Source organism: Papaver somniferum, unplaced genomic scaffold (assembly GCF_003573695.1).
Source record: "Papaver somniferum cultivar HN1 unplaced genomic scaffold, ASM357369v1 unplaced-scaffold_123, whole genome shotgun sequence".
In the NCBI taxonomy this organism is placed as follows: Eukaryota; Viridiplantae; Streptophyta; class Magnoliopsida; order Ranunculales; family Papaveraceae; genus Papaver; species Papaver somniferum.
The window spans coordinates 736,860-881,038 of NW_020621381.1; the positions used below are offsets into that span (position 1 = coordinate 736,860).

A 144,179-nucleotide genomic window follows, 5' to 3' on the forward strand; every position below is an offset into this window, starting at 1 on the left:
CGCTTTGCCTCTTTTCTGATAAACTATATATGATGTATTTTGTTTTGTTATCTATCAATACAATTTGGGCTTACAAAAAAAGGTATATTTAGAAATATCTAAGAGTATAATTTGTGAATTTAGGTGTTTATTGATTTTCTTAAAATAAGAAAAATACATTTAAAATTAAATAATAGTGATAAGTTTAGAGTTGACATCCTATCCATGATCAAGTTATAAAGAGTACAAACTTATTAAGTAAACCAGTATTTTGGCTTGCGTGACTTTTTTTTTAATCTTTTTTTGTTTTATTATCTCATTGAAATGATGCATTATTTAACTTAAGCTCAATCCTAAATCATGAAACCTACAAATTGCAGAAAAAAAAGTCAAGGCTTCAGCTCGGTCTATATTTTTGGTTCAGGTACGTAGTCATTTGTGTACCACAATCTGACCCACATGATTATTAACAATTATATCCGTAATTACAAATATAAAATAGGCAAATAGAAGAATCATACAAAAGTTGAGAGAGGTGTCTACAAAGATGATGACCAATCTGTATTCTCTATTGTAATCCAGCGCCAGTAGCGTATTAATTTTATAAAACTTTTGATGTTACAAATTAAGGTACTTCTGGAGCGAAGAAACAAAGGTACATTTATGGAGGTTGGATGGTAGTCTTTTGGTGCACGTATACACCACGTGTTGTTTTTCTAAGTTGGTGGACTTTTGGCCATGGGAACATAGAATGAATGATACTCCTATGTTATATAGCTATTGGAAAGTCTTGACAGATGCATCATTCATGTTATGTCTAGTACAAATGTTAATATAATCAGTCTAATCATGTTTGATGTTTCATTCTTTTGAGAATCAATAAAAATGTTACGTGGCGTGTGAATAAGTGTCGAACTAGTGCCCATAGAATGTCAGAATCCTACAAAATTTGGGACATAAAGGTGGAAATTCCATGACATGTTTGAACTGTCCATATTCTACACAATTAAAATTAAGCTTACTGGAAAAAAAAGGTACCACGCACACCACCAAATTTTAATTCAGAACCATGTATGGACAAAGTTGTCACAATCAGTGACACAAATCAATAGAAATATCTGATATCTAATATGAAGAAAAATTTAACTTGGACGATATCATAAATCAATATCCAAGTAATAACCTAGTATATACCAGAACTGTAATATGAACTGAATTCCAACAAGAACAAGTCTTGTAATCTTTCTTTCAAGATACGAATTCTCAAGAATAAATCTTATAGGTTCTAAATTGTTTTTTTAGGCTTAAAAACTATCCAAGTTATTCTAACGTCATACTTGTGATATTTCTACTATAAAATTAAACAATATAATGTGGAAAAGAAGTAACATAAGACATCAAGAATTTTGTTCATGAGGAAAACTACAAAGCATAAAAACCCTGAGACCTAGTCTAGAACTTGAGCACCCCACTGTATTAAGATGCCACAGACACTCGCGTATTATTAGGTTTCAGACTGGAATATAGTTGAGACAGAATCGACCCTGTGAGCAGTTCAACTTCAGTTGACCTCTTTTACGTCTCTCGGAGTTCGCAAGACCCTATGCAACACGATTCCACTAGTGGACGTCCTTTACAGGCCTAGGAGTTGCTTCAACCTAAGTGAACATTTTTATGATTATTATACCTCTAACAGGAATCCTACTTGATTTTCTTCAGAAAGATATTTAATCAAAATATAAAAATATACATGTTATGAGGGATCTTCAAGAAAATGAGATATCAAGCAAACTCAAGATTAGGTTGCACTTATTCTCTTCAAAAGTTGTATATAGAGATGCCTAATCAATTCAAGAACAATCTAAACAAATCAAATTAGAGGTGCTTCATATATTTGTCTTATGGAATCACCAAGTATGAGACGAAGAATACTTTCAAAGTAAAAGATAGTCTGATCGGACTTCACGAATCTCTTAGTGAAGTCTTTCAAATTCGTAACCTAGAATAAAATTTCTAGAGGAAACTTAGGTTTTTAGAGGACGACCATGTCTGCAACTAGGACACAAAAGTGTCATGATTGAGTTTCTCGTGTGCAAGGAATACTATATTTATATTGATGAAAAACTTTGGTGGCTTACAAACAAACCTAAGTTCATGAATTATTGCCTTGTATAGAACTGCCAAGTAAACGAAACTTCTCTATATAGACTGTGCATGAAAGAATGTGAGAAGTTTGATTTGAATTACAAGGAAGATGTACGCAACCAGAGTGCACCATATGGTTTGACAGAGAGCCGCGGTTAAGTAGTTATGAATCCGACAAGATTAATTTGATACAAGACAAAATTAGTTCGTGAACTATCAAAACAATTTGCGAACTAAAAAGTCGTCTCCTAACTTTGGAGTTTTTATATTGACAAGTTCCTAAACTATGCAAAACATTTTGTGTACTTTAAAATAAAAATTGTACAAGAAACATTATAAATCAACTAGTTCGTGAACTGTGCAAATCAGTTTGTGTACGCTGAAATAAATAGTATCCAGTGCTATTTCAAAATCAACCAGTTCACAAACCAAGCAATTCAACTTATGCAAACGAGTTAATTGAGATATCAAAAAACAAATCTTTATATTTACAAGTCCAAGTTCGTGAACTGGTGAAACAGTTTGTGAACTTTAAGAACTAACTTAACTACTCTTTATAGCTTGCAATCTTCTTTTCAATTTTCATCATAAAAGTAAAGTCATACTACATGTCTCAGTAGATAAAATGATAGATAATATGAGTACATAATATAGTCAGTCTTCACTTACCTTCGTTGATGAAGTTTCTGTTGACTCTATCTCTATTGTTCAATTCTTCAAGGTCGATTGGTGAATTCTGATTCTCGACTACCATGTTCTATTCCTAGGCCGTGACCGACTTTAGAAGATCATAAATCAAGACATAGTTTTGATTAACTAAAACTGACAACAATCTTAACATACCAAAACTTGTGAGTTTGACCGAGCAATGCTCTAACAGTTACGACGTATTTTAAGCGTGTCTGTGCGATACATATGAATTCATATTTCTCCTAAATGTGATGGATGATAGTCCATATTGCTAATATATCCACAATAAACACCAAATGTTATATGAAAGAGCCACTCTGCTCATTTCCAGATCATTTTAGGTTGGATAACCAAAAAATTCCAGAGCTAGGCGCATATGATGCGTGAAAGTCTATCGACAACTATTATGAAGGTCCCATATTGAAAGACCCACTCTCAGTTTAAGGGATTGATAATTTGGTAATAATTCTTACTAAAATGTGTTGAAAATAGTCCCACATTGTTTGGGTAATTCAAGATCTTACAATAAAATCCTTTTGCTATCCTACCCCTGGAAGCAGAAAATTTGTTAGGAGCATGAACTTCAATATGGCCTCAAAGCAAAAAATTTGGAACGAGTCCAATATGACCATACCTCGTCACCCGATTAAAATCCCACATGTTAGACCCTGAGAGCATACACATGAAGGGACATGTTGAGAATAGTCTCATATGGCATGGTCCTCACATTTGACCCAAAAATTAATACTTTGATGTATCACATGATGTGGCTCCTAAAAATTAAGATTTCTCTTTTGGTCAAAAAGAGATAATGAGACCTGTATATATGAGGAAAAAAATTATTAGAAAAATCACAAGTTTTTTTTTTTTTTTTTTTAATTTTTAATTATTTTTTCTTTCTCTCGTAACAGTATTTTACATTATTTTCATGATACTAAATTACAGGAAGGAATCAAGGCTTGGCTTCCCTTCCCGTTGCCCCATCCCAAAAAAAACCCCAAAGGGTTAGAGCATTGCTCGGTCCTTGGTTGTCATATTTTAGTTCCAAAACTCAAGGTCCCTTGATTAGATTACTAGAATCAACTTCTTTAGGTTAGATATGAAGTATAGAAATATTGAGACAAACTCGTGTTACACTGAAAAACTTGAAGACGTATCGCCATCAACGAGCACACCATCCTTCTGTTCGAGGTTAGTAATGCAAGGTTTGACTTGTTTCCATTTCTATCTACGTTGCTGTCAAGTCATTTATATTTTTAAAAAATAACATGCAAAGTTTTATGTATGAAAATCTAGTATTAGAGACTTGATCATATCATTATGATCAAAGTGTCAAAGAAGAATATACAAGTTGTATCACAACTTTGATATATTTAATTACGAAGTATAACGTTTATCTTTTGAACTTCGTAATTACAACATAGACACTACTTTTGTAAATTGTTACTAGATTGTGTAATGAACTTAGGATTGATTTCATGCTTAGAAAACTATGTTTCATTACAAGTAAACTTGCAGAACTTATTTCATAGTTGAGGAATCAATAGGATTGGTGGTCCGGTTCCTATTAGATATCCATAGCAGGACCAATATAGTCAATATCGGATTTCGGTTTATCTCGGTTGAAAGCGAGACACTGGGACAACTTTGTATCGGAGAGATATCGGCTCCAAATAACGGTGCAATCTCGGTTCCAAATTTTATACTTATAATTTATAACAAACATTTTTTACACATATACAAGAAAAATAAGTACAACTATAGTAGATATCATCTATAGTAGCTCCATTATTCAATCCATAGTCCATAATCAGTGTGGCACATAAAGAAGGAGACAACAATCAGCTACGTGTAGAGTTAGGAACATCGCTCTTGAAACCTTACATCTCATCATCGACCTACTCTGTCTTGAATAGGAAAATATAAAAAACTCATCTAACATTTTGTGTCAAATTTCTTCTAATAGTGATCTTATATGACTTGTTCCAACAGTTCAGTTCCACCTAGTATTTTCGCCATTTAGCCATTGGGTCAGATGGGTTGTTTACAAAGGTTTAATTGGAATAAGAAGATAGGGAGAAATAAGAGTTCTTATTGTTGTTGATTGATATGTTGGATGAAAGAGATTAGCTCTTACTGTTGTTGATTGAGATGTTGGATGAAAGAGATTATCAAGCTTATACTAGTTTGTGAATGGGTTTTTTCAATTGAATTCGACTAAGATTTAGACAAGTTTTAGAAAAAAAGAACATAAAGAACTTCTCTCAAGTTGCGAGAAAATTTGGACATGGTTAATCACCAAGAAATCAGAGATGAAAAAAAAAGTTTTAAGGTTCTTTGTATGGAAAAACCGTGGATTCATGTTAGGAGCTCTGATTTATATGCATCGATTGAGGATAGTTTTGCAAGTCTTTTTTTAATATCTTAAAATTACGATATAAACCGAGATAATCGGTAACACAATCTCGGCTGAGATTACCGAGATAAACGAGATTTTCGTTAAGTTTTCGTCTCGGCGATTACCTATTATTCGTCTTGGGAAGGCACTGAAACCCGAGATCTCGCGAGAAAATCGTCTGAGATTACCGAGATTAACCACACTGAGCAGGACCGATCCCTCCCTTGGGGATCTATAGCAGGATCCATACCTATTTGGGATATATTATAGGACTGGTCCCAATAACAGTCTTATATTTCCGGTTTTACATATACTTTAGTATGTGTGAATATGAGAATATGAGTTTCCATTAAGGAAAGTTCAACATGTGGACATAATGAGTAATTTTAACATGAATTAAATCTTATCTTTCATTGTTCAAAGATATTCTTCGATACTATAATGAGAACCCAAATCGAAATATCTGAGAATCTTTTAATTAGGGTTTTCGAATTTATATGTTTTATTTTACCAGTAAGTAAAACATATCTCTGGAAGATATATTAGTAAAGTATACTTCTATACTAGCTAATATTAAGTTGTCATCCATGAGGGATTTCAGTATATTAGTTGGATATTAACATGAATTAGACAAAACCGAAAATTGGAGTTCATTGCATATCTAGATATTTTCGGTTATGGAAATTCCTTGGTGTCCAATATACTTTGGACTATAATGTGAAGTTTGTTCTTCTTACAAACTTATCCTGACACATGCACTTTATTTTGCAGTTATCATGGTAGCCAAAATATCTTGTCTGCTAGTTTAAAGACTTCCGTGGGATCAAGAAGCGTCTAGATAGTACCGTTGGTGATAATCTAGAATCACATTGTTTTTAGTTTTCGATTATTGATTTGATTGACTAACGATGGTTGAACCTTAATCACACCTAGTTTAACTATTCTTGAGATCATTCTCTTATGATATAAATTCAATCAAGCTAGATCAAGGATTGACATAGATCAGATCTCTCTTTATATCTGACGATAGGCTCGTGATCATCCATTGTTATCAAACTCCGTTCTGTGCATGGTCGATCACAATAGAATCAAGTTTGTTTGTGCAGGTACATTCAAGGCTGAAGATTTGAAGACAAGAAGATTTCTTATTGGTTTCTGATCTTTGTGATTTACTTCGTGCACACACTTGATCGGCCGGGATCCAACTTAGGTTTGTTTATTTCGATAGACAACTTATAGCTAGTCATATAGAATGGAAACATATTATTTGGTTGTCTTCTTCAGGATCCTAATATGATTGATTGTGTAAAACTAGATCTAATTATCTTTTATTATCTAGATCTTGGTTGATCTAAACCGAACAAAAAAGTTTATATTATTTAGACAGAAGAGCCTTTGTTTAACTGAACACAAATCTCTGATTTACTTCTTGAGATTTAGATCGGTTACCGAACAAAGATAGTCTTTTACTGTTATGGGATATGAAACAAAGGAGTTGAGTGAAAGAAATCTTCACAGCGGGTGAAGAGACTCAAGTTAGTGGACCATATTGATAGTAGGCGCAGGGATACTAAAGAAATTAGGTAACTATATACGAAGTTGGTAGTAGTCTTTGTATAGTGGCTTAATTATGAGAGTATTCAAAACTGGATTAGGTCCCGAGGTTTTTCTGCATTTGCGGTTTCCTCGTTAACAAAATCTTGTTGTGTGCTTTTAATTTACTTTTCGCATTACAATTATTATTTTATCTACAATAAAGTAATTTCACTTGTACATTAATCAAAACACTTGAGTTTGATCCCTATAGTTATTCAGTTTCGATACATATTATATATTTCAAGTGTACACCTCGTGGTTGCTATCTTCTTGATAGTCTCTATCTATATTAGATCACGCAAGGTGTGTGTTATATAGGTTGATATCGAAAAGATTGTGGTGTACTTGGTACCCTCGTCATTTCACAAAGTACTTATGAATTATAAGCTATATTAATAAATTCGGACTTAAGACCGGGGTACAAAATTTTTGTTCTTAGAAAACTTATAAATGGTTATGTATCCATCCAAGCCCCTAACTAATCTGAACCTAATTCTTCCACTGCTAAATTTCATCACATGATTGAGATTATAGAAATCAAAACATGAAATTGATCTAACTATATTTGTTAAAAATCATTTTTCCCTCTAAAACTCAATTCGAAATCACTAAGAATCAAATTCTCTTAGGATTGTTGAATTAAGGAATTTGCTACAAAAGAATGGTTTGGTATAACAAATTGTTTCTAGTGATCTTTAACATAGAAGTAACAAGATACTTGTATATCCTTCTGAATCCATGATTGCAATTTTGACATGTTCTACATTAGAATATTGCGAGGATCGCATAACAAATGTGCATCTTACTAGCTTTATCGTTTCTTGTCATTTAAATTTGTTTTTTGTGGTGCATGAATTTTTTTTTTCTATTTCGAATACGAAAAGAGGATTTTAATTAAACTGCATCAGCAACTAAAGCTTCCTTTAACCAAGAGGGGTTATTTTCTTCCCATTCTTCCACTACAGAACCATATAAAGCATGCTTTCCTAAAGAGTCAGCAATATTGTTTGCATCTCTGTGAACAAACATCTCCAAGAATCAGACTTATTTGAGAAAAAACAACACTCCTGGATATATTTGAATCAATCCAGTTTACTACCCCCTCATTTCTGTTAATGGCATTGATTACCCTTTGTCCATTACCCTTAGGACCTACTTTTGATTCTGGAGCACTTCTAGCTCCATTGGAAGCACCCGCAATTTTTTTCAAAATTAGTCTCCCTCCTCATTTTCTATTAATTTACAGAAAACTGCATCTAATTTTTTTTCTTAATTTCATTGTTGTTAGGACTCTTCTAAATATGGGAATAAGGTTGATTCAGAGTTGCTATTATGAATAGTATTGATGTTAGTTTTTTAGTAATCTGACATACGGGTTTGCATATTTCTGATTATAGTTGTTCCCTGTACCTTAACTTTGTCAAATACAACAGTACACCTATGTTTCCATACTTCCTGAATTGTAAATAGTAAGTATAAAATTGATTCAATTAGATGGTCTGACAGTCTGATCATGATCAAATAAAACAGACATCCATTCATGAACATTTTCCCCATGTACACTTTGAAATAAGTTTGAATATATAGCACTGCTGACATTTTCATTCACTTTACAATACAAAATGAGATGTTGTAAAGATTCAACATGATTAGAGCGTAACGGGAAAACAATGTCAATATTGGAATTATACTTCCAGAGTCGGGCAAAGACCACCTTGGTGTCCGTTAACGAGTCCAAGGATGGAAGAGACTCACCAATAAGTAAAATGAGAGATGCCAACTGATCAGTCTCATAACTAGTTAGAGTTCTTTTCAATCTCATCATCCTACTTTTATGTAAATCAAAACCCACGCTTTAGTAGAATTTGAGGGAGAGGGAAAGAGAGTGTGTATCAGAAACTGAATGCACATCATGGCAACCCCCATGGTAAGGGAAACTTAGCAAGCATATGGCATTAAGAGAGCTGAGAACTATCAGTTGAAAGTAAAAGGCAGTATTATCCTCGATATGATATGAAATAGAAATTGGGAGTCCAGATCATCTGACACCTAAGACAAGTTCTCCCAGGTTATCTAATCAATGGACAGGCTATCAGTTTCAAATAGTTCAAGAGAAGAAGAGATTTTTCTTCCTCCGAATTCATTCCAAGATTCTAGGCTAAAAAAGAAATATAAGGGAATGCATGACCATGAAAAAGCAGATTCTCAAGTGAAAAAAAACAGTTATAAACATGTAATAGATTAATAAAGATGTGTTAATAATTTAGTGATACACTTTCAGGGGTTAGTTCTCGAGTGATTTCGGGGGAGTTGAGTGTAATTTAAATCTAAGGGATTTTGAGAGAGTTTGAGAGAGTGTAGGGAGTTTGAGAGAGTTTTGTGTTTTTGAGTTCAGGGAGTTTGGGGGAGTGTTGGGAGTTTGAGAGAGTTTATTAGAGGGAGTTTGGGGGAGTTTGAGAGAGTTCACTCCTAACTCATTCTCTTTTAAGAAACAATAAACCCTCATTTGCAAATAACATTGATCTTTAATGAAAAGAAAAAAAAAATGAAAATGATCATATCTCTGTATCAATAGTATGTTATTTTGTGCAACGAGATAATTTTTTCCCCCTTCAATTTAACGGTCTCCATACAATTCTAACTCCCTTTATTTATTTCTGAAATTAGGGTTCTTATTTGGGGTGGTTAAGGGAGTAGTGGTTGGTTATAGGTGGTGATGGTAGTGGTGAGAAAATAGTTTTGACGGTGGTTGCAGAAGTGGTAATGTAATTCAACTCAGGGAAGCGCTAATTGTGAAGACTTCTACATTTTTGTTTGCTGGTGCATCTTACGGGATATGTAGATCTAAACAAATCTATATATCCACACGTTTTCATGGACTCTAGATCACTATCCTAATATTTTCATAGAAATGTTTCACCGTATCATAATGGCCATCATCTGATAATCATTTCATCATGTTGGGAACAACATTTTTGTTGCTGAGATTTGAGAAATCCGTATGATTTGAAAAGAAAGATTTTGAACCAAATTTGGTTGTCAGACCAAAATACACTAAAATCTCTACTCTTTTGAGAGATTTGTTGTGAGACCAAAATACAATAAAAACTCCTTCAAACTCCCCAAAGAAACCAACTCCCTAATATTGTAGGGTTTTATGACTAACAGGGAGTTCAAGAGCTTTTTTTAAACTCCCCAGCGACTAACAGGTGTTTTCTAGGGAGTTTAGGAGACTCCTCTAGACTCCCCCACGACTAATGGGGATTTGGAGAGACTCCCTCAAACTCCCTCAGGACTAACAGGAGAAAACCCAAATACATTAAAATCTCCCGAACTCTCCCACGACTCACCCCCTGGAAGGCTTGCTACCATTAATGGAGTTGAACTCGAGAAGTCAATGGCAGTGATGATCATAACGTTGATGAGATGCTGCTGTGACGATGAACACTCGAGTTGGAATGGAGTTGTTTATGGCAGTTGGTGTTAATGGAGATGGCAGTGATCATATTTCCGGTGATGGAGTGTGCTGATAATTATTGGGTCCGAGTTTGCAGTGCTGCCATTATCGGATGATAAAAGAAGAACTCGAGCAGTTTAAGAGAAGTGAAGATGACGATCGATGCTGTTATAGAGATGGACGGAGCTCAAGCTTTGCTATTGATAATGAAGACTGATAGCTATCAGTTGGTAGTTATCCGATGTTCTCGAGATTTCTGGGGTGAGGAGACTGGTGGAATTATGGTTGGAAGTAACGTGAGCAAGAGAAGAAGTCTGGGAGGCGGTGATGGAGCTTGGTTGTTGTGAAAGAAGAGTTTGAGATAAACATGGAACAGACGGAGAATTATTCTCACGCGTAGAAGTTTAAAGTGAGAATCCGGTACATCATCCTACGTCGAGTTGTATATCCCATTAGTTGCTACGAAGACACGTCGGCATGTAAAGTCCTCACAGAAGTTGAAACCAATCAGAGCCCGTGCTGATCGTATTATGACGGTCCTTCTTGCAGCTAATTAGCATCGCATGTATTTCACCATACCTAAAACACAATTCACCGACTATGCATCCTTATCAACCAAGGATTTGTCGCACTTTGCAGCCTATATAAGGCCAAATACCCGAGACACAAGAATACAACTTTTGGGAGAGACAGAAAAGAGAAGAGAGAAGAAAGTTTCTTAATTTATATTTTAGGATTTACCCTTTCCGGGGAAACCAAGTTATTTTCTTCTTCTTATTTCATATATTTTTCATGGATTTTAGTAAATCCATGTGTAGCTAATCTTTCACCGATCAGGAATGATTTTAAAGTCCTGAATAATGGAATTTTAATTCTTCCTACAAGTTTATTTCAAGTTGATTTATCTTGTCGATTTATTTCTATTATTTTTATCGTCTAAGATTATTATTGGGTTGCTCAACTGGCCATTTGAATTAACCTGATAATAATTCTTCTACTAGTATTGGGATTGGTGATACGTGTAATAGTCACCCAATTCCATACATAAGTAGTACATCGCAAAAGCTAACAGAGGGATTATAGTTTGCTCGAGGACTAGCAAAACCTAAGTGTAGGGAAACTTGATAAGTGCATACTTTACATATATCTAGTGTCAATTCCATGCTAGTAATTGCTTATATTCTTGCAAATTATTCTATATTACATTTGGTTTCTTGTATTTGTCCTTCATTAGGTGAATCGTCTAAAAAGAAGTGGGAATAACTACAAAAGTGAAGTTCACAAGTGAAGAATGGACAAAGACCAAGTAGAACTCGTTCAAATGGACGGAGCTCAAGCTTTGCTGTTGATAATGAAGACTGATGGCTATCGGTTGGTGGTTGTCCGATGTTCTCGAGATTTCTGGGGTGAGGAGATTGATGGAATTATGGTTGGAAGTAACGTGAGCAAGAGAAGAAGTCTGGGACTGAGAGGCGGTGATGGAGCTTGGTTGTTGTGAAAGAAGAGATTGAGATAAACATGGAACAAACGGAGAATTATCTCTTGGAGAATTATTCTCACGCGTAAAAGTTTAAAGTGAGAATCCGGTACATCATCCTACGTCTGAGTTGTCGAAGACACGTCGGCATGTAAAGTCCTCACAGAAGTTGAAACCAATCAGAGCCCGTGCTGATCGTATTACGACGGTCCTTCTTGCAGCTAATTAGCATCGCATGTATTTCACCATACCTAAAATACTATTCACCGACTATGCATCATTATCAACCAAGGATTTGTCGCACTTTTAAGCCTATATAGGGCCAAATACCCGAGACACAAGAATACAACTTTTGGGAGAGACAGAAAAGACAAGAGAGAAGATAGGTTCTTAATTTATATTTTAAGGTCTTCTTATTTCATATATTTTTCATGGATTTTAGTAAATTCATGTGTAGCTAATTTTTCATCGATAAGAGATGATTTCAAAGTCCTGAATAATGGAATTTTAATTCTTTTTACAAGTTTATTTCAAGTTGATTTATCTTGTCGATTATTTCTATTATTTTTATCTTCTAAGATTATTATTGGGTTGCTCAACTGGCCATTTGAATTAACCTAATAATAATCTTCTACTAGTATTGGGATTGGTGATTCGTGTAATAGTCACTCAATTCCATACATAAGTAGTACATCGCAAAAGCTGACAGAGGGATTCTGTTAAGCAATTGTGTATAGAGATGACACTAGTAAGCAGACCGAGCTTATGAGTCTGATGCTAGGATCAACCTAATTCACAAACCATAATACATTCGACTGGGTTACACCTTGAGAGCTTATTCATGGTGGCTCAGATGGATAGAATCTGGTAGTCAAGCACTTCCATATCCAGTGACAACAGGAATTCTGGGGATAATAAAGCTTATTGCTATTTTACGTTTGGTGACAATAGAAATTTTACAAGAGATAAACAAGTACCTTCATTTTGTAAAGGACGAGAAGACGAAGTGAATGGCGAAAGAACGGAGTCATTCTGAGTTCGTATGAAGAAGTTACGAGCAAAACAAGAACTTAGAAGACTACAAGGGTAAAATGGTCATTTTAAAGGTCAAGTACTATTGGCACCCCCACTGTACGTTAAGAGACATTCATTCTGTTAAGGGGTGGACTGTTCCAAGGGAACTGCTAAAGGCAGTCATGTCATATAATGGGGGGAAGCTGAAATTCAAATAGTGTTAAGGGCACTCGGCCTAGTTACTCAGAGCTGCCACCATTATCTTCATCCTTAATATTCAGTTCAGTTCCTTCACGAGAGAATAAAGTTGTCAAACGGGCCAGCTAGGGTCAACCCGATCCTAGCTTGCCAACTCGTGGTCGAGTTAGGGTCAACCCTAGCCTTAATGCTATTCATGAACAAGCCCAATACTCTAACCCTAGGCGGGTTGACGGGTTGTATGGTAAATGTTATCAATTTAAATAAAAAGGATAAAAACTCAGTTGTTAAGGAGAATCGAACCTATCTCAACAAGGCGTTCGCTTATCATACTGACCATTGAACCATGCGAGCGTTCGTGCCTTTTTGTCCCGTTAACTAAATATGTTACGTAGTTACCGTACTTTTTTTCCACCTAAAAAATAAAAACCATACAACAAATTTCCTTTCTCATTTCTTCTTGCACATCACCGTCTCTTTCCTTCTTCGTCATTCCTCTTTGATTCTTTGCTGTTAGACCTAGTTTTTCTAGGACTTTGTTGATAATCAGTTGATTTTTTTTTTTTAATTCATCAGTTGATTAATATTTATATGGTAAAAATCGGATATATATTTTTACCAGCATTGTTATCCTCTCTTTATATCTCGGTTTCTCTCTTTCTTTGGTAAATATTATGGTTGTTTGATTTGTATGGATCAAAAGGATAGATACTAACTGGATCTTCAAATTCTAGACTTGTTTATTGTTTATCATAATTTGATAGATCTATGTTTGTTACTACTTGTTTGTGAATAATTAGAGTTAATAAACATTTAGATGTATATGATTAACATCTTGAAAAATAAGAAATGAACGGGAATAAGGTCTGATCCGATGCAAATTAATGATTTAGATTGACATTAACTGATTATGTGAACAATCGGGTCTAGGTTTTCTCTATTTTGTTAAAATTATAAAATTTAACGGGTTGGCGGGTTATCCACGGGTTAACCCTAGCCCGACTTGTTTTCTAGTAAGGCCATGAATGGAAACCCTAACCCGACCCGTTTAAGCAACAAGCCAAGCCGAGCCGGGTTGAAACAAGCCGGATTAGGGTCAACCCGCTGGCCGGTTATAAATTGACAGCTCTACGGGAGAACCAGGTACAAAGCTTCAGCATGGACTGTTGGTGATCGAATAAGAGAATTCGAACTGTACGATATTACTGGAGTGTGAAGATACGGTTAGAGGACATGGGTTTTGAACGAATTCAAGAATGGTTGGCTGCTGCCATTAATGCCAGTGATACCGAGTTTGATGATCAGAGATGATCACGGTGATGATAGATAGTGAAACCGAGAGTGAAGCTGCAGTTAGTCTTGGCAGTAATGGAGCACGATGCAAGAGTGTGAATATGAAGGCTTGCTGCCATTAATGGAGTTGAACTCGAGAATTCAATGGCAGTGATGATCATAACGTTGATGAGATGCTGCTGTGACGATGAGCACTCGAGTTGGAATGGAGTTGTTTATGGCAGTTGGTGTTAATGGAGATGGCAGTGATCATATTTCCGGTGATGGAGTGTGCAGATAATTATTGGGTCCGAGTTTGCAGTGCTGCCATTATCGGATGATAAAAGAAGAACTCGAGCAGTTTAAGAGAAGTGAAGATGACGATCGATGCTGCTATAGAGATGGACGGAGCTCAAGCTTTGCTGTTGATAATGAAGACTGATGGCTATCGGTTGGTGGTTGTCCGATGTTCTCGAGATTTCTGGGGTGAGGAGATTGATGGAATTATGGTTGGAAGTAACGTGAGCAAGAGAAGAAGTCTGGGACTGAGAGGCGGTGATGGAGCTTGGTTGTTGTGAAAGAAGAGATTGAGATAAACATGGAACAAACGGAGAATTATCTCTTGGAGAATTATTCTCACGCGTAAAAGTTTAAAGTGAGAATCCGGTACATCATCCTACGTCTGAGTTGTCGAAGACACGTCGGCATGTAAAGTCCTCACAGAAGTTGAAACCAATCAGAGCCCGTGCTGATCGTATTACGACGGTCCTTCTTGCAGCTAATTAGCATCGCATGTATTTCACCATACCTAAAATACTATTCACCGACTATGCATCATTATCAACCAAGGATTTGTCGCACTTTTAAGCCTATATAGGGCCAAATACCCGAGACACAAGAATACAACTTTTGGGAGAGACAGAAAAGACAAGAGAGAAGATAGGTTCTTAATTTATATTTTAAGGTCTTCTTATTTCATATATTTTTCATGGATTTTAGTAAATTCATGTGTAGCTAATTTTTCATCGATAAGAGATGATTTCAAAGTCCTGAATAATGGAATTTTAATTCTTTTTACAAATTTATTTCAAGTTGATTTATCTTGTCGATTATTTCTATTATTTTTATCTTCTAAGATTATTATTGGGTTGCTCAACTGGCCATTTGAATTAACCTAATAATAATTCTTCTACTAGTATTAGGATTGGTGATTCGTGTAATAGTCACTCAATTCCATACATAAGTAGTACATCGCAAAAGCTGACAGAGGGATTCTGTTAAGCAATTGTGTATAGAGATGACACTAGTAAGCAGACCGAGCTTATGAGTCTGATGCTAGGATCAACCTAATTCACAAACCATAATACATTCGACTGGGTTACACCTTGAGAGCTTATTCATGGTGGCTCAGATGGATAGAATCTGGTAGTCAAGCACTTCCATATCCAGTGACAACAGGAATTCTGGGGATAATAAAGCTTATTGCTATTTTACGTTTGGTGACAATAGAAATTTTACAAGAGATAAACAAGTACCTTCATTTTGTAAAGGACGAGAAGACGAAGTGAATGGCGAAAGAACGGAGTCATTCTGAGTTCGTATGAAGAAGTTACGAGCAAAACAAGAACTTAGAAGACTACAAGGGCAAAATGGTCATTTTAAAGGTCAAGTACTATTGGCACCCCCACTGTACGTTAAGAGACATTCATTCTGTTAAGGGGTGGACTGTTCCAAGGGAACTGCTAAAGGCAGTCATGTCATATAATGGGGGGAAGCTGAAATTCAAATAGTGTTAAGGGCACTCGGCCTAGTTACTCAGAGCTGCCACCATTATCTTCATCCTTAATATTCAGTTCAGTTCCTTCACGAGAGAATAAAGTTGTCAAACGGGCCAGCTAGGGTCAACCCGATCCTAGCTTGCCAACTCGTGGTCGAGTTAGGGTCAACCCTAGCCTTAATGCTATTCATGAACAAGCCCAATACTCTAACCCTAGGCGGGTTGACGGGTTGTATGGTAAATGTTATCAATTTAAATAAAAAGGATAAAAACTCAGTTGTTAAGGAGAATCGAACCTATCTCAACAAGGCGTTCGCTTATCATACTGACCATTGAACCATGCGAGCGTTCGTGCCTTTTTGTCCCGTTAACTAAATATGTTACGTAGTTACCGTACTTTTTTTCCACCTAAAAAATAAAAACCATACAACAAATTTCCTTTCTCATTTCTTCTTGCACATCACCGTCTCTTTCCTTCTTCGTCATTCCTCTTTGCTTCTTTGCTGTTAGACCTAGTTTTTCTAGGACTTTGTTGATAATCAGTTGATTTTTTTTTTTAATTCATCAGTTGATTAATATTTGTATGGTAAAAATCGGATATATATTGTTTACCAGCATTGTTATCCTCTCTTTATATCTCGGTTTCTCTCTTTCTTTGGTAAATATTATGGTTGTTTGATTTGTATGGATCAAAAGGATAGATACTAACTGGATCTTCAAATTCTAGACTTGTTTATTGTTTATCATAATTTGATAGATCTATGTTTGTTACTACTTGTTTGTGAATAATTAGAGTTAATAAACATTTAGATGTATATGATTAACATCTTGAAAAATAAGAAATGAACGGGAATAAGGTCTGATCCGATGCAAATTAATGATTTAGATTGACATTAACTGATTATGTGAACAATCGGGTCTAGGTTTTCTCTATTTTGTTAAAATTATAAAATTTAACGGGTTGGCGGGTTACCCACGGGTTAACCCTAGCCCGACTTGTTTTCTAGTAAGGCCATGAATGGAAACCCTAACCCGACCCGTTTAAGCAACAAGCCAAGCCGAGCCGGGTTGAAACAAGCCGGATTAGGGTCAACCCGCTGGCCGGTTATAAATTGACAGCTCTACGGGAGAACCAGGTACAAAGCTTCAGCATGGACTGTTGGTGATCGAATAAGAGAATTCGAACTGTACGATATTACTGGAGTGTGAAGATACGGTTAGAGGACATGGGTTTTGAACGAATTCAAGAATGGTTGGCTGCTGCCATTAATGCCAGTGATACCGAGTTTGATGATCAGAGATGATCACGGTGATGATAGATAGTGAAACCGAGAGTGAAGCTGCAGTTAGTCTTGGCAGTAATGGAGCACGATGCAAGAGTGTGAATATGAAGGCTTGCTGCCATTAATGGAGTTGAACTCGAGAATTCAATGGCAGTGATGATCATAACGTTGATGAGATGCTGCTGTGACGATGAGCACTCGAGTTGGAATGGAGTTGTTTATGGCAGTTGGTGTTAATGGAGATGGCAGTGATCATATTTCCGGTGATGGAGTGTGCAGATAATTATTGGGTCCGAGTTTGCAGTGCTGCCATTATCGGATGATAAAAGAAGAACTCGAGCAGTTTAAGAGAAGTGAAGATGACGATCGATGCTGCTATAGAGATGGACGGAGCTCAAGCTTTGCTGTTGATAATGAAGACTGATGGCTATCGGTTGGTGGTTGTCCGATGTTCTCGAGATTTCTGGGGTGAGGAGATTGATGGAATTATGGTTGGAAGTAACGTGAGCAAGAGAAGAAGTCTGGGACTGAGAGGCGGTGATGGAGCTTGGTTGTTGTGAAAGAAGAGATTGAGATAAACATGGAACAAACGGAGAATTATCTCTTGGAGAATTATTCTCACGCGTAAAAGTTTAAAGTGAGAATCCGGTACATCATCCTACGTCTGAGTTGTCGAAGACACGTCGGCATGTAAAGTCCTCACAGAAGTTGAAACCAATCAGAGCCCGTGCTGATCGTATTACGACGGTCCTTCTTGCAGCTAATTAGCATCGCATGTATTTCACCATACCTAAAATACTATTCACCGACTATGCATCATTATCAACCAAGGATTTGTCGCACTTTTAAGCCTATATAGGGCCAAATACCCGAGACACAAGAATACAACTTTTGGGAGAGACAGAAAAGACAAGAGAGAAGATAGGTTCTTAATTTATATTTTAAGGTCTTCTTATTTCATATATTTTTCATGGATTTTAGTAAATTCATGTGTAGCTAATTTTTCATCGATAAGAGATGATTTCAAAGTCCTGAATAATGGAATTTTAATTCTTTTTACAAGTTTATTTCAAGTTGATTTATCTTGTCGATTATTTCTATTATTTTTATCTTCTAAGATTATTATTGGGTTGCTCAACTGGCCATTTGAATTAACCTAATAATAATTCTTCTACTAGTATTGGGATTGGTGATTCGTGTAATAGTCACTCAATTCCATACATAAGTAGTACATCGCAAAAGCTGACAGAGGGATTCTGTTAAGCAATTGTGTATAGAGATGACACTAGTAAGCAGACCGAGCTTATGAGTCTGATGCTAGGATCAACCTAATTCACAAACCATAATACATTCGACTGGGTTACACCTTGAGAGCTTATTCATGGTGGCTCAGATGGATAGAATCTGGTAGTCAAGCACTTCCATATCCAGTGACAACAGGAATTCTGGGGATAATAAAGCTTATTGCTATTTTACGTTTGGTGACAATAGAAATTTTACAAGAGATAAACAAGTACCTTCATTTTGTAAAGGACGAGAAGACGAAGTGAATGGCGAAAGAACGGAGTCATTCTGAGTTCGTATGAAGAAGTTACGAGCAAAACAAGAACTTAGAAGACTACAAGGGTAAAATGGTCATTTTAAAGGTCAAGTACTATTGGCACCCCCACTGTACGTTAAGAGACATTCATTCTGTTAAGGGGTGGACTGTTCCAAGGGAACTGCTAAAGGCAGTCATGTCATATAATGGGGGGAAGCTGAAATTCAAATAGTGTTAAGGGCACTCGGCCTAGTTACTCAGAGCTGCCACCATTATCTTCATCCTTAATATTCAGTTCAGTTCCTTCACGAGAGAATAAAGTTGTCAAACGGGCCAGCTAGGGTCAACCCGATCCTAGCTTGCCAACTCGTGGTCGAGTTAGGGTCAACCCTAGCCTTAATGCTATTCATGAACAAGCCCAATACTCTAACCCTAGGCGGGTTGACGGGTTGTATGGTAAATGTTATCAATTTAAATAAAAAGGATAAAAACTCAGTTGTTAAGGAGAATCGAACCTATCTCAACAAGGCGTTCGCTTATCATACTGACCATTGAACCATGCGAGCGTTCGTGCCTTTTTGTCCCGTTAACTAAATATGTTACGTAGTTACCGTACTTTTTTTCCACCTAAAAAATAAAAACCATACAACAAATTTCCTTTCTCATTTCTTCTTGCACATCACCGTCTCTTTCCTTCTTCGTCATTCCTCTTTGCTTCTTTGCTGTTAGACCTAGTTTTTCTAGGACTTTGTTGATAATCAGTTGATTTTTTTTTTTAATTCATCAGTTGATTAATATTTGTATGGTAAAAATCGGATATATATTGTTTACCAGCATTGTTATCCTCTCTTTATATCTCGGTTTCTCTCTTTCTTTGGTAAATATTATGGTTGTTTGATTTGTATGGATCAAAAGGATAGATACTAACTGGATCTTCAAATTCTAGACTTGTTTATTGTTTATCATAATTTGATAGATCTATGTTTGTTACTACTTGTTTGTGAATAATTAGAGTTAATAAACATTTAGATGTATATGATTAACATCTTGAAAAATAAGAAATGAACGGGAATAAGGTCTGATCCGATGCAAATTAATGATTTAGATTGACATTAACTGATTATGTGAACAATCGGGTCTAGGTTTTCTCTATTTTGTTAAAATTATAAAATTTAACGGGTTGGCGGGTTACCCACGGGTTAACCCTAGCCCGACTTGTTTTCTAGTAAGGCCATGAATGGAAACCCTAACCCGACCCGTTTAAGCAACAAGCCAAGCCGAGCCGGGTTGAAACAAGCCGGATTAGGGTCAACCCGCTGGCCGGTTATAAATTGACAGCTCTACGGGAGAACCAGGTACAAAGCTTCAGCATGGACTGTTGGTGATCGAATAAGAGAATTCGAACTGTACGATATTACTGGAGTGTGAAGATACGGTTAGAGGACATGGGTTTTGAACGAATTCAAGAATGGTTGGCTGCTGCCATTAATGCCAGTGATACCGAGTTTGATGATCAGAGATGATCACGGTGATGATAGATAGTGAAACCGAGAGTGAAGCTGCAGTTAGTCTTGGCAGTAATGGAGCACGATGCAAGAGTGTGAATATGAAGGCTTGCTGCCATTAATGGAGTTGAACTCGAGAATTCAATGGCAGTGATGATCATAACGTTGATGAGATGCTGCTGTGACGATGAGCACTCGAGTTGGAATGGAGTTGTTTATGGCAGTTGGTGTTAATGGAGATGGCAGTGATCATATTTCCGGTGATGGAGTGTGCAGATAATTATTGGGTCCGAGTTTGCAGTGCTGCCATTATCGGATGATAAAAGAAGAACTCGAGCAGTTTAAGAGAAGTGAAGATGACGATCGATGCTGCTATAGAGATGGACGGAGCTCAAGCTTTGCTGTTGATAATGAAGACTGATGGCTATCGGTTGGTGGTTGTCCGATGTTCTCGAGATTTCTGGGGTGAGGAGATTGATGGAATTATGGTTGGAAGTAACGTGAGCAAGAGAAGAAGTCTGGGACTGAGAGGCGGTGATGGAGCTTGGTTGTTGTGAAAGAAGAGATTGAGATAAACATGGAACAAACGGAGAATTATCTCTTGGAGAATTATTCTCACGCGTAAAAGTTTAAAGTGAGAATCTGGTACATCATCCTACGTCTGAGTTGTCGAAGACACGTCGGCATGTAAAGTCCTCACAGAAGTTGAAACCAATCAGAGCCCGTGCTGATCGTATTACGACGGTCCTTCTTGCAGCTAATTAGCATCGCATGTATTTCACCATACCTAAAATACTATTCACCGACTATGCATCATTATCAACCAAGGATTTGTCGCACTTTTAAGCCTATATAGGGCCAAATACCCGAGACACAAGAATACAACTTTTGGGAGAGACAGAAAAGACAAGAGAGAAGATAGGTTCTTAATTTATATTTTAAGGTCTTCTTATTTCATATATTTTTCATGGATTTTAGTAAATTCATGTGTAGCTAATTTTTTATCGATAAGAGATGATTTCAAAGTCCTGAATAATGGAATTTTAATTCTTTTTACAAGTTTATTTCAAGTTGATTTATCTTGTCGATTATTTCTATTATTTTTATCTTCTAAGATTATTATTGGGTTGCTCAACTGGCCATTTGAATTAACCTAATAATAATTCTTCTACTAGTATTGGGATTGGTGACTCGTGTAATAGTCACTCAATTCCATACATAAGTAGTACATCGCAAAAGCTGACAGAGGGATTCTGTTAAGCAATTGTGTATAGAGATGACACTAGTAAGCAGACCGAGCTTATGAGTCTGATGCTAGGATCAACCTAATTCACAAACCATAATACATTCGACTGGGTTACACCTTGAGAGCTTATTCATGGTGGCTCAGATGGATAGAATCTGGTAGTCAAGCACTTCCATATCCAGTGACAACAGGAATTCTGGGGATAATAAAGCTTATTGCTATTTTACGTTTGGTGACAATAGAAATTTTACAAGAGATAAACAAGTACCTTTATTAAGTTTCTGTTTAGTGGCGGGGAATGATTCCCTAATCATCTTTGCTTTCTTATTATATTTTTATTTTGCTTTCATCAAACCAATTCCCCATTTTTACTTTATTTTTGCTCATTCAAATAACATATCAATCACACAGCTCTATGTTGGAACGATCTCTTACTACCACCAGTTAATTAGTGAGAAATATCTCGATTAATTTATTGTGGTTACGACACGCATCAAATTCCATGATCTATTATCCTTATCAATAAGTTGGTATCGGCAAACACAACTAGATTTAAGAGGAACATTTAGAGAAGGGATCCAATTATCTTTCCTTCCATATGAAGATATTGATCCCATCTCTAACTTCTTAGCAACAATTTTTTTTAATAATCTCAATGCCATCACATATCCCATTCCATATCCAGCTACTTTGTTTTTCAAAACTCCACTTAGAGGGTAAATATTCACGAAATATCTGTATCTAAGAATATCCGCATGATTTGAGGGGTTTGTAGAGGTTATGCTTTACAAACTATGGACAATCGTAATTAAGGCCTTTAACGTTTGAAAGATGTGGATTAGAAGAGAAAAATGAAACAATAATCTTCAAACTTCAAGCAATTTTTGATTTCCAAAATTTTTAATCGTGAAATAAATCTAATGAAAACCGTGGATGAATATGTGAAAGAGGAAAGGTGTAAAACATGCCGACCCAACATATCCCAGACCACGAAGTCACGTGCTTAGCTTGTTGCGTGTTGTGTTGTGCCAATGATTCAAACGTGACGTGTTGTGCCGTGTTAAATGGCGTGTTGTCTTGTGCCCGAAAAATAATCGTGTTGTATCATACTGTGCCATGTTGTGCTGTGTTAGCACATTTATTTTATATTTTCCAAAGTACATATGTTTGAGATTTTTTTTTCTTTTTTTTTTAAAGAGTTGTTCTAATTATTATTCAAAGTTATGAACTTCTCTGGGTAAAGTCGCTCCATAGAATCATTCGTTACAGTTTTTTTTAGGAAATTCGGGCAAGAGTTGTCCCATATATAGGTTTAACTGTTGTCACCTATTTGTTGTTGTTGTTGTGTTGCCATGTTTGCAAGGCTATTTGCCGTTTGGTTTGCTTCCCTATATGTGTGTGCGATTGTGAATTGTTCTATTAGTTGTAGAAGACCTTGTATTTCCTTTATCATGTTCTGAATGATCCATGGTGCTTGTGAACTGTCTCTTAGAAACAACCGTGACTTTGAATCTGTTTCAAACTGTAGTTTCTTCCATTCTTATGAGACCGCCGTCCTTGCTGCCAGTAGTAAGGCCCAAGTTTCTACCACCAATGTTGTTGTTATCCCAATTAGTGCTTCCATGGCCATCATCACTAGCCCATGCATATTCCTACAAATCCATCCCGCACCTTCCACCTCTGGTGGTTCTCCCGGTTTGTCCTTGCTTGCTCCATCAGTGTTTATTTTCAACCATTCATGTGGTGGTGGGATCCATTTTACCCAAACAATGGTGGAATTCACATTTTGTGGGCGCGCCGGTTGGTGTTGTCGTTGTTCCATATGTTTGGTTAGCCGGTGTTCTACGACCCATTTGTATTCCTGGCTGACTAAGAGCGCTATATGGAAGATCTGTTGTGGTGTCTGGATGATGTTTTTGTAGACTTTTCCATTGCGGTCCAACCATATGTTCCATAGAGTGTAACAGTATTTTGTGAATTGTTCTTTGTTCTGGCTCTTTCCCATGAATTCCTCAAAGTTCTTTGGTGGTGCAAAAAAAGTCATTTGTCTCCTGCTGCTTTGATGTTGTTGGTGTTGATCTCCCTGTTGAAAGATAACAGGTAGCATTTGATGAGGGAGAAAATTAAGTCTGATGTATGGGTTGAGTATGCTTTCATTGTTATTGAGGTACCTGCATAAAATTTCCCATGTTTGTCTTGTCTTGTCTTGTCACATTTAAAACGACATTGTTGCACCGACTGTTGCGTGTCGTAACCACAACAAATTAATCGAGATATTTCCCACTAATTAACTGGTAATATAGCGGTAGTAAGATATCGTTCCCACAGAGAGTTGTGTAATTGATATGTTATTTAGATAGCGAAACAAAATAAAAGACAAAGGGGGGATTGTTTTAAAGTAAAAGAATAAAAAATAAAAGAGAGATGATCAAAGAATCCTTCGCCATTACCAAGCGATAACTAGATTAGTATACTTATCTATCTTCGTTAGAACCATTCATCACCAACTGTAGGAAAGCAGCCGGCCCAGTGCTATCCCCAAAGTCCCTTATGTAACTTGATACCGAAGCGCTCGCATATCAAATTCTATCCAACTGAACCACCAAGTAGTAGCGCACTCAAGGTGTAACCCAGCGGAAGCCTTAAGTTATGTGAACTTAGGTTGATCCTAGCAATTAGACTCTTAGCGCAAGGTCCACTTACTAGTGTTGTCTTCACACATGATTGCTCCACAGAATCCCTCTGCGAGGTCTCACGTTCTCTATTTGTGTAGGAGATGCACGACAATTATGGATCGCTCCAACTCTCTACTAGAAATAGAATGATCAATAGATAATCCAATTGTACACTTGAACAATCTAGAAATCAATCATAAACCCTAATTACAGTAATAACAAACGATAATATGATTAAAACTCCGAATAGATTTATATAAATAATAAAGCTTCACGCTAGCACATTGAATTCATCCTCAATCAACAAAGGTTTAGCAACTCATGATTACACAATTACCCGGTTTCCTCCTAGAGGGGTAAACCCTAGAATATTAATGAAGAACAAAAATGTATTATGAGATATGTGTTGTATATCATATCATAAAACCTAGGTTAAGAAGCTCTTTTATAGCTCTCCAAGTAGTAGAAGTGACCATGCTCGATCTCCAGTTGAAATTGGTTGCCAAAACCTAGCCAAATTCCATAAACTTAGTCACGTCCCAAAATCTCGCCGTGTGAATAAGCTGTTATATAGCCAAATGGGCCGCATGCAAAGCTGAGAAGTCCAGCCCATATTAAGACATGGCTTGTCAGTTCTGTAGAACTGACAGCTTCTTTTATTCACGGACAGTTAATTCCGGCCGTAAGTTCTCCTGTAAAACTCATCACAAACTTCTCTTCGATTACGGCCAGGACTTTCCCATACACATCTTCTCCTGGATCTTCTATCTTATTTTCTCTTCCATTCCACACGGCTAAAACATTCTATCCGTAAACTTCCCTGAGTATTTACTCTTTTCTAGTTAAGCACCAACCAGCTGTCTTCTCCATTCCCTGTCAAACTCGAGCTCATCATCCATTCGACAGAGAACAACTCATTCCCTGTCCAATGGCCAATCTCCATCTTCACCATCCCGATATAACAGCAACATCAGTCCCGATCAATAAAGATCACATCCAACTCTCTCCATTGCTGCATTACCGTCTCAGCAAAGCTCAGCTTCCATGTTCGACCAACAAATGCTACAACTCAGCTTCTCTTGTCAACAACACCTCCTTTCATCTCTTCCCAGCACCACAGCGTCATATTCATCGCTGCCATCTATAACAGCAGTCAATCAATCTTCCTCTCCGTCCATCTCTGTCCAAACTCCACCAGCAAACTCTTCATTCCCTCCCTGAGATTGAAGCAAACGATCCCTTCTCACTGCCATTATTCGATGCCATCACTCGATCTCATTCCTTGTTCATCATCACAACCCATCAACAGCTCCCTTGCTTCATTGCATACTCGATCACCATTATTATCACTGCCTTCTCCATTGATCACTGGCTTAACTCGTCAATGGCAGTCACCATTATTTCCAAACTTTCTCGTTCAACCCAATCTACCAGCCTCATCGATTCCACCGTTCACCATTTCCTGTTAATCTCCGAACTCCATCGTCAGCAACAAGACAACAATGGTTCCCGGAAACCAAACCTCCGTCGAGTTCTTCTGTTGAGTTAGGGAAGAAGAAGTGGCATCCCCTTAACCATTGACTTGACTGCCTTTAGCAGTTCCTTTGAAACAGGACACCCCTTAACAGAATGACTGCCCCTTAACGTACAGTGGGATGCCAATAGCATTTGGCCTAGATAATGACCATTTTGCCCTTTTGGTCTTCCAAGTTCTTGCTTTGCTCATAATTTCTTCATACGAACTCATAATAACTCCGTTCTTTCGCCATTGACTTCGTCTTCTCATCCTCTACCCAATAATGACTAGAAATCCTCTATTTAAACGAGTTCCACCGGGTCTTTGTCCCTTCTTCACTTGTGACTTCACTTTTGTAGCTATTTTCGCTTCTTTTGGGTGATTCACCTAATGAAAGACAAATACAAGAAACTAAACGAATATACAATAATTTGCAAGAATATAAGCAATTACTAGCATGGATTCGACACTAAATATATGCACTTAATACCGACTCTTGGTGTTGGATGCATAATGGGCATGTTGATGTGGGTGTGATGTTTCTTTGTGTAATGTTGAAAAGGTCGGTAGACCTCCATGTCTGACTTTCCATAAGAAATGTCTGATTTTTGGGGGCAAACTAGCCTTCCATATTTGTTTATAGATTTGGGTGTTGGTACTGGAAGGTGCAGGAGCTGGGTTGCTGGTGGTATCGAGTGGTTGTAGTTTTGTTAGCACCTCGTAGCCACTTTTTACCGTGTATTGGCCACTTTTGGAGTGTGGCCATATTGGTTTATCTGGGATCGAAGGGTTTGGGAGATATATGCATCTGATTGAGTTGGTGACAACAGATGTAAAAAATTGGAATAATTGAGAAATGTTCCAATTAAATGAATGTGGTTCAATTAGTAAACTGACCAAGTTATTACCCACGTCTCCTGAAATAGTGGGCTTTGGGTGCATGTGAATCTAGTTGTCTTTAATTGTCATTGAGTTCCCATCTCCAATTTGTATCCATAGTTTGCCTGCATAAAAGAAGCTATTGTGTGTAAGTTTTTTCAAGTGGCGCTTGCCGTGTCAGCAAGCTGTTGCATGTTCAGCGTTGATTGCGGCTGCATGTATCTCGTTCTATACATCTTGTTGCAGATTGAGTTGGGATCTGCAGGTACCTGCCACACTCTCTTACCGAGCAAGGCAAAATTATGTTTCCTGGAATCTCTTATCCCTAATCCTCCTCGTCCAATCGTAAGCTTGAGTGTATCTTTGCCTATCACATGGAGCATTTTTTGTATTCTTGTCATGTCCCCAAAAGAAGTTACGAGTTATTTTGTCCATTTTTTGGTGAACGTGTGCCAGAAGGAGTTGTATTTGCATTATGTGATTGGCCGTTGGTAGTATGGAGGAATTGATTAACACCCATCTTCCAGCCTGATTAAGACACTTGGACATCCAGCCTTTTGCTTTTATTTCTAGTCTTTGAAGCAACTGAGAAAAGATTGGGGCTGAGTTTTTACCTTCCTTGAACTGAATCCACAGATAGTTAGGTGGGTTGTAGGTTGTTTGAATGTGAAAAATATTTTCCAACCAATCTTTTTTTCTTTGAGGAGTGTGTGGGCGATGGATGATGATCGACTTGTATGTGTTTATGCGTTGGCCAACCGATGAAGAGTATGATTGTAGAATCCTGTTGAGGTTGGTACATGTGTGTTGGTTAGCTGAGCAGGTAATGAGCAAATCGTCTGCATACATCAAGTGTAGGATTGGCCTTGTCTTTGAATATATACTCAAACCCTTCAACAATCCTTGGTGCTCTAGCCTTGCCAAATTGTTGGACAGTATTTCTGCACAGAGAATGAAAAATATCTGTGGCAATGGCTATATTATCATGTATGGCCCTGTTGGGGACAAAAGCACTGTGGTAAGGGCTAATCATGAATTAGAGTAATGGTCTAAGTCTATCTACCAGAAGTTTAGATATGACTTTATACACTACATTGCACAGGCCTATTGGTCGATATTCAGTTGGTTTGGTTGGGTTTTCTGATTTTGGGATCAGGGTGATAATGGTATGGTTGAAAGGGGGCGCCAACTCTACCTTGTCGAAGAAATTGTTCACCACCGTAATGATTTATGGGCTTATGGTGTCCCAAAAGACCTTAAAGAACTTACTTGTAAATCCGTCGGGTCTTGGGGCTTTCTCTGATCCAATGCTCATCATAGCTTTTTGTATTTCTTCATTTGTAGGAGGTTTCATTAATTTAGTGCAATGGTAATTTGAGATTCTTGGTGCAAGTCCGTTGAATAACTCTATGTTTATCACCGTTGAATTTGCAATATATTGCTTTTCAAAATGACTTACCAGCATGTTTGTAATCTGTCTCTGATTGTCCACCCAAATGTTTTTGTTATCCTGTAATTGATGGATGTGATTTATCCGTCAGTTGATAGTGGCTTTGGTGTAGAAGAATGTTGTGTTAAGGTCTCCATTGTTGAGACATTCTACTCTTGATCTTTGTTTCCAGTAGGTATCATAACAATGTTGCAGCATCATATGTGTATTTCATGTCTCCTTTTCTTGATGTAGCCAAAACAGCAGTTCAGTGCCAGTTGTGGTTGCACATTTTGTTTGACCAAGTTGGATTTGGAATTCAACTTCTTTAATCAAATCTGGGAGATGTCCAAATGTCTGGTTGTGCCACTGTTGTAGCTCATTTGTCGTTTCTTGCAACTTTAGTTGTAAGTTGAGGGCCAGGTCCACGACATTTGTTTTTTGCCAGGCAGAAATGACAATCTCTTTCATTTGTGGGTGAAGAAACCAGAGGTGTTTAATGCGAAAATTATTTGAAGCTTTTCTTGACATTGCTTTTTCTTGAAGTAAAAGGGGGTCGTGGTCTGATCCAATTCTTGGAAGATGTCGCACTATATCATATGGATGTTTGTCTATCCAAACTTGGTTTGATAACCCTGAAAATGCGGGGGTCTAACAACCACACCCAACAATTCGTTTGGAAATCTGAGAGGAATTACTCCAATATAATTTCTAGAGAATCAACTAGACAGTCAGACTCAATCTAGAGTAAAGTATATCAAAGAGTATAATATCTCTATCTCTCGATTTAATTCTTACTCAAGCAAATTGAAGTCTGCGAGTCTTGATTAAATCCCAGAGAGATAACTTAAATGGTACTAAATACCAATTTCCAAGTGTCAATCAATGTAAATCAACAACCAAAGGTTGGATATTCTAATTGATTGATCTAACGCACAACCTGTGATATTTCAATTATATAACAAAATATAATGCGGAAAATAAATAACACAGACACCATAATTTTGTTAACGAGGAAACCGCAAATGCAGAAAAACCCTGGGACCTAGTCTAGTTTGAACACCACATTGTGTTAAGCCGCTACAGACACTAGCCTACTACCAATTAACTTCGAACTGGACTGTAGTTGAACCCTAATCAATCTCACACTGATTCAAGGTACAATTGCGCTCCTTACGTCTCTGATTCCAGCAGGATACTACGCACTTGATTCCCTTAGATGATCTCACCCACAACCAAGAGTTGCTACGACCCAAAGTCGAAGACTTGATAAACAAATCATCTCACACAGAAAAGTTTATAGGAATGAATAAATATGTCTCCCACAAATATACCCAAGAGTTTTTGTTTCGTCTTTTGATAAATCAAGGTGAACAGGAACCAATTGATAAACCGGACTTATATTCCCAAAGAACAACCTAAGTGTTATCAATCACATCACAATTATCTAAATCGTATGACGGCTAAACTAGATATTGTGGAATCACAAATGATGAGACGATGTTTGTTTGTGACTAATTTTCTATCTTGCCTATCGGAGAAATAAATCTCAAAAAAAATTTACAATTGTACTCGTACGATAGAAACAACAAGATCAGATCACACAACTACAAGAGAAGTAGTATCGGTCTGGCTTCACAATCCCAATGAAGTCTTCAAGTTGTTAACTTACGGGGTTTCGAGAAGAAACTTAAGGTTAAAGGAGAATCGACTCTAGCTATACAACTAGTATCACACAGGAGGTGAGGATATTAGGTTTCCTAGTTGTTATAGTTCTTCTTTATATAGTTTTCAAATCAGGGTTTGCAATCCAAGTTACCTTGGTAACAAAGAATTCAATATCATCGTTAGATGAAAAACCTGATTCAACCAAGCTAATAACTTTCAACCGTTAGATCGAACTTATCTTGTTACACACAAATGAAATGTTCCCTCATTTAGGTTTATGAACCGTACCCAAACGTGTACACTCATGTTGGCTCATCAAATAGTTAACCGAGGTTAGCCACATGGTTACTCTCATATTAACCTTATTCATCTTATCCATAACTAGTTCAAATGACTCAAATGAAACCAATTAAAGAGTTGTTCAATTGTATAGAAGATACAATCGAAATCAAATTGGTTTGATTCACTTGAATCAATCATGAACATTATAGCCACGGTTTGCAAAGATTGCATTCCTTAAGATTTAAATGTTTAAGTTCATGAATTGACCGATTTTACAAAATAACCAGCTTAAGCATGCGTACGGGTATTCGTACTTAAGCAACCGGATTTGATTTTGTTAAGTTTTCAAACTCAGCAGAAATTCTCGGTTCAAAAACTTCCGACAGTTTGCGTACGGGTACGCACACTTAAGGTGACTAGTTTAGGAGTTTGTAATTCCCAAACCCAGCAGATATTTTCGGTTCGAAAACTTCCTCTAGTATGCACACGGGTACGCATACTTAAGGTGACTAGTTTAGGAGTTTGTAATTCCTAAACATAGCAGATGTTTTCGGTTTGAAAACCTCTACCAGTATGCGTACGGGTACGCATACTTATGGTGTCTCCTTCACCAATTTTGTATACACACATATGCATACACTTGGTTCCCGGTTTATGGATTTATACACTAATGTGCGAATACACTATATATGCTTATATCCAAGAATGGTTATCTCATCAACTCTTAATTTTAATCATTGAAACTTTCTTAGAGGACGTTATATAGTTGTTGTTCACAAACTATTTTTCGTCAAAGCAATTTTCAAGTTACTGAAATTATCATAATGAAACATTCCAAGGCAACACCAAATTATTATATCACACAAACCATGTTAGATGTAACTCGGAAATTTTCATATGATTTTTTTCGGACTTTCGTCAACGAATGTAAGATGAACATGGCTAAAGCGAAAGCTTGCCAACACATAGTTCGAGAAATATATAAGCGAGATAAACTCATCACGAAATCTCAAATACGTATAATAGAAAACTATATCGTAATACGACTTATGTCTCAATATAGGAGATAGAGAAGAAATAGACTTTCCAAGTGATAGATGAGTTTAAGTCTCCACATACCTTTTGTTAATGAAGTTCCACAAGCACCCTTTAGTAGTTCTTCGTCTTCAAATGATAAACGCTGGGAGATCTAAGCTCAACTACACTATCTATGTCCTAGTCCGAGACATCTATAAATAGGCTAGAAATCAAGACTTATAGTTTTGATCACTAACATTTACAAACAATCTTGAGATAAAAACACATGCGAGTTCGACCGAGCAATGCTCTAACAAACCCCATATGAAGTCTCTCCATGATAAAGTTGTTGTCAGTTTGTCTGTTTGTCATGTATACGCATCACCTTGAAAATTAAATCAATGAGACCATTAGAGTTGATGAAGTTGTGAAATTTTTGAATTGTGCTGCGGTCACAGGTCTGCCACCTTTTTTCTCGTGCTGGGATATCACGTCATTGAAGTCTCCCATGATTAACCATGGGCTTGTTGGTGCTGAGATAGATTTGTCAAAGTTTTTCCAGAGATCTTTTCGTGCTGCTGGTTGTGGCGGTCTATACATTCCAGTGAACACCCATGGTTGATCATTACAAGAGTTTGACAAGGTGATAAAAGCATGCAAAAAACTATGATTAGCAACTACAACTGAGACATTGAGGTGGGATGTCTACATCAGGCAGAGGCCACCTATATGTCCCGTACAAGGAACCGATAAAGATCTATGAAATCCTAGACCATTTTGCAAAAAAGACATGTGTTCAACAGACGCTAAAGTTTCTGACAAAAAACTAAACTTGGTGAAAACCTGCATGAGTACTCACGCAGTTTCGAAACTGTCAAAGGATTGTGTATCCCTTGAAAGTTCCAAACTAAGAAATTCATGGTTGGTGCGGGTGTTGGGTAGGTACAACACCTTGCAAAGATTGGAGTGAGGCTAAGACATCAAACTCTTCGTTGAAAGAAAGTTTCCAAGAAGGTTTAGTAACACTGGAAGAGGCCTTGGTGGTTCTTGCATCCTTATTTGTTGGGGTGGCCACTTGTTTCGGTGGTGGTGAGGGTGCATCAGTTGGCTGTGTTGTTCGTGTTGTTGATTGAGTCGGAGGCCTTGTTCTATTGCTTCTCATCTTTTTGGCTATAGTAGTTGGTACTTCAAATGAAGGTGCACGGTTTCTGATTAATTGTTGTTTCTCCAGCTGAGCAATGGAGGCAAATTTTCTTGATTTGGGTAGGGGAGGCTGTGATGCAAAGTCTGGTGTACCTGGAAATAGTAGATCTGCTGGTAGTTTTGTAGGTGATGTATTTGTTCTTCTTTTGTAGGTACGAAGAGGCTTCATGACCTGGTGGAAGTCCTCATGCTTGGAATTTGTTGTAACTATTACTTCTGGTTTTCCATTTATGTTGTAAACCAAAATATTCACTTTTGCATCCCTGTGTTGTAACACATTAAGGAGAACTGTTGTGTAATCAGGATTAAAACAAGCAAGCATTCTGTGGATACCCGGTTTTTTCCGGGTATGTGGCCTGATCTGAGATTTGACCCGACTTTTGACCCGATTGTTGACCCGAAGATTGATCCATGGATCCAGAGTCCACAGTGTTGGTCTCTTCTGGTTGGGCCGTTTTCTTTTCCTTTGTTATTGGGTTTCTGTTGAGTGAGATGAGTGATATGTTCTGTCACATGTGTGACGAACCTACTTGCAAACTTAGCTGGCTTACTCTGGGTAGTTTTTAGTGGGACCTTCTGGGCATATATTTTTTTGACATTCTTATTTTCAGCAGTATTTTGTGCAGCAACTTTTGATATGGCACCTTCTTTATTGCTTTGTTGTGGCAGCTGTGTTGGTAAACTTGTAGCAGCTGTTTTGACAGGCTTTGTCGGTGAAGTAACTGAGTTCCATACCAGTCCTCTATGAGTCATCTCCTCTGATAAGTGAGTGGGGAACGTTTTTTCCCTGATTGGTTCAGTAACCCTAATAGGGTTTGAAGTATCCTATTGATTTTTTGGTTTCTCTTCTCTCCGGTTCATCTGGTGTTGCTGATGGTTATGGTGAAGGTTTGGCGTTTCTGATTGCTGTTCTAATTCCCCTCTGGTATTTGCATGCGTTGTGACGACTCTTCCAGGTGGTAGTTGGCCATGTTGTTCGCCCGCACTAGTAGAAAATGGATATTTTAAGTCTGTTTGGGATTTATAAATATGACTTCCTATAGCTTTCTTAATTGATAGAGCTTCCAAGGAAAGATGTTTCTATATAAAAAATTAGGAAAAGTGATAAGAGCTCCCTTGGAAGTCTACTAGGGGATAGTTTAGTAAATCGGAGGAGCTTCTAGAAGAAATACAATTAAGTCCGCGTGTGGACTGTGGAAATTGTTTCCGTGGTCTTAGTTTTAGGAGAGATGCCCAAGGTTAGATATTTTCCCCTTTCTTTGATTTCTATCCCTGCCTCTGCTACTACTGGACACATATTCTCTCTCTCTCTCGATCTCTCGATCTGTCAGATTTCTTTTTCTTTCTTCCATTCGATTCATTGTCATAACATTGAATCGAATATCTATTTTCAACAAGATTAATCAGAGTTATCTTTCCTAAACCTATATCTCAGAAACAAACCGATCTTCAGAAACCAAACCCAGTCTTTCAATAATCCATTTGAACCCTAAAAGTTTGATTTTTTCCGACATAATCCCTAGAAAACGAAATCTCTATACTCTATGCACGACCTATTGCTGACTAGTCCAAGAATATGAGTTTGTAAAACCCTTGATTCTTCGTAAGTGTTGATGCTATGAGTCTGATTTTTATATATATAGTAACTTTTTTTTTTCAAGAACCCTCAATTTTTATGCTGCTTCATTTGATTCCATGGAGTTCAAATAATGGGTTTGGTTCTAATTTCAGTTTTATGATTTGAGTTATGAGTTAGGTTATTATATTCGTGTACAATCTGGTTGTATTGATTTTCTTGGGTTTATTTTTGTTTTGATTTGGCTGGTGTTGATAGTATTCCATCATTTATATTTAAATTTTTTTGGATTTACAATGAATTTGGTTTGTGTTTCTTTTGAGAAAACATTGAGAAGATTAGTCAAAAGAAGAGAAGTAGGAAGAATTAGATTTTGGGGGGTTCTCAAGCACAACAGTTTCATGGTAAGCTAGATTTGTACTCGATTTATCTACCTAAAGATGAGTCTTCTACTTGTTTTGTAATATGTATTGCACTTTCATGTAATTGATATTACAAATTGGTGTTATGTTTTTTTGGCTGTTGCAGGTGATCCATCTAAATGACATTGGTAAGAGATTAGACAGTGAATCAGTGAAGTGCAACACACTTTAACAGAAGACAGTGAACCAGTGATGCTTCCAAGCCGTGTTCCAAGCGTTGTGGAATACCTTGTCCAGTGGGAGGAATTATTATCTACGCTGCACATGGTATGTCTTCTTAGAAACTGATTATGTGCAACTGCGTCCCTTTGTTATTCAATGAATTGGTAGTGGCATTTAGTTGGGTTCTTCAGTTTACTAAAAGGCCTTTCAGCATTATTTCAATTGTTATATTACTTTTCATGCTTACAGAGGATAAGAATCAGATTTACCTGTCATCCGTGAAGCATCCAACGCAATTGCATTAGGGATCTGAATTTGGGTGAGATTTTGGCCAAACAAAAGTTTCATTAGTACCAAATTCGTTAGAAGATTGTAGCTTTATTAGGATTTGCTAATTGCTATTAATGTTACTACTTGGGGTAAATTGTGCGCTAATATTTCCAGTTTTATTAAGATTTATGTCAAAGTGATTGTTTTACTCTTGAAATTGAGTTGGGTTTTTTTTTGTGTACAGATTGATGGGGGATCAAATGTTGAGAAACTTGGGGTTGCAAAACATCCAAACTTTTATTAAAATGGTGCTGGCATTTATGTTAGCATCTCTCTTTCCTTGGGATTGCATCAAACTTGGTTTGATCTTGTATTGGGTACCTCCAATGTAGACGATGGATTGTGCGGTCACTTAACAAAAGTAACTCACTTATCCATCCATTCTAATATGAGATACTAAGAAGGTTTTTAATTCCCACTTTTGTATTTAAGAGTAAGGAATGTACCTTAAACCTTGTTTGCTGAAGCTCTATAAGTATTCTCTATTTAAATTACTTGCTTTGTCATGTTCTATTAGATACCATTTCCTAGTAAACAAACTTGAGCAACTGATTCGATCGGGAAGTGTTTTACTGTGTTGCAGTATATTTGCAGCTCTGGAGATATAAATCACAATTAATGGAAGCATTGATAAGCAGGATCTTCGAGCATTTCTGAATTGGGATGAAGTCCATCTCGATGTTCCATTGTCAAGATACCCCTCCAACTCATCTAACTGATAAGTTGGAGCCTGTATGATTCAATTATAGTCGGGTATACAACTTAATGTAATTTTGATACTCTTTTGTTGTTATATAACTTTTAATTTTGACCATTGTCCAGTGTTTATTAGGTACTGGTTCATTGAGGGTTGGGTTGAATTCTTGACAACTGCAGTGTCTATCAGTTACTGTTTTACTGTGAACCACCTATTAGTTTTTTTTGTAATGTTGGTACTGCTTTTCATCCTCATTAGGTATTATTTTTACTCTTAATGTCTACACCTTTTGGTTTATTTCATAAGCACAAGATAGATAAATCTATGGATATGGAGTTGCATCGAAATGTTAATTGTAGAGCTTTTCAAAGGTAACCACTTGGTAAGTATTGTGTTGTAGACGTTGCTTCTACTATTGTTGTTGAAACGCTTTAACATATAAGCTGGTTGAACTAGACACTTGATTATTATGGTATTGTGGAAGTAGAACCACATGTAAAAACTCTTAGATGATAATCACTATAAATTATAAGACAGTTGTTTCTGAGAACACTTTATATGTAATAAAGGTTTACTTGTACACCATACTCTATCGTTTAGAACGTTGTTAAATTACTAATGATCGGACATATTTTTGCTACATATATGTCATACCCATCAGTTAGGAAGCTTAGGTATATTGATTGTGTTGCCTTCAAGCTATAAGTTCTTCTTTTGCTTTTTAACTCTGATATAAATATGTATGAGTGTACTTGTGTCCATTTTAGCAAGCGTATAATATATTTGCTAATAGATTCTATTTGTGATTGCACGTTCTAGATATTGAACTGGAACAACCTAAACTCTACATAGGTGAAGCAAAGTTGGAATGGCAGAAGTAATTAAACCGGGAAAAGTTCTATATGAATAATGAAAATCAGGTTGGTCACTTCTCTTTGCATTTTCAAAATGTTAACTGAATACTTTATCCTTCAGGGTGAAGGTCATTTTGTTTCTGTTATCTAGCTATACTTATAATGAGGAAATACTTTTGCTCTGCAGAAGAAGAAGCTAGCTGAAACGTTAGGATCCAAGTGGAGGAGCAAGGATGAGCTTAAACGCTTTTATGAAGCATATGGGAAAGACTTCATTTTTGTTTTTTCTTGTATCTGCTTTGTTACTTATGTTAACAATAGTAAAAATGGCAAAGTAATAAATCTGGATCTTGGGTGATTGTTGATTCTTGAAGTAGTATAATATGTATACAAATTGTTCTTCACTATTATATTTGATTCTAGTTTTGTATTCAGTTGAATCCAAAGCTGATTCAGCTGAATCAATTTTCTTTTTTTTTTATAAAATATAATCCGACAAAACAACTGTGTCAATCATGGTTACTATGTAGACTGATGCAGGTAGTCGTAACTGAAAGAATTTTTAGTGTTTCAGACACAGTCTTTTTGGAAAATAAGACTACAATATTAGGGCTCCCGAACACAGTCCTTTTTAATGATTATAAGTCTATTTTTGGCAGACTTTTTTTTTGTATTTTCCGCTAGTGCCGCAAGTAGTTATTCCTTTGGGTTTTTGTGAAAATTGCCTTCATCCTTGTGTTGAGCCGTCCATATGGGTAGTTGGGGAACTGCTTGTTGTTCATTGCTTGTTCAATGCCTAAAAGTTCGTGCAATCCTTAAAAGAATGTCCTGGAAATCCACAAAGAATGTAGAGTAATGGTATGTTCTCATAAGAAAATTGAACCCACATACCTGTACCAATTTTTAACATTACTCCTGGCATGAACGGTTTGTTGAGGTCCATCATGACATATACTCTTTGAGGAGAGCTTGAAAGGTCGATTTGTAGTACCGTTCTCGTTTTCGATTTTTCCACTAATTCCTGGATCGACTGTTCATCTGACCAGTATCTTGGCTGATTGAGAACTTGAAACCAGAAAGAAGCAAACCTAAATCAGTCTTTGGGATGTTTGATGAATAAACTCTAGTCTTCAACTAAAACCACATGTTGTACTACTGTCCATGGATGATTCTCAAGAATGAATTTCTTGTCTCTTTTATGTTCCAAGGACAATTGAATAACATGCAGGTAAGCACTTGTTCCTATATGGTGGAATCGAATGGGGAATAACCTATTCAGCATAGCTTTCTTCAGTTGGTAGAAATCTACGTTGCCTCCCAAATCCTTTATAGCCAAGATGTGTTCATTATGAGATTGAAGGAGATTCTGCATCCTTTCTGTGAGAAGAAAAATAGGTGTGTCTAAATCCTTTTTAGGTTGTAAGGGTGTTGGTAGGTGATTGTTACTTTATCGCTTGTCGTGCTGTGTTATGCCGCGTGATTACACGTGCCATGCGTTCTGTCAGGTTGATGTGTCTATTTGTCTGGCATACCACAACACAGTAAGCTATCGTGTTAAGCCCGTGACATGCCAGATCATTTATTGTGATGTGCCAAAATTTTAGCGTACTGTGTCGTGCCTCAGACGTGCATACTCTTGCCGTGTTCATTTGGGAGAAATAAATAAATATATTCTTCTATTTTCTTTATATTTTCTTTTTTGTTTTTTTTTTTGTTTTTTTTAGGAGTTTTTGTACTAATTTCAAGGGCACGTCCAGATATCAATCGGGGGGCCAAATGTAATGGGCATATAGAATTTTTCATGTAGTAACCCACCTGTAACATGCATTAGAAGTTAGAGAAATTTCAGGTAAAGATGAGTCCGACCCTCCGGGCTGCGGCATTACTAAATGTTAGGCAATGAACACGTATCGTATCAATGATAAATGATAGACGTGTGTGATGAGGGAGATTGGTTATTTTATTTTATTCAAAAGAAGATGAAAAAATGAGTTGATTGAAAGGGTGAGCCACAAATGACAGATATATTTAGTAAGTGGTATATTTTGGTAGTATGCATAAATTAGATTTAATGTTGAGTGTAAATCTACAAGCTTACTAGCCTTGGAATCGAAGCGAGAAACCAACTAACCACTCTTTAACTTCTGATCGACTCAAACTCCTCCTACCTTCTTTTTCGACTTCTCAACTTACAGTTTGGTACAATAGAAAACAACATTTCTTTCTCTCTCCCTACTTGACTATCCCATAAAAAACCTTCCCGCACTCTTCACTCTTCCTCATCTTCATCATCTTCTTCATCAATTTGGCTGTCATGGAGCTGACCTCCACGACGGGCTTGGTCGCCGGTTCTCATTTAAGAAATGAGATGCACGTATTGCATGGCATGGATGATCAGGTACATTACTCATCCTAATTTGTCGTTGATTTTTGTCAAGTGGTTGTTAAATATATTGCGTTGATTCAATATTATTCGTTTTCTTTTTAGCCTCGACCACCTACACGACAATCCGTGGTTCCAAAAATTTGTCGAGTTTGTGGTGACGAAATCGGATCGAAGGAGAATGGTGAAGTGTTTGTCGCTTGTTACGAATGTGGGTTCCCTGTATGCCGGCCTTGTTACGAGTATGAGAGGAGTGAAGGAAACCAATGTTGCCCTCAATGCAATACTCGTTACAAGCGTCACAAAGGTAAATGTGAAAAAAACATACATTCATAAAAGCTCTTGCAAAGACATAAAGATCAGACACTTAGTCACGTATTTATTGCAGGGTGTCCGAGAGTAGCGGGAGATGATGAAGACAATGTGGATGGAGACGATTTCGAAGATGAATTTCAGACTAAGAACAATCAACTTGAAACACCAAACCAGCATCATGTTCAAGTCAATAATCCTTCGGTAATACAATCGAAATATTCATATTCCTACTAACATTATATACAATTTTTTTTCTTTCTATGGTTAACACTTAAATTTGTATAATTTATAGGAAAATGGTGACTATAATCCTCACCTGTTTCGTCATCCAAATGGACCAGCTTACTCGTCAATTGCAGGAAGTGGTAATAACATTTTTCCCAAAAATATGACATAAAATTTTCAAGAATTTTAGAGCATGTTTGGTACAGTTTTCAAAAACAGTTTCCAAAAATAGTTTTCCACTGTTTTAAAAATATACTCTTTTTTCCTTGTTTTCATTTTCTGAAAAATTGTTTGGTAAACTGTTTTTTAAAACAAGGAAAATCAACTAAATCGTATCAAATGTAAAGATTCCTCTAAGAGATAGTGATATTATCCATGACTCACTTGCAGTCATTCCCCCGCTCTTACTTTGTTTTGAATAGAAAAAAAAGAACCAAGAAAAAAAAAAGAGAAAACACAAAAAACAATAATTTGTTGTTTTCACTTTTTTGTTTTCAGAAACAGAAAACAGATAGAAAACATTTTCTGAAAATGTCCCTACCAAACGCGTTTTCTCCTGTTTTTTGTTTTCTCTGTTTTTAAAAACAGAAAACTGTTTTTGAAAACTATACCAAACAGGCTCTTAGTTTTTAGTACTTAAATTTAACTTTGGTTTTTTTCGGGATATGTAGTTACCGGTAAGGAGTTTGATGGGGAGAAAGACATGTACAGCAATGTAGAATGGAAGGAAAGAGTAGAGAAATGGAAAGCTAAGCAAGAAAAGGGAGGTTTAGTTAGTAAAGACGATGGAGGCGACGATCAAGGGGATGAAGACGATGTTCTGTATGATTCTAATCTATCACTTTTACACGTTATTACTTAGAATTGCCATATTAATGTGGACCTTTTTTGTTGTGTAGAATAGCTGAAGCACGCCAACCTTTATGGCGTAAAGTCCCAATTCCGTCAAGCAAAATCAGTCCATATCGAATTGTTATTGTTCTTCGGCTCATTATTCTTGGTTTTTTCTTACATTTTCGAGTTACAACACCAGCAAACGACGCATATCCATTATGGTTGATTTCTGTTATTTGTGAAATATGGTTTGCATTTTCATGGATACTCGATCAATTTCCAAAATGGAACCCAATCAATCGAGAAACATATCTTGACCGTTTGTCTTTAAGATTTGAACGAGAAGGTGAACCAAGCAAGTTAGCGCCGGTTGATGTTTTCGTGAGTACAGTGGATCCGTTAAAAGAACCACCAATTATAACAGCAAATACCGTTCTTTCAATCTTAGCTGTTGATTACCCGGTTGAGAAAGTTAGTTGTTATGTGTCCGACGACGGTGCTTCAATGCTACTATTTGATACACTGTCAGAAACAGCCGAATTCGCAAGGCGCTGGGTTCCATTCTGTAAAAAGTATACTATTGAACCAAGGGCTCCTGAATTTTACTTCTCCCAGAAAATTGATTATCTGAAAGATAAAGTTCAAGCTACGTTTGTGAAAGACAGGAGAGCTATGAAAGTAAGACATCAATTTTTTTTTCTTCCTGATCGTATATGATAATTGAACCGGAAAAGGATAGAACCGTTCTAACAGTATAACTGAATTTCCAGAGAGAATATGAAGAGTTTAAGGTGAGGATGAATGCATTGGTGGCAAAAGCACAGAAGAAACCAGAGGAAGGTTGGGTTATGGGAGATGGAACCCCATGGCCTGGAAACAACACAAGGGATCATCCTGGAATGATTCAGGTATCTGACAGAATAACCCTTCAACTTTTGTCAAATATACATACATGTCTAAAACATGATCACTAGAGAAGTTTAAGATTTTGGTAGAAATTTCTGTTTTGTGGAAGTTAACAATCTATCATTGCAGGTTTACCTCGGAAGTGCAGGTGCACTAGATGTGGAGGGTAAGGAACTTCCCCGGCTTGTTTATGTCTCACGTGAGAAGCGACCAGGTTATAGTCATCACAAAAAAGCTGGTGCTGAGAATGCATTGGTGAGCATTTCACTAAAACTCAATATGCATAAATTATGATGTGTGAGCTGTGAGGTGAGACGATTTAACATATTGTTCATTCAGGTTCGAGTATCCGCCGTTCTTACAAATGCACCTTTCCTTTTAAATCTTGATTGTGATCACTACATTAACAATAGCAAAGCTATAAGAGAAGCAATGTGTTATCTAATGGATCCTCAACTGGGAAAGAAACTCTGTTTTGTACAATTTCCCCAAAGATTTGACGGTATTGATCGTCACGATCGATATGCTAATCGCAATGTTGTATTCTTCGATGTAAGTTGCTCTACGTTCTAATTGAATTAAATCTCATTTGGAATCATATTTAGATTTTGGGCTTGTATGAAACCTCCTTCATAGTCCAGCTCAGTTGTGAAGAACTAACTGAATGCCTTGTTTGATGTAGATTAATATGAAAGGTCTAGATGGGATTCAAGGACCAGTTTATGTTGGAACAGGTTGCGTCTTCAACAGACAAGCATTGTATGGATATGATCCACCAGTATCAGAAAAACGGCCTAAAATGACCTGTGATTGTTGGCCTTCATGGTGTTGTTGCTGTTGCACTGGTTCGAGAAAGCCAAAATCGAAGTCGAAGAAAGGACTTAGAGGTTTATTTGGAGGGATGTACAAGAAGAAGAAGTCAATGAAGAATACTTACTCAAAGAGAGGTTCAGTGCCCATCTTTGATCTTGAAGAGATTGAAGAAGGATTAGAAGGCTATGACGAGTTAGAGAAATCATCTTTGATGTCACAGAAGAATTTCGAGAAGAGATTTGGTCAGTCTCCAGTTTTCATTACGTCTACACTCATGGAAGAAGGTGGTCTTCCCGATGGAACAAACACTACTGCTCTTATTAAGGAAGCTATTCATGTTATTAGCTGTGGATATGAAGAGAAGACTGAATGGGGAAAAGAGGTAACGATATCTATTTTTGATAACTCTGATGTCTTATGGGTAACTTCATTAAAAAGCTTCTTATACTGACTTTGTTTTCCAAACAGATTGGATGGATTTATGGTTCAATTACAGAAGACATATTGACAGGGTTCAAGATGCATTGCAGAGGATGGAAATCGGTGTATTGTAATCCTAAGAGACCGGCTTTCAAGGGTTCTGCTCCCATTAATCTTTCAGATCGGTTGCACCAAGTTCTGCGATGGGCTTTAGGTTCAGTTGAGATTTTCATGAGTCGACATTGCCCGTTATGGTATGGGTACGGTGGGAAACTGAAATGGCTAGAGAGATTTGCTTACACAAACACCATTGTCTACCCTTTCACTTCCATTCCTCTTCTGTTGTATTGCACTATTCCTGCTGTCTGTCTTCTCACTGGCAAATTCATTATCCCCACAGTAAGTTGATTTGGTCTTAATATACACTAGTTCAGCTAGTTGAATTGTTTTAATCTGACTATGTTTCTATGTTTACAACAGCTTACGAACCTTGCTAGTGTATGGTTCTTGGCTCTTTTCCTTTCCATCATAGTAAATGGTGTACTGGAGCTCCGGTGGAGTGGTGTTAGCATTGAAGACTGGTGGAGAAACGAGCAGTTTTGGGTAATTGGAGGTACTTCTGCGCATCTTTTTGCGGTCTTCCAAGGTTTTTTGAAGGTACTTTTTGGAGTTGACACTAATTTCACGGTCACTTCAAAAACTGCGGAAGATGCTGAGTTTGGTGAGCTATACCTCTTCAAGTGGACAACACTTCTCATTCCTCCAACTACCTTGATCATCCTAAACATGGTGGGAGTCGTAGCTGGAGTTTCTGATGCAATCAACAATGGATATGGTGCATGGGGACCCTTATTTGGGAAACTTTTCTTTGCATTTTGGGTAATCTTTCATTTGTATCCTTTCCTTAAAGGATTGATGGGAAGACAAAATAGAACTCCCACCATTGTCGTTCTTTGGTCCATCCTTCTTGCTTCAATTTTCTCATTGGTTTGGGTTAGAATTGATCCATTTTTGCCGAAGCAAACAGGACCAATTCTTAAGCAATGTGGTGTAGAGTGCTAGTAGATCTTCTTCCTACATTCTGCACTTTGCTTTGCTTACCGTGTCTTCTATTTCGAATGACATTTTTTGGTTTGATTGTTTTTCCCTCACTACGTAGTATGTTTTTGTGTCTCAGCCATGTGTTAGAGATTGCTGGTTTGTATGTAAGTTTGAACTCAAACGGAGCTTGTCATACAGTGCAGTCATGCAGATGAAACCTCTTGTTCGAAAGAAGAATGAAAAATACATGTAAAACATTGTCATGTTAGCAGTGATCAAATGTACACAAGATGTAAGGATTGATCTTTGTTTTCTTGTAGTGGTTTTTTGGGTTCCCTCGAAACCCTTGCTTAATCTCCAAAAAAAAGAAAAGGAAAAAAAAAGAAAAGAAAAAAAAAAGAAAAGAAAAGAACTCATGAAACTAGTTCTGTCCACAAATTATGTTAACGTACAAACTGTGGAAGAACCTAGGTTTTAAAGGGACTAGTTTCTCACCCGTGCCATGCACGGGTCTGTATCTTGCTTATGGAATATAGATGCCCTTGTTACAAAAACATAATAGAAATCGGTAACATATCAGTAAGCATGATACATATGTTACAAATAAAAAATCAATAAGCTAATATCCGAGTAGGTGTGCAAGAAAATAAGACAACCAAAATTAAAAGGCAAACACAAATATGAGCTCCAAGGGAGACACTGCAGTTTAGAGTGAAAGAAGAAATGAAAAGCTCCATATAGTATCATTATCTACTGTCTCGATGGATTTGTTTCCTTTATATTTCTTATGCTACTAAATCCTGGCCATGTGCAATATTTTTGCGTCTTTGCAAGAAATCGAAATCGTTGGGGTATATATAGAAACTCAAACCTTAATTTACCTTGACACTCCACAATTAGATGAGCTACTCCATTAGTACCATCCAATACTTCATATATATTGAAGTGTGTGTTTCATTTCAGGGAAACAAAAAGTTAGGATTCAAATAAGTGATTATATATACATCAAGTGAGTGTATATTATGCAATTGTAATATTGGAGCATAGGATAAACCCCAAATGATCAATACCTCTCCTTCGAAACGTCATTCTTGATGGAGCATAACTGAGAATACAAAGAATGCAACTCTAGGTGGAATAGAGTTTAACCAGTTAAGTGGCTTATAAGAAAATGAGTCCTTCTTCTCCCTGTCTGCTTTATAGAAAACTGACCACGGATCACCTGATTTATACTCCACCATCGAGTCCTCTTTACCAGTCCGCAACTGGTTGTTTGTTAGCTCGTGCCATAATTCCAGAAAATCTATGGAGTCAGCTAGGTTTAATTTTTGAGAAAAACCGGTATTCTGAATACCTTCAGTTTTCATATAACTTACGGATACTTCATTGAACAGATCTTGGAAATCCTAGGATATTTATCCTTTAAAATGTAAAAAATGTCAGCATCCTTGAATTTAACTTTTAGCTCGAGGTGGTAACACCAAGAAATGTTTCATAATATAAAAGAAGTGCCAAAATTATGTACTCTCAAACCCAGTATCGCTTTAAAAACTTGATGTCATCGAGATCTTATTTTTCGAAGTTGGAATGAGATCCTACATATATTTTTCTCTTTTCTGAAGTAAAATTATCTATTAGTTCTCTTTTTGTTGGTTCTCAACATATTATATGTGTAATATGCGTGTAAAAGCGTCAAATTTTTTTATAGATGGGACACCTAATACCTAGGAATCAAGTATTCATGTTCCTCCAGAACGCCACGACAATACAATTTGACCTACAAATGGTGTGCGTCCATGCATTGACATGTTCCGTCATTCTCAACCATAATCCTCTTTTTTGGAAATGAAATAAGAATATCATTCTACCTAATCCATCCCAAGCGTCTTCAAAATATTCTAGCATGTTTCATGGCACTTGCAATAAATTCCAAAAAAAAATTTATAAGGAACTAACATGCAATTAGCAAGACCTCCTAATTGAAAATTCTTATAGCTAGCTGCAATAGGCCCTCGCTTTTTTACGTGAGAAATAAATAGTATGATAGTTTTTAGAAGACGATGATGATCTCCACGACCGATCTCAAATTCTTGACATAACTAATAATATAGAATTCAATAATCTATTATATATTACCTCTGTGAATAACACCTCTTTTGTAAAAACGGAATAAAACCAATGGGACGAAAGTTGGGATTGGACACGCATGTAAAGGAAATACCCAAGATATAATGACGAACATGAGTTTAATTTTTTAAACTCCAGTGCATCCTGGAATTGCGCAAAAAAAAAACTTTCCAATGGATTCATATTTCCTCAATTTTGATGAATATTTGACACCTTCACACGTCCAATATTTTTTCAACTAATATAGGCAATGTGGTAGCTTCTTCGTGAAGTATGTATCTAAACCTAATATAGGCAATGTTGTATACTTGACACCTTCACACGTTCAATTAAATCAAGGGTTATATCTTCTTCAAGAAGTATGTATCTAAACCTAATATAGGCAATGTTGTACTCATCATACTTAGAGTTGTTTCAAGACACACTAAAGTTTAGATAGATATCTTTTTAGCAATCGCTTCATCGATTCTGAATCCATTGGCTAAAATATGCATGTCTTGCAAAAAAGTTCTTTTTTCGTTTTTAGACACATAAAAAATTATATCTACCAAATTCTCATATTGGTAAAACAAAAGGCTTTATCAAACTCCCAGATATATACTTTCGGGAAAACTACAAATAAATACAAAACGAAAAAAGAGACAAAAAAAGTGCTTCACATAATACAATGTAAAAAACTAATTCAAAAATATATATTTTCAAGGCGTTCGTTGTTGTTGGTTTCCTGGTCCATTTTCTCTGGTTAGCAATTTTTCTTTGCTTGACCTCAACATCCATAGGTCCAACCCTAAAATAAACCAACAAAGGTAAAGGAATTAATAAAATAAATATAAATAAAGGAAAATGAACATGCAATGAACTATCCCAGAAGAATATTATTTTTCTTTACATCGTAATAGTTACACTTAACCACCGGTAATGCACATGTTAGTGTAGGTATTCAAATTCATATTTAGACTCAAATAGTAACTCATATACGAAGTGGGGAAAGCAATCTCAGGTGAAAAGGACAATATTAAATCATTTCATGGGAATGCAATTCGTAGTATCTTGCTATATTACTTTTAAAGAAATAAAAGTATCGACATGAATTATTATAAAAAATTTATTCTGCATAGTCCTGTTATAAGTTCATTTCCATTAAATAGAAACAATGTATCGAAATAATAAACACAAAACAAAGCATAAAATCATTTGTAACTCGAAAAACGTTCCATTTACTATCTCACTTAGTAGACAATTCAACTTGTCAAATTGTATTTGGTGCATCTTTTAAAAAAACACACATGATCATCTAAGACTACTAATCATGAGCCGAGATGTAGTATTTACATGATCCTCTCTCGAATGTGATAACAATCATCGCCACCTTTGACTTATCGGAAGTCGGGTTATCAATGAAAAAATTCCCTGCATTATCTGTATAGATCGCCCACCCAAAAACAAAGTGAAATAGGAGGTTTAAAATCAAAGAAAAAAATAGCACAAATGAAAATCGCAAAAAAACATTGATAAGAAGTATGATAAAACAATGAAAACTCCTACGAAAAAAAAGAAGGTTTAGTTTTATCACATAATCTCCCTTTGAGAAAAGATATCACCAACTGCAAAACCAAAAAAATGAAAAATCCATGGAATAACAAAAAAAAAACAAAAAATGATTTAATATTTTATATCTAGTGTGAGTTCATTGTTACCATCGCAAAGCTTTAAAAGAACCATGACCTCTCATTACCGCAATTTTATTATTACCACTACCACAACATTATTATCATCAGAATCTTCAAAAGAACAGCGACCTCCTAGTGCTGCAACCAATGCTACATGCAAAACAAACAACAAAAACAAAATGGATAAGAAACAGAACAAAAACTACATGAACTAGAAGAATTTAAAAACCTAGTCAAAAAAAAGCAACCTGCAACCTAGGTTTGGCGTTTGTTCAAGAGCTTTATATATGGAGTAATCAAGGTCGAAAATTCCGTAAAAAAAAAAACTCTACTTAGGAAACAACACATATTCTTAAACGTTATGTAATCTTTAAAATATTGGATATCCAATATTTTTGGATAGCCGCATTTAATTATTACAATATTTTTGTTCTAAAAATAACGAAAATATCCTACATGTCCAGGAAGTGAGGATGGTTTCTAAAATTTACATCTTATTTGTTGCAGTATTCTAGAGTAACCATGGCCGAAGATTCCATGAAAAATAACTCTATTTAGGAAACATTACCGATTCTTAAGAATTATGTAATCTTTAAAATATTTGATATTCACTATTTTTGGATAGACGCATTTAGTTACTGCGTTATTTTTGTCCTAAATATAACTAAAAGATAGACGCATTTAGTTACTGCAATATTTTTGTCCCAAATTTACCGAAAATTTGCATCTTATTTGTTGTGTTATTTGCATCTTACAATATTATTTTTTTATTTACTTATGAAATATACAATTAATAAATCAAAATATTGAGATATGTTCATTGTATTCTATTGGGTTGCACTTTTAGTTTTTCCTGACATTTTTTTTTGTTCCTCATATTCAAAGTTTTGCTAAATATCATGTCTAGTTCATCATGATTATCTATTAATGATTGTATCTTGACTATTGGGCAGAATTAGAAATCATTTTCTTTCTTTGCGGAAGAGGAGGTACGCATCCGATATTTACAGGTAATTTTCTACAACTTTATGTATTGTGATTTTAAATTTTAATCATTGATCAAAATTTGATCAATACCTTTTTATTTACTTTGGAATCGTATACTGCAATTACGTTAGTTTAATTGGTAGTAGAATATTTGGGAAATGTACTTATGATTAATATATTTATAAGGAATGTAATTTGGAGATTGGACTTTTTTTTAATTAATTTAATAGTTGATTTGATTTTATGATGAAATCGTGATGAATAAAATATTTTGATGTGATTTCATTCGATATATTTAAGAATTTTAGTGTTAAATATATTTTTGGTAATGATATGAGATTTTATTAGATTTAACTATTTTAGGTAAAATGAATTATTGGATATGATTGGCTAAAAAATATATTGTGGGGCCGAAAATATTTTCCTCAAATTTTATTGGCTGAAATGTTATTATACCAAAAATTTATTTGTGATGGGGCCAGAATCAACCAGAAACTCCAATTAACCACGTCGCTCGAAAAAACTCAATTTTATATATAGAATTTTGTGATCGATGGAAGTTCATCTTAAGACCCACCAATCACTAACCTATTTTCACTTCAATGGAATTTTCGAGGAAATTCTTACGTGGTTTTTAATGGGAGGGTATAAGGCTGCAACGGTCGGGTCGGTTTTTGACCCTACCGACCAATGCACCGTAACTTCAACGGAATTTTTGGGGAAATTCTTAAGTGGCTTTTAATGGGAGGGTATAAGGCTGCAACGGTCGGGTCAGTTTTTGGCCCTTCCAACCAAAGCACCGTAATGATCGGGTCGGGTCGGTTTTTGGCCCTTCCAACCGAAGCACCGTAATGATCGGTTTATGATGTAGGACATTTGTTTAGTCTACAAGTTATCTTATTTCCCTTTTAGTATTTCTCTTTACTAGATGTGCGCCCGTGCTTTGCACGGGCTATGATTCATGATCCCAGAATGTACTAACCCGGTTGGATCGATGGAACCATAGAAATATATCATGTAGACGTCCAAAATGGATAGAGATGATAAAGAAAGAAAAAAGTAACAATTAGAAAGTTCATGAACAATAAATTTGAAGAGGAACACGTGCACTAAGGACCTGTCAAATTTACACAGGTATCATGTCAATCCATACATACGCCCACTTAGCGTGATTCCGAAGTGTCAATTATACAGTAGATTCAACTTTATAGATAGATAGATGGCATACAACGGGTTGGCCACTATTCATAGTTCTGGATCATCCCTTTCTTTTGATTCAGAAGTACAACTCCTGAATCTCAGCTGGCGGCCAGGGCTAATGGACCTGGATTACTTCTAGTTGGAGGAAGAGGCAGTTTACATCATCCTTAATGAATATCAACCCTGCTCGTTCAATTTGTTTAATTTAATTTCCACCAAGGTTCCGCCTAAGATTGCTTGCAGGTCACAATGACCCATGATAACCTTTTTTTTCTTTTTTTCTTTTTTTTTGTAAACCTATCAGCCTTAGATGGAAACTGAAATTGCTGATTATCCCTGCGATGAAAAAAATAAAGAAAAGAACAGAGAGCAGATATTGATGCTATTGCACCAAAACTTCGTATTGACATTCCCACAATTGCTACAGCAGATATTGTTGATTTCCAAGTACCTTTCAAAAGCTTGGGCACTGCACTTGGTCTTAGAAAATGAAGATATCAGATGAATATCCACTACCCGAGATGCAACCTGCAAGATCACCAAGCTAGTGACTGGCAACAATTTCTTCCGTGACTTCCCATTCGATCTGGGTCAAGAGATGTAAGACATTTTAACTTGGACCCATGCTACAACTCTGTAAATATATAAATATAATTCTAGTTTTAGTGCTGCCCATTGTCTTGTCCAGTCGCACTTCCATATCTGCATAATATACAACAATTTTCGAAACAAAATGAGGAAAGAAATTTTAAGGATCAAAAGACTCCAAGAAGACCACACCTAACTGTAAGACGGTGTTTGATCCGGTTACATGGTTCTGCAATGGCGAAGTTGTGGCTCCACTTCTCCATAAGTGATGTTGTATTCACCATACAAAGTTCTAAAAATACTGTATTAGGTAGCAAATTTGTTTTTTACTTAATCCTATAGCTACAATAAAATGTAATTTCCTTATTATTCAATCTCATATATTTAGCTTCCATTTCAGGAAGACTAGTTCATCTCAAATACACTTCTAGTTTGAAACATGCTGAAAACCATTTCGTTCTACTACTCACGTGAAACTACTCAGTAGATACTTACAATGGTGAGTGCATAGTGGCTGATGTTTTAGAATTATTGACCAAGGAAGAGGTTCAGGAATAATCTTTGATTGAGTTGAAAGTGGATTTCCTCCAGTTGATTTTGTGCAGAAGATCTGTTTCAGATTTTCATGAGCCTTGAGATTCTGCCAAGTAAAAAAAAAACAGAAAATCAAAATTGGTCATCCAACTGAAGAAAAAAATCATTATCCAAAGGGTCCCAGTTTTGCCTGAGTAGATTATAACAAACTCACCCAGTGGCTTGCTCAGCTTGAAGCTAATTATGGCAAAACTTTCAAATTCAGTAATTGATTGATTCAGTCTATAAACCTTACATAAGATAACACTAAGTATAATTAATACTAACATTGCAGTATGCCAATTGCTGCATGAAAACAAAGTTTAATTTTCTTTGTTGTCGCATAAATGTAACCTGCCTCCGATGTAGTACATATCAGAACACTAACATATGACATGTCCGTAAATATAAAGACACCTTTCAGATGAATTCATGGATTATTGTTTTTCAGAGTAATCTTCTATTTCAGCTTAAACCACTTAATTAATTAATTTTTATCCTAGCCTAATCTTTTCAGAATACCAACCATATGAACCACAACTAAAAAAATCTGAAGCATATATATAAAAAAAATATTTTGTAATACCAAATCGAATCCGGCATTACCATTTTTATGGATTTTAGAATGAACAAACAAAAAACAAAAAGTAATTTAAAATCGGGTCAAAAGGAAATTTGATTTTGGATTAACCAATAGAGAGATTGATTGAATATATATTATAAAAATTATAATAACAATTGAAATCACTTGTAAAAGAATAGCAGGAAAGAAACAAATGAATGAATAATAGGGTTAGGGATTTAGGATTTACCGACAGATGTTAGGATCTTGTTGTTTATCAAGAGAAAGGAAAAAGTGTAGCGGCAAAACAGAACAAAAAAAAGGGTTAAGATTCATTGATTTCGACAAACAAAGAGACCTAGAAGAAAAGAGTTAGGATTTGCTTATAGATAATAGGATTTGGTTATTTATCGCACGCAAGTCCCGTTTTTTTTTGGTATAAAGCTCGGTGGATACCAAATAGGGTGTTGGGATACCAACACCGACCAGGAATATTAGTTATTTTAGGAATGAGTATGTGTTTCCTTATTTGTTATTTGCTTAGGATTCAAGATAGGTTTCTATATAAATTCATAGTTTGTTCTAGGATTTATGGTATCAATCAAATCAATATAATTAATGAGCTTTGTTTAAACCCTTGGCTAATCCCCAATTCAAAGGATTTCTATCTTTTTTCTATCGTTTTGGTCTCGAATCTTAACATCTGGTACAGAGCCAGCGATCTAAAACCACTCTTCCACCCCAATTTTTTTTTCCCTAAACCATCTTCCGCTACTCCGTTCAAAAAAAATAAAAAAAAAAAATTACCGTGAAATTGTGAACAAAGTACGGTACCACCAAGAGGGCTTCACCAATTACTAGTCGGTTAAGTTTTGATCGTTGGACTATCTAAGATTTGCCGTTGTTCCTTTCATTAATTATCAAGCACAAACAATATAATACCTCAGTTTCCGCGATAGTGATTATTCAAGTTTTTGCCTCCTGATTAATTAGTTGCTCGTTATCCACTAATACCGGGTGAGTTTGGGTCCTTGTTCCTTCTGTCAAGCAAGTTTTTCTCTTGGACTCCGACAATGACGGTGAAAAACTTAGAAGAACAAATCGTTGTATTAAATAAGAATTTGGAATCAGTGCTTTCCAAGATGAAAGAAGATCGTCAAAAAGCTATTGAAGATCGGCAAAGGGCCACTGTAGCTTTGGAATCTATTGCAACCTTTTTCCAAACTCAACAACACAATATTGCTGAGAACATCGCGGAGAAGAATGGCGAGAAGGTTGACACACAAAATAAGAATGGTGAGAAGGATGACACACAAAATTCAAATGGTAATAATGGTCGAGTTGGTACTGCTCCTATCATTCGTGCAAGCCAGATTAATTTGAAATTTCCTGTATTCAATGGAACTGATCCGGAAGGATGGATTTTCAAGGCCGAACAATATTTTTCCTTGGTTGGTGTACAAGAGGCTAAAAAGGTAAGTATGGCTGCTGTACATCTCGAGGGGGATTCTATATCTTGGTATCGTTGGATATCTAGCTCCTTAGGACAATTAACATGGGAACAGTTTTCTCATACAATTCGAGCACGTTTTAGTTCACGGAAATATACTGATCCATGTGCCAGCCTCTCTAAGTTAGGGCAAACAGGTTCAGCTCGTGAGTTCATTACTGAATTTGAAAAATTGCTTAACTTTGTGCCCGATATGCCAGAGTCACATCAAATTAGCATTTTTCTTTCGGGACTTCGTGAAAATATAAGTGCAGGTGTTCGTATGCTTCGTCCTTCGAGCTTATCTGAAGCTTTTGATTTGGCAATTCGTCAAGAGGAAGCTATCGATGCAACATCAAGGTTCAAAGCTACAAAATCTATACAAGCTGCATCAAAACCTGTTACGACAACTACATCTACTACAGTTCCAGTACGTCGAATTTCTAAGTTCGAGCAGGAAGAAAGGAGAAAGCAGGGCTTATGCTTTCATTGTGATGAAGCTTATACACCTGGTCATTTATGCAAACGGGCAGCCCAAGTGTTACTGTTGGAAGCGGATGATGATGTTTTCATAGTAAACTATTCTAACGATCCAACTTGAGGACAAGTTTCGTTTCGAGGGGTTGGGGATGTTGGGAAACCAACTATATTTTTAGGCTAGATATATTTTAGCAAATTATTTATCTATGTTTTATTTTAGTTTTCATCCAACTTGAGGAAAAGTTGTGTCTCAAGGGGTTGGGGATGTTGGGATACCAACACCGATTAGGAATATTAGTTATTTTTGGAATGAATATGTGTTTCCTTATTTGTTATTTGCTTAGGATTCAAGCTAGGTTTCTATATAAATTCATAGTTTGTTATAGGGTTTATGGTATCAATCAAATCAATATAATTAATGAGCTTTGCTTAAACCCTTGGCTAATCCCCAATTCAAAGGATTTCTATCTTTTTTCTATCGTTTTGGTCTCGAATCTTAACATAGGGTTTGCTTATAGATAATAGGGTTTGCTTATAGAACTTTTGTTTGCTTATAGAAGCTCGGTGGATACCAAATATTCTACTCGGTGGTGTTATTGGATGAAATATTGGTGGTGTGTAAAAATAAAAGATTCCTATTGGTCTAAATATTCTCGGTGGAGCCAGAAGCTAAAAAATTCAAGCTTGATACAGCTTTCAACTGAAGCTGAGTATTTTCTTCTGAAACTATATACTGTATATAATTTAGAACTCTTGTTATTTTAGGTATCTAGCAGCCTATATAAACAGGCATACGATTGTCTTAGAAAACAATCTTTTAATCAATCGTAATATTATCATTCTTATTATTCGTTTCATGCGAATTATCTTTTATCTTTTCTTAATCTCTTTATCAATTTCATCTATTTTGCATCTCTTTTTTCCTTCGTATCCCTAGCAATCTCCGTATTGCATTCTTCCTCATATCGTTCTACATTAGTTGGTACCACAACCAAAGATTTTAGATTCTTATCTAAAGTCTGATCCTTAAACCGCTTCCCCAAACTCAAACCGTAATACATAAAAAAAAACAAAAAAAACAAAAAAAACAAACAAACTTAGTTTTCTTATATTCTCGTTTTTTATCATGGAATTAACTATGGAAGAACTTCTGCAGTTCATCTCAGCATAGAAAGCAAAACGAATCTCAAATACGGTCCTAAAACTTCCGTCAGTCATACATTTTTCTTATGTCGCATCCCCGTAACCAAACAAATGACTGGCACATTCAAATTACATCTGGATACTTTGAATGTCATATAAGGGTGGGTCCTAAGTGATCAACTTATTCTTACAGACCCAACTTATATTTTAAATGATTTAAAGTTACGCCAATGTAATTCACACTGAATACTGGTTACAGAAGGGATTTGCGGGGAGAAAAAATTTGTTTCTGTCCACCTTTCGCATTATTGGTGAAGGTTCTTCTTTTCGGTCTCATTCAGTAAAACCTTTACTGGCTTGCCAAGGCTGAGACATGAATGTCTTTGTAAATCTAACCTCGTAATTCTTTTATCATGCACCATATCGTACATACTAACGAATCGAAACTACACTAACTAAAATCCACATTGTACCTTAAAAGATGGACGTTTATTTGAAATTCATTTTTATCTGCAATTCCTTACAAAATGCAACGTAAAACATAACATCCTTTAAACATGACCAAGTGTGCATTCAATACTAGGTTAACACTTTTTTTTGATAAAAAGCGAAGATTTATTGAAGAATAAAGAATATACAGCAGATCTACCAGTGGTAGAGAAAAAAAAGAGAAAACATTATACAGAATTAAACAAAAATAGCATCCCATGTATTGTGGACTGTACTTAAAAAATTAAGATGAACTCTTCTACCCGCAGCCTCCTCCCAAGCTAAGACTGAACTTGTTACTTCCAATCCCAAGTCATCTTCTGTCTTGAAAGTATGATTTGGTTCAAATGTACACTTATTCTCTCCAACCAGATTGTGTAAACCACTGCAGCTGGTATTAGATTCCATATAAAGTTACCTAAAGATGAAAAGTGCTTATGTTTCCAACTGTGTGCAAGCATACGCATACTACTTGGTACCACCCACGACCAGAAAGTACTAGGCAAAACCATATACCATATTTTATGAGCTATTTTACAGTGAAGGAAGATATGATCATGCGATTTTGTATCATCACCACAGAGGGCACATGAGTTGTAGATATCTACTCCTTTATTCTGCAAATTATCGATGGTATTAAGTCTCTCATGAATTATACACCAAACCATAAAATTGATCTTTGGAGGGATTGACTTATGCCAGACAAAACCATAAGGGAAGTCGTCCAAACCAGAACCTTCTACCAACTTGGCATAAAGAGACTTGATGCTAAAAGTTCCACTGCTGTTTAGAGTCCAGCGTCTGGTATCTGAGAGGTTGTCCAACTCCGGTGGATTGCTGCCAATCCTTAGCAAAAATTGTGCAAAATCATTTGCTTCAAGACTGGAGAAATACCTTTTGAAGTCAAATTTCCAATTACCGTTAGTAGAGATCATATCAGCTAGCTTTGAAGTCTTACTGCAAGCTAACCTGTAAAGGGCCGGAAAATCCAAGGCAAGAGATATGTTGCCACTCCAGATATCATTCCAAAAAGAAATCTCCCTACCTGAATGGATGTTCAGCGTAGAGTTTTGAGATACCAAGTGTGCAGTTTCTGTGATAGCCTTTCAACATGAAACACCATGTGAAGATTTAACCCTATCTGGAACCCAAAAAGAGAAACTATCACCATGTTTATCAACAATAATATTGTACCATAGCCTATTCTTATCTTGACCAAACCTCCAACACCATTTAGCAAGCATACACTGATTCATTATCTTTAAGTTGCGCATTCCCAGACCACCCCTTTCTTTGTCAGCACAAACTAAACCCCAATTTATGAGATGAGAAACCTTTGATCCAATTCCATTTTCCCAAAGAAAATTTTTCATTTTCTTCTCAAGTATTTTGATCACAGAAACAGGTGCTTTAAAAAGAGAGAAATAATAAATTGGGAGTGAACATAGAATACATTTAAGCAAAGCAAGTTTACCTCCCTTGGAAAGAGAAATTTGTCTCCACAAAGACAATCTTTCCTCAAACTTCTCAATAATATGATCCCAGATGTGCTTAGAATTTGGCTTAGCTCCCAGTGGCATACCAAGGTACATGAATGGAAGATTGTCAGTGGCACAACCAAACTCTACAGCCCAAACAGACAACTCTGGCACCTCACCAATGGTTATTAGTCTTGTTTTGGAAGTATTAACCTTGAGGCTAGAAATAAACTCAAAGTACTTGAGAGCTGAAAATAAGTTAATTAATTCCTCTTTACTGTGATCAATAAAGAATATTGTATCATCAGCATAATGTAAATGATTGACAGTAATGCTAGAAGTAGTTACAGAAAAACCACTAAAAAGACTAAGTTGAGAAGCTCTATCCATGTATCTTGAGAAGCCTTCCATGGCTATGTTAAACAAAATAGGAGAAACGGGACAACCCTGTCTAACACCCCTTGAACTTGAGAAGAAACCAAAAGAAGAGCCATTGATTAAAACTGAAAAGGTTGAGGTAGAATAACAGAACCTGAGCCATTTGCACAGCTTACTGCTAAAACCCATTTGAAGCATCACAACCTCCAAGTACTTCCAGTTAATCCTGTCAAAGGCCTTTTCCAGGTCTATCTTACAAATAATACCAGCTTTACCAGATCTAATCCTTGAATCCACAAGTTCATTGGCAATCAATGTGCCATATATTATTTGCGTACCTTCAATCTAATCACATTGCACAGGGGATATCATCTTAACCATTACCAGCTTCAGTCTAGTAGATAGAACCTTTGTTATGATTTTGTAGACACTTGTTAAAAAACATATAGGCCTGCAGTCTTTAACTGTCTCTACATAATCCTTTTTAGGAACCAAAGTGATGAAGGTGAAATTGTGCTTGCTATTGATTTGACCTGTAGAACAGAATTCATACACAATATTCATAATATCAAATTTAAGAAAGATCCAACATTTGCTGAAAAACAGAATTGGGAAACCATCTGGACCCGGTGCTTTGTCACTTCCAAGATCCTTAATAGCAGCAATAACTTCTTCCTCAGAGAATTCTGCATCTAAGATATCACACTCTTGTGTGTTTATCTTATCAAAGACAATGTCTTCAAGATTGGGTCTTATTATCTCTTCTTCTGTAAATAAAGTATTGTAATAGTTCACAATATGATCTTGAAGAATAATTTTTTCATCCACCAACGCACCATTTATGTATAATTGCTTGATTCTATTGTGCCTCCTTATATCTGAAGCTTTACTAATGAAGAATGAAGTATTTTTGTCACCTTCTTGCAACCACTGAGTTTTTGACTTAATCTTCCATGAAACCTTCTTCATGTGTGTTGTTTTTTCAAACTCCGTCTTCAGAGATAGCATCTTGTTGATCTCCTCTTCAGATAAGGTCTTGTCCTCTACAAATTTGTCGAGAGAGTGAATTTATGGCAAAACTTCCTTCAATCTGGTGTATGTGTGCTTGAAGACCTCCTTATTCCAAATCTTTAGGTTTTCCTTTAGAGCTTTTAACTTCATCCAAAGAATAATACTTGGTGTACCTGCAAAATCAAAAGAAAGCCACCAATTTTCTAATAATTGTAAGAAACCATTCTCCAAGAACCACATAACTTCAAACCTAAAAGGACTAGGGCCCCAACTAGGATCAGAGATGTCTATAAGGATAGGAATGTGGTTTGATGTTGGTCTAGATTTGGCAAGTTGGGTTATGAATGGATAATGAGTTTCAAAAGAAGGGGAGATGAGAAATCTGTCAAGTCTGCACATCACAGGATTTGATTGCCCATTGGACCAAATGTACCTTGCACCTTTCAGAGGTAGGTCAATAAGTTCATGTTCCTCAATGAACTTATTGAATTGAGTCATACTCCTTGTAATTCTATAACAATTCTTTTTTTCATCACACTTTTTAACTGTGTTGAAATCACCCCCAATGCACCAAGGGAGATCCCAAAGTCTGCAGGTATTATCTAGTTCCACCCAAAAATCTTTTCTCTCCACTGGATTATATGGACCATAAACATTTGTTAACATCCATTTGAAATTGTCTGACTTGTAAGTACAAGAGACAGACAAAGTGTATTCCCTCGCCAGTGAACCATTGATCTCTACAAAGTCTTTATCCCACAAAATTAACATGCCTCCTTTACTACCAACAACCTGTTGGAAAGTCCAACCCACATTTGTGAAGCCACAAATTTTTTTGATATCAAGTTGATTACAGTTCATCATCTTAGTTTCTTGAAGCATGATGATTGGAGCTCTGCTCATTTGGATCATCTTGTGAACAACAATTCTTCTTATGGAGTAATTTAGACCTCTCACATTCCAGTTTAGAATGAGAGACTCGTTGAGAAACACATTGACCCCTTGCTTTAGGTGTTCTCTTAGTTGCAGGTGAGTTAATATCAACCATAGTAACCCCGAGCCTTTTCCATTAAGTTATTAATTTCTTGGGCACCACTTGAGAATCTAGTATCACTTGACTATCTGACGTTGCATCAACTTCCATTACACTTGCAGGAGGCTCAAAACCTAGTGGATATAGGGGAGAACAAATGGATGATGTATCAGTAGAAATATCATCATCAATGGACACCATAAAGGTGTAGCGCCCCCTAAGCTAGCAGCTGACTAATCCAAAAGATTTGCTAAATAAAGAGGCACTAAGAATCTAAAACATGTACTTAAGCATTCAATTAAGAAATGCGATACAAAACTTAACCGAAAACCAACCCGCTCTGAAACATATATATATACAAGAAGTCCTCTCAAATAATACATATACAATAGTCATTTGGTTTACAAATACAATATGCAATGTAATAAACATATTAAAAGTTAACCAACTAACGAAATCAACCGTTGAAGCTTTCGCTGCGCAACTCTGACCTGACTCTGAAACTGAAAGTGGGAATGGGTGAGCACATCATCCCTAAAAGGGGTGCCCAGCAGGAATAACATTTAACTTTCAAGTAATCATGGAAAGTTTTGGAAAACAATAATGTTTTCCCAAACATTAAAAAGTGACCAAGTCACTGAAATAAACACACTTGAATATGGACAAGCTCTTTCTTCAAACAATGTATACTATTCGTGCTAACCACATTTATTAGCTATTGATATCACCAAAACCATGATGACCCATAGTAACCATAAAAGCTGAATTCATGTAGGTATAAATGTAAAAGAACGTATCCTCACAGAAATAAACAAACATGTATATGGACTAACTCCTTCTTAAAACAATGTATAATATTCGTGCTAACCACACTCATTAGCTATTGATATCCCCAAAACCATGATGACCCACTCTAAGCATGAAAGCTGAATTCATGTAGATATAAATGTGAAGGAGCATATCATATATACCACACGTGGAAATTCTTATTTCCCATAACAATTCATATTGACAACAAAACGTTACAGGTCCTTTCCAAACCATGGAAAGATTAACATAATCAACAGAGTAATCATAATGCAAATTAAATAAAGCATGGAATGCATAAACTGGCAATGCATGAGTTTGTTAAGCATAACCTTTTGTAAAAGCAACAATAATGGTTACAAAAGAGTCAAGTGTATTCCCACTTCTTTTGGTGACAAACCACGCCTACCTCGAGATCCACGATCCACTGGTTCATCCTTTGAATCGATCGTTGCTAATATAGACTAACTGTTAATCACACAAGAAGTCTAAGAATCTAGCCAAAATGCTCACACAAGGCTCATAACATAATCCCTTACAATTCTATAGTTATAGGCTAAGTGCACTACTTTAATTGTTCTAAGCCCATTTAAGGTTCTACACATCTTCATTACCCATCTCTTGCATATCTAATGGATTACTAATTCAATTAGATTAGGTCTATAGTCTATTAGATAAGACTTAAGAATATCTACAACTTGTAGAAGGAACCAAAGGCTAAATCTGACCATAAAGGTCCAATACAAGTTCCTTAGGAAAACTGGCTGTAAGCCCAAGTTCACTAAATAGGCCCATTAAACTAATTCCCAGTCTAACTGTCAAACTAATGGTCACTAATTGTCAAACTAACAGTCGACGGGTCTCTAACAGTCAACGTCTAAGGTCATGTCAAGGTCCAGGGTCAAATAGTCAAAGTCTACTGAGTCAAATATGGTTAACTCAGTCAGACACACTAAAACAGATTAACTAGGTCCGAGAATCAGCTAGCTAGACAGCTGACAAGTCTGAATCATATAAGCTTGTTGGTTATGTGAAATTCACAGTTCAAATACTATCTTTCAACATTACAACAATACATTGAATCCATCAAGACTTCATAATTGAATACAAATACAAACTTAGCTTACCTTTAGGTAGCAGAAGCAAGCTTCAATTGAGAATATCTTCAAGCTACTCATCTACCATTACAAATATCCTAAGTTGTATCCATCTCTTGCAATATTTTTAGTTCAAAGCACAATTTTATTAGCTACAATTGTCACACAACATAACTCTACAATTACCTGTAATTCCATACTTGAACAACACCCATAACTGCAATACACACCTCATTCCTATTTCTGCCACTTCATTATTATCATCTCAGAAGTAACACCATCACTTGTAACTTCAACTACAACAACATTGTACATCCATTCATATAACCATACAATCACCACCAAAGACTCATGGCTGATCTCCATTAAGCTCAATATCATAATCACCACCAGATTACTCCTCTAGCTGCCCTGTACATGCTAACAACACCACCATTCAACCACCAACACACTACAACAGTTGTATTCTTTATAACTTTATCCCTGCAAAGCTCACAACAGCAACAAAATCATCTTCCTCACATTCATTCATATAGTTTCCATTTCTATAAACTCAGTCCATCACAAACACATCTTAGTGTTCATTATCATAACTTGAAATGCCAGTTCTATCACAAATACATCTTTATTCTTAATTCAATTATCAAGCACATAAACTCATTCAATAAAATTGAGTAGCTAAGATAAAACATCTCAGGGAATAATTACCTCAAATGGTTCCACTGAAACCAAGGAAACTCATTCTTCTTTACCTTGAACTCAAACTAGCATCTTCCTCAGGCAGTCTAGGATTGAATTCTTCTCTACTTCAATTCAGTATATTAGTTCCACTCAATCAGTATTCACCAATCTTCATCGCCTGCATAATTTCCCCAATGAGCCCTAACTTAATACCCAACTCATGACTTCTCTAATTCAAACCAAGAACAGTAACCCAATTCTTCATAAGAACAGCTTCACATCAACAAATCAACATCAACCCTTTTGTTCTTCATCACTAATCACTCAAATCCAACTTTAATTACTCTATCCTTCCATGGTCAGAACCCAGTCTCAAACCCTAAGTTTGTTTAACCATGAATCAACACTAGAGCTTCAATTAAACAATAACCCTTTCGATCTCCATCTAACAACAACGCAAATCACTTATCAATTTCAACATGCACTCATCAATCTCAAAACCCTAATTCCTCGATTATTCACTCTGAATTGAAAATCAATTGTTAATTCTTCTTCCTTGCTATCAAATCAAATTACCCATCACCAATAACTTAATATCATCCTCAGTATCACATAAATCTTCAGTCGAATCCATCTCTCAGAAACCCTAAATTTTCATTCTCTAATTCACCTCTTTCCTCGAATAATAATCAACTATAGACAATCACAGTACCACCATAAACTATCCCATGATATTTTCCACCTTCTAATGAACACAAAAATTCTGTTTTGAACTCTCAAATCGAACCTCACCATCGACTCTCAAAACAACAGAAGAAAAGAAGAAGAAGAACATAAAAGTAGAACGAAGAATAAGAAAGAGAAAGAATACGAGAGAAAGAGAAAAATAATGAGTCGAGTTCTTCTCGACACGTTTATGGTGATAAGGCCAGCAACCAATGATAAAGGCACCTTCCCAAACGATAAGGGGAAGCCAGGCGGTTTAAAGGAAAATGACTTATTTGTCCCTCATAATATCTTCTTCATGACTTCATCCGATTGACACGTTCGAACAACCCATTACGCATAACTTTTTGATACATATTCAATGGTATTATTTTCGTATCCAGATCGTTGTTAGATTAATTTCTATTAATTAACGTTCGTGTTAAACTAATAGATTTATTATCGGCTAATTTAATACTTGACTGGTCTAATAGGTTGACAAACTTGCGGGTCTTTACAAAAGGTATCAATTAAGCTCAACATAGGTTGTGTTCTCTGTTTGGGTTCATGAATGGCCACATCCTCCACCCCTTCAATGAATATTGTAGATGGCATAGCAAAGTCTTTTGCAGGGAGTAATTTTGTTGGTAGAATGGGTATACTTTTAGAATGGGACCTGCAGCTGAGACGGTAATGAATAAAAATTGTTTTGAATAGTTTGGCATTTCATTAAAATCTATTCCCAGGTGAACTCCAAATTTGTAAATACGATCGACTTCATTTATTATCCAGTTGGGAACGATGAATCTTTGAGGTTGATTGAAGTCGATTGTTCTATTATACAAACTTATCAATGTTGTGGGTTTTACAGGTAGCTGATGATGTTGTGATGATTTCTGGGTATGATCGGTGGATGAAAGAGTGGATATGGATATGGATGGTTGTATTTCTGGATGCGTCTGAGAAGGAGTGGATATGGTTGTAGGCATGGTTTGATTGTAGGGGTTGATGATATGGATGGGGGAGTGGATATGGTTGTAGGCATGGATGATTGGAGGCATGGTTGGATTGGAGGGGTTGATGGTATGGCTAAAATTGGCGGTGAAGGAATGGGTAACATGGGTTCATACGGTTCAATATCAAGAGATATTTTGAAAGATGGGGGTGCAAGGGGTTCAATAGGTGCCACCACATCGATTTCCATGTCCATCTGCCAAATCAGAAGAAATATCCACGGCAGCAACTTTTTTCCAAATCTATTTATATTTATTCTGTCTTTTCTTGCGCCTCACTCTTCCCTTGTTTGATCCGTGATGACTTGGTTTTCTTGGAAATTGAGAAAATATGGCGGAAGTGGTTATTTTAGACTTACCTGAAATATGCGTATCTTCCGTTATCTTAGAAGTGGCAATAAAAGGTGCAAGTTGAGATGTAATCTTGTCAGGGTTAACGATATTCCTGAAATTTGGGAGAAAATTCCTTTGTTTCCTTCTACTGACTTCCATGAAATCCCCCATATTCAAACGATTCTCCGTTGACTCTGAAAAATTCAAATTTACTGGGGGCAAGATAACACAATTCTGATCAGAATTTGACGGTTTTCCGGTCACAGCTACATGTGCGATGAACATTTGTTTTCCAGTGAAGATTTTGATGATTCTTGGTATGGAATTTATTCCATTGGTGTTTCTGACCTTCATTCGTATAGCTCTCAAATTTTGTAGTTTAACGTTGCTGGATCCACTAACAAAATCTCCCCACAGAACTTTCCTAGAGTATGTATGAATTCCAATGACCAGAATTGATATGGCACACCATAAATTTCAATATGAAAATCATATTGGTGATAGATGGGTGAACTCCAGATAGAATTATGCCATCGAAATACTGAACATAACAAATTGTTGGAAGTAAAGGTGAATTCCAAATTTGCATTTGACAGTGCAGCATCTGCATGAAAGATGGCTTGAGTTGAGTTTATTGGATAGATTGCAAATTACGACTCAATCTGCAATAAAGAACACAAATCTATCCCAATGCTTTGCCAAGATTGAACTTGAACCGGGGCTGAAATAATGAAGGCATTTTCCCAGTTACCCAGAATATGATGCTTATCTAAAATGTTTAGATATTTTCCATATTTTGAATTCTTAGCTGAAAAGGTAACTGATGGAGCAAATCTGTCACAATGAAAGGGTGATTTAACAGAACATTGATGAGCAATAGGGTTTGGATTTTTGGGTTTAAACAAGTTCTGACTTACAGTTTGAGCAAAAGTTTTTGGGAATGTATTCAACTGAGATTTTGGATTGAGAGGTTGCAAAGGTTGCAGAGGTTGTGTTTGAGGGATCCTAGAGTATTTTAAGGATGAGGATGAGAAAGATGTTAACGATTCCAGGGCAGAGGAAACTGCAAACCAACCTTCAAAATTATTACCAGCAGGGATGAAGATGGAGATTGGATCTGCTCTATGAGTTGATCTGGGTAAGAGGATGTTAATGTAAAACCCATTTTCATTTGATAACTTGGTAGCACAGAACCATTTTCTATTATCTTCAAATTTCCAGACACTTTTCCCAGCATCACCATTTTTGGCCGCTTCGAACATCAAAAGTTGCAGGTTCTTAGCTAACGAAATTGAAAACGTAGCTTTTATGGATCCGTGTGTGTGGAATTCTGTGACTGTAATGGGGGCCAAGGGGATGGTTTTGCTACATGAGAATTGAAAGAATTTTTTCTCAATATTGACATAGAGGTTATTCATGATCTGATAGGTTACTAAAGAACTAAGGGATGGGAAAACTAAGAGAAGATCTAATGGAAAACTAAAGGGCTCTAGATCCTAACAGGAATGAAGCTAAAATGGAGATGGATTTGGAGATAGGTAGATGAGAGAGAAGCTCTCATTTTTGTGGAGACATATTGCACGAATTTAGTAGGTTAACACTCGAACCATACCTGAATTCAAATTATAAGTCAGATATAGTCTTGTGCTTCCATTTGCGGCTACCAATCAACAGCTTCCTAACTCAATGGAATTACGAAGTGTAATCCCCAAAATGAGCATAACTGATCCCAACAAATGGATTGTGATTATTAGTTAGACTGAGAAAAAAAAAAGATTATTAGTTAGACTGCCCACAGTTTGGTATCAAGGAGATTTCTGCCAATTCACTGTATACATTGTGGGAGAGTTGATAGTGCACTTCCTATGGGTAAACACCCCAGTGGGGAAGGCAGAAAAATTGACCGTTCGAGAGTGGGTGTTCTTCAAACAGTTCTAGGTTATATTTGTTAAACTATATAAAAATGCTACGTCCGAAGCACAAATCTGCCCTCATCATATATGCTTCTCGTCTTTATCAAACCGCAAAATGATATCGCAAATATCAATTATATACAATAATTTCAAGCTACAAAAGATAAACAATTGAGCCATATCAAAAGACCACATACGTAAATAGGGCCAAGGAGTAACACCGAAAATTCTGAGTAAAATCTCGCAGACTAACTATACACAGGTTCAATCGAAACCAAATGGGAGAAATTGAAAGTCATAACGTATACACTGTATGAAAAGAATATCTTACCAATTTTATTCTCCATATGTTTTGTTTCTCAATGTCGAGCTTGCACAATTAGCCTATAACTTCAACAGAGTGTAATACGGGAGGCTCCACTGCCATCCAAAGCTACATAAATTGGATAAATTAATGTTATTCCCTGATTACTCATTTATTCGCTATTAACGAATGATAATTGATAATAAAAGAGATACTTGGAGAATAAAAGCAACACATATTTCATTAATCACGTGTACAATTCACACTAACAATAATGACCTACAATAAAAACTTAACCAATCTTACCCAATACTTCATATTATCAAATAATTGCTTGTAAGGGAATCTGTCTACTTATCATTGTAACTCATAAGCATTAACAGAATTCATATTTTCTGAATATATATGAAAAGCAATCCAAAAATACCTGGTTGATGCAAGATGCCCACAACTCTGCTTTTGAGACTACATTTACACTTTTATCCAGCATATCGGTGATCTTATATGTAGCAGAACCAAACGATCCACCATAATTACTAAAGGTATAACTGCTTGTATCTCAAAGAATCCACCTCTACAACAAAGCAAAAGAGAAAAAAAAAAATACATTTTAAAAGAGAATGACCTTTAAACCCCATTTACAGTTTAAAAAAGCTAATGGAACTGAATTAGGGTTACCCACATTTGTTTATGGACATTGCTATAAGACAGTTCAAAATACTCTCCAGTTGATATAACTGTCATCTCAAATTCTTTATTCCGATAACCCCAATAAAGAAAATGAAATCCCAAAATTTTCACTAAGATAATTCAACAAACACTTTGAATACCTTTTATTTTTAACCTGAGAATATCTCTTAAAGTAAAGATTGTCGTGCAAGAATTCAATCCGGGTTTTCTTCTTCTACATCAAAAAGGAAGAAAGAAACAACTTCATCATAAAAACCAAAAAGTCACATCAAAAGTAAAGAAGTTGAAATCTAAGACGTGGGTTTGATTCTGAAAATAGAAAAGAAAAGAAAAGAAAGAAAACATGGGCGTGAAGATTTACTCCGTACAGAAGGATTTTAGCAGTACATAAGTTCTTTTGATAACAATAATCAAAGTAATAACAAAACCCACCCAAAATAAAACGTTTGGAATTTCAATCATATTCTTCGATTTTAATTCATCATCTATCTCGAATCTAGAGCTGCGAAACCAAACTGCAAAAACTGAGATAACGTTGTTAAGATTTTCCAAAAGCGGATGTCGAATTGATGAAGAGATTATACATGAAATACCCATTATCAGAAGCCTTTTTTTTTTCTAACAGTGACAACCAAAAAAATTCAGGGAAATTTGGGGGTTCCTAGTCTTGGTTTTTTTTTTTTTTTTTTATCGGTAAAGAATTTGATATTGTCACGGATCCCTAGTATCATCATCTGGAGACTTTATCACTGTACTACAGTGACACCCGCTTAAGATTTGAAGGAACTCACAATTGGGAGATACTCTCACAAATTGGGGGATACTTAAGATTATATAGAACTGGATTTTGACTAAGGAGATATTTTTCTCCGAAATAAAATATCAATACTGCCCATAACCCTAATAAAAACTAAAAAGAAAACCTAGATCATTTTAATTTGGTACAATAGTACAAATCTTCACATAGGACACACTTAATCACCGTCACTACAACAAAACATACGTTTAGTGATAAAATTTTATGTGACCAATAAAATTTCGTCTACAAATCTAGTGATTAGGGAGGAATATTTTTTTGGTCACCATATTTTTTTTTCTTGCGACAATCGGTAAATTTGGTTTTTAAAGTTGTCACTGAAAATTTTTATGACCAAATATGGTGACCAATCCTGTCTCAGTCTCTAATATCTTTTTTGTGACCAAATATAATGACCAATCTTGTCTCCGCCTCTAAATATTTCTTTGTGACGAATTATTTCGGTCACGAAATTGGTTTCTAGCGACAAAGGAAAATTATGGTCTCCAAACATATTATTGCTGACAATCCATATTTTTGTCCCTGAATGTATCTTACACTGACAAAATTAGTTTTTTACCAAAATGAATGTCCGTCAAATAAGGATTTTTTCGTTAGAACTATTAGTATCCAAACAAATTGTTGTCGCAAATGGATTGTTTTCTACTGACAGAAGAAAAAAAATGGTCTCCGAAAAAACTATTGCTGACAACGTGTAACTTTCGTCCCTATATCTATTTATGCAGACAAAAATTAATTCGTCATCTAAACGAATACGAAGCAAATCTGAAATTTTGTTATTAAAACTTTGTTAGTGACAAGACAAATTGTGGTATGCAAATAGGAATATCCGGTGATGATGCTAAACCAACACTTGTATTGGAATATGGATTCAATTTACAACTTCAACAACTTAAAATCACCCCAAGTTCAAAATATAAAAACTTAACACTAAAAATAATGCTCAACCCCTATTGACATTCGACATTACAGACTAAAAAGTGTTGAAGAAAAAAATCAACAGATGGTCTATACATCTACAAAATAATCACCACATAGCATAAAGAGTAGGTTTGTTAACTTTCTACGAAAACAGAATTGCATGAACCTGACATGGATATTTGATCGTCTTCCCGCTTCTACTTGCAGGGTCTTTCACCCGTTGCGAAAAGGAGTTGCTTGATACCCAACCTGCACCACCTTTCTTTCCATTGACACCTGCAAACAGGTCAACAATTTCAGCAGGAGTTGCTTGATACTATACTAAGATGCAACTTCCTAGTCCTACTGATCATTATAATCCTGTTGCGATTCCAGAGAAATACGAAGAACAAAACAGAGTCAAAAGAATTACCTAAAAGGACACCCACAGGTCATGCTTGTATGGATCGAACTTGGAATGCAGGTACACTATTATGAAGTGTTGTAACGAAGTAGCAAGTTGAGCAGTGCCTCCTGCATTTCAGTGTTATGTACTTAATTAGACTCAAATCCAAAGCACCTAGCATAACATAAAGAGTGTCTAATTTACTTGGGCATTCTGCATTCAATGTTATGTGCCTCTTGCATTTCAAGAGGTCTTTTACAAGAAAAGACCAGTAAGATTGCAATTCCAATAAAAATGAGATAAATAATTCAGATGTACTTCAATAGTGCTAATAATGACTCACCCTCTGATATCAGCAAGATCACTTCTCATCTCATAGCAGTAAGAGTAAAAGTGACACATTCTCGATGCTAGAACATCAATGGTTTTCTGGTTCATATTCCTTAAGAGAGCACTACTTGCCTTTCCCACAAGCTTTGGCCAAAAGACATTAAACACAAAAGCAAATCAACCAATAGAACATTAAGCCTAGAGTAAAATATATAAAAGTTCTGGAACCTAAACCTTATAGTCGGTAAGTGTCACCTCGGGGTATTTCTTTTGATCAATCAGAAATATCAGAACAAGTAGGTATGCGTAAATTTCAAGTTCTGGAGAGTGTTTAAAAGGGTTGTGCGTTGCAGATGTTGCGGTATTAACTTCAATGACATGGTCATCTTCCTGTAACCAAATAATAAGAAAGCATTTAAAATCAATGTGATATGCCACATGGATGTCAACGGTAGCAGCATGCACAGAAAGATACATATCAGACACGAAATTAAACCATTAAACAAGAGTCTCCAATTATAACTTACTCATGTACTTCCTTGGGTATATGCTTCAGCCCACAACAAAAGGAAAAGTTTAAGAACCACAACTCAAAACCTTAAAGTCATTAGGGAATTACAGATGTAAGTAATTGGCATTGATTTGATTCCATGGAAGAGGAACCCATCAACAACCATACTCAAAAACAAAAACAAAAAATAAAACGCAAAAGGCTAAAGAATCACAGATGTGTATTACTTACAATCAAAGTACCAAATAAATGAGATTTAAAACACCAGATTTTCGTCACCAAGTAACCATTGTATGGAGTTCTAAACCAATAAGGAAATCTTGAATAGATTCATTGAAGAAGAACCCATCGAGCAATCACAACACCATTGAAAATAACAAGGGTTTTAAAAGCAAAATCAAGAAAAATTGTAATGTAAAACAAAAAATACGAAGAGTACCTTGAAGATAAGAAACAAGATTTTGAAGAGATTATTGGTAAATGTATAAGTTTCATCCATGACTTAGGGTTTATATAGCCTACTGAAATTCGAAACCCAAAACAAATTAGCGGGAATCATGCCGCCAAAAGAAACTAAAACCTCAATTTTATTCGGAAATTAGTTGCTTGATTTAGGTCTAAATTGATTTTGGAGGGAGTATGAAAATTAATGAATCAAATCAGCAGCGGGAATTTTTTTTATTTTGCTCAATTTTAGACGGAAATTGGTTACTCAATCCGGCGAAATCGGTGATTTGGTTTTCCTTAATTTTCAGACAAAAATACGGAAAATACCTAATATGGAAGACTTGGAGAATATCTTAAGGTTAGGGGAGCTAGAAAAAAAGAAAAATAGATACTAAGATTATGGGTCGTTGTGTACCATTCCAGACAAAACTCACCTCAAAACTGTCGAACCCATTTTAGTTGTTGGCAAATGAAATTAGATTATTCACGTCTCTATACAGACACCATCAAACAACTACTGCTCTGAGAATACAAAATCCATCAAACCCAAAATTCAGACCATAATGAAACCCAAACTCCATCATCACTATCAACTCAAGCCTCCATCTTATTTCGATACTACCAAAGCTCGGTCGTTGATAAGAAATGGCTTTTAATTTTGTATACAAAATTTTTCTCAATTGGAGAAAAAAAAAGAAAAAGAAAGAAACGAAGTGTGTGTGATACAAATGTAGGACACGCACACTTACACCTCTAGTGCTCCACCACGTGCTGCTTGCTAGAAAATTTCTTTGTAAGTGGTGCTAGCTTGATGAACCTGGTTTGATTGAGGTATACCCAAATTAATTGGGGTATACCAAATGAGACAAAATAAGGTCATTTTGAAATAAAACACAAAGCTCCTTATTCACATATTTACAAAAATGGCTAATCTACCATTGATTAATTAACACTAATAAATGTGATTATGATAATTAATTTAATTAATTAATTAGTTGATTAAAATTTTGAAATTAGGTTTTATTTTAGATTGAACTCATGGATGTTTTTTTTTTTTTTTTTTTAAGAATTCTACTTGTAACGGAAATGGCTAATCGTACTACCCAAAAACTTATAAATATGGGATTGTAGAGCTGTTGGACGATTTTACACTCAAAATTATAGAAGGAATCAACATTTTCAGTTCTGAAAATATGAAAAGTCGGCAAGGTCTACGGATGAAGAACATGCTGACTATATCTGGCTGGCAAAGTCTGCGGATGAAGAACATGACGACAACTTATGGCCGACAAGGTCGATAAAAAATACCCTGCCGACTATAGGATTTTCGACATGCAGAGAAGGTGTTACAAATGCATGATTAGTCGGCAAGGTATTGATTTCATAAACTGCCGACTAAAATATAGTCGACAAGGTATAGAAATGGATATCTTGCCGACCCTGTAACTGCTAATTTCAGAGATGAAAAGTCGGCATGGTATTCAACCTTATACCCTGCCGACTATATTTTAGTCGGCAAGGTCGACAAAAAATATCCTGCCGACTTTTGGTTCGTTTTGATTCTTCGTTTTTTTTTTTTTTTGATTTCACGTGTATAGTTAGAGTGTAGAAGAAAGATTTTGACTTTTTTTAATATGTTTTGGTCGGCATGTTTTTTTAGTATGGGCAATTTGGTCTTTTAACACCTTTTAGACACCCCTTATCACACTAGTTTGGATAGGAACAAAATGGATATACCCCAATTAATCTGAGTATACCCCAATCTCGCCAGGTTGATGAATAGTAATGAACAATAATGAATAACATGGCTCGACCCATTTAGTCTTATTACGGACCCCATTTCGTCTTATTACGGACCCCATTTCTTATACTATCCTAGTTTGGGCTTAAGGCATTTGCGCACCCATTAGAAAGGATAATGGGTGTCTAAATTTGATGAATCTACAAATTTTCCCTTTAAAAAATTTTTATACTACCAACTTACCCCATTAAATCCTAATAACAAAAATAAAAACCAAAATCAAATTCATTTCGATCTCCATCTCCATTTCAACCGATTCTTTTTTTTTTCTCTTTTCTTTTATTTATTTTGAAACAAAAATATTGTCGTTAATCAGCCAATCCCTTAAAGTTGGTACTTTTTCATTTTAGCTCAAATAAGATAATCTTATACCAACTCAATCCCCTAGAGTAGGTTTCAATAACATGCAATCACTCAAAAATCCAATTTTTTGAAATCAAAGTATTTTGGGTTTATAAGAACAGTCTACGTCAATGTACTTGTAAACCGAGTTCATTTAGAAACGATTGTTGTTCATTCCCACAAAGACCGATTATCTTGGATGGGCATTCTGGTTGGAGAAAATTGAACCAGATCGGTCTACGTTAATGCCCACATCTCCCGATTCTGGTATGGAAGAGATAACTGTTTTTATGTTTTTCTGTTTTTTTTAGTTTATAATCGGATCACATGAGCATTTTTTTAAACCGGTTCCTATTGTGCAATGTCAGAAATCGGTTTTTCGTTAACCCATTAATGGTGATTCTCGTCTTCATCTTATTGGTAATCTTGTTTTATGTTAATGGTTTATAATTAAGATTTTAAGTAACAATTTTAAAATTTTGTGGTACATATAATTAATAATTCAATAATTATTATTTTAAGTAACAACTGAGAAGTCTGAGTTAAATACTAGCTAGCTTTAACAAGATCCTGACATTTCGATTTCACAAATGGCATAATAGCTAATCCTTTTGTAAGTTTTATCGTTTGAGCAAGGGATACCGAGGTATTATCACTTCTTAAAGGAATGGGTCAGGGAGAAGAGACAAGTCAATGTTCAAAGAGCTCTCTGCAAGCAAGATCTTTCCTGATCAGGAAGCAGTTCTTTGTAACATTTTGGATTTTTTTTCGAAGAGGCAAAAATAATATAAATAAGAAAGGGTGCCAAGATAACACCCTCAAGAGATACAAAAAGAAAAGAGCAAAGAGCTTACATTAAAAACATCCTTAAGTTTTTTTAAAGACATTACATTATAGTTGTTTTTAACTTAGGAAATGATCAAATTTATTTGTTGTGTTCTATAGTTCTTCTGGATATATTTGCGGTTTGTCGCTCTTTCTCTTCGCGATGTACTTGTAATTGATGTCCTTAATTTGTATTAGGGTTTTGATTATCTTGTATTTTGATTTTTTTTGTTACTCTTGTAAGCGAACATGTAATCACTATTTTGATTTGAATGATTGAAATATGTTGATTGTCAAAAAAAAAAAATCTAGAGATATAGATGTTCAATTATTTATGATAATGCACAATTAAGACTAGATCATTTCATTTTATTTGACACACAACTGTGAATGTGCTATATCTACTCAAAATGATAATACTGACATTATGTGTATTTCAGTGTGGAAACCTTTAGCGGCTCTATGGCTGTAAAAATAAACTTAATAATTTATATAAGTCTAACTCCAACATTAAATCTGATTCATGAATACGTTTGATCTCATTCGAACCTCGTGCTTCTCATGCGCACATTTACAGTTTGCTGACTCGCGACTTGAATCAGACCTAACCCCTAATTCAGACCCTTTTGAGCCCTGGAATGAAATGTACATGTTCTTAACTCATGGGACCAAGCCATTAACTGACATATTTTTGAGTCGAATGAATCAAATCTGACTCAAAACAACAAACACACTGAGTCGATCCATATGAATCAGATAATTCAGTCAGATCTTGACATGTCGAATTAAAAAAAATAAAAATACTATTAGTTGTTTTAATCCGTAGTAAAAGTCCAAAAAAAAATATCCTACGCTCAGTAAATATAGACTATGAGTCCAATTTTGTGCATACTCCTTTAAAGAGTGTGCACATAACAAACCAATCATATTGGTTATGGAAGACCAACCGTTATCAATTAATTTTTATTTCATTTTAACTTAATCTTTATTTTAAAAAGGTAAGCATATCAAACTATACTATTTACTGATTCTTAAAAAAATATTGTTTTATAAAACAAAATAGGTAATTAATTTTAACGATAAATATTGTACGAAAAATAAATTAGGATCAAATAACGTTGTTATTGATTAACTGATCTCGATTTCATTGTTTTGACCAAAAACGTGATGATTATCGGACAAAAATTAAAGTATATAACAGTCCATCATCTTACTTATTCATTTTGTGTTATGGTTGTTTTAACTTAATAGAATCTAAAGTCGATCAGCAACAAAAATATTTGATCTTTTTTGTTTTATGTGTATTTCAATATTGTGTTACGATTGATTTTTTTTTTCTTTCTATTTTTCAATATTATCTACTAATTTTTCTTTTTAATACAATTCATAATTAGAGGAATCAATCACACTTAATAAAAGAGGTTTTAATTGGTAGCCGAGCAACAAGCTGAGCCCCAACCCCTTTTTGAATAGTAATACCTAATCTGTAAAAAATAAAACTACCAAGACCACTATCATCGTCATGACTAATTAAATAATTCTTCAGACGCTTGAAAAAACAAACAGTATCATCGCTAAGTTTCCCTAAGGTAGTGAAAGCTCGCACACCCAAACCATAACCATGTGAAGTGCACACATTCAAATACTTAGAACGTTTTCGCGAGATTGCTTTGGAGATAGCCTGGCCTGGGACGAAAGTGCGAACACCATCTCCAGTGAAGGGGGAGACTCCAGTGACATCCATACAAACATCTTGGTCGTTTTCCCAGTTGAGGACAAGGATATCCGCTGGACGTAAATCCTTGTTATTCTCGGACAAAAAACCTAAAGCAACTTCCTTGCGAGCATGGACACCAACTTTGAAACAGATATTCGCAATTACATCACGAACCAAGTCATGGTGGAACTTTAGACCAACATCATTACCACAGTGAAGCGTGTGATCACCAAAAATATCCATAGGCTTATTGCAACATGAGCACAACCCGTCCTCAACAAATAAAGGGATACCAAGGCGATAACAAACTACTGCTCTGAACTGTCTGGGACCAAGGCACTGACCTAAACCGCTGATCGGAATAGCCAAGAGATAATCTTGAGCATGTTTGATCTGATTGCACTTCCAAAGAACGGAGTCTCTTGCGGATAGAGTAAATTGGTCGGGGATTTGCTTCTTACCTGCATCAAAATAAGTGACTTCCAGGGAATGCATAGAAGGGGGGGAAGTGTCATCGATGCAATAATTAGAAGGCAAACCACATACCTGAATGAAATTCCGAAGAGCCATCTGATAGGAAATCTCATTATCTGTTGAGAAAGAGCTACCAAGTATCGTCTTCCGCACAGAGGCAGTCTGACTCAGAGAGGCAAGATAGCAATAGGTGCTAGTTTCAGACATGGTGTAAATGCCAAGACCACCATATTTGATAGGGAGAGTGGCCAGTCTTTGTTGCAAAGGTCCAAACCCAGCTCTATCTCCGGTGATTAAAAGCCTAAAATATTGGAGTAGGTGGTCGTCAAAGAGGTCAGAGGCCTGTTGTAGAGCTGCCGGATTAGTAGTACGCATAGCAAAATATACTCTAGATACACCGACACAATTACGGAGTAATAACATCTCACTCTGGGGATCTCTAAGCTTTTTGATAGAAGACGTTAGCTGAATAGTATTTTTCACCCTATTAAGCGCCATGTCACTCAAGAAATCCAAATCCAAACTCACAGGTCCACCCAAAAGCTTAACTCCCTTGCTAGGTCTACCAATATCCGGGGGGGAAACACCTACCTCCAAACTGCGTGGATCGGTAGTGGGCCAAAAAACCTCGGTCTTCTTGATATTAAGGTGAAGACCTCTACCCGGTCCTTCAGACTCAATAATGTTCAAAGCTCGAGCAACCTCCATAGTGTCTCCAATGATAGTGCCATCATCCAGGTACCAGGCGTGCAAATCAAGCTTGCAACGAGAAGCAATGGACTTCACAAGGGGATGGAGTTCCAAAGCAAACAAAAGGGGACCAAGAGGATCACCTTGTTGAACACCGAGTGCAGAAGACAAGATGTATTGGTCATAGTACAGTTTAGCAAGCCTAGCATAACAAAATTCTACCCAACGAGAAATACATGGACAATGAAGCCGAACCTCTTTGATATGAGAAGACCTGCGCACCATGTTGAAGGCATTCGAAAAATCAATAAGTAACATTGACATATTATTCGAGTGACCTTTCAACTCCAGCAAACTGTTGACAGAATGAAGTATACTCTCCCCCCCCCCCACCGGCACTCCAACACCAAACTGATGATCACCCAAGTAGGATTGCATATCCTTACCAACTGAGAAGGCAGCCACCTTAGAGACCGAACGACGCCAAATAGTACCAACTGCTATTGTCCTAAGACCACCCCCAGGCTTGAGTAAAGGTGTAAGGGGTGCACTTGCGATGAGCTCACCTAAAACCTTAGGGCATTTACCTGCCAACCAAAGGTTGACAACCTAGTAATCGTAGACGCTAACTCGTCTGCCACAGCCGCAGCTGCACCACGTAAAACGTCGACTAAATGTTGAGCCCGTAAACCATCACGGCCGCAAGAAGTTCCCATAGGGAAACTTTTAATGGCACCAATTACATCCCTTGAGTCAACTGTTATTGGGTCACCAATAGCGACTTCATCCTGAAAAGAGGGTGGAGGAGCTGCAGGGTGTTTGTATTGCAACTCGGACAAAGTGCTCTCATTATGAGGCGCTTACCCGTTCGAAGACAAGACACGAATCGCAGCTGCGAAATGCCCGTGACCAATATTCTTGCGACAAGCACTCAAATTAGCCACTTCTAGCTTGTCTTTCTTGTCCTTTTGAGCTGAGTATTGTTGGCATGGGAGGCGTAGCAGCTTGGAGATCAATGTGAGGCAGCTCATTGGTTCCTTCCAAGTGATCAAAGCCTGCTGGATGGCTGCAATTTGAAGTCGCTTCATGTTGGAAGACTTCTCTTCAGCCGAACGAGTAGGCCTGTATATATTTAAAGTGCAAATGGGAAGCAACAACAAGCGAATCCAGGAAAACATATCCGTAGGTCTACACAACACATCATCCAAACAAGTGTTCAAGGCTCGAGAGAAGCCTAATCTGCATTGATGTGGGATGTTAGAAACCGTGGAAAACCGCCGCTGGAAAACAGCATTAAGCAGATCAGGCGAGAGCGAGAAAGACTGCTCTGGTGCTTTCCGAGGAACATCAGTCTCAAATGAATTCGTATGAGCAGCACAGTCGACCCCCAAAGCTGTAACTTCACTATCAACCCCGGCGCCAAACACAACAACAACGTCAACCTCAACTGATTCCGTGAGAGCAACACAGTCGACACCACTAACTACAGCTTCACTATCAACCCCAGCACCATTCACAACAACGACATCTCGCAAAACAGACAATGAGGAACATATCGGCCTGACGATACCATGTATTAGAAAGTTTGCTGAAGCACCAGGACTAGCGATGGATGCGTGACGAGCTCCTTCCAAACCTTTGCAGGAGGTTCTACAGGCTCGTAAGGTCATACAATGACTGCAAAGCCATAAACGTGTCTGTTGAAGAACAGATTCACAGGCGCAGTAAACATGATAATCGTTAGAGATTATGGCTCTGCAATCGATCTTCTTGTCATCTGTGGAACAATGTATGTCTTATAAATGTTTTGATAAGGAACCCCTTGCATAGCCTCCGCCTCCAACACCATCCATACAACTATGAATTTTTTTGAAAGGGAAGTGGATATACCCAATATGTGAAGCAGCCTCAGCGTGGAAGGTTTGACACGACTGAGGAGTAAATGATGGCCAAGGTGAAGGAGCAGGCTGCTGAGAAGAATTATGTGAGCATCTAGGATCATCGAACTGTGTAGAAGCAGGAATAATTGAAAAACTCCACAAACCCTAAAAAGAAAACCAAAAACCCTAGGTCTAAAGAAAAAATCAGAGGAAAGGAAAACAGTCGTGGTATAGGGAAGGAAAAATACCAGAAAAACAAATGCAGACGCTGAAAAATCAAATCCTGGAAGATGCAGGCATGAGACCAATCCATTGACAAACCCTGGTTTTCAGGCATAATTGATTATTGTTCTCTTTTTTAAATTCTTTTTATTTTCTTTTTTAAAATTTTAAATATTTTTCGTTTTTATACGATTAGATTATGTTACCTATATATTCTAAATTATAATATTTATGTCTAGATATGATGTATATTCTTTACCAATTAAAATATTTATGTCTAGATATGATGTATATTCTTTACCATTTTTAGAATAAAAATCAACGGAAATAAAAATAAAACATTAATTCTAGATAACGCTAGTTACAATTTGACTCATCAGGAATTCAGAATACATCTTTGACCCGCACCCGCTGTCGATAACTTCTATGAAAACCTCTTTTTTCCTCTCACTTCTAACTTTTCTTCTCGCTCTCGTCTGGTATCTCTTTCCCAATCTCTCATATGGTATTTCTTCATCAATCGTAAGAAAAATAGAAAATAAATTAGAGGGAAGAGTTCTAGTAAAGCACACCAGTAGCAAATCAGGTGATGCACCACCTTCATTAGATGCTTAGCATGTTCAAGTTTCTTAATCAATGGTAGATTTTCTGCAAATTTCGTCAAATCTCAGTTTTTAGTCTGTATTGATCTCTAATAAGGGTTTTTATTTCTACCAGTTGTCTCATCTTCTGTCGATTCTTCCTTAGGGATCTAATTTATAATTAGGAGTTTGATTTATAATTAGGGTTTTGATTTCTAATTGTCGATTCTTCCTTAGGGGTTTGATTTATAATTAGGGATTTGATTTATAATTAGGGATTTGATTTAGAATTAGGATGCCCATGCCGATTCATAACAAGGGTTTTGATTTCTTCCTCGGGTTAGGTTTTCAGAGTACATGACTTCATCACTGCAATTCGATGGTTCGTATAGTGTGCGTTTGTTCATCTTTTCAATTTGTTTGTTTTATTGGTTTTGTTTTACTGATTTTGTGTATTTTTTTTAATTCAGGCACCAAAGAAGGAGAAAGAAGGAGAAAGCTCTACTACCATCTTCAAAGCCAGCTAAATCTGGTGGTGGGTTTCAGATAATATATTCATAATTATATACTGACTAGAGGACCACGAAGACTTCCTTTCACTTTTCCCCCTCAAATATTATTTGCACTCAAGGTTTGTTCTGTTTTTCCCTAATCGTGTATTCATGTGTGCCAATTAGTTATTATTTCTAAAATTTATGCTTCGTGTACGCTGGGTTGTATGCATTTCTTATTTCCTTAGACATGCTTTTCTTTGTTGACTTAATAAAAAATTCAAATGATTGTAGTTGGTTAGGTGGCTCCGAGATCAGGATGGGGATGTAGTTGGAGAAGAGTTAAGTTGTTGTACCAGGTAATTTTTTTTCTTGTCTCTTGTGAGCCTTGGAAGTTTTCTTGGTTGTCTCAGGATGATATGTTTATCTTTGTGCCCCAGCTTTGGGTAACAATTGACTATGCATATCATATTTGTATGAGGTGTGACTGAGTCTGACAGTTTGTTAGTGCACTTAATGATGCTATTCATTCAGTGTACATTTAATAAACGGTCAATTTGTTAGTGCATATCATATAATCTGGATCTATCATCTGTCCCAGCTTCGTAACTGGCTTTAAGATGTACCTGCAATGCGCAGAGGTATATCATAATTTTTAAACTATCATCATCATTTTCAGGAAGGAGCAAACCATCAGATGGACTCATATCTGTTTGACTGTTTGTATTATTTTCGTTTTAGTTATTTATATGCTAAGAATGATTGTTATATTGAAGTATTCATACTTTTTGAAGAAGAATCTGCAGTAATAGACTCGAATTGGCAACTGTATAACGACAATTTAAATGTGTTGTATGAACACTTATATGTATCTGTCTGTTTAAATTTTTATTAAACTCTTCTCTCACTTGCTCTCCTTTTGTTGCAGCCAAAGAGAAGCCAGGTGCTTCTGTTTCACTAGCTTAAAGACGAAGAGCGAATAAAATTTGTAAGCAACACAAAGTTATATCATCTTGATTTTTGTCTAATTCTATTTTCTTAATTTCACCAACCTGTAAAATGACATGTAATTTTTATATTGGATAAGATGATTCAGCTCCAACAAAAAAGCATCATCGAAGGAGAGAAAAGAGATGAAACTGATATTTACAATGAGGTTCTTGGAATAAGATTTAAAAGAAGAGTATCCGGAAGATGCAAGCAGATTACAAATTATTCCAACAAGAGATCGATTCAAATGTTAGAACCAAATGGACCTAGATGAAGGGTTTCAAGTTATCAATATAGTATTTCAAATTATTGGTGTTTAGAATAATACACAAGAGATTTTATATCTTGATGAATTTCAATTTATGATGTTTTTATTGTTTTTAGGTTGTTTTGCCATAGTAATGGTATAATCTCATATTTAAATATTTGACTTAATAAGAACTTAAATCTTTTGTGCTCTATATCTGTTATGATTTTATGATTGTAATAACAAAAAAAAATCGAATAAAGAAAATTGAATGAATTTCTGATAGTATTTTCGTTTACGGTTCATAAAAAGCTTGTAGAAATAAATAATTGACTTTGAAAAGGAAAACAAGTAGTTCTTAATAAAGTATTTAGGGACCAAAAAGATCTCTTTAATGAAGAAGAAAGTTGTCTGAGAAATTCATTTTCTAAGGAAAAATTAATTGTCATCGATTATGATATTTAGAGGCGATTTTTAGAAAGCGTTTGTTTTTGGAAAAAAACATTTCGAGGCAAAGTGAGTTGTCACTGATGGAATATTTAAGGACCAAAACATGTTGTTTTTGGAGACAAAAGAAATTGTCTTTGAAAGTTCGTGTTATAGGCAAAATGAATTGTCTTCGATAAAAAATTTAGAGACAAAAATAAACCTTTTAGAGAGGAGGAATTTTGTCTCCGAAGATTTTTTCTAAGGCAAGAAATTTGGTCACTAATAATAAAATATTTAGAGACGAACAAGTTAGTCTTCAAAATTTGGTATTCATGGGCTATTGATTGTCTCTGATTAAATTAATTAGAGACAAAAAAAATTGTTTCAGATAATTATTATTAAAGACAAACTAAATTGACACAAAACTTTCGCTTTTGAGACAATTTTTTTGGTCTTAAATAGTTATCATTAAAGACAAATTAAACTGACACAAAATTTTCGTTTTTGAGACAATTTTATTGGTCTTAAATACTTATCATTAAAGACAAATTAGTTTGTCCAAGAATTTACATTTTCACGACAAAAAACTTGCTCGCAAAAGTATGCCTTTTGGTGTTGAATTCTTTGGTCATTAAAATAACTTTCACAGACAATTTTATTTCGTTGGTGAAAGAAACTTTTGTTGACAATAAATTTTTAGTTGTTAATTAATTGTTCTCGTGACCGTTCGTAATTTTGTCGCGATATACTTTCCCAGACGGGGTATTTGAGACAACTTCATGACAATTTTTTTTTCTTCACAACAAATATTTCGAGACAAAAAAAAGGGATTTTCTGACAATTTTTTTTGACACTAAACCCCGATTTTCTTGTAGTGCGTGTCCATAGGCTTTTGGCCATAAAAAATTTTCACTCTAGAAATATGGCATCAAGTGCCATGATAATTGGGTACCTTGATGGCTACATAAACTTTGAGTGACTATAAGATATGATTTACCATGGCCATAACGTTATAACCGTGTCTATATGGTACACTTTTTTTTGGGGTGTAGTTGAGCATTTTTCCTTTCACCATGGTCATAAGATCCTCATAGACACGTAATTTAGTTTGAACGTGGACAGCGGTTACCTTAAAGCTACATGAATTTTGATTAAACCGTGGCCTTCGTTATCAATTGGACACGTAAAATCTGTTTTATCGTGACCAATCCATAACTTACGGTTACGCAAATATCATACACCATGGTTATTATTTACCTTTATTTTTATTACACAGTGAACCAATAAAACCATGGCAATAAAGTCTTTATAAACACAAACTATGGATTCAACGTGTCTATTGTTTACTTTAAAAGCCACATGCATTCATTTTGTTCGTGTCCATCCTCATCTTTCAGCCATGCAGAGAGCATTTAAACATGGGTGCATATATGATCAGCCACGCAGATAGCATTTAAACATGGCGCATATATGACCTATGGCTAGGAGTATTTTTGGATCCAGCTATGAATTGCTGGCCGGAGTTGAGCCGACAGATAATTATATGCGTCACAAATTAATAAGGAAATCCGAGGAATATTGCAAAAGCCAAAATAAATACTGCCTCCGTTTCTAAAAAATAGTCAGATTTTCTTTTTTGAATATGTCAAAAAAAAATAGACTTGTTTCCATATATGTAAAGTCAAATGTTATGATTTTACTACTATACTCATAGAGAGGGACCACTTTTCTCTCTCCATTTTTTCTCATAATATAAAAATGGGACCACTTTTCTCTTCTCTTTCTCTAATAAGAGATGAGTGGGGATCAAAAGATAAATTGTTAAAATACATGGAAAAATGGCTTCAATGATTAGTTTTCTTAATTTTTGTGAAAATCAAACAAATCTATTTTTAGAAACGGAGGGAGTATAATAATAATGATTTATATATACAACGATTCCTGTATTGTGTCCCCCGTAGTTAAAAAAAATATTGGTTATAATGATTACACCAAGAAAAAAATAATCTAAAAACAGATGGACAAAAGTCATCAATAAGTAAATTAACCTTTCTGTCAATAGAAAGAGGATGCGTCTTGTGCTTGGAAGTCTTCACAATTGACCTGGGTTGTGCAATCCAACAGCTCAGACAATCGAAACTAAGAAAAGGAAAAACGATTTAGGTGCCCAACCTGCAATCATCAACCTTGGAGTACGTTCATCAATTTGCATATAATTTGCAAGCTTCCAAATTGATATGTAGATTATAGCTTCAGGAAACTTCGAACACCTGACAAGATTTGTGGATTTGCATTATACGTAAAAACTTGTGCTGAACCCATAAACCTCCTGCTGCAACACTGAAAAGAACATTGTGTACTTGATCAGATCTTTAATCCTACTTTCTTAAAACCCGCAGATCCAGCTTCTTACGAATAGAAAATGTATTGCCATCTATCTAATAGTAAGGATAACATAGAGAGTATTCAGATATCGTGTGACTATGATGTTAAAAATTAGAAACAAAAGTCGGCTTAGGATACAACCACAAACCCTTCTAGAACAAACGACACATTTGAAAGGGCAATTAAACCTGTACCGTAACATAAACCTTATTCCCATTAAATCAACAACAAATGCCGACCACAATGAATAAGGGAGATGTAATAATACCTCTGAATCCAATTCAAGGGCTGCTTTGCCTTACCACAGGGAGTAATTGCAACAACATTGAACAATCAATGCTTCTACGTGAGTCTTCAATATGTCCTAGGAGTAAATTATGCATCTCTGAGAAAATAACACATTCAAGAACAAGGATAAATAATAACAGGTGCTAAGTAGAAAAATTAAACGCCTTTTGGTTCACAAATCTATTGAAAAAACAAAGTGATTGGGAAGCATATAAAGGTTATATAGGTTCTTCTTGGATATCAGACTAAAAAATTGGCAGAATGATACGAGTAGTCAACGGAACTAATGAAAGCTGATGATAGGTAACATAAAACTAGATAAACAAACAAACATAATCTATTATGTACCTAAAAGAATTTAACGTGGAAAACTCTATATGCAACTGGCTGCCTAATAGTTTGACCAAATAAGTGACATGACTGATTGTGCATACATAGGGAACACTTGAAAATTTAAGATCCAACCCCCAACAAAACCAGTAGGAACCACCTACCTCAAAACACAAATGCACAGAAGATACAAAAACTTAGTCAATTTTGAGTAACACCATTACTAAATTAACAGAGGACCTTACAAACCCAGTAAAAGCAAACGTCTGAAAATGTCAGTGGTATACTCAACTGACATGAAGAGTTATCACAGATTCAAAACAATGGAGCCATCACCTATCATGCATCTTTTGAATAGGAAATGGAAATTAGTTGTTCTCCAGGGTAAATACTAAATAGAATGGAAAAGAAAAAACCCGAAAATATTCTTTCCTTCATTTCATTTACGTGTGGGGTAGTGAATTTATACCACCATTTTTCAGCTTTACATGTTACAGAGGTCCAAAGATCAAAACAATCCCAATAAACCTTATATAAAATTTGCGGAAAACTTATAAGGAAAAGAAAAATTACATCACCAAAAATTTGGAAAAAAAAATGGGAGAAAAATTGTGCATACAAGTTAAGATCCAGAGCGAATCCTTACTAAATAACTCTCACCACAAATATGTGAAACCCTAACAATCAATCAAACCTTAATTCCCGATAAAAAATATAAAAGACGAATTACCTTGATAAGGATTGTATCACCGTGAAAGGGTTGTCACTTCTCCATGGTCTCGGGGTTTGTGGGTACAACAGAGTTATCACCATTCACCGCTTAATCCACAGAAAATTAACTTGCAGCTTTCTGACGGTTAAAAATAGTTTGGTGTACTAATTTGTCTCTTTATTCCCTTCTTGTATTTAACCATTCACGCACAAAAATCAATTTCAATCTCAACAACCAAAATCAAATGAAACAAATCAAGGTGATACATCCAAGTGAAAAGAGTTCATACGAGATTGAAGATTCAGAGGATGAATCCATCATCTTCTTCTTTGTGATCAGCAAATCAGAGAATTGGATCATCGAATTAGTTAGAGACGAAGAAGTGAAGTTGAGGCGCGGAGAAGGAGAGTGTATTGGAGGCAGCTTAGTTTAGGATTTTTTTAACAAGCGATTATAGATAAGACCATCTAACATCCAACGGTGGTCATTCACATATAATGTGTAAATTAGGTGGAAATAATATTCATAACGCTTGTATTTTTTTCTAACCTTTTTTTTATGCATAATATCAAATAATGACATAAAGTTCAATTTATTTATTTATTTATTTATTAATACTAATTTGTCATCCGTGCCATGCACTGGTCTGTTTCTTGCTTATCAAATATTGGATCATTTTGGAAGTCAACTAAGTGTCACACAACATTTTCAAAACCTATAGTACTTACTCCTACTCCGTAAATTGGTTAAAAGTTATGCCACTCGATTCGGTCACTTAACTGTTGATGCATTTTGAATACACAAAGGTCATGCATTTTTATTTAAATGTATAATCTATCATATTTTGGTCCATTCAATTATTATATGTTTTTATTTTATCAGCGGAAGCTTCTCGAGATAGCGATACAACATAATCTTGAAAAAGATCAGTTTCAGGTCTTGATTTTTTTATAAATTCATTCGATTATGTCATGTGATTACGCAAATATTTTATCTAGGTCAATTGGATACTGAGGGTGATTTTCTTAGGTAATCTATCGACATTCGTTTTGTTTTTCTTTATATTTCAACGGTGACTTAAAAGTGCTTTCACATCGATATAATCAAATACAAAAAGAAAAAAATACTATAGAAAAGTGAAATAAAAAACAAAGTAGGAAGAAACTATAGAGATAATCATGATAAACTACCTAATGTATTGAAATATCCGGTAATTCAATCAAATTAAATTTGTGCAGCAAAATATATTCAAAATTTGTAAGATATAACCATGAAATTATATATACAGAGTGACTATATATGTACCCGTAACATACATGATAAACTTGTGAATGAACTGTAAATTCAATGTTCGTAAGTGACTCCCTGGTACAGCGTGTATTTAAACTCGTCAATTCTTATGAGATATAATACCGCGTGTATTTTAATTCTTTAAATTCCTTTGAATATATTGGATAAATATGAACTATTTAAATAATCATTATACGCGCATACAGACTCGTGAATTCCTATGCTGAAAAGAGCCTGTGTTTTTTTGGGTAACAAATACATTAAAATTCATATTATGTGAGTATATAAGTTAATTAAGTAAGTGTACATATGAATTTTAAACTAGGAACTGCGCGTTGAACTCCAAAATGATAGGTAGTTACTCGGGAAACACATACGTATATGACAGAATGCAAGTGTTCTAAATTATAAGACATATGAATTTTATACAGATTTAGCGAGTGATTGAAGTGTGTAAGTATATTCAGGAATTATAAGATAAACTCCTAAATGAAATCTTATATTTGGGAATTATAAGATAAATTCGTAAATGATATATATATATATATACATCGAGTGACTCTATGATAATTAAACTTCACTTTGTTAAGTATGGTGAGTTATTTAGTTAAGGTATATTTAAAATTGATTTCATTCATTGAGTGAGTTTATGGAGCCCCGTGAACTATTTCGATAAACCAATTTGCATTCAACTTCGAATGATGTTTTGTAATGGACTTTGAGAGTAAAATCTATAAATATGTTGATAATCAAAAATTAATTTAATGAATTAAAAAAAATAATGAATTGAGAACTTGCTAATAACCTCAAAGTATCCATGTTCATCGTCCTTTCTGAATCAGAGATACATTCTCCATTTGGGACCCTCGTTCAGTTGAACATTTTTCTTGCGTTATTTTTTACAAAAATTATTAGTGAGAGTTCTCATTATTAACAAACTTCCATTTCACATACATCTTTTATATTGGGTCTCATGCATTTTTCAGAAGACTTTTTTAAATTTTTTTTTGAAGCATAGAAGGATTTATTATTTTTCTTTTGGAGGAATTTTGTAAATAAATGGTTTTCGAGTTATTTTTTCAACGATTTGCTTACTTAATTTATTTATTTTTGCATATTTGCGTATTATTTTTCTGGGTATTTTTTATTTCGTTTTTCTTTTTTTTTTAGATCCCATCCAAAATCTGGCGATAAGCAACAAAATTTTTACGTTGATTACCCTACAACGCTCCATACAGACTTTATGATGTCCTCGCGGAGTATGACATTAATTTATGTGCAACAATATTGAGGGTTGCAGTAAGAACTATGATTATTTTCTCAATGCATTCATACTTGGGCATCGTCGGCATAGTGAACTTACTTTGCATGACGCACATTTTGATGGCTCTCCAAAAGTGCAAAGTAATTTACTAAACAAATCTCAAGGAAAACCAATTTAGTACATGCCTCATGTCTGAATAGTCTTCCAAGTGGTTGGTATTAATTTTGGTTCCAAATTCCATAGTAATATTCGTATCTTAGAAACAACTGTATAGATTTAACACAAAATTGGTTAAAAAGACCAAAATCAAAAATTTCTGGGTGAAAAGGACATTTAGATTTTGATACTTTTTAAATGGAAAAAAATGTAAAAATAGCTAGGATGTAAATAGTTTCATCCTACCCATTTTCAAATACTTTTTCTTATGTTTAATTACATCAGGATGCATCCAGTTTCATCCTTACTATTTTTTAAGTTTAAGTCAGGATGAATCCAGTTTCATCATTGCTATTTTTTTAGTGTCCATTTCACCCATACTAATTTTTACTCGTCCATTTGAACCATGTTTTAAAAATATTTGGACAAATGACCCATTTTCCATAAATTTAAAGAGCACTTGCTACTCCACCTCAACCACATCTATATGTGAACCTTAAACCAAGATAAATAAACGGCAAGGCTAACGGACAGGCTTTCGTAGCATATACATATGATACTGAAATGACATATATAAAACCTTGATTTTACAAATTATCTTTTGGTAAGGGTTCATTGTGAATTCTCCCTGTTGCGATGGTTTTATGTGTAACATTTATTACCTAAGGGCACCTTTAGAGAGCTTAACAACTCATTTTTAAACATAATTTATGTTGTTCTGAATTACAAAGAAACTCATTTGGCTTTGTACAATCTTGGAGGATGCTTAAATTCAAGATCCTTGCTAAGTGTTAGAATCCAAATTTGTCTCGCTTCCCGTGGAGAATATAGGAGAAACAAAATATAAAGAGGATGTTCTTGGTCAGGTATTAATCAAATGAACTGATCTTTGAGACTTAGGAAAGTCATGGTTGTAAGAACTCTCTACTGCAATAGAACGTTAAGTGAAATAAATATTTGGCAATTCTGAAGAGCCAGTGATAATGTTGTTTTCGTCAAAAGAAACTACTACCTCCCAATTCTCGAGCTTAATTTCAGTTGCAACACCAACTTTAAATCGCAAAAACTCCATCTGAAAGTTTGGAAATTCTCTCTGCTAAATCCTTGGAGTCATAGACGTCTATCTCAGACAACTCCATTTTCGATTGTGCAGTTCTAGACTGGACTCTATCCTTTGATGCGGCATCCGTACTAATGATAGTGGTCGAGTCCTTACTGATAATTTCTTTTCTAGCCATTTCTCCCACCTCTCAACACCATCACAAAAGGTGTCAATTAGTGAGCGAAAGATTTAGCTCAACTACATTTAGAGTATCAAACACAAAATTTCCAGGGGCATCAAAGAAAGTAAGACTTGACGCAAATTTGTGTATCCCATGTACATCATGTAATACATTCAAGGTTGTTATTTTACATGATAAAGAAAATGTAACATTGCAACAAAGAACTACTTAAAGGAGATACACAGTAAATAATACAAAAAACATATTTTGTAGTGGTCTAAGTTCTTGTAATGCCTTCACAACACCTGAAAGTAGTCAATCAGTAGACAACCTATAAAAACAACATTAGAATATCTAGATTATTTGGAAATTTAAGTCTTACCTGACTGCCTACACTGCTGAGGAGGAAATACTTTTCTTCCGTATTTAGTTTATAAACATAATTTTTTTCCTTATTTATGCCAATGTTCATTTGCTCGTTTCATAGTCTATGTATGATAGGTCCTACTTGCTAGGGTTAATATCAAACATACACAAAATCATAAAACAAACCTAGAGAATATCATCTCACCTTCCAAAAACGGCAACAACATTAACATCAGCATCTGGCTCATATTTAAGCGTTTTAAAAAAAATGCCCGAATTTATATCATGCATGGAAAAATCAGCAGATTTCTTAATAATCACAACAAGTGGAACGTTCACATCTTACACCTTTTGAGATGATTCATCTTCTACTTCTACTATTTCTGCAACAATTGAAGCTTTTCTACAATTGTAATCACAAAAATTCAGGACTCAAAAAGTAACTAACCACTAATTCTTAATCAAAAATTCTCAAATTATAAAAAAGATAAACGAAATAGCTTACCCGATTAACTGGGATTAACCATTGATAAAAGAGATAACAATCTCTCATATTCATCAACTAACCCTACAGGGGAAAACAAAAAGAAAAAAAAGAAGAGATTATGGAACATCAAAACTATTGGCGTTTTTTATGACATAATAAACTCCTAAACAATATTCGACTTGAATAATTAGAAGCAAGAAAATAAAAATCACCCGACCTGTTTTCAAAGGAGAGACTAGCACACTTCCATTGTATACTGCAAAACAAATGGAAACCACATATCAGACTAATAATTTATTGTATCCATAAACGAAATGAAACCGGAAAAAAAGAACAAATATCAGACCAATAATCTATCGTAAGCATCCATAAACGAAATGATATAGAAAAAAAAAAGCACACCAAAAGAATGAGGCTTGGCTTTTGCTCAAGCGTTTTATACAGGAAGAGAATCCTATTTTTGGAACTTATGTCTTATATTTTCTAAGAAAAAAACTGTAATTAAATTTCATTCCTAATCTTTATTCGCGAATTAAAAATTTTGGAATTAAATTATATATTTACCAAAAAAAGATCTCTAAATATATAATTTTGGTTTATCTATTAATTCATTTTTGGAAAATATCTACCATATAATTATTTTTGGTTCAAAATAGTGTGTTACTACTGTTCAAGGAAAGTTTTTAATTTACCGAATTTTTATTAATTTCATTTGTTTGTGGAAACATTTTTTCCCAAAATATTTGAGCATTTATTCTATGTACTAAGAATAAAAACTGTTTTATCTAGCTATATTATTTTTTTTGGAATGAATAATATTATTAGGAAAAATTGCAATGAAACAAAATTGAATTATTTTTATTCTGGTTCTTACCACGATTTTCTGTTTTTTCTTCTTCTTAGAATTAATTTATTCTTGTAATGATTGTATTTTAATTACTTGATAGGATTTTCAATTTTTCCGCAGAGGAGGAAGAAGTACACTTCGATCATTAACAGGTACAAACCATCCAAATTTGATGAATGATTTTTTATTTTTATCTCAATTAAAATTAGTTTAATTATTAGAAGCTTGAAATCGTAATTATGGCTAGTTTAATTAATTTTAAGAAGTGTAATTGGACGTTGTACATTTTTTAAGTCTTTTTTATCGTTTATTTAATTATGTGATGAAAATCATGATGCATTATTCCATGTTAATAGTTTAATCATGATGAATGGCATAACATCATTTTGTTTATTGTAATTATTTGTTTGGGTTTTTTGTTGATGTAATTTATCTTTGATTTTTAAATATTTTCTTTTGAATTTATTTGGTAATTTATAAGATTTTATTGTTTAGGAAATATTTTTTCTATTATTGTGGGGAAGAGGATATTTTCTTACATTTTTGGTCCAAAATTTTATAAAATTACCCAAAAAAAAGTTATGGTGGGGCCATAATTCACCAGAAGCTCCGGTTAACCACAACGCTCGAAAAAACTCTATTTTTATATAGAGAATTTGTCTTTATTATAAGAACTAGTATTTCACCCATGCGATGCACGGGTCTACTTTTTGCATATGGATTATTGGATCCATGTTTTAAAATTTAACTACACTAAAAGAAAATATTATTAGAAAAATGAATAAGCTAATACAACCAGATTCTTAAATTGATGTGCAAAGTAAATAAAATGAGAAATCTCGAACAAATATAAATCCAGTGAAGACAATGTTATTAAAAGCAACGAGTCTACACTCACACAAATTTGCACTTCGAAACGTCCCGAGATGGGATCGCACAGACAGTAAGGAGCGTGCTTAACATCGGGGTTAGAAAGGATAAAAGTGGGCCCAATGTTTTGTCTCACAGATGTATCACCACATAAGCACGGTGCAAATCAGGGTGCAATAATTCGGTCAATCTAGAGTTATTGTATTAAAAGAAACTCCATCTTAGTATTCTTCCATCTCCTCTCCGTCCAGATTGTAATCACTTCTACCTCCTCTTTGTCCTGGATGTAAACAAAAACTAATAAGATTTCGAGACCACAAACATCTTAGAATGTTGGATTACGCTTCCGATGCAATCTTTATTCTTATTAGTATATAATTTTAGATTTCTGGATCCAGGTATGTGCATGTGGTCATACCTAGTCAAAACGGTGAAATCTTTCATTAAGATACTTACATCTACTTCAACCATGTCTACAAAATAAGGTTGCTTGTATTATTTATTAACTACCACCTTAGAGGTTGATTGTGCTCTTTTATACTTGGATGGATGGCTTACACATTGTTATACTTGGATGGATGGCTTACGCATTGTTTGGGAATTGGGATATGTAGATCATGCATGTCATTTATGTTATGCCCATATAGAAGGCGGTTAACATAGTTTTCAGTTGTGTCAAATCTGTATATATATATATATATATATGATAGAATTTGATTGAAAAGAAGTCCTGAAAAGAGAGCTCAAAAATGTATGGGTAAATAGAGAAAAAAAACAAAGCAATTAGTGATTTTAATGTACATTATAGAACCACCAAGTGGCGTGATGATTCTCATGCTCCCTCTAATTGGAAAAAAACAGACCCATAAAAAAAAGGCAAAAAAATAAAGAAGTTAGCGACTTCATGTAGAGGATACATCTTAGTTAACTAAATACCGATAACTACAGGGTAGTTGATTCCACCTAAATGCCCGTCACACAAAACCCCTAAAGGAGATTAGCTGAAGAGCAACGTAGGCAACAAAAAAAAAGAGAAAAAAAATCCAAGTCACCAATTAACTGTGTTAGAAAGCATTATCTGTGTTCATGGTTGCTGCGACCGTATTGTACAGAAATGTCTTGTCCATTCCGACATTTTCATTCATGGTTGCTCCTAGATAACTTTCTCAAACAGATATAGTCCGAATTTTTGGTTGAGAAGGTGAACATTGTGCGAGTATGATACCAAAAAGCTGCCTGAGTTTTTCGGGAGCTAATGTCATTTATTCTTCTAGCTGGTATCCAAACACAATTTTCTGATAAAAAAATGAAACTGTGCTAATGACTTGTGAATCGTATATGCCGTTGAAGCTTCTCTCCACTGTATCCACCAGTTACCCATATAAGCGTTCCTCTGCTCGCATTGCTCAGCTGACCTGTCTATTACTGCACTCTCTTGTAGTTTGGAAAACTTAAGTGAAATTTCTCTTCTAACAATTCCCCTACTCTTTCATTTCTATACCTTCACTGCACACTCTGATTTTCTTTGTCCGGTATCGAATAAACAATTTGCAGTTATGCATTGCTTCCTCATTTGGTATCACAACATAAAATTATTTTCAAACTATGTTTTTTACATGAGAAAAAAACGAAGCAATTATGGAACATACTTTGAAAATATCATGAAGTTCCGAAAAAAAATGATTGTCGGTAGTATAGGGAGGATATGTATGTACAACTTTTGTTGCAAGCACGACAAACTGCTCTACTTTTTATATCCTCCTTCGGCTCTCTTCAGGTACAGATGTAACACCGTAGTATTTGATGCAGTAGTCTACGAAAGATCTTGAAATTTTCCAATTTTCCTTCTTCTTTGTGAATAACCAACACCAGGTATTAGATCCGCAGTACTCGACATATGATTTCAACCAGGAATTCGGTAGTCATCTTCAAAAGTAGCATAGTTTTTGCATGAGTTATGGTGATGACATGAACTTTGCCGATAAATGGAAAATTGGAAACCTTTTCACTCTTATCGTTCTGATAATCTACATGTTTTAAAGCAGAGCTGCGTGAAACAATTAAAGGTTGTTTTTCTCAGATACGAACACTATTCCAGAAAGATAACCTTTATCTACATCCACTTTTTGCCTTGGGATTTCAATTTCAAGTTTGTGTGCATAAGAAGTTTCTTGAGAGTATCCCGAGCAGAGAATATATGTCAGGTGTCAAGGAACGTAATGCTACCCATCTTAAGTGCAACCATCTGTTCAAATACTTTTCCTTTCAACAGTTGCAAATAATCGAACAAAGTACCTTTTCAGAATCAGGTTATCGTCCCAATCTTCTCAGCGAATCTGCCAATTTCCTAAAACTCTAAAAAAAAAAAAAATACAGGCAAACCCATCTTTTATACAAACGTATAACCCATCTTCTCAGCGAATATGCCAAGGCATGGATACCACTCCTTTGAGCCCATTTTTCTTAATGGCTCTTTCCATGCAGGCTACTTCCTCTATCACCAGTCCTGCACAATATTGGTTTGAGTGACAAAGTTAACGACCATGAGTCCATGACTCTATACTAGTGACCTTTAAGTAACTCAATATTGCGAAAGTTCTGCAGATAATCAAAATTATAAACTTCTCAATACAAAGACACAAAAATAAATAAAGCAGGTGCATTTTAAAGAAGACGGAATGGATCATAAACGTACACAAACCGCGACCACATTATTCTGTAAAAAGAACATTGTTGAACTGAAAGAGCATCGATATCAATATTTTCAATTCTCTAAAACATCACCGACCATATTAAAACAACACCCCTTGATTTTTCTTTTCTTTTGAAAGGTCCTTGCTGTTTCATTTATACTACAAACAATTTTTCATAATCTTTCATGGCATATATAGCCAACTGGTAATAATATCTTGACAACTTAGCTTTCTATAGATTGTTGAGTATATAGCTGTCTTGTAGGAGAGGGAAACCTGTAAAATAAATTAGTATATCAGTCTATCAAGGAAATGAAATTAGAGCTATTGGATGGTTACCTTATGATTGAAACAGATACGCACAGAGGAGAACAGAAAGAAAAAAACATGGTCATTTTCAACACCATCTAAAAATTGACCTTTTTTTCGGGATGCTAACCATTTTGAATGCATTTAATTTTAAAGGTGCCGGTATAAGACAAGAATTGAAGAGAAAGTGAACGTTAGCACACTATTTGTCGTCTATAGTAGAGGTCAGAAAGGAACAATGTTGCAGTCTCGCAAAATTCTGAAGAAGACGATGATAAAAAAATTTATTATTATAAATAAACATCATCTGATGTCCAGTTTTTTTAAGCAAAGAAAAAAAACCATTAAAGACAGGATTGAAAGAGAAAGAAGAGAGGAAAGTGGACAAAATTATAATTACATCATTCACTCAATCAAAGTGATTACAAACTCTACTCGAACAACATGTAACCAGTGTATCAGGAAGTCCAAAATATTAAAAAAAAAAAAATGCAGATCGGGCGACAACCACGAAAGCCGCAAGCAAAACACACACACACAAAAAAAACATTATTATACCACTATAGGAAATCAAAATACCAAAACATAAATCACACAATACATAAGAAGAAAAACGTCAATGCAACCCTAATTACATTTTTAAGAGAAGAAAAAAGAAGTAAAAATGCATTATCAGAGAAGTATCAGCAGCGGAAAACAAAGAGAAAGAAGGAGAACGAACGAAAAATGGATTAGATTAAAGAAAAAAAGAGAGCAAATCACAACCTCTTATTGAGCTCTATATTTGTTGGACAAACCACAAAATCATGCAAGGGCAACGGAAAAGGAAAAATCCCAACAGAAATCATCTTGAAAGCCCATAGTCTTTAATATTAACCGTGCAATTCCAATGAAAACAAAATATGCACTCGACCATATAAGGGTATTAACAAAACTCTTAAGCTATAAATTAAGCCTCTAATATTTATTAGGTCATCACTCGAACGGGAGAAGCAATATCACGGCTTTGGATTCATCATGCTACAATTTTTTGATTCCGTAGATCATACACCAACCTAAAACAGAAAGAGGGTTAGAATTCAAGAAAATCCATCGAAAACATTAACCAAAACCATCAAGATAAATTTCGTAATCTCTGATATCAGCATTCGCGAGCTCCCATTGTCGCAGCTGTTATGCTTTCCATGGTCCATGCAAAACAAATCACAAAAAAAAAATAAACGTAACAGTGAGATTTGGCTCTTGATCGAGTGATTTATATAGTGAATGGCCAAACCTAAAAATTCTATAAGAAATTATGAATTTCTACATTAGTTGATAATATCTTAAAATTTATAGAATTCCTGTAATATAGGATTTACTATAAAAATTCTAGATACTACATTTACTGGTAGAGATATTTCTGTCCAAAAATACATTGAATATCTTTTACACATCCAATAATAATAGAAATTATTTTTACTTAATTTTGTTATGGAAAATAATACTATTAAGAAAATAATTGCATGATATGAATGAAAATAATTACTAAGAAAGAAAAACATGATATGAATGGAAACACTTGTTTTATGATCTTTTAGAGACATAGTCATGCTCCCAGAAATTCAAAAACAAAGGTAATGTAGTTTCCACACTTACATTTTCGACCAAATGAGTAGTTTTGATCCTATATTTCCATGACATTTCTGAAACACACAAACATAATCAATCTGAAACATATAAAGACAAATCAAACCAATTAATACCTAAACCAAGAACTTGGAGTTCGGTAAGAGAATCTTGGATGTAATCGGGGAGGAAGTCCCTTGTCATCCATGTTATTCAATGGCTTGGACTGGTTAACCGAAATCCATCAAATATATACTCGTGTAGAACATTAGAAATTCCAGTTTCACATAAATATTGAATCCCGACTCTGCACTGTGGAGGACTATAATAGTAAAAAAAATACCAAGATTACTGTAAAATGTAAAAAAATCATAATTATGTACCTTGAATGATGGAGGACTATCATCATTAGTTAAAAAAAAATGCCAAGATTACTGTAAAATATAAAAAATCATAATTACGTACCTTGAATGAGTTTGCAAAAAAATAGCCAATATCATATCTTTTAGCTCAGACTGTCGTAGCCATTGATCACACCTAGGAGCTCCATGCAAAACTAAACACGCCGCGGCCATTGTTCACGTGATGAGAGCTTCACGCAAAGAAAAAGCCAATTCTTTTTAGCAAACAAAACAATAAAAACGAAACAAACATAAAACAACAAAACCTCAGGAAAGAAACCCTAAAAACGAAAGTAACATAAAACAACAGAACCACGAAAAGAAAACAAAAACACCCAAACTTTGGGGTCTCGCGTTGGCATGAGTGCTTTATATAGGGAGCTATAGTTAGAAATTTCAAAAAAAAAAAAAAGATTACTTCGAAGGAAAATTCTTGTGGAGTTTTAGAGTATATGTATTCTTAATTTATTTCTATTGTTATTCTCTTAATTCAATTTCTTGTATAACAAATATACTTACATATCAAGGTATAACAAATTTAGCTTCAATTAATAAAATATTATTTTAAGCTTATTTTATTTTTAATTATGGTATGAAAAAAATTAAGAAAAGTAATATGAAAATGAGGTTTATTATTTTCTTATTGTTTGAATTTTTGTCTGCTCGTTTTGGTATCGACTCGCTTTATATTTCGATTCTTCTTTCAATTTTTTGTTTCAGATTTTAACAGTTCTGTAATTTTTTACTTTTTGACAGGATCACTAATTAAATTGTATGCAAGAAAGACACAAGGATTCAAAGGTTAGTACCCATGATCAATTTTATTTTTTCTAATTCTCGTGGGAAGTTTAATCTTACTCTTTAATTTTAATTGATTGAATGGAGTTGTAATTAGTAAAAAAACGATTCTGAGAACTGTAAGCGGACATTGAACTTTATATATATATATTATTCATAAATTATGCGATTGATTCTGTGATTGATGCATGATTGATTTAATTTTTTGATTTTTATGATTGAATGTGCAATTGAATTTCGATTTAATGTATTTTTGTCAACATTATATTTTTCAAGATAATTGTTTTAGGTAAACAGATATCTGATTTCCATTAAAAAGATATGGTGGGGCTAGAAAATATTTTCGGTGTTTTCAATTCGTCCACGTCAAATAAATTTCCTTTAAAAAGTCTGGTGGGGCCAGAATCAACCAGAGGCTCTGATTAACCACATCGCTCGAAAAAACTCTGTTTTTATATAAATAATAATTTTTTTTTCTCAATCGGTTTTTTCTAACTTCTTGATCATAATACAAAAATGTGTTTTTATTTATCCTACCAGAAAAATAAAAACGATTTTTTTTTTTTGAACTTAATCAATTTTTTGCTTTGTTTTGGAAAACTTAATAAAAAATAGAGGTGGATTGTTTTTTCAATTATTTTTAATAACATATGACATTGATTATTAGCTTTTCGATAGTGTTCTACCTATAAACAAAAACTAGAGTAAGAAAAAAGTAGACGAAAATTCATGACGAGTATGACTATTTATTAGCTTTTTGATAGTGTTCCACCTATGGATTGCATTCATTGATTGAAGAGTATGATCTCATAATATTGACTGGGAAATTCAGTACAACTGGATTAAATTAAATGGAAATGCATAGATAAATTACTTATGGTGAGTATATTCAACCACGATGACTATGATGTAATGATTTCGATGGAATATTATGCAAAGCTGGACGAAATTGGATTGAATTTATTAATAATCAATGATGACGAGTATGGTCTGGTATTGTTTACTAACTGAGTACTATTGGATTGACTATTTTCAGTATATTCCTTCATAGCTTATTCAACATCATTGGCTCATACTCAACACGATCGATGTTCCATCCAGTTCTATCTAATTCAACCCAATTATGCTCAATTTTCACTCAACATCACTAGATCACACTTAGTTTGACTAATCATCTACAAATTTAGTCCAACTAGGTTCCATTTTTCTTGTCTTCGTCAAAATCACGAGTTTATAGTCAACATCCAATTCATTTGTTTTTTAAATTTCGTTAAAATTATATCAGTTTCAATCTAATTTCCATCAATATATTCCAACTAGTTTTCAATTATTATCATTGAAGTATCAAGTTTTGAAAGTCCTTCAATTTGGTGCAATCGATTTGATTCAATAAAACTTGGGCTATAAACCAATTTATAAGGCACAACATTAAATTATGGATCTAACCCGATATTCAACATCCAATTTCGATCTCTCATGATCATGTCATACATTGTAACACCAAATGGATGCAAAAAAGATTACACATACAACATACATACGTATGCATATGTTTAATATAACACCCGATCTCATTTGGTGCTTAGAGTTCTATCCGTGTTCATTTAATTCATGATTTCATACTTCTTTATATGATATCTCACCGAAATTCATTTGATGCTTAAATATTTAATTAGATCAAGTAAGTTTCTTTATAATTAGGGATTTCAAAAAAAAAATTATTTCATCGGGACTTCTCTAATGCTTAGAATTTTCCAAAAATTTATCATCTGATTCATGATTTCTCTTCCGCTTTATCATAATCAATCTCATCAAATGTTTAGATCTTTACATTACTTTACCTGACATCAAATTTCGTCTAGTCTCCCTTATCCCCTTAAATGTTCGTCCTACTGAGGGGATCTCATTCGATGTTACTCGTTGTGCACCATTGCATAAAAAGGTCACAAATTTAATTAAGTCACTAAATTCTTAATTGATTCACTTATGGAAAACAAATCGATCTACTATAATAACGTTAAAACTAAAAAAGTTAATTTATATATCAAGAGGTCTGATGACAATAATATATGAATAATATCTTAAAAGATTTCCAACAATTCTTTTCCGAGTCCAAACAACAATGAATTTAAAGTTATATTTTGATGATACATTTTTTTTATTAAACTTTAAATTCTACCAAAAATTAGCACAATCCGAAATACCAAACCTCACGATTTTAAGTTTGACCATTAATTTTCGACGGTTGATTTTCAAAGTGGTAAATGGTCGCGTTATACTCTTCGGATTGTGCTCATTTTTTTTCTTTTTGTAGGATTGTCGATTTTCATAAGAAAAACGTATCACCAAATTATTGTCTTTCTTCATAGTCGTTTGGACTCTAAAGAAAGATTGGGTCAAATCTTATAAGATAAAGATAGTGTTCATATAGGATTGTCCCTCGATCATCACCCCTCGTACATACATATATATAAAATTATCGAATCACACTGTTTTCATATTGAAATTTTAGGAAATAGAAAAACATTAGTATTACGAAAGAACCAGGGGCGGATCTATGTAGTGACTTGGGTTGTTAAGCCAGCCCAAAGTTGAAAACAAAATTCCATTTTGAAGTGCAATTGTGTTCGGTTGCAAAAAAATCAAGCTTAAACAATAGGCATTCATTTTCCGGTTCTGCCACCGGAAAGAACAAGTGTGATCCGTATGCGGTTTATCCGACCAATTGAAAGTCAAAATATCTAATCCTACGAATATAATTGCAAACACAAAAAGGACATGGATTACCACTTACAAAGGATAGAAAATTCCAATTTTGACCGGCGGGAACAACAAAACTTTGGCGCATTATTTCCCCAAAATTCCACTAAAATTTCTTTCTCCTATGAAAGCCTTACCGAATCTTGCGATTCTCTGAGATCCATGAACTTCACCACTTCCACTGTTCACCACCATAACCTAGAAGTATAGTAACCAAATCAGAAAACGGCACCTCTTTCCCGTGGTTAATACCCCCCTAAACCAAAACCCATCTTCTGTTCTTTCATCTATTATCTCATGAAGTTCTTCATATTTGCAGACATATTGAAGATGGAGAAAAGGAAGATATTTCGATGTATCTTGTCCCCTGTTATCGTACATTGATTTTGGGTAAGAAAATATGTGTTAATTTGAAACTTTTATCTTGTTATCTTGGAATTTTTGAAATTTCGATTGAAGTATTGATTCAAATAGGTTTATGTACTTTTATGTTGTAGATTTTCTTATCGGTTCATGTGAATCATGTCCCTCAGCTTCCTGTACTTTCGAACCTTCCTTCACTGGTGCTGTTTTGCAATTTCTCTTCTGCGAAGAAGAAGAGAAGAAAAAATGGTTTGACCATAACGAACAGGTTAGGTGTTTAATTGCAAACAACTCATTTGGTCTGTCGATAACTTGATGTCCTTTATGTGTTTGTTGAAATGGTTAACTAGAATCTGCTTGGTTTTTATAAATATGTAGACAAGATGGATGGATGTGCAATCAAGTACCAGGCGAAAAAAATTCAGTCTTGGTTCCTTGATGCGTTTGACTATGCTATTGCAATCAAGATGGCTCTGATGAATTTGAGTATAAGAGGCCTTTGATTACTTGGACCTTCCTTTAGTTGAGAAGGTAAAACATTTGTTCGATTGGGGATTACCTGCATACCAAAATTTATAACTATGTTCAATATACGCATGTTACTATTAGTGTAGTTTGTAAGAATGGGAAGCAGAAAGAGGTCAGGTGATAACTTACATTGGAAGGGAAAAGAGGTTTGGATTAATTAAGCAAATGATGAAGCAATGACCAAACGAAGTGAGTTGCATACTGCAAAGACATTAGTAGAATACTTGAAACTCAACTTGCATTTTTGAGAGATCATCTTCATTGTCAGATTGTAATAGAGGGAGAAAGACATAAGGCTATTGAGTTATAGAACTTACTGCTTTGGGACTTATGATGTATTTTCAAATGTTGTTGTAGATAGTGGTAAAAGGGGTTCTTTTCGAACTTGTGAAGGTAACTCTTTTTTTTAAGATTTAAACAAATAAATAAATGAAGGAAATTAATAGTAATGTCAAGATTTTAGAAAGATTAAGGCTCAGGATTCACTACCACTTCAAGTTGATTGGTTATAAATAATATTTCAGAAATTATTATTAAGCTCTTTTTCTTATTAAATCACTTTTTAATTTAAAAGGTGTCCAAATATTAAGTTGTAATCCTTAAGCATGATTTATCAAAGAATTATTCTAAGCATAAAACATCAAACTGATTCACAACTAATTAAGAAAACCATTTTATCCATTTTTTTTTATATTTATCCAAGTGAGTTAAATAAAGTAAATAATTAAAGAAATTATAAATAAAAATATTACCAATCAAACATGAGTGAATAAATCCTCCATTGCCTCAATCACCAAGAATTTAGCCTCTCATCGTGTTGGAAATATACTGAAAATATTTTATTAATGCTCAAAAGTTGATTACAAATGATGAAATAAGAAGAAAATCGTTTTAAGACCGTTCTTTGCGACCCACTGAAAGCGTCAGGGAACAACGGCACTTTAGAAGTGCTGTAAGCACAACACCGAAGTCGCGGGAAAGGAACTGAGAATTGTCGCAAATATGCGACACTAGTCAACGACTCTCCTGGACTGTACAATGTTCTTCGTGTTCTTGGCTGAGCAGCAGCAAAACTTCTTCGCCTGTCGACCTCTTCTTTTGATTCTCTCGGATCTAACTCTCTCCCAATGACTTGCCAAAATTGCTAGCTTCAATTGTACGTGTATTTATAGTGAATTGAGGCCAAAAATCCGACCATTGATTGCGTATATACTCTCTTTAATTCGATTATTCCTTGCTGCCAAAAATAGAGAATAATTGCCATTTAAAGAATTTTCTCACACCAACTTGCTTCCTGCACGCTCCCATTCGACTTATTCACGCCTCAACACTCTTCCAACGCCAGCAGAACTCCTCCATGCACACAAGAACTTCAATTTTTCTCGTGTTACAGTACACGTGCTCTGTTTTGGGTGTGTGAATCATCACGCGTTTTCCAGCCAATTCCGATCGAACCCACTGCCCAAAATGTGTTCCTTAACCTATATCACATCTCTCTATCAAATTTCAGCCATTGAATCGACCCGTAACCCCTTCATTTTTGTGATCAAACTTCTGCCAGTTGAGAATTTTATTTCCGACCAAAAAGCAGTTTTCAAACGAAGAAGAAAGGGTGTCCCCATATCCTGAACTGGGGTGCGAATAACAGGTGTCCACTGAGGTGCCCCTTAACCGACAGTGAGAGTTCGAATAACAATTGTCCTTCAAGGGTTCCAAAATCAACTTTTCGAGCTGAATTTTCCAAAAATGTTTATTTCCTAAAAATACATAAAAACACAATATTAGTACAAAAATAGAGTTCCAACAATACGGACATTGAGAACAAATTAGACACAAAAATGCGTCTATCAAATACCCCCAAACTTATTATTTGCTAGTCCTCGACCAAAACTAAAAAATAAAACCGAGTTAATCTCGGGTGGGTTTAAAAGAAGTAAACCCACAAAAACCATGACTTCTAATTGGTCACAAGTATCCAAAGAGCTATGAGGACATACATATTCTCAACCTATCTCCAAGTAACTAGAATGCCAGAGAAATTAAAGGTGTCAGCTCTAAAGCTGACTGAAGAAAAGGGGAGACACATCCGCACGACTGCTAGATAAAGAGATATCAGCTACACAGCTAGATAAACATTGTAAGATGCGTCCGCTGCTTTACAGCTGGATAAGATTAGGAGAGAGATAAAGATGAGAGGGACATCTGCTACACGGCTGGACTAATTACGTGTGATGATTTAAACCAGTGCTAGAAAGATCTTGTGCCAGATTGAAAGCAGACTAACAAAGCAACCAAAATGCATCTTTCTTCGACTCTCTCACAGTGCTCAGTAGAAATAACGTCTTCTTCGGTCTTCAACTGTTGATGATAAACTCTCGAACCTCATAGAACCTTGACAATTAACTCTTCTCTTCGATTTCTTGCTTGACTTATAAATTTCTTCTTCCTTATGGCCTTATTGAACAAAAAGAACGTAATGATGTTTCTTTTATTTTATTTTTTAATTATTTATTTTTTCATTTTTCATTTTTTTTTTTACAAGACAAAAATTTACGTGGCCATGAGAGAAGGACTTTAGAACTTGGATCTTCACAACTTGTGATGTCTCGATATCATGAACTTCAACAACTTATATCATTTTCTCTTGTACTTCTTGTAACTAAGTCTTAACTTTGATTTTTGAATTATTCTTTTCTATTGTTGCTTCTAAACCTTAAACGTCTTCAACTTTTTCATAAAGTTTGATGTCACTCCGCTTGTTGATGATGATAAGTTTCTACTGAGAGAGAGTCGTAATCCAGTAACTAAGACTACATTGTGAGGTTGCTCTGTCTTTCTGGCATTTCCTTCTGACCTACTTGCCTTTCCATCATGGATGGTTAGGTCCATCACGGTTACCCTCTAAAAGGAACAAGTTCTCTCCTGAATTTCAAGGATCTCAATGTCTTTTTATCTAATGTCTCAATAGGTTGTTATCTCTAGCATTCCAATTTCTATCTTTTCGGTGAGAAACAGTATGTAAACTTAGCTAACCGGGTACTATGTGACGCTAGAAGTTTCAAAGATGCGACTAAAATGTTTCTCCCATACCCCCAAACTTAAATCTAACATTGTCCTCAATGTTTCTAATGAAAGAGCAGTACCAAAAGTAACATAACACGAGGAGAAGTTGGAAAGATAGTACCTGGGTGAAGAAAATCAAAAACTAATATACAATATACAATCCGCCTCGATGGTCAATCAAGGGTAAACAGGGTCCTCCAGAGGGACCTCCTCAACATCACCTGTAGGCAAGGGCTCTAAAAAGGGTTTCAATCTCTGACCGTTAACCTTCGAAGAACTACTACCATCCGGTGACTTAATTTCAACAGCTCCATGAGGAAAAACAGTGCGAACAATAAAAGGACCCGTCCATCGAGAACGCAACTTCCCAGGGAAAAGATGTAAGCGGGTATCATACAGAAGAACTTTTTGACCTGGAGAAAATGTCTTTCTTATAATATTCCTATCATGCACAAATTTCATTTTGTTCTTATACTCCTTCGCACTATCATACGCATCTCTACGAATCTCTTCCAACTCATTGATCTGGAGTTTCCTATGGGCTCCTGCCTTGTCGAGTGAAAAATTTAGCTGTTGTTATAAGCTCTATGTTCTAACTCAACAGGTAAATGACATGCCTTGCCATAAACAAGCCGATAAGGCGACATTCCAATAGGAGTCTTAAACGTAGTACGGTAAGCCCATAAGGCATCAGTAAGCCTAGACGACCAGTCTTTCCGATTAGGATTAACTGTTTTCTCTAATATACGTTTTATCTCCCTATTGGAAACCTCAACTTGACCACTAGTCTGTGGATGATACGGGGTAGCTACCTTATGAGTAATACCATATTTCTTCATTAAAAGCCTAAAAGGTCCATTACAAAAGTGCGACCCTCCATCACTAATTATAGCTCGCGGTGTACCAAAACGTGTAAGTATATTTTCTTTCAAGAACTCTATCACAACCCTATGGTCATTGGTTTTACACGCAACCGCTTCAATCCACTTAGAGACATAGTCTACAGCGACAAGGATGTATAGGTTACCAAAAGAATTAGGGAACAGACCCATAAAGTCAATACCCCACACATCAAAGACCTCAACAATCAGAATCGGGTTCAAGGGCATCATTTTCCTACGGGAAATGGTTCCTAATTTCTGGCAACGCTCACAAGTAACACAGTAACTATGGGAGTCTTTAAACAACGAAGGCCAATAGAATCCACACTGCAATATCTTAGCAGCAGTCTTCTTAGCACTAAAGTGACCCCCACAAGCATGATCATGAAAAAAGGAAATAATACTGGACTGGTCACTCTCAGGTATACATCTCCTAATAATCTGGTCTGGACAATACTTAAACAAATAAGGATCATCCCAAAAGAAGTGCTTAACCTCGGCTAAAAATCTAGAACGATCTTGTTTCCCCAATGTTGGGGCATTCGACCAGTAACAAGATAGTTCACTATATTCGCATACCAAGGTAATTGGGTAACAAAGAACAATTGTTCATCAGGAAAGCTATCCCTTATAGGAAGGGAATTATCTGGGGAACTAACAACTAGCCTAGACAAGTGATCTGCTACAACATTTTCGGCACCCTTTTTGTCTCTAATGTCTGGAGAAAACTCTTGCAACAACAGAATCCACCTAATCAATCTAGGTTTAGTATCCTTCTTAGACAAAAGATATTTTAAAGCAGCATGATCAGTATATATGATAATCTTAGAACCTAAGAGATAGGGTCTAAACTTGTCTAAGGCAAACACAATGGCTAATAGCTCCTCGGTAGTGGTATAGTTCAACTGGGCATCATTCAGAGTTTTGCTAGCATAGTAAATCACTTGAAGTAACTTATTTTCTCGCTGACCTAGCACAACACCAATAGCATAATATGAAGCATCACACATGATCTCAAAGGGTAGGTTCCAGTTGGGTGCCTGGACTATGGGGGCGGTAGTGAGTAATGACTTAAGCTTCTCAAAAGACTCTAAACAAGCATCATCAAAGACAAACTTAACATCTTTTGCAAGAAAATTGCAAAGAGGTCTAGACATCAAGCTAAAATCCTTAATGAAACGATGATAAAAACCAGCATGCCCTAAGAATGACCTAATATCTCTTACGGTTTTTGGGACCGGTAAAGTTTTAATAAGGTCAACTTTGGATCTATCTACCTCTATACCCTTTGAAGATACAATATGCCCTAGAACAATTCCTGAACGAACCATAAAGTGACATTTCTCCCAATTAAGCACTAAATTCTTTTCCTTACACCTAGTCAAAACTAATGACAAATGATGCAAGCACTCATCGAAAGACGAACCAAACACTGAAAAATCATCCATAAAGACCTCTAAGAACCGCTCTACCATGTCAGAAAATATGCTCATCATGCAACGCTGAAAAGTCGCAGGGGCATTACATAGCCCGAAAAGCATGCATCTATACGCAAAGGTACCAAAGGGACAAGTAAAAGTGGTTTTCTCCTGGTCTTCTGGGGTAATAACGATCTGATTATATCCAGAGTAGCCATCTAAGAAGCAATAGTGACTATGTCCAGCTAATCTCTCTAGCATTTGGTCGATGAAGGGAAGGGGAAAGTGGTCCTTCCTAGTGACCTTGTTCAATTTCCTATAGTCAATACAAACACGCCAACCCATGGTCACTCGGGTCGGGATTAACTCATTGTTATCATTCTGGACTACAGTAATACCAGATTTCTTGGGAACAACCTGAACAGGGCTAACCCACTTACTGTTTGAGATAGGGTAGATAATGCCTGCATCTAGTAGCTTAAGAACCTCAGTTCGAACTACTTCTTTCATATTGGGGTTTAGTCGACGTTGCATCTCCCTAGAAGGTTTGGTGTCTTCTTCTAAATAGATCTGATGCATACAAATAGTAGGACTTATACCCTTAATGTATGCTATGGTCCACCCTAAAGATTCCTTGTTGTTTTTAAGGACGGTTACTAGCCTACTTTCCTGATCTCTATCCAAGTCGGAAGAAACAATCACAGGTAAAGTCTCAGACGGGCCTAAAAACACATACTTCAGGGTATCTGGAAATGGTTTTAGGTTCAACTTAGGAGGCTCTTCTAAAGAAGGAACTAGGGTAGACTTAGAAACTGGTAGTGGTTCGAACTTAGGTTTCCATCCATTACTAGTATCTAACAAAGGGGTTGAATCTAACAAAGCATTCACCTCATTAATCACATTATCATCATCAAAATCAATCCCAAAGTGAGCTAGGCATTTTTCTAATGGATGTTCTAACAAAGTGTTTGGTAATGACTCGTCGACTAATGTTCCTATCATGTTCACCTCTTCTATATTCGAGTCATCTAGTTCAGAGGGTAGCTTACTAATATTAAAAATGTTCAGCTCAATAGTCATATTACCAAAAGACAAATTCATAATACCATTTCGACAATTAATGATCGCGTTGGATGTAGCTAAAAACGGGCGACCTAAAATCACTGGTATTTGGTTCTCTGGGTCAGGGACAAATTGGGTATCTAGGATAACAAAATCCACTGGATAAATAAACTTTTCAACCTCTATGAGAACATCCTCGATCACACCACTAGGAATTTTAACGGACCTATCAGCTAACTGAAGTGTCATCTGGGTAGGTTTCATCTCACCAAGTCCTAGCTTAAGGTACACATGGTATGGCAGTAAGTTCACACTGGCTCCTAAGTCAAGCAATGCTTTCTCAACACGGTACTTACCTATTGTACAAGCAATGGTAGGGGACCCTGGGTCTTTATACGTAGAAGTAGTGGTATTCTGAATAATAGAACTCACATGACTAGCTATGAAGGCTTTCTTCTGGACACTGAGCTTACGCTTTCGCGTACACAAGTCCTTAAGGAACTTGGCATAAGAGGGAATCTGCCTAATTGCATCTAATAATGGAAGGTTGATATTAACCTGCTTAAAAACCTCCAATATATCATTAAAGTTGGACTCCCTCTTAGTCGGAACTAGCAGCTGGGGAACGGGGCTCTGGGAACAAATCAGCCATCAGGACCCTCATTGGTCTCTTTGGAGACTCTATCAGTCTCTCATTCTGGTCATAGGGTGAACTACAGCATGTTCACTTTCAGGTATGTCGACCTTATTATCAACTTTCCTTCCACTCCTAAGGGTCGTAACAGAGTTAACATGACTGTACGATTTCTCTCCTCTAGGGTTAGGATCAGTATGACTAGGGAACCTTCCTTCCTCTCTCTCATTAATATACTTAGCTATTTGGCCGACTTGAAGTTCTAATTTAGCAAAAGACTGGGCACTATTCTTAAAATTCTGTTTGGTTTCCTCTTGAAAATTACCCTGGCTTTTTACTAACATTTCCTGGCTTTGTGATAGCATTTCCTGGCTCTTCCTTAATATACTAAGGGTTTCCTCTAAGCTAGTTATTCTATTCTCAGATGGGTTCTGGGTCTGTCCTGAAGGTTCTTAGTATAACCAAAACCTGGGGGAGGCTGAGAATTACTAGACTGGCCTTGATTCTGGCCCTTAGACCAAGAGAAATTAGGATGGTTTCTCCAACCAGGGTTGTAGGTCTCTGAGTAGGGGTCAAACTTCTGACGGTTCTCAAACCTAGCATTGTTATGGACAGCATGAGCTTGCTCTTCACTAACCTGACCTTCCCAAAATGAGTTATCGGGCTTTATTCCACAACTAGATATTTGAGAGGCTCTTTTAGGTTCAACAAGGGACTTATTTTTAGGTTGACCCATTTCCAACGCTTTTAACCTTCTAGATAAAGCAGCAAACTTAGCATCAGATGCAAAACTCGTATCTACCATATTGGTGCTACTTTTATTGACCAAGAGTCTTTTAGGGGGTTCAACACAAGATTCCCACTGTTGGGATTTTTCAGCGATAACTTCTAAGAAGGTAAAAGCATCATCAGCATTTTTACTAGTGAACTCACCAGCGCACATAGACTCAACCATGGCTTTGGTCGAATAGTTTAAACCATCATAAATAATTTGTACTAGTTTCATCTTATCAAATCCATGATGAGGACACTGAGATAGGAGATCATTGAATCTCTCTAAAAATATATAAAGAGACTCTCCCTCTTGTTGCACACTAGCACTAATTTTCTGCCTAACAGTTGCAGTTTTATGCTTAGGGTAGAACTTCATATAGAAGGCCATGTTTCTATGGATTCAGATGGTAGGTTGTTCAGCCAGGTCTTGGCTTTATCTCTCAAGGAAAAGGGAAACATCTTAAGTTTCATGACTTCATCAGTAAGGTCTTTTATTCTAATTGTCCCACAAATTTCCTCAAAGTCCCTAATATGGAAATAAGGGTTCTCATCATCTTTTCCTAAGAATATAGGGATCATCTGAAGAATACTAGGTTTTATCTCGAAATTAGCCGTAGTGGCTGGCAATTATGCACGAAGCTCGGTTGGACCTAGTTGGGAACATGTAATCTTTCAAAGTTGCCATCGCTGGTACAACAGAAGTACTAGGGGTACTTTCCTCACGAAGAGACAGATTCTTAAAACTGAAGTTTCCAAAAACAGGGCTCTCAAAAGAACAATCTTCGAGCTCCCTGCTTATATCAGAAGAACTACTAGGTTTTTCGCTAATCAATCGACCTAGAGTATCTCTTTTCCAAGCCCTATTAACAAAATCGGGCATACACTAAAAAAATCAAAAAGAAATAAAAATCCTAACAGGAAGGTTCTAGAAATCACACAACAGGCTGACTCGACTTTACCACAGCAAACCTAGAGATTTCTAGCAAACAACAAGCATGATGGCTCACTTAGATTGTTTCTAGACCAGCTTCTATCTTTCGAAAGGGAATTCGTTACAATTTAAGCAAACCCCTCTGGAATCAATCCGAGTCAAAGTAAGTTGAATTGAGGCGAGGGAAGCTCAGTGGATCTTTGATACCCAAGGCCTCACCGCAGTACAAGGCGGCGCAGTCACGCATTCAACTCACAGAAACCATCATGAACTTCGAAGTATGCTAAAAGAATAACCAATATCCTTCGAAAATTTTTCCTAACAAGCTCGATACCCTATAAGTCTCTTTCTAATCAGATTTTAAAGCTTGGGTTCGCGTTAGGTTTTGTTCTCCTAAAGCGGGCAAGAAGGGAGCGGTGATGAAATCCGAACCCTTATCTTGTTTAGGCCAGGCCTTGCCCTTTACTAGGAAAATAAAGACATTCCAAATTCGTGCTCAATCAATGATCACCTTAAGGAATACAGTAACTCGCTTACAGGAGATTCGCGAGTGTTTCGATTGGACTTACCTCCCGTACCAGACGGGGGATGAGCCGTTGTCGTCGACTCCGGCCACGACTCCTATGTCGTGTGCGAACCCGAGGGGCCGAGGTGATATTGTAATCACCGTCCTTCCCTGCATACAGTTTGTATTTAACTACCCTTCCGTAGGGTTTTTAAAAAAAAAGTTAATAATAAAGTCCAAGAGTCCAGTCCAAAGTCCAAATAAAGTAAAGTGCAAAATAAAAAGAAAAATAACCTAAAAAAAAATATAAAAATCTCTTTTTTTTTCTCTCTTTTCTATATATAAAACAAAAAAAAAATTCCTCTTTCGCTCCTTTCGCTTTAAGCTTTTCCTTCCAAGGTCCTTAGTACTCCACTTCGAACCTGCAAATCAAAGACAAAAAGAAACGTAAAAAGGAAAAAAATAATAATCCTAAAAAAAAAAAAAATTCTACCTAAGCACAGGTCCGCGTCGGCGGCGCCAAAAATTTGATGTATTTTCAAATGTTGTTGTAGATAGTGGTAAAAGGGGTTCTTTTCGAACTTGTGAAGGTAACTCTTTTTTTTTAAGATTTAAACAAATAAATAAATGAAGAAAATTAATAGTAATGTCAAGATTTTAGAAAGATTAAGGCTCAGGAGTCACTACCACTTCAAGTTGATTGGTTATAAATAATATTTCAGAAATTATTATTAAGCTCTTTTTTTTATTAAATCACTTTTTAATTTAAAAGGTGTCCAAATATTAAGTTGTAATCCTTAAGCATGATTTATCAAAGAATTATTCTAAGCATAAAACATCAAACTGATTCACAACTAATTAAGAAAACCATTTTATCCCTTTTTTTTATATTTATCCAAGTGAGTTAAATAAAGTAAATAATTAAAGAAATTATAAATAAAAATATTACCAATCAAACATGAGTGAATAGATCCTCCATTGCCTCAATCACCAAGAATTTAGCCTCTCATCGTGTTGGAAATATACTCAAAATATTTTATTAATGCTCAAAAGTTGATTACAAATGATGAAATAAGAAGAAAATCGTTTTAAGACCGTTCTTTGCGACCCACTGAAAGCGTCAGGGAACAACGACACTTTAGAAGTGCTGTAAGCACAACACCGAAGTCGCGGGAAAGGAACTGAGAATTGTCGCAAATATGCGACACTAGTCAACGACTCTCCTGGACTGTACAATGTTCTTCGTGTTCTTGGCTGAGCAGCAGCAGAACTTCTTCGCCTGTCGACCTCTTCTTTTGATTCTCTCGGCTCAAACTCTCTCCCAATGACTTGCCAAAATTGCTAGCTTCAATTGTACGTGTATTTATAGTGAATTGAGGCCAAAAATCCGACCATTGATTGCGTATATACTCTCTTTAATTCGATTATTCCTTGCTGCCAAAAATAGAGAATAATTTCCATTTAAAGAATTTTCTCACGCCAACTTGCTTCATGCACGCTCCCATTCGACTTATTCACGCCTCAACACTCTTCCAACGCCAGCAGAACTCCTCCATGCACACAAGAACTTCAATTTTTCTCGTGTTACAGTACACGTGCTCTGTTTTGGATGTGTGAATCATCACGCGTTTTCCAGCCAATTCCGATCAAACCCACTTCCCAAAATGTGTTCCTTAACCTATATCACATCTCTCTATCAAATTTCAGCCATTGAATCGACCCGTAACCCCTTCATTTTTGTGATCAAACTTCTGCCAGTTGAGAATTTCATTTCCGGCCAAAAAACAGTTTTCAAACGAAGAAGAAAGGGTGTCCCCCTATCCTGAACTGGGGTGCGAATAGCAGGTGTCCACTGAGGTGCCCCTTAACCGACAGTGAGAGTCCGAATAACAATTGTCCTTCAAGGGTGCCAAAATCAACTTTTCGAGCCGAATTTTCCAATAATGTTTATTTCCTAAAAATACATAAAAACACAATATTAGTACAAAAATAGAGTTCCAACAATACGGACATTGAGAACAAATTAGACACAAAAATGCGTCTATCAACTTACTATGATCTCATATTGCTTGATTAGTCTTTCCAGTTTCTTAAATTTGAGCATCATACGTGAAAACTGTTGTAGTTTATTTCTCTGTGTCATTGTTCAATCATACTTTATGAACATTAGATTTGGTGCGAGTACATTGGCAGGGGATGGTCCAAGCAGCAATGTGTCACTAGTGTTCAACTGAAAAATTAGATTTGGTTGATCGCAGTTTATATCGGCAGCTTTGAAAAACAATTTTTAATAGAACGGTATTACATTACTTAAATAGATTAGTCGTAATTGCATGATCAAACTAAGTTTCTAAGTAAATTACTTGTTCAGTTGTTTTTTATTAAAAATAATTGGGTTAACCTGATCTAATTAAAATAAAGAACAAAGGATTGCTCATCAATTTGGAATCAAACACTATGAGATCCTGACCCATACTCGCTTCTCATGCCTGAACAGATCCATGGAATTCTGAATGTTGGAGGGTTGGGGGATGATGTTTTCTGTTCGCACGGTATGTTGCGCATGTTTTAAAGCAGCAAACCATCTAATTGGAGTTGCAGGGCATGGAAACACTGTTCCCCGATATATTGGAACCACCCTCTTAACTTTTGCAGCATAATTCCTCCTACCATATTAATTTTCGGTGTGGACCGGCAAGGTAAAATTTTGGCTTTCCCATATTGTCGGGATGAGGCTTGTTCTGGCACCTGATTTTTCACAGAATATGTGTTCTTATCTCTTGTTATAGCCTATAGGTGATTAGTTAAAACTACCTAGTTCCCTCCCGTATAAAATGTCATTGAGCAAGTAATGCTTACTAAAAAGCTTGATCGAGTACACCTGAACTAGTTAAATGCAGTGGTGACTTTATGTTGTATTATCGACCTATGTATGTGGGCTTCTCTTGTTAGTGCTGAATTATTTAATTAATTCTCTCGGCAATGCCCCATTATCATATTCTTTCCTATATATTGGTTTTCTTTAACATGAACTTCATGCTACAACCGTTGTAATCCCTTAAATTTTGGAAGTTCTATAGTAAACTAGTACCACTGCGACAGTGGGTGTCGACTTAAGTTTGACTTATTCCAGCAACAATGCAGTGAATTGGAAGAAATTGTAGTTATTTATTGGTTGGGGGCAGTGTATTATGACTGACGGGCATTACTTTTAGGCACCACAAGAGGGCCTCCTATATCATCCTACTAAGTTACTTGTATCCATTAATACAAGATTAACCAATTCTTTCTAGTCTAGACTTGGTAATCGATATGAAGACCATTTTTACAAACTTCGTGGTGTGTGCATTTTATCTTAGAATGGAAACCTTGTAAACATTAGTTATTGGCTTAATTTATGAATTTAATTGGCACATCAAATTCAAATGAAATAAAATGCTAGTTGGATTTAGCATTTCTGACATCACTATTAGTACATTAATGACGCTGTTAATTATGGAGTTCTTTGCAGGAAATTTTCATGAGAATTCTGGAAGTGGTAGTTACAGATCCAGTTGCCAGAAAGAAGGTTCAAAATGAAACATGGAGAGACCGACTCAATAAGAAGTTAATGGAGTTGGAAAGGCAATAAGTAATGTATTGCATTCTTTATTTGTATTTCTCTATTGTACATTGCTGGTCTTCTTTTCCACAATCCTGATTTTCTGCTACAGAAAGCATCTCGCAACATATTTGTATGCTTTACTCTTATTCTTATGTACTCAAATAGTTAGAAGTAGAAGAACTTAATTTTTTATGTAAGGTAATGTTCATTTTTTCTTCATTTTATCTCTTTGCTTACTTGGTTTGTGGTCTTTTTGCTTCTGAGTTTGATGATACAACAACAGCAACCCCAGATGATCAACAACAACTCCCCTCCACCCCCACCCTACCCACCCACCACCACATGAATGTCAAATCTTTTGTCCGGTAAGTAACTTTGTCAATCTATTCTTATGACTTACCTATTTTGGGTGTGCATTTCATTTTTGATTCATGTAATTTTTGAATTAAGAGGTATTGAGAATTTAGGAAGTTAGGTGCATATTGGAATCTGAGTCTTCTTTAATACATTTGCAATCATTAACTATGAAGTTTGAAACTGTTAATTTTCAGTTTGAGTATCATAAATGAAAAATGTGAATGAGTTAATCTGTGTCTAGATTGAGCACTATGACAGTGAGCACTGGTATTTAATGGTATACAAAATGATGAATTTGTGGTTTTACGTCGACGTCTTACATGCCGTTGAATCACATTTCTTTTTCTTTTTTTATCTCTTAAATTGGTTCTTAGTGTGCATTACATGTATCATTTCAGGTTTGAGTCTGTCACTTTTAGAAAAACGAAGGAAGATACTGAAAAGCAAAATCCAATGCGACAAAAGACTGGATTGGTAGAAGTTGTTTTGCTTAAGGTCAATGATAGGGATAGGATAGGTGGTTCTTTTGTTGGTTCTGATGCATTGTGTTGTACTCCTGAATTTTCCAAGCATGGAAATTGTAAGGTTGGAGAAGTTATTATTCACCATCGGGATAATGGTAAATGGTCGTACCCATACATTCTTAGAAGGAGAAGAGAGAAGCTAAAATGACACCTTTTTCTGTATAAGTGGATAACACTTAAATGTATTGTCTAATCATTTTGGATACAGAAGTACTTTTGTCCAACTGCTGGACTTAGTGGCCCCCTTTAATTAGTAATTTAAAGATCGGAATATGTTTATGCTGAAAAACACAAGGAGCCTGATATTTTACATTCTGGGAGTAGCTTACTCAGTTGGTGATTTACGTAATGGGGATGGTATACATACACATGTTCGTGTCTTTGTAAGCATAGGGTTTATACTTTGTTTTGGATAGTATTTGCGCCTTTTTTGCTTTTTATGTTTAAGTAGGATACTTTAGAGTTTGTACACTGTAAGGAACCTCATAAATTTATAAAGAAAGATGCACATTATCATGGTCGACTTTGGCTAAGAGGGAAGCACTTATCTTACAATGCACCATTTCTTAGTACTATATGGTTGTCTAATAAACCATATATTATGGACACATAAACAAACCAAGGTGGCTAAATATATTACCTTTCTGTCACAGGTTAATAGGTGTGTCTATTACCACCCTACACATTCGACACATACATAATTTCTTAATGTGGTCATATATGCATCTATGGCTACATGTGATGGGATTAGACTGAAAACCATGACCAAACGATACCATACGGCTACACTTGATGGGCTTAGTATTAAACCCATGACCAAATGGTGCACTATGGCTACAGGGTAACACAAAACTCGGCTATAGTTATACTGATGACCAGTAGCCACGTAAATAACCTGAAACGTGGCTAGGCTGTAAACCAAAAAACGTGGCCTATGTGAATGTTTGTACTAGTGGTATCCCTTCAAAACAGACTGCAACTCTTCTTGTTCTTCCCCTCTCATACAACACACAATCATATTGAGATAAATCACAAACAATTTCCATGCAAATAACAAATTCTCTCAAATTCAGGTGCAAATATTCAAAATTTGCAATAACGAAATTAAAGAAACTAAACTGAATATGAGAGGCACTGTTAGCATTGTCGTGATTTGGGTCTAGTATTTTCTGAATCACTAGGTTATCGTTCCCTTTATTTTAGTAATCAAGGATTTAATAGTGTCGGCATTGTCCGCTTGCACCTTTTTTCTGCTTGCACCGTCGACATTATCTTCTTGCACTTTCGGCATTGTCTGCTTGCATTTTCTTCTTCTTCATATTTGCTTGTTGAAAAAGTGGGGGTACAACAACCTCACCCAATATTTCGCTCAGAAATCTGTATGGACTAACACCAATATACTTTTAAGAGAATCAACTAGACAGTTAGACTCAATCTTAATAAAAAGTAGGGATATTTTGATTTTGGGTCACAAAAAAGTGACCAGATTTGCGTTTGGGTCACCAGAAAATTTTAATTAGAGTTTGGATCATAAGATTACCGTTGACCGTCTTGACAGTTAACTTCTTATTTTTTTTTTAAAAAAAATCCTATTTATTTAACACAGTAAGTTACTCTCAACACTGTCAGTTATTCGCATATCATTTCTTTCGGTTAAATAAGAGTGTTACAGCATAAACAAATTAAAGAAAAAAAATTCATGAATTAAAGAAACTCTGATGATGATCACTAAATACAATGCAAACTACTGGGCGTGAAGTGATTTAGAAGTTTGATTCGTAATGTATATCAAGAAAAAGATGACGAAACTATGACAGCCTTTGATGACATAAAAATAATAGGAGAATAGCAGTTGAGCTAAAATAAGCATGTAAGATTAAAGATTCATTAGATGTGCAACAAGTAGAAGATTACTGCGGACTGGTGGGCATAGGCGTATTTGATGCTCAACTGGAGCAACATCTGAATAACTCAGAAGCAATCCGAATTACTGCAACAACTACGAAACACACTGTAGTATGGCTGAAAAGTTGGAAAATATGATATGAAGCAAAAGATATATGATGAGTTAAAGGTATTGCTTAAAGTTGTGATCAGCAAGCTGGATCAACTACTTATTCAAAAGTTGAAAAATGTTATTTCAGTCAATGTTGATCAGCCTCGGGAACATACCAAGGTATACTGGGACTTGAACTTGATTCAAAGTTTCAAACCCTATGTTTACCAAGAGAAAGCTAACCCGACCTGCGGGAAGGGGGAGAAGATGAGGATATAACTGGTAAATAAATCAAATGATAGATTTAAATTTGTAATTTAAATTATTTAACCTTTTCTGGATGGTCAAGAAGGTCAACTATGGTCTTGTGAACCAAACTCTAATTAAAATTTTCTGGTGACCCAAACGCAAATCTGGTCACTTTTTTATGACCAAAGTGAAAATATCCCTAAAAAGTATATCAAAGAGTTTTATCTCAATTTCCCGATTCAATCCTTACTCAAACAAATAGAAATCTGCGAGCCTAATTTAATACAAGGAAAATAACTTGAACAGTACTAAATACCAATGTTCAAGGATCAATCAATTTCAGTCAACAACCAAAGGTTGGATTTACCAATTGATCGATTCAACGCACAATCTGTGATATTTCACTCATATAACAAAAGATAATGCGGAAAATAAATAACACAGACACCAGTAGTTTTATTAACGAGGAAATCTCAAATGCAGAAAAACCCCGGGACCTAGTCCAGATTGAACACACACTGTATTAAGCCGCTACAGACACTAGCCTACTGATGGGTTATCGTAGGCACAACAAATTAATAAAGGTATTTCCCACTAATTAACTAGTAATATAGCAGTAGTAAGAGATAGTTCCCACAAAGAGCTGTGTAATTGATAGGTTATTTGATAAGCAAAATAAAGTAAATAACAACGGGGGGTTTGGTGTAAGATAAATATAAAAACAATAACAAAGAAAAGAGATGATTAAGGAATCCTTCGCCGTTACCAAGCGTTAACATGATTAGAATACTTATCTATTTTTCATAAGAACCATTCATCACCAACCGTAGAATAACAGCTAGATCAGTGTTATCCCCAAAACTCATTCTATCACTGGATACGGAAGTTCCCGACTACCAGATTCTATCTAACGAACCACCAAGTAGTAGATCACTCGAAGTATAATCCAATCGAACTCCTTAAGCTTTGTGAATTTAGGTTGATCCTGGTAGTTAAACTCTTAGATTAAGATTTACTTGCTGGTATTGTCTTCACATACGATTGCTCCACAGAATCCCTCTGTAAGGTCTCGCGATTTCTACTTGTGTAGAGAGTTAATCAACGATTACTTATCTCATAACTTCTACTAGCAATAGAACGATCAATAGACTAATCTAGTATGCATCCCAAATCAATCCAAGAATCATTCATAAGCCCTATATATGGTAAAGACAAACGATGATGATATAAACTCTCAATAGATTTGTATTAATAATAAAGCTTCGCGCATAGAACATTGAATTCATCCTTAATAAACAAGGGATTTAGCTACTCATATTACAAAGAAGATGAATAATGGTGGTTTCCCCTAACGGGTTAAACCCTAGGTTTTGATATCGAACTTGTGATATGAGATTATTCGATATATGTGAAAGGCCTAATACCTATTTTTATAGGTTTACATTTCTTGTCCATCAAGTATCTAGTTCGGTTCAAGAACCCGACCCGAAAATATGAAATAATGATCCCAAACGTGAGTTTTGGACTTCCATGGTATGCATACCCATTTGTATACTTGTAAAGTATGCGTACCTCAAATTCCAACAGAAATTTTCGGAATTAAAGTATGTGTACCCGTTTGCATACTTTACTGTCTTCGGTATTCGATAAAAGCTTGTTTTGGCCACAACTTCTTCGTCCGAACTCGGAATGGACTCATTCTTTTTGAATTCTTTTTATCTTTAAATTATATTAAATATGGTGATGAGAAATCATTAATTTGAATGAGTTAATATCCGCCTTTATCCCGTCTCTTGATTTTGAGCGTTTTGCTCCTTTTCGTCGTATTTCTTCAACTTCTCTTGGACTTTGCCACTTGGATATTTGGAACACTTATCTTATAATCTCTTTTCAGCAATTTTTAGATACTCTTTGGATGATTCACCTAATAGAGGCAAATAAGAGAAAACAAGAGTAATAATACGAATACATGCAAGAATAATAGCTTAAACAAGTATGGAATGGACACTAAAGTCATTTGAATTATGCACTTATCAAATTCTCCCACACTTAGCTTTTGCTAGTCCTCGAGTAAAATAAATAAAACTAATCCTAAATACAACAAATCCATGTCATTGAGAAAACGGTTATACTTAGCATGTATAACAAGCCTTTAAACCCTTAGGTGTCCCTAGTGGACGAGTTATAGTCTCGTGAGGGCTTACAAGAGGTATACCCACAAAACCTACTCTAATTTATCGCATTGTAAGAACCACTAAGGACAAACACAAAGTAGAAAGCCAAATAATTAGTCTGCATAAGTTCTTTAGCTGCAAACATCCCACACACATTCCAATCATCATACGTAAGCAATTACTTCCATGTGAAATTCAACCTGATTGAAAAACTCTACTAAGATAGTCATCGTACTTGTTACAATGTTTTACACAATACTCGCGTACCGAAATCACATGGATAGATATGAAAAAGGAAGCAAAAAAGTGAAATGTGCAAATGTTAACTAAAGTGAAAGATGTTACCCATAATACTTGTATGAATGTCGTCAAAGTATTCTTATTTATAGCGCAATAGTTGAGAGAAGCACCCATTTAACTTGATCACATGATTAGATACTCTAATCGCATGTTCGTTTTCAGCAAGTATGTGATAATTGCCTTGGATCCTGCGTTCCACGCTTGTTTAGGCGACGGAGACATGGACAACGTTTCACACATACTGCTATCCAAGTGTCGAGAACCTCATCAGTAGTCTTTTTGACTTGCTATATAATGATGATAGGTTTTTGTTTTTATCGACTACATGATTAGTCTGAAATTCCAGACTTATCATTTATTAGTGTCGATAAACGAAGATGAGCCTTATATATATATTTTCTTTTCTCTTTTTTTTTTTCCGGCTCACTCTTTATGAGTGTAAGAAAATTGTCTATGGGTCTTTTATATACTCAACCAATGATTACCTTGCAACAACATCCACGGCAGTATCAGGATCCCACCAAATCACTTTAGAGAAACATAAAACTGCAAAAATAAAAAGAAAGTGATTCAATAATAATTAATTGCAAGGATGACTCTTTCAAATGACTACCATAGCTGAGTTTCGCATTCAATTATGAACGTATATATTTTAGGATTTTAGAACGATAAAGTGGAACTCAATCTACAGTTGTAAGAACTTTTTCAACCTAAAAAGGTTTAGAGTGTCATCCTGAATAGCTCATAATTAACTCCAAAAGATGAAGTCTCATGAATGCAAGAAATCAAAGAGTATTATTTATTTATTTATTTTTTATGCAAGCCAAACATGCTTAACAACTCCCCCACACTTAAACTCAATATTGTCCTAATGTTCAAAATCGAAAATTTTGATTTCTGACAAAATAGCCCTGAAAAACTCGAAAACTGTACAAATGGGTAGGGAACTAGGAAAAACATCCTAAACGACAGTTGTTCACCTACTTCTTTTCTATAAGGTGTCAAAATTCACATTGTTTTGGTAAACAGTCTGACTTTTATGGCCTCCGGACTGACAGACATGCAATCTGAAAAGGTTCTGTAAAAATACCGAAACTCAAATGTCCATGCTAATCGGTCCAACTTAACAGACTCCGAATTCAGATTTATTTATTTTTGGAAAAGAAAGATGCGTCTGTCCTATTTAAAAGTTGGAGCCAACCACTCAAATCGGACTCCGTGTGAAGTCTCGAGAGTTATTTTCGTGACAACTGCGCAGTCAGAATTTTTCTGACGAGAATAGTTTCGTCAAAACTTCAATTATAAATATAAGACTTTGTAAAATCTAAGATGGGAATGCAATATATGATATGAAAAACTAAGAAAATTAAAAACAAAAGGGATAGAGATACAAAACCGATGGGTTTCCCCCCATGAAGTGCTTGGTTTAACATCGTCAGCCCGATGTTATTGTTATCGTCCGTACACAAATAATCTGAAAATTTGGTAATCCTTCCAAATAACAATCTGCAATTCCAATAACAGATTCAAAAAACCATTAGCCAAAATATAAATATTGAAGCTATCACTTTATTGAAGTTTCCCCCACACTTACTCCTTTCTACACTTGGAAGTGGATAGAGAACATAGAATTTGGGAACTTGAAAAGGTTCCTCATCTTGGTGAACCTGCACAATTCTCGAATCAAACACATCAAGTGGTGGATACTTAGAAGCAAAATAATCCGTTAAAACTTTGGAAGCACACAATTCCAATCCTAGGTAAGGAATTTTCTTAAAAGTTGGGTTAACAACTCTTTAAGAATCTACTACGGTTAGAGGAAGAGAATCAATAAATATAGAATTATGCAAAGGATTAGACAAACCTTGTACCAGATCCTCATCTTTCTTAGTTAAATCCAGTGAATTATTTACCTCAAGTGTATCGTGGTCCTCTATCGAACTATTGTTATCTAGCTCAATTGGGTCTTGCACGGAATCCATCAATTTAGTTTCATTCTCAATCTCTTCAACACTCTCATCATTCGAATCAAATTCCGCTCTCAAGAACTCTTCTTCAGTATAAACTTTGGGGGTACTCTGTTTTAGTTTCCATTGAGGGAATAATCGGGTCTACTTCTTGCAATTCAACTGGCCTAAAAACATTGTAATCTGGATGTTCATTGTAACATTAATATGCATTTGAGTATGTCATACCGTTCATAACAATGGTTCTGTCATACCAAGGCTCTTCCTTTTAAATAGGTGAATGATCATTATAAAGATTCAGAGCTGGAATAATTTTACCATTGTTACAAGAAATTTCCAAAGGTTGCTCATATCCAAAATATTTGTTATTGTCTTTAGGAGTTTCGACTTTGAGACCAAACTTCTTCATCATTCCTATTTTTACCGAGTTGAGCAATTTGTTCGTATAATTTCTCCGAATTCCTTTGAATTTCTAGATATGACTCTTCCCTTTGTTGTTGAAATTCTTCCATATTTTGAATGTGTTGGTCCAACCCTTGTTGATGTTGCGACATCTCTTGGATCAGTTCGTCAAGACATTCTTCAAAACTTACACTTTCACTCACCGCAATATTTCTAGTCCCATTCTCGTCCTTTTGAATAGGAGAATTACCATAAAAACGATCAAGAGTTTGGTTAGATATATTGTAGTAAGCTCCGGTTGATGTGTTATTCTCCACGCTTAGTTGTTCATTAATGGGATCCGGCATGGAAAAACTGGCCTTTAACTGAAGAGTCAACCAATCAAGCTTCTGCTCATCATTAGAAGGTAAACGATTAGAAGAAAAACTATCCTCCCGTCCTCGTAATTTCTCACTTACATACCCGTTATAAGGTTGTTGATATGCATGAGAGTACCCATAAGGTTTCGTAGGATATTGATCATAGCCAAAAGATTGGTTTTGATTACACCTATAGGGTGGTTGGTAGTTGTCATATGAATGATATTAGAAACCATATTGATTACCGCTATTATATGATTTATCTTGTGCTCCGTACATGTTATTTCCGTAAGGAAACATGACGACTCACAAGAACCAAAGAGAAAATAAAAAAAAAAGAAAAAAATCTAAAAACAAAAACAAACTAAACAAATAACAAATCAATTAGCAACTGCTCCCCGGCAACGGCGCCAAAATTTGATGAGCTATCGTAGGCACAACAAATTAATAAAGATATTTCCCACTAATTAACTAGTAATATAGCGGTAGTAAGAGATCGTTCCCACAGAGAGCTGTGTAATTGATAGGTTATTTAATAAGCAAAATAAAGTAAATAACAAAGAGGGGTTTGGTTGTAAGGTAAATGTAAAGACAATAACAAAGAAAAGAGATGATTAAGGAATCCTTCGCCGTTACCAAGCATTAACAAGATTAAGATACTTATATATTGTTCGTAAGAACCATTTATCACCAACCGTAGATTAACAACTAGATCAGTGTTATCCCCAAAAATCCTTCTATCACTGGATATGGAAGTTCTCGACTACCAGATTATATCCAACGAACCACCAAGTAGTAGATCACTCAAGGTGTAATCCAATCGAACGCCTTAAGCTTTGTGAATTTAGGTTGATCCCAGAAGTTAAACTCTTAGATAAAGGTTTACTTGCTGGTGTTGTCTTCACATACTATTGCTCCACAGAATCTCTCCGTAAGGTCTCACGATTTCTACTTGTGTAGAGAGTTAATCGACGATTACTTATCTCATAACTTCTACTAGCAATAGAACGATCAATAAACTAATCTAGTATGCATCGCAAATCAATCCAAGAATCATTCATAAACCCTAGATACGTAAAGAAAAACGATGATGATAAAAACTCTCAATAGATTTGTATTAATAATAAAGCTTCACGCTTAGAACACTGAATTCATCCTTAATAAACAAGGGATTTAGCTACTCATATTACAAAGAAGATGAATAAAGGTGGTTTCCTCCTAAAGGGGTAAACCCTAGGTTTTGATATAGAACTTGTGATATGAGATTATTCGATATATGTGAAAGGCCTAATACCTATTTTTATAGGTTTATATTGCTTGATCATCAAGTATCTAGTTCGATTCAAGAACCCGACCCGAAAATACGAAATAATGATCCCAAACGTGAGTTTTGGCCTTCCATGGTATGCACACCCGTTTGTATACTTGTAAAGTATGCGTACCGGTATGCGTACCTCAAATTCCACCAGAAATTTTCGGAATTAAAGTATGCGTACCCGTTTGCATATTTTACTGTCTTCGGTATTCGATAAAAGCTTGTTTTGGCCACAACTTCTTCGCCCGAACTCGGAATGACCTCATTCTTTTTGAATTATTTTTATCTTTCAATTATATTCAAGATGGTGATGAGAAATCCTTAATTTGAATGAGTTAATATCCATCTTTGGACCATCTCTTGATTTTGAGCGTTTTGCTCCTTTTCGTCGCACTTCTTAAACTTCTCTTGGACTTTGGAAAACTCTCTTCAACACTTTGTAGATCCTTGTTGGATGATTCACCTAATAGAGGCAAATAAGAAAAAACAAGAGTAATAATACGAATACATGAAAAAATAATAGCTTAAACAAGTATGGAATTGACACTAAAATCATATGAATTATGCACTTATCAAATTCTCCCACACTTACCTTTTGCTAGTCCTCGAGCAAACTAAATAAAACTAATCCTAAATGCAAAAACTCCATGTCGTTAAGAAAACGGTTACACTTAGCATGTATAACAAGCAATTAAACCCCTAGGTGTCCCTATTGGACGAGTTATAGTCTCGTGAGGGATTACAAGAGGTATACCCACAAAACCTATTCCAATTTTTCGCCTTGGAAGAAGCACTAAGGATAGACACAAAGTAGAAAGCCAAATAATTAGTCTGGATAAGTTCTTTAGTTGCAAACATCCCACACACATTCCAATCATCATAAGTAAGCAATTACTTTCGTGTGACATTCAACCTGATTGCAAAACTCTACTGAGATAGTCATCGTACTTGTTGCAACGTTTGCCACAACACTCGCATACTGAAATCACATGGATAGATAAGAAAATAGAAATAGAAAATTTAAGTGTGTAAATGTTGACTAAAGTGAAAAATGTTACCCATAATACTTGTATGAATGTCATCAAAGGATTCTTATTTATAGCGCAATAGTTGAGAGAAGCACCCATTTAACTCGACCACATGATTAGATACTCTAAGTGCATATCCCTTTTCACCAAGTATGTGATAGTTGCCTTGGATCCGGCATTCCACGCTTGTTTAAGAGACGGAGATAAGGACAACTTTTCACACATACTGCTACCCAAGTGTCGAGAACCTCATCTGTTAGAGCAGTGCTCGGTCGAAATCGCATGCGTTGCTATCTCAAGCATGTTTGTCAATATTAGTGATCAAAACTATAAGTCTTGATTTCTAGTCTACTTATAGCTAAGTCTCGGATTAGGATAGAAAGTGCAATTGTGATCAAGACTCCATGGCGATCATCATACAAATACGAAGAACTACTCAAGGAACTGGTGGAACTTCGTCGACTAAAAGGTTTGTGGAGACTTGAACTTATCTATCACTCAAAAGTCTATCTACTCTATCTCCTATCTTGAGACAAAATTCGTTTTTCTATATAGACTTTGATTATACACATTTGCTATTTCGAGCCGAGTTTATCTCGCTTATCTATTTCTCGAAATATGTGTTGGTAAGCTTTCTCTTTGGCCAAGTTCATTTTTACTAGTGACGAAGGTCATGTTAAGTTTCGATCACTTGAAAATGGATTTGACAAAAAATGGTTTGTGAATAACAACTATATAACGTCCTCTAAGAATGTTTCAATGATTTAAATGAGAGTTTAGATTATATAACCATGGTTGGATATAAGCATTGTGTGGTAACTCATACATGTATAAGTCCTTATTCCTTGAACCAAAGTATGCGTACTTTGCTGCTCAGGAAAACCGGAACTAGAGTCCGTGTACCAAGTCCGCGTACTGTCGGAGGTTCTCATCCCGAGAATTTCTGCTGGAGTTTGTGAACTGAAAACAAACTTATTCCAGGTACTTAAGTCCGCGTACCAGTCCGCGTACTTAAGTTGGTTATTTTCTAAAAACGATTATTCATGAACTTAAACTTATATAAACTAAGGAATGCAAGTTTGCAAACCGTGGCTATAAAGTTCATGAACCGATTCAAGTGAATCAAATCGTTTTTGTTTCAACCGTGTCTATTATAAAGATCTAAGCAATTGAACAACTCTCTAACTAGTTTATTTAAGTCATTTGAACTAGTTTTTGTAAAGAAGAATATGGTTGATATGAAAGTGCTCATATGGCTAACCAGTTGGTTAACTACTATTGAACCAACTAGATGTACATGTTTGGGTACGGTTACACAAACCTAGATAAACGTGCATTTCATTTGTGTGTAACAAGCTAAGTTTCGATCTAATGGTTGAAAGATATTAGCTTGAATCTAATCAGGTTTTCATTTAACGGTGAATATTGAATGCTTTGTTACTTATCTAACATTGATTGCAAACCCTGATTTAAAAGACTATATAAGGGAGAACTCTAGCAACTGGTAAACCTAATCCCACACCTCATGTGTGATACTAGTTGTATTAGCTAGAGTCTATTATCCTTTAACCTTAGGTTTCTACCGAGACCCTGTAGATTAACGACTTGAAGACTTCATTGGGATTGTGAAGCCAAACCGATACTAATTTTCTTATAGTTGTTGATCGCATTCGTATGCGTCAAAAATAATTTCACTTTCTCACTTCAACTAGATGTAAATATAGTATGTGATAAAAAAGAGTTCGTTCCCACATAGAGGCTTTTGTTGTTAAATATTTCCAGTTTCTTAGTAACCAATGGGGTTTTTTGATTTTATCAAAGCAATAAAAATGAATTGAAAGCAAATGAAATAAATGGAATAATCAATAAGGAGGAGATATTGATCATGGGGTAGTATCATTCACAAACATGTATTTTCATCAATGACTAGAATTGATATTCTAATCTCTCATTTATTAAAAGTCCTAGGATACCTTGATCGCAAGAATATCCCGCTAATTCCCTGATTTCATCACAACCACATTAAAAGATTCATATGTGAATTCTACCTAGAAAGCAACCTAAAGTGTAAAAGCACAATTAAGTTTAACTCCCTAAGAGCAATAAGTTTTATGGAATAAGACTAATCAAAGCAACCAAACGTGTAAAAGCACTAATTCGATTTAACGAAGGTTATGATTCATATGTGACTAGTAGGATATATCACTACAAGCACTACTCACATTTATGCTACTTGTAATATGGAATTTATCACTTTTTCGTATAATAAAACCTAATCTAGCAATAGATATGAAGACCAATCTAATTGATTCCGGACTCAATCAAACTAGCACTCAAATCATGCAACAATATTAACAATGAATCATAAACAATAAAGTTGAGACAAAACTAATCCATTGATTTAAATATCATGCTTGAGAAATCAACTTTTATCCCATAACCAATAATTGTGTTTAGTTACTCATAATAATGGACTTCATCATAATCATTTTCATAAAATAATGAAATGAAAAATAAACGAAAAGCAAACCCTAATAGAATCGCCGCTCTCCTCCAAAACTCCAAGTAGTAATACGTGATACAAAGAAAGTAGAAAACTTTTCTTTACGTAGCTTTTCTCCCTTCCAAAACTAGGTCAAGTCTCAAAAGCCCACAACCAATGTGTCCACCAAGCCCACGTGTGAGAAGAACCCAAGTGAAAATATGTCCCAAAAGTAGTCGCCGGAAAACTGGTATTATGGCCGGAATTTTGTCGGAAATGCCACCAGGAAGTAGCTCAGGTGACCGGTGAAGTCCACCCGGTAACCGGTCAAACGAGTCAGTCAACATGGTCAAGCTCAGTAAGTCACTGAGTCAAGTATGAGTCAGATCAGCTAACTCATTTGAGTTGGCCGAGTTGGTATTGGCCAAGGCCATTGCGCTGGCTTGAGCTTGTTGTTGCACAATGATTGTGCTTCACCACCTCAGTCACAGCCATGATGGCACTGCATCATCCTCCACTTGCAATTCTCCTCATTCTGTCACAACCACGTCATATCTCTCTAAACCATAACTTCCACTTGAACTGCAGCTCAACCGCAATATCAAGATCATTCCAACACCTCAAACAGCTTCCCTAGAACCATCTTAGATTGAGCTGCATCTCACTACCTGCACCTGCAACTCCTTATTGGCTGTAAACTTAGCCACTGCAATGTCAGTTCAAATTGACCTGCGGTTTCAGAGCCACCAATTCTGCCCTGTGTTTTTCATTTTCCAGTCCCTTGCTCTCTCACAGCAAACAGCATCAGTTCAACTCAATGGCAGCATCACTGCATCATACTAAGATAACCGACACCATTATTTATCCAAATCCCGTTCAGCTGCAACTTCACTCTGCTGCTTCATTTCCTTGTTTGTCTTCTCAGTTACTAGGCACCAGCTTGCATCTGTTCCCAGCAACACAACACCAACAAACTTCTGTAACTTCGCCTGCATCTTCTCCATTCATAACAACAGCTACAATTCATTCCTCAGCTGCTCAATTGCACCACTGGAGTAACACTCTACCTGCCATCTCCCATTGATTCGATCTTGGCAGCAACATCTGTAGCTGCACATCAGTTTTAACCATTTTGTAACTTCAGTTTCAACTCCATTCCGTTCTTCTCGTTCCACCAGAACTACACTGCAATTCAGCCTGTAGCTCAGTTTCATCCCCAATTTCAGCTCAGCCTTCTGCAATCAACACAAGCACTCTGCAACAACTCTTGAGCCAACAAACTCCAGTTAATACAGCAGATGTAATGCCATTTCACAGCCAAACAACCTAACATACATCTATCTTCTCAGGCATTCATACTTCACTGCCATTCTCCATCTCATCTTCAGCTACACAACAACATCTGCAGCTTCACTATTTCGCTTCATTGTCTTGCCTAGCCATTGCACTAACAGCTCACCATTATCTTAGTCCATCTACCTGCAATTCCAGTTCGCTGCCAGACTCACTACTACTCATTCAAGACTTCATATTCAGTTGCATTCAAACAATCACCAGCTCACTACTGCCAATTTGTAGCTTCAACTGCAATCCCTTCAGCATCACTGCCTGCTTAGATCTCAGCAGCTTGCTCCTTCGTTCTTGTACCACCTGAGCAGCACATCCTTCTCCAACAACAGCTTCACTATCATTACCACTGCAAGGCCACATACATAACCCATCCTACTTCAGTTCATCTCAGTTAAAACTCCTTTGGCAAAGACACCATTCCCTTCGCAACCTAAGCATACATCTATTACTCTCAGCCATCTTCTGCATTATTACAGCTTCTTGTTCACAACAGTGCCTTCAGCTCCTTATTACCTGCTATGAAGCATCTCCATTAAGTTCAATCCTGCAACCACACCAAGCTATTTCAGTTACCACTATCAGAAACATGATTCTTCCTTAATTTCGAGACAAGAACATCCTCTGAGAACAACCACAGCAGCATCATCACATCCTCAGCTGCATTCTCGAACGATTACTCTGCTTAAAATCCAACTCCATTATCAACACATCCTTGCCATAATTCTTGACCAAATCATCACAAATTCGAATCTATCTGCTGCTATCTTGGAATCAAAGACAAACCCATGCTCTTAAGCCTTCTCAACACCACAGAGCCGTCTTCTAAATCACTCCAGGATTCATCCTCGATCTGAATTCTTCTGGTTCTTCTCTTCAAATCGAAACCCTAACTGTAAATAAGAATCCAGAAACCATCACAGACCCATTCTCGAATATCTAATTACTTCATCTGAACCTTCACGAATTCTTCCATTGAACCTAATCGATCCCCACTGATTTTATTATCACCACCAACAGCAGCCACTTCTCTCTCGATTTTCAGGTGGAAAAAGAAGAAATAATGAGAAATTGATTTCTCACTGAATTCTAGGGATTGTGTGGGAATATGGAAGTGGATATATCCACCCAAGTAGAGTAGATAAGGGACAACCACATATGTCTTTTCCTTGCTTCTCTAGACTAAGATGCAATGGTTGGCTTCGCTTGGCTCCGCTCCACTCCCATAGCAGTTGCATATGAGAATGGTGCTTTTGACTTTTTCGCTCTAATTGAGTGATTTCTCCTTCCTTTGCTCCCAAGGACTCCATCGCACCTAATAACTCAAAACTAAACATAGGAGATGCAATTCACAAGAATAATAGCAAAGAAAGCATAAATACTAGATATAAAATTAGGTGTTTACAACACCTATCAAATTTCCCCACACTTAGACTTTGCTAGTCCTCGAGCAAATCAAACAAAACTTATTCTAAAGGATAGATATACCCACAAAACCTACTTTTCCAACTTACTAGTTCTCCGTAATGATAGCATCCAACGCGCTAAGAAGACATAGAGATTCTGCACACTAGTCATAAGAAGTTAGACACATAAATGAACACAATCTCATCCTTAAAAGTTGAGAGAGAAATAACCATCCCTTATCGAAAGAAATTCGGGTTCGGAGTGATCGAAAGTCTCGACTCTGCCTCACAAGAAAGGGTTTTATGATATTGCTCTCAATAATAAACAACTTTTTATGGGTCACACATGTGTCCAGGTAGGAGTGAAGAGAGAATCCTGTGACACCTTGAATGTAGGAAGGCAAAAACCTTCCGAATTGTTTTGAAAACCCACATCTTTTATTTATTTTGAAAACCCTTTTTTTTTCTGACGATCTCTAAGAAAGGAAATCAACCACTTAACGAAGGTGGGAATATGCTTACTTATCTCATTATCCGTTCGTCGTGCAGTTAGCACCACTCTCACAATATTCATAGAAATGTCTTCGTTCTTCATCTTTGTCGTCGGTCTTCAACTCTTGATGATAACTCTTGAACTTCGTAGAATCTTGACAATGTAACTTTTTTCCTCTAATTCCTTGTTGCTTGAAACTTCATTATAGATATTTCTTCTTCCATTGACTTTATTGAATGAATACAAAACCAAAAACGAACCAAACAAACCAACATATGTGCAATGAATTTTTTTTTTTTTTACAAGCGACCTAGCATAGTGATGACTCTGTCCCAAGTTTTTTTTCTTTTTTTTTAGACAAGAGAAAATAAAATACAAACAAACAAATAAAATAAAAATGCAAGTACAAAAGCCATGGTGTAAGTAGTTTACCGCTCAATTCTTCACAACTTGTATGTCTCGATATCATAAACTCCTTGAATTATCATCTTGATAATCTTCACTCTTGTACAATAGTCTTCAACTTGTAAAAATTCTGCTCCTTATCTTGTTGCTATACTTGAATATGAAATCTGCTCATTTCTGTACCATTTCTTGTAAACCTTGAACGTCTTCAACTTTCCTTCGAATTTGTGATGCTCTTCTTGTTGATGATGATGGTGTTTCTATGGACCTGTTGGTGTAGAGAGAGATAAAGTGGATGGTGCTAACTGCGAACAAGATTACAAGTGGTATGTAAGTTAGCAATTCGATGTCACCATCATGACTGATAAAATAGCACTCAAGAGATCAAAATAGTGCTTCTATTGGTGGGAGATTGGGTAGCTCACCATTCTACCCGGAGTTTACGTACGGTGACATACACTCTAAAAGCACAAATTTAGACAGGTACAAAGAAGTGAAGGTCGGTGCCTCTCATGATTTAACATGGGTAGTCTCCACTATAGGGGACCACAACTCTAATACCGAATTCAGTCTGCACCTCATTTGCCACTGGCATGGTTAAATCCAACTTTAACTCTCATACAAGTAAGAAACCCGATCATGTTCTCTGTCATCTCTAAGTTCAGTCACTCTTATGAGAATCTCGATGTAATCTTAGCAACATGTATACTATGTGACTCTAAACTAACTACAAGTTGGAGTTTCTTTATTTACTAATTTACATAAAGTTGAAAATTTTGAAAAATTTACAATGCAAATGCTTAACCACTCCTCCACACTTAAACTTTACATTGTCCTCAATGTAAATTGAGTGATCCAAAGTAAGTCAAGGTGGGAAATCCTACATGATAATGCGACAAGAAATCAGAAAAAAATAAATGCAAGACAAGAAAAAACTAAAAACAAGACAAGAAAATAAAAATAAGACAAGAAATACTCATCCTATGGGTTGCCTCCCATTTAGCGCTTGGTTTAAAGTCGTCATCCCGACTATCTCCTTGATTTCTATGACTCCTCCAGAGGGAGTGCATCCACAAAATTAACTCCTTCCACAACTTCGGAAGTGAAGTTCTCATAATATGGTTTCAACCGGTGCCCATTAACTTTAAGTTCCTTTCATGTAGCAATACTACGAATTTCTACCGCACCATGAGAAAACACATTAGTAACAATAAAAGGTCCGGTCCAACGTGACCTTAATTTACCGGGAAATAAATGCAAGCGAGAATTAAACAAAAGCATTTTCTGCCCAACACAAAATTGTTTTCTAGAAATCATAGTATCATGAAATGCCTTCGTTTTCTCCTTGTAAATGTGTGAGATTTCAAATGCATCATTGAGAAGCTCTTCTAGCTCTTGGAGTTGTAACTTCTTTTGCTTTCCATCACCATCCATCTCCATATTGCATTGATTAATAGCCCAAAACGCCTTATGCTCAATTTCAACGGATAAGTGACAAGGTTTACCATACACAAGCCTAAAGGGAGACATCCCAATAGGTGTCTTGAATGCGGTTCTATAAGCCCACAAAACATCATTAAGTCGCATGCTCCAATCCTTCCTTGTTGGATTCACCGTATTCTCTAGAATGGATTTCACCTCTCGGTTAGAAACCTCGGCTTGTCCATTTGTTTGGGGATGATAAGGTGTTGCAATCTTGTGCGACACATTGTACTTCTTCAACAAGCTTTGTAAGATCCTGTTTTTGAAGTGTGAACCCCCATCGCTAATTATGCCTCATGGAATTCCAAACCTTGTAAAAATATTAGCTTGCACAAAATCTGAAACCACTTTAGAATCATTAGTTGGGTAGCCTCAGCTTCCACCCATTTCGAGACATAATCAACAACAGGTAAGATAAAATAATTCCCATGGGAGTTGACAAAAGGACCCATAAAATCAATACCCCATACATCAAAAACTTCAATAAATTGAATAAAAGTTTGTGGCATTTGATTTCGAGCACCTAGATTGCCTGTTCTTTGGCACCTATCACAAGTTGTACAAAATGTATATGCATCTTTAAACAAGGTTGGACAAAATAAACCATTTTCAAGTACCTTGTAAGCGGTTCTCTTACTCCCAAGGTTTCCTCCACAAGCATAGGAGTGACAAAAAGACAAGATAGAATTAAATTCAGATTCGGGAACGCACCTTCGTAATACTTGGTCACTACCTTGTTTCCATAAGTATAGATCATCCCATATGTATTGGTTCCCTAACCTCTTAAGTTTGTCCCTCTCAGCACGAGACAAGTTCTTTGGGATTTGTTTAGACACCAAATAATTGACAATATCGGCATACCATGGTTCTCCAAAGGCAATTGAGAATAGTTTCTCATCCGGGAAACTTTCACGCAATGGGATAGATTCCTTGTCCACATCAAGACGGCTCCAGGGATCCGCAACGGTGTTCTCAATTCCTTTCTTGTCTTTGATTTCAATATTGAACTCGTGCAAGAGTAAAATCCATCCTATGAGCCTCGGTTTCGCCTCTTTTTTTTATTAGCAAGTACCTAAGTGCTGCATGATCAGAAAATACAACAACTTTTGTACCAATTAGATAAGAGCGAAACTTTTCCAAAGAAAAAACAATAGCTAACATACCGGTAAGGATGTTGCCTTCAAAGAACTAAAGAACACTAAATTACTTGACAAAAGTAAAAGTGTTTACATCTCTGAAGATGATCTTTCTGAGGATGATTCATCAGATGAAGATCTTGACAAGTCAGTCTCTTTGAGCACAAGACAGTTTAGGGATCTTCTTTTGAAGAGAAGTAAACGGTTCTCCAGAGATAAATCCAAGTCACCAGATAAACCACATAAACGTGTTCCTTCTAAAAATAGGGATAATGATGAAACTGATGGCGAGGATATGCCACGTTGCTTTAAGTGTAAAGGCTTTGGTCATTTTGCAAATGAGTGTCCAAATTGAAAGAAATACATTGGGAACAAAGGTCTTGCTGCAACTCTTGATGAAATGCCTGACAACTATTATTCTAATGAAGACGAAAAATCAAGTGTTGCACTTTTTTGTGAAAATATTGATTTCGATAAGTGTAACAATACATACATAAATCTTGATATTATTTCAGAAGAAAACTCAACCAATCTGGAAGATGAAACTGACCCCTCTATTGGAAACGCTATGAATAATGTTTCAGGTTCAACTATGTGTCTAGCAGCTTGCACATCTCAGATACCCGAGTTATATTCAAGGTTAACGTGCTCATATTGTTCACTCAAAGGTCATGAACTATCAAAGTGTTACGAGTATAAACACAAATTTAGACATGTCAACAAACTTCAACGAAGAGCAAATCGATTAGCAAACAAGCTCAAACTTGTTCAAAAGACCGCTGAGGTATGTAAGATTTTATATTCGTCTAAGAAGTTAGTTTCCAAGGATAAAACAAGACCATTAGAGAAGAAAGCATGGTCCAATCGTTTTGATAGACAAAGGTCTATGGATTCCTCTCAACAGGAACATGCTGGACAGATTATTGTTCACCGCAACACAACTTGATTGTGTTGATTTGGTGATCTTGTCTCATGTGCCTGATCAAAAGAGACAAGGTTGTGCACCTCTCAGGCTTTAGGAAAATTTTGTTTTCCTCTTTTCTTAGTTTTGTTTTTTTTTGATACAAAATGGGAATTCCTTTCTATCAATAAAGGAGGTTTATTCTCGACAATTCTACTCTCTATAGGGTTCAGAATTGTGTGTGCACGAACCTATTAAAGGTTGTGTAACCCTACATTCCTTTTTACTTCCCTGAAACTTCTTTTATCTTAAGACTACTTGTTGAGTTAAATTGTGATTTCCTCTCACAAACCCATACGTATATGGATACTCCAAGCATCGTGTCTTCTGATGGAAAAGATGTTGATATGATTGTCAAGCCATCAATCATGAAGGAAAAAGAGAAATCTCCGTTGCCTCCAACTTTGAAAAGAAAAATAAGGAATGTGAGGAAACCAAGAGATGTTTCTTCAAATTCTCAGAAGTTTTATGATGTTCTTGAAGTATTGAAGGAGACACGAAAGGAGATTCAGCAGATAAAGGTTTTTGTGGTCAAGACTCTTGAGATACAGAAGGCCCTGGTTCGACATCATTCAAGAAGGTTTATTGATATTAACTCCTATATTCATGAACCTTATGTCCCAATGACTGTTGATGACAAGGAGTTCGGGGACGATAAAGAATTCTTCAAAGGTCTTAATGTCTAGTAAATCTTCTTATGAGAATTTTATTCTTATGTTTTTTAGGAAGAATAACTAGAGTTTGGAATAGCCATTATTGTGATTACACGTAGCTATGTCCAACATTTTCATCTTCATTGTTTTTAGATTTATTTGCTCAAGTTCTAAAAAGCTGTTTGGAAGATGATTTTTGCAGTATAATCTTTATGGTTTTATACATTGAAATTTTTTATGGGATATGTGTGTTTGCATCCGTGAACTATGATTGTCCCATACCTTGTCAAAAGTTAAGTCTTTCGTATGTCGATATGCATGTATTGATAAAAGAATGAATGAACTTTTGACATTACAAAATTTTTAAGCCTATTATGTCATTATGCAAGTATTGATGGAAGATAGGATGAACTTTTGTTTACGGGGATTATGTCTATTGGATGTCATTGTGCAAATGGTGATGGAAAATAGAATGAATCCTTGTCTATTCCACAGTATTGATCTTCCCTGATCCTTATTTTATGTATATATTGTGCGGCTCCGTAAGTTCTCTTATGTCGAGCATGACCAATTGAATTGATCACACTCTTGTGGTAATTTAGTTGTGTATTCCGATTAGATTAATCATGGGTTTCCTTGTGGTTAATTTAATTGAGTACTTTTGGATTCAAATTCATATTCGTATGTGATTTGTTATGTCCAAAGAAATCCTTCTTTTATTATGAAAGTAAGGTCCCTCTTGTTGTTCTTTCGGGAATGACATTTTATAGGGGAGAGTTCTTAATTGAACTTGTGCTTAATTGCCAAATCTTTGTAGGGAATATTATAGGGGTTATCTTGCATCTTTATAAACTCCTTGATGAATGCATTTAGCTTCAGCTATATGATGGCATCTAAAAAGTTGATATGTGCTTTCTTTTGGTCATGAAATGTCTCTATGGAAATTTCATTAGGATCCCACTAGTTTTCGTACCTTTGCCAATTTTATTGACAAAAAAGGGGAGAATTAATGTGTAGTTCACACTACAAATACACATGGTTTCAGATCATTATGTAAGGGGGAGTGGTTTCCATGTGAGATGGAGTATTGACTAAGAGGGAGTGATACATATCACCATAGTATTGTTGTTGAAGTTGTGATACAATTGAACTTTGATACCGTGTAATAATACTATGACACTGTATAACAATGATTGAGAATTCTTGTTTTCTCATTGTTATGACTACGGATTTTCAACAATGGTTATACTAAACTTACAACCTTTGGGATCATTGGAGTACTTGGAAGTGATGAAGATTTCAAGTAATCTTGAAGAACCAAGAAGATCAGGCATGTGGAAGAAAATCTACAAAAGTTTATTTATTTATTTTTGTATTCCATATGTATTGATAGTTTTGTCACTAAAATTCAAAAAGGGGGAGATGTTAGAGCACTGCTCGGCGAACTCGCATGCGTTGCTATCTCAAGCATGTTTGTCAATGTTAGTGATCAAAACTATAAATGTTGATTTCTAGTCTACTTATAGCTAAGTCTCGGACTAGGATAAAAAGTTTAGTTGTGCTCAAGACTCCATGAATATCATCATACAAAGACGAAGCACCACTCAAGGAACTGGTGGAACTTCATCGACTAAAAGGTATGTGGAGACTTGAACTTATCTATCACTCAAAAGTCTATCTACTCTATCTCCCATCTTGAGACAAAAGTCGTTTTTCTATATAGACGTTGATTATACATATTTGCTATTTCAAGCCGAGTTTATCTCGCTTATCTATTTCTAGAAATATGTGTGGGTAAGCTTTCACTTTGGCCAAGTTCATCTTTACTAGTGACGAAAGTCATGTTAAGTTTCAATCACTTGAAAATGGCTTTGATGAAAATGGTTTGTGAACAACAACTATATAACGTCGTCTAAGAATGTTTTCAATGATTGAAATGAGAGTTTAGATTATATAACCATGGTTGGATATAAGCATTATGTGGTAACTCATACATGTATAAGTCCTTATTCCTTGAACCAAAATATGCGCACTTTGTTGCTCAGGAAAACCGGAACTAGAGTCCGCGTACTATCGGAGGTTCTCATCTGAGAATTTCTGCTGGAGTTTGTGAATTGAAAAAAACTTATTCCGGGTACTTAAGTCCGCGTACCAGTCCGCGTACTTTGGTTATTTTCTAAAAACGATTATTCGTGAAATTAAACTTATATAAACTAAGGAATGCAAGTTTGCAAACCGTGGCTATAAAGTTCATGAATCGATTCGAGTGAATCAAATATTTTTTGTTTCAATTGTATCTATTATAAAGATCTAATCAATTGAACAACTCTCTAACTAGTTCATTTGAGTCATTTGAACTAGTTGTGGTAAAGAAGAATATGGTTGATATGAAAGTGCTCATATGGCTAACCATTTGATTAACTACTGTTGAACCAACTAAGTGTACACGTTTAGGTACGGTTACACAAACCTAAATGAACGTACATTTCATTTGTGTATAACAAGATAAGTTCGATCTAACGGTTGAAAGATATTAGCTTGAATCTAATCATGTTTTCATCTAACGGCGAATATTGAATGCTTTGTTACCAAGGTTACTTAGATTGCAAACCCTGATTTGGAGACTATATAAAGGAGAACTCTAGCAACTGGGAAACCTAATCCCCACACCTCCTGTGTGATACTAGTTGTATAAGCTAGAGTCGATTCTCCTTTAACCTTAGGTTTCTACTGAGACCCTGTAGGTTAATGACTTGAAGACTTCATTGGGATTTTGAAGCCAGACCCAACTATCTTCTTGGTAGTTGCGTGATCTGATCTTATTGTTTCTATCGTGTTGAGTGCAATTGGAATAATTGGTGATAAACGTGCATTTCATTTTTGTGTAACAAGCTAAGTTTCGATCTAACGGTTGAAAGATATTATCTTGAATCTAATCATATTTTCATCTAACGGTGAATACTGAATGCTTTGTTACTAAGCTAACATTGACTGCAAACCCTGATTTGAAAGACTATATAAGGGAAAACTCTAGCAACTGGGAAACCTAATCCCCACACCTCCTGTGTGATACTAGTTGTATTAGCTAGAGTCGTTCTCCTTTAACCTTAGGTTTCTACCGAGACGTTGTAGGTTAACGACTTGAAGACTTCATTGGGATTGTGAATCCAGACCGATACTAGTTTTCTTATAGTTGTGTGATCTGATCTTGTTGTTTCTATCGTACTAAGTACAATCGCAAGATGGGCTTGAGATTCATTTTTCCGATAGGCAAGATATAAAAGAAGTCACAAACATCTTCGTCTCATCGTTTGTGATTCTACAATAACTTGTTTTGCTAGTCGATTAAGTTTATTGTGAGGTGATTGATAATACTGAGTTGTTCTTCGGGAATATAAATCCGGTATATCAATTGGTTCTTGTTCACCTTGATTTATCAAAAGAAGGAAAAAACTCGTAGGTATTTCTGTGGGAGACATATTTATCTATTCTTGTAGACTTTGGGTCGTAACAACTATTAGTTATGGGTGATACAGATTTGTTTATTAAAGTCTTCAAATTTGGGTCGTAGCAACTATTAGTTATGGGTGAGATCAGCTAAGGGAATCAAGTGCGTAGTATCATGCCGGGATCAGATACGTAAGGAGCGCAATTGTACCTTGGATCGGTGTGAGATTGATTTGGGTTCAACTACAATCCAGACCGAAGTTAGTTTGTAGTAGTTTAGTGTATGTAGCGGCTTAATACAGTGTGTGTTCAATCTGGATTAGGTCTCGGGGTTTTTCTGTATTTGCGGTTTGCTCGTTAAAAAAACTTCTGGTGTCTGTGTTATTTCTTTTCCGCATTATATTTTGTTATATAATTGAAATATCACAGATTGTGCGTTGAATCGATCAATTGTTAAATCCAAACTTTGGTTATTGATTGAAATTGATTTATCCTTGAACATTCGTCTTTGGTACCGTTCAAGTTATTTCTCTTGTATTCAATAAGGATCGCAGATTTCTATTTGTTTGAGTAAGGATTGAATCGAGAAATTGAGATATAACTCTTTGAAATACTTTTTATTAATATTGAGTCTGACTGTCTGGTTGATTCTCTTAAAAGTATATTGGAGTTAGTCCATACAGATTGCTAAGCGAAATATTGGGTGAGGTTGTTGTACCCCCACCTTTTCAATTGGTATCAGAGCAGGCAAACACGTTTAAAGACCTTATAAATCTGTGTTTGTAGCAATATCTATGGACAAAAGTGCTATCTCAATAAACGCACCACCAGATCCAGGGATTTCAGAATTCTCTTCCATGAATGATTTAATAAAATCCGTAGAAGAAATTATATCTAAACCTCCACCAGGTTTAAAATCCCTTGAAGTGTTTTCAGGGCTTGAAAAGATGCTTGGGATCTTATCTTTAGATGTTGAGTTATACCTCCAGAAAGAGCAAGAATCTCTTGATAAGCTAAACCAAGTTATGATGAATAATATTCATGTTGAGGTTGATCTTGGTTTACTAATTAGTAAGAGCAATGCTCCTCCGCTGGGTGATCCATTTGGTTGTGACAAACTAAACGAATTACAAGAGGAGTTTAAATCTCAGTCTTCAGACTGCATCATCTCAAAGCATGATTCATCTCTTGGGTCAATTCCTGATACACCCAGTCAAGATAATAGTATTTTCTTCTTTTATGAAAGAGTTAGAACGTCTCTTTTTATCAAAAGAGTTTCCCTACGCAAAACTAAACATTATCTGCAGACAATGTTTTTATTAAGTTTTAAAATGAGACATCAGGGACTCAAATTTTTGTGTATCTCTCTAAAGTCTTTTGTAAAACTTGTAAAAACAGATACTTGGATGTTTCTCAACTTTGTTGAATGCAAAAGTAGTTGGAAAGAAACTCTTTCTTGGTGCCATGGTGAGAAAGACATTTTTCACCTCAACACAACTTGATTGTGTTGGAAGTGCATCCTCACCAAGAAATGCCCTGCTATGTATATGGTGAGGGAAGCATGAGAATTGGGGCGCACTGATCATGTTCGGTAAGGCTGTAGAATTCGATTGGATTCTTCTAAAGGTATGTCTATAAACTTGAGAAAGTTTTGTGTTTTATTTATTTGCTTAGAGTACTTATAATGATCCATGTACCTTGTTTATTATTCATTCCTACCTAACTTGATCAGTGTTTAAGGTTCTTAAACGTTCAGGGTTGAAAATAGTAGTTCAGGGTGTTTGAACTTCATGGTACACATACTAGGTATGCATACCATCATTTAAAATCAAAATCCAGGGATTTTAGTACGCATACCCGTTTGCATACTGCTCCAGGTGACGAAAATTCGTTTGCAAACCGGTATGCATACTAGCCTGTAGACGTCGATATTCGGTAAACTTGTTTTGGCCGTAATTTCTTCGTCCAAACTCGGAATGACTTCATTCTTTTTAAATTTGGATGAGTTAAGATTGGTCGTTGTCCTGTCTCTTGTTTTTGAGTTTTTTGCTCCAATTCGTCGCACTTGTTCCACTTCTCTTGAACTTGGGCACTTGGATTCTTGGAGTATGATAAGCACGTAAGTGCTACATTTTATGCCCATATTTATATTAGGTAGGACTCGATATTTTGGCTAATAATATTATTTTAGTGCTTTTGTAGAAAGTATGAGCGAAATATGATCATCCGGAAAATAAACGACTAAATTGGGAGTTATATTAGCACTTGCGACAAAAATGAGCAAAGTCACTCACGCCAAGGAAGCCTCAAATGTGGTTGGCCTGGTATGTTTATATATCAGCACCGCTTTTGATTCTCAAGGCCAGGGAGGAGTGTTGCAATTACACAAAGAAATGTGTTTCTCTACCAAACACGTGAGCTACACAAGTGGCTTGAATGGTTCCAGACGAGATATGGGGAATTAAACAGATGGGTTCCATCCATTGAAGGCAGTCGTGGTGTTTCGGGTACTCGAATGTGTTGGCTGAATGGTCTTGATTAAATGGCAGCTGTAGATATGAGTGAAGAATGTAGTTGGCTTAAGAGATTTCAACGGACAGAATAGAGAAGAGAATTTTGCGATGGTGCTGAATTGATGCATGTCTGTTGAATGGGTTGTTCAAGTGAATATGAACCAGTGCTGCTGGCATGGTTGTCGTGGTTGAGTCGAGAGGTCAAGAACCATATAGAATGAAGCTCGTATAATCAACCACAGACGGACCTCCAAAAGCACGAAGAACTGTCTGCAACTTATTTGTATAAAGGCTGTTAAGAGAATAGAAAGTAATGTTGTTGCTGGACTGTGATTCAGTCGAATGGAAATGGCGAGTTCAGGGATGTCTGTAATCTCGGTTCCCGGAGTAATTGGCAGCAGCTAAATTTGGGGTTCATATGCGATGGTCTGAGGTGGAGTTTGTTTGTGTGAGCTAAAGGAAAACTTGGTTCAACTGTTGAGCTGCTGGCAGAGATGGGGTTCGTTGTGGGCTGACTTGGGACGAGCTGTTTCAGTTGTCGGAGGAAGGTGCTTACAAGGTCAGAATTTAATGAAAGGCGAAACGGATATCGCCAGGGAGGATAGAAGTAAACTGGTTGGAATCGGTGAAGATTTGTATGGACAGGAGATGGGTATTGCTGTGGATAAATGGGTTGGTTGGTTCGGCCTCAAAGGTTAGTGGTTGAGATGTGCATTCGATGGAGGATGGTTGCAGTTTCCGTGGGTAGTCTGGTGCCGAGATTGATGGTTCAGAAACGGAAATTGGTTGCATTCGATGGAGTAAAATAACGTCGGTGTTATCCTGACAAAATGGTTAGATGCTGGTCAGGTTTTTGAAGGAGATTGGATGGCCCGAGTACAGAAAGGAATCGGATTTGGAAAGAATCTTTTGCACCTATCTTATCCGACGAATATGGAAAGAGTATATTTTCATGCATACACATGCAGGGAGTAATTTCTTACCTTGATGGGAAATGCACAATGTATCCGAGGAGTTATAATTGGATGGCGACATTTAAAGCATAGATCACATCTATATTTAGTAAGAAGTGGTGCTGGACGGGATGATGTGACATGCTCTCATTCGTTCATAATTTACTTGTGACGTGATGAAGAAAAGAAATAAAAAGGAACTCAAATCTTGAAGAAGAGGAGGCCGGTACGGGGAGTGCTTTGTCCGAAGGCTGCAGCTACCCATCCGTTTCACAGTCTAGGGTTTGGAGTTTTACTTATCCATTTTTGCTTATCTATTTTGATTTTAATTTTTTTTATGGTTTTTGATAAATCCACGTTAGCTAAAGCCATGTTAGGGTTTAGGTAGAACCCAATTTTATTATGAAAACTCTACATTTATATGCTTAATAATGAGTTGATTGATTAGCAGTTTTTCTTCATTTGGCTTGGTATTTAATTGTTGATGTGATTTTCTTGATTATTTATTCTTTTCAATTGATATGGCGTGCTTGGGTTAAATTCTTTGACGTGATATGCTTTAGGATTGATAGGTAATGCTTTAGAATCACTACCCATGAAGCGAAGAAAATTACAACGAACAAACAATATTGAAAATGCATGGAATATTATTTTTAAAGATTAGTAGAGTTTGCATAATTAATTGGTGGAAACCGAAAACCCTAATAACCCATTCCCATTTTGTCTATCGTTAGAATTATTTGTTACTTCATTTTGCTCCGAATTCCTGAAAATCGTTAAAACATCATATTGTTGATCTGTTATTCTTGATATTAGTTAGTAGAAGTATTTCACACTCCTCGTGGGAACAACCTGTACTTGCCATTGTCTATTAGTTAGACGTTGTGCACTTGCAGTATATTTATTGTAGGTTTCCGAGCCTATTATAGTACTACTCTTCTAAGCTCATTTGTAGCTTTTACAAGAATGTTATTGGTGAATCACAAAGAAGGAAGTTCAAGAATGGGAAGTAGTACACATTACTATGGGATTCTTGAATATTCACAATCATCTCTTGTGAACTATGATGCATGGTCATTATTGACTTTGTATGTTCTTATTTGTTAAGAAAATATTTTTATACGCCTTTGGTAGCTATTATTAGTGTAAATCCGTGCGAAAAAGGTTGATTCTACCCTCTAAGGACAAATCATCTTATATGTGCATTACGAGTTTGTCTTGATGTCTAGCAAACTTCTTATGAGAATTTTATTCTTGTGTTTTTAATAAGAATAACTAGAGTTTGGAATAGCCATTGTGATTATACATAGCTATGTCCAACGATTTTCATCTTCAATGTTATTAGATTTATTTGTTTAAATTTTAAAGTTTGTTTGGAAGATGATTTTGGAGTATTAATCTTTATGGTTTTATATATTGCAATTTTGTATGGGATATGTGTATTTGCGTCCGTGAACTATGATTGTCCCATATGTGGTCAAAAGTTAAGTCTTTCATATGTAGATAAGCAAGTATTGATAAAAGATTGAATGAACTTTTGACAAACAAAAGTTAAGCCTTTTATGTCATTATGCAAATATTGATGGAAGAAAGGATGAGCTTTTGTTTACAAAGATTAAGTCTATTGTATGTCATTGTGCAAATAATGATCAAAGATAGAATGAATCTTTGTGTATTCCGCAGTATTGATCTTCCCTAATCCATATTTTTTATGTATATACCGTGTGGCTCCGTAAGTTTTCTTATGTTGAGCATTTCCGATTAAATTAATCATGGGTTCTCTTGTGGTTAATTTAATTGAGTATTTTGGATACAAATTCATATTCTTATCTGATTTTTGTGTTGTCCAAAGAAATCCTTCTTTTCTTGTGAAAGTAAGGTCGCTCTTGTTGTTCTTTCGGGAATGACATTTTATGGGGGAGAGTTGTTAATTGAACTTGTGCTTAGTTGCCAAATCTGTGGGGAGTGCGGCTGTGGAATATTATAGAGGTTATCTTGTATCTTTATAAACTCCTTGATGAATGGATTTAGTTTCGGCTATATGATTGTATCTTAAAAGTTTCTATGTGCTTTCTTTTGGTCATGAAGTGTCTCTATGAAAATTTCATTAGGTTCCCACTAGTTTTCGTACCTTTGCCAATTTCATTGACGAAAAGGGGGGAGAATTAATGTGTAGTTCACACTACAAATACATATGGTTTTCGGATCATTATGTAAGGGGGAGTGGTTTTCATGTGAGATGAAGTATTGACTAAGGGGGAGTGATACATATCACCATAGTATTGTTGTCGAAGTTGTGATACAATTGAACTTTGATGTTGTGTAATAATACTATGACACTGTGTAATAATGATTGAGAGCTTTTGTCTTCTCATTGTTATGGCTACGGATCTTCAACAACGATGATGATGCATTGGATATCTTTGGAATCATTGGAGTACTTGGAAGTAATGAAGATTTCGAGTAATGTTGAAGAACCAAGGAGATCATATATGTGTAAAAGAAGCTGCGAAGTTTATTTATTTTGTATTCCATATGTATTGATAGTTTTTTCACTAAAATTGACAAAGGGGGATATTGTTAGAGCATTGCTCGGTTGAACTCGCAAGCGTTGCTATCTCAATCTTGTTTGTCAAGTTTAGTTTCCAAAACTATAAGTCTTGATTTCTTGTCTACTTATACCTAAGTCTCGGACTAGGATAGAAAGTGTAGTTGAGCTCTAGACTCCATGGCGTTCATCATACAAAGACGAAGAACTACTCAAGGAACTGGTGAAACTTCATCGACTAAAAGGTATGTGGAGACTTGAACTTATCTATCACTCAAAACTCTATCTACTCTATCTCCTATCTTCAGAAAAAAGTCTTATTGCTATATAGACTTTGATTATACACATTTTATATTTCGATCCGAGTTCATCTCGCTTATCTATTTCTCGAAATATGTGTTGGTAAGCTTTCGCTTTGGCCAAGTTCATCTTTACAAGTGAGAAAGTCATGTTGATTATTTTAATATCTTGAAAATCGCTTTGATGAAAAATAGTGTGTGAATAACCTCTATTTAACATCCTCTAAGAATGTTTCAATGATTGAAATGAGAGTTTAGAATATATAACCTTGAATGGATATAAACATTGTATGTGAACCATACTTGTGTAAGTCCAAAGTCCTTGAACCAAAGTATGCGTACTTTGCTGCTCAGGATAACCGGAACTAAAGTCCGCTTACCTGTACGCGTAATATCGGAAGTTCACATCCCGTGAATTTCTGTTGGAGTTTGTGAACTGAAAACAAACTCAATCCGGGTACTTAAGTACGCGTACTTGAGTGGGTTATTTTCTAAAAACGATTTATTCGTGAATAAACTAAGAAATGCATATTTGCAAACCGTGGCTATAATGTTCAGGAATCGATTCGAGTGAATCAAAATCTTTTTTTCTTCGATTGTGTCTTATATACTTCTATGAGATATAAGCAATTGAAAAACTCTCTAACTGGTTCTTTTGAGTCATTTGAAAGTGCTCATATGGCTAACCATTTGGTTGATATGAAAGTGCTCATATGGCTAACCATTTGGTTAACTACTGTTGAACCAACTAAGTGTGC

General features: G+C 35.7%; 2 protein-coding genes and 6 long non-coding RNA genes across 13 annotated transcripts; 2 read left to right on the plus strand and 6 right to left on the minus strand.

The window, feature by feature from the left end:
- The first annotated feature begins 33,464 nt into the window (after positions 1 to 33,464).
- On the plus strand, positions 33,465 to 36,721 carry LOC113331067. 4 transcript variants are annotated; one of them, XR_003350652.1, is made up of 6 exons: positions 33,466 to 34,226; positions 34,351 to 34,511; positions 34,656 to 34,725; positions 34,921 to 35,097; positions 35,320 to 36,353; positions 36,475 to 36,721. It is a non-coding gene; the product is annotated as an uncharacterized LOC113331067 (long non-coding RNA). The 4 variants fall into 4 exon arrangements; XR_003350651.1 differs by having other exon boundaries at positions 33,469 to 34,226; positions 34,921 to 35,815; positions 36,253 to 36,353; XR_003350650.1 differs by having other exon boundaries at positions 34,921 to 36,353.
- A 36-nt stretch (positions 36,722 to 36,757) lies between these two features.
- On the minus strand, positions 36,758 to 37,675 carry LOC113331068. Its single transcript, XR_003350654.1, has 2 exons — positions 37,179 to 37,675; positions 36,758 to 37,083 (listed from the first exon to the last, which is right to left on the minus strand). It is a non-coding gene; the product is annotated as an uncharacterized LOC113331068 (long non-coding RNA).
- An 850-nt stretch (positions 37,676 to 38,525) lies between these two features.
- LOC113331037 (cellulose synthase A catalytic subunit 4 [UDP-forming]-like) lies at positions 38,526 to 43,542 on the plus strand. Its single transcript, XM_026577812.1, has 12 exons — positions 38,526 to 38,685; positions 38,776 to 38,977; positions 39,059 to 39,186; positions 39,278 to 39,350; positions 39,882 to 40,032; positions 40,110 to 40,722; positions 40,815 to 40,952; positions 41,080 to 41,205; positions 41,290 to 41,502; positions 41,633 to 42,145; positions 42,232 to 42,582; positions 42,664 to 43,542. Exons 1-12 carry the CDS (start codon positions 38,602 to 38,604, stop codon positions 43,243 to 43,245), a joined length of 3,174 nt encoding a protein of 1,057 aa, XP_026433597.1. The 5' UTR covers positions 38,526 to 38,601; the 3' UTR covers positions 43,246 to 43,542.
- A 5,555-nt stretch (positions 43,543 to 49,097) lies between these two features.
- LOC113330998 lies at positions 49,098 to 51,351 on the minus strand. 2 transcript variants are annotated; one of them, XR_003350630.1, is made up of 3 exons: positions 51,182 to 51,351; positions 50,292 to 50,436; positions 49,098 to 49,910 (listed from the first exon to the last, which is right to left on the minus strand). It is a non-coding gene; the product is annotated as an uncharacterized LOC113330998 (long non-coding RNA). The 2 variants fall into 2 exon arrangements; XR_003350631.1 differs by lacking the exon at positions 51,182 to 51,351 and adding an exon at positions 50,545 to 51,129.
- A 3,379-nt stretch (positions 51,352 to 54,730) lies between these two features.
- LOC113331002 lies at positions 54,731 to 58,263 on the minus strand. Its single transcript, XM_026577776.1, has 6 exons — positions 57,573 to 58,263; positions 57,006 to 57,431; positions 56,854 to 56,921; positions 55,701 to 56,733; positions 55,049 to 55,577; positions 54,731 to 54,923 (listed from the first exon to the last, which is right to left on the minus strand). The coding sequence occupies exons 1-6, from the start codon at positions 58,261 to 58,263 to the stop codon at positions 54,731 to 54,733; spliced, it is 2,940 nt and encodes a 979-aa protein (XP_026433561.1).
- Positions 58,264 to 60,265: 2,002 nt separating this feature from the next.
- On the minus strand, positions 60,266 to 61,895 carry LOC113331031. Its single transcript, XR_003350641.1, has 2 exons — positions 61,045 to 61,895; positions 60,266 to 60,819 (listed from the first exon to the last, which is right to left on the minus strand). It is a non-coding gene; the product is annotated as an uncharacterized LOC113331031 (long non-coding RNA).
- Positions 61,896 to 65,051: 3,156 nt separating this feature from the next.
- On the minus strand, positions 65,052 to 66,640 carry LOC113331030. Of its 2 annotated transcripts, XR_003350640.1 has the most exons (5): positions 66,408 to 66,640; positions 66,116 to 66,189; positions 65,713 to 65,859; positions 65,313 to 65,414; positions 65,052 to 65,135 (listed from the first exon to the last, which is right to left on the minus strand). It is a non-coding gene; the product is annotated as an uncharacterized LOC113331030 (long non-coding RNA). The 2 variants fall into 2 exon arrangements; XR_003350639.1 differs by having other exon boundaries at positions 65,104 to 65,414.
- A 15,274-nt stretch (positions 66,641 to 81,914) lies between these two features.
- Positions 81,915 to 84,234, minus strand: LOC113330988. Its single transcript, XR_003350624.1, has 3 exons — positions 83,809 to 84,234; positions 82,729 to 82,845; positions 81,915 to 82,415 (listed from the first exon to the last, which is right to left on the minus strand). It is a non-coding gene; the product is annotated as an uncharacterized LOC113330988 (long non-coding RNA).
- Between the last annotated feature and the right edge of the window lie 59,945 nt (positions 84,235 to 144,179).

Excerpts from the sequence above, each read along its gene's own strand:
- LOC113331037 (XM_026577812.1), top strand. The coding sequence starts at position 38,602 with ATGGAGCTGACCTCCACGACGGGCTTGGTCGCCGGTTCTCATTTAAGA. Across the intron at positions 39,351-39,881 it reads CTCGTCAATTGCAGGAAGTG|TTACCGGTAAGGAGTTTGAT; the intron begins GTAATAACATTT and ends CGGGATATGTAG. Across the intron at positions 41,206-41,289 it reads CTGGTGCTGAGAATGCATTG|GTTCGAGTATCCGCCGTTCT; the intron begins GTGAGCATTTCA and ends TTGTTCATTCAG.
- LOC113331002 (XM_026577776.1), bottom strand. The coding sequence starts at position 58,263 with ATGATGAACTGTAATCAACTTGATATCAAAAAAATTTGTGGCTTCACA. Across the intron at positions 55,578-55,700 it reads TATTATTGTTGATAAACATG|GTAGGGAGATTTCTTTTTGG; the intron begins GTGATAGTTTCT and ends ACATCCATTCAG. Across the intron at positions 54,924-55,048 it reads AAAATAGCTCATAAAATATG|CTGCAGTGGTTTACACAATC; the intron begins GTATATGGTTTT and ends ATCTAATACCAG.